Here is a 143,486-nt window from a genome sequence, read left to right on the forward strand (position 1 = left end):
TTTTTTTTTGTTTAACTATTTTTGATTTTGTTTTTTGTCTTTGAATGTTTTATGATTTCGTCTTGTATGTTTTATGAAAATTTGAATAAAAATTATTGAAAAAAAAAAAAAAAAAAAAAAAAGGGATCCAGAGGGGATCCTGGAAATTACAGGCCAGTTAGCTTAACTTCTCATGGGGTCTGAACTGGCGGTGACTGACCAGGAGAGAGACCTCGGGGTTGTAGCGGACAGCACGATGAAAATGTCGACCCAGTGTGCGGCAGCTGTGAAAAAGGCAAATTCCATGCTAGCGATAATTAGGAAAGGTATTGAAAATAAAACAGCCGATATCATAATGCCGTTGTATAAATCTATGGTGCGGCCGCATTTGGAATACTGTGTACAGTTCTGGTCGCCTCATCTCAAAAAGGATATTATAGAGTTGGAAAAGGTTCAGAAGAGGGCAACCAGAATGATCAAGGGGATGGAGCGACTCCCTTACGAGAAAAGGTTGCAGCATTTGGGGCTTTTTAGTTTAGAGAAAAGGTGGGTCAGAGGAGACGTGATAGAAGTGTATAAAATTATGCATGGCATTGAGAAAGTGGATAGAGAAAAGTTCTTCTCCCTCTCTCATAATACTAGAACTCGTGGACATTCAAAGAAGCTGAATGTTGGAAGATTCAGGACAGACAAAAGGAAGTACTTCTTTACTCAGCACATAGTTAAACTATGGAATTTGCTCCCACAAGATGCAGTAATGGCCACCAGCTTGGATGGCTTTAAAAAAAGATTAGACAAATTCATGGAGGACAGGTCTATCTATGGCTACTAGCCGTGATGGCTGTGCTCTGCCACCCTAGTCAGAGGCAGCATGCTTCTGAAAACCAGTTGCCGGAAGCCTCAGGAAAGGAGAGTGTTCTTGCACTCGGGTCCTGCTTGCGGGCTTCCCCCAGGCACCTGGTTGGCCACTGTGAGAACAGGATGCTGGACTAGATGGGCCACTGGCCTGATCCAGCAGGCTCTTCTTATGTTCTTATGTAAATAAATGTAAACCTGACAAAATGCCATTTAGCCCCCAAAGGAAACTAATCCATGCTGGTGCTGCAGCCGTGAGATTTAGCTGCCCAGAGAACTGTGGTGAGCATAACAGTTTGCAAACAAAATAAGTAGAATCAGAGAGTTGGAAGAATCCTCAAGGTCATCTACAACTCCCATCATCCTTGGCCACTGGCTGAGCTGGCTGGGGTTGATGGGAGCTGTAGTCCAACAACACCTGGGGCCCGAAGGTTGAAGAATAGTGGTCTAGTCCAACCCCATGCTAATGCAGGAAATCAGTGGCGACAGCATATTTGAGAGGTGGCCAGCCAGCTTCTGCTTAAATAACACAGGAGAGTCCGGCATCTCCTGAAAATAAATGTTGAAACAACTGAAATAGACATTCACAGGCAGGAAGGTTTGGAGACCAGACCTAAGAATGGACCTGTCCAACAACAGTCCAGGGGCTGTAAGGAGGACTTGGGCTGCAACCGCTGGGAGAGGGCAAGGCTAAAAATGGATTGTTCTGGAGAACTTCATCCACTTTCTGATAGGCAACATCAACTCCATTGCAATGTGTGTGTTTCTCCAGCTGCCTCCCCTCAGTTGGCAGCATGCATGAGTTCCCTCTGGGATGTGCAAAGCATTAAGTACCTCTTCCAAGCGTTCCGTGGCTTCAGGGTTCGGGAGTGAAGGACGTGGCTCCTGATCCTGAGCAGGTAAGACAAGGGCAGCAAAGGGGGGCCGTGAAGGTGTTCCTCTGGGCAGGGGTGCTGGGGAAGCTACTGGCTGCTGACTAGGGAGAGCAGGAACGCAGTCCTCATCCCTTAAGCTCCATCGCAAAATGGGAAGTGGCACGGACGCACAACTGAAGGATCCTAGAGAAGCATTGCCAAGGTGGTCAGATCAAGAGGTCCACAAGATGCCTCTGGGAAGCCCACAGCAAAAGCCCGGAAGTGATAGATCACCTTGCCTCAGCCCAGCACTTTAGTTAGAAGAGGGATGGTCAACCTGTGGCCGTCCAGATGTTGCTGAACTCCAACTACCCTCAGCTGCAGCCAGCATGGCCGACGGTCAAGGTTGATGGGAGTAGGAGTCCAGCAACATCTGGAGGGCCACAGGTCCCTCATTTCTGACTAAGGCTTTTCCAGATGTCATCCCTGGTGAAGGGCATTTCCCTCCCTCAATACTGACCTTCAGGAGGGATCTAAAAACATCCCTGTTTACCCAGGCATTTGGTGGCTGAGAGACCCTGATCCTGGAAGACTCCGCAAGATCACTGATTTTTAGAATGTTTTAAACTGTTTTTAGATTTTTTAAAAGAAAGTTTTATCATTGATATATTTGCCTCCCTTGGGTCCTTAGGGAGGAAGGGTGAGTTATAAATTGTATAAATAATAATAAAGAATGATAATATTTATTGAGCATTCATCCGGGTTTGCTTGCACAAAGCTCATGTGGAGCTTAGATTATTAATTAATTAATTACATTACATTACATTACATTTATATCCCACCTCTCCTCCAAGGAGCTCAGGGTGGCACATATGGTTCTCCTCCATTTTATCCTCACAACAGCCCTGTGAGGGAGGTTAGGCTGAGAGGCTGTGACTGGCCCAAGGCCACCCAGCAAGCTTAGTGGCAGAGTGGGGATTTAAACCCTGGTCTCCCAGGTCCTAGTCCAGCACTCTGACCACTACACCATGATCCCTTATACCATCTTTATTGAACATTTGTTTTGATTTGTTTTTGGGGAGGTTACACAACAATGCCCAGTTATTCTGCATTCATTCTGATTTGCTGGCAGGGTGTTTACACGTCTTCCCGTTAGTTATTCATTCACTCCTCACTTTTCAATACATTTCCCTGTCACTTTCCAAACCAAAAAACCTTCAATTCTGTTTTAAAGTGGATTTGTTGCACTAAGGCAACAGAGCCCTTTAATCCATGGATTGCACACACCTAAATATATGGGATGCGTTTGAATCCCTCCTACAATATAGTGACCATCTGGAGATGCCTTCAGAGGTATATTCTGCATCTGGATCTTTTTTTTCAAGCCAGGCTTTCCTTACTTCAGTCTTAAGAAGAATGATCACAGCCTAGTTGCAATATGGTGAATATTTATTGCTTGTAGCCTTTGCAAATAACATCCTAGTTTGAAATAAAGTATTATTTGTTTATTTATTATTTTCTAAAATTGTATCCTGTTGCTCCAATGCATTTTAATTATTATTATTATTTCCATTTATAGACTGCTCACTATCTAAAAGATCTCAAAGCAATAAAAAATACATTAAGGTACAATAAAAAATCAAATTAATTTACAAAGCAGAATTGCTCACAGCAGATATCACAGGGACCCAGGGACAGAAGTAGCTGCATTCCGCTGAGACAGGCCACTGGCCTATGTAGCTCAGCACTGTTTACAGTGGCTGACAGTGTCTCTCCAGGATTTCAGGCAGGGTTCTCTCCCAGCCCTCTCTGGTGGTTCAGGTTCAGTCCCCAGCATCCCCAGGTAGGGCTGGGAAAGACTCTGCCTGAACTGTGGAGATCTGCTGCTGGTCTGTGCAGGCAGTATTAATCCAGATGGACCAATGGTATAAGGTTGTCTTGAAATCATGAGCCACACTATTGGTGCATCTAATTTAATACTCTCTGTTTCCCAAACTTGTGGGCTGATGGCAACTGGACTCCAAAAACATCTGAAGGGCAGTGGGTTGCCCAAGGATGAAAGATAGGATGGGGAACCTGCGGTCCTCCAGATGTTGCTGGAGTATAGCTCCCATCATCTCTGGCCATTAGCTATGCTGCTTGTGGTTGATGGGAGCTTGAGTCCAGCAACATCTGGAGGACCGCAGGTTCCCCATCTCTGAGTTAGAAAGCCCTCGGCAACTGAGCAAAGCCACTCAAGCTGTAATATAAAACTCAAGGGTTTTTTTTTTAAAAAAGGATTATTTGCAGCTAGGATGGGGGTCAAATGTGATTCAGTTCGCCTTTAAAGCTTTAAAGTCAAACCCACACTTTCTGAAGCAATATGAGAACTGAAACACAGCCATCCTTTGAAATCCGCACTTATCTGAATTTTGCAGTGCAGTTCTCTAACCAAGCAATGTGGACAAAAATGCATCTGTTAGAAGATAAGTATGCATAAAAATGAATATATTAGTGAAAGTAACATACAAACATGTCTTATATTAGGAAACATTGCTTACAAAAATGTGTACATTAGTCATAACTGCATACAAAAATGTGTTTATTAGGAGAAATTTGTACTGAAATACTAGAAAATTTTCATGAGGATTTTTTTTAAAAAAAAATCACAAATTGCTGCAGAACTGTGCAGAAGCAGATTTAAGAGCGGGAAAATGAGAAACTGTGAGAACCGAAATCGACAGATCTTTCCATCCCTATCTTCAGCCCCAATCCTATACATATCTACTCGTAAGTAAACCCTTCAGGTTCAAAATAGCTTACTTCTATATAAGATTCTTTATAATTGAGCTGCCAAAAATCCTTTGATGAAGCCCCTCATCAAAGGCTCCTGAATAAACGGGACACTGATAGGAGGAGAGGACATGTCCTCCCATGGATCAGTAACCAATTATAAAACAGGAAGCAGAATGAATGGACACATAAGCAGTTCTCACAAATGGAGAGAGTAACAGTGGGACTCTCTGGACTGGGGCTGGGACTGTTTAACCAGTTTATATATCGAGATGTGCTGAACCGTTGTCTGGACGCGACAATGGACTGGATGAGAACTAACAAACTGAAACTCAATCCTGATAAGACTGAGATGCTGCTGGTGGATGGTTTCTCTGGTCAGATGGTGGTTACATACCCTGTCCTGGACGGGGTTACACTCCCCCTAAAGGATCAGGTTCGTAGTTTGGGAGTCATTTTAGACTCTTCCCTGTCACTTGAGGCTCATGTAGCCTCGGTGGCACGGAATGCGTTCTACCAACTTCGGTTGGTAGCCCAGCTATGTCCCTATCTGAGTAAGGAGGACCTTACATCAGTGGTTCATGCTCTGGTAACCTCACGTTTGGACTACTGCAACGCGCTCTACATAGGGCTACCTTTGAAGACGGTTCGGAAGCTACAGCTAGTGCAAAATGCGGCGGCCAGACTGCTAACAAGAACTAAGCGGTCTGAGCATATAACACCTGTTCTGGCTCGCTTGCACTGGCTTCCAATATGCTACCGGGCCAGATTCAAAGTGTTGGTTTTAACCTATAAAGCCTTATACGGCGCGGGACCACGATACCTGCAGGAACGCCTCTCCCATTACGAACTGGCTCGTACACTACGGTCTACTACGAAGGCCCTCCTCCAGGTCCTGACCCATAGGGAGGCCCGGAGGGTAGTAACAAGATCTAGGGCCTTCTCAGTGGTGGCCCCCGAATTGTGGAATAGTCTCCCCGAGGAGGTACGCCTGGCGCCGACACTATTATCCTTTCTCTTCTCTGAGGCATTTTAATTTAAGTTATTTATGTAAATGCTGTAATTTCTATTTTAGATGGTGTACTTTTATATTTGTTATACTGACTTTGTAATTTTATTATTGTATATGTTGCTATGTTTGCCGCCCAGAGAGCTGTTTGCTAGTCGGGCAGGATATAAGCTGAATAAATAAATATAAATAAATAAATAAGGTTCAAAATGTAAGAAACAGAGAGAAACCGGATTTGCCAGATTTGCTACAGAACTATTTTGAACATACAATAAAAATAATAAACATGAATGAAAAATGGAGCCAGAAAAATAATCAGCCACAGAGACATTTAAAAAACCAACAATTTAGCGGGAGTAAATTAACTGATACACAAACTGAAGGTCTATGAACTGGGAGGCTGCAATTCAGACAGTGCTGGGTTGGGTTGCCAGGTCAGAAGCATCCCAAGCCCTGAGATTTCAGGGGCAGGCCCTAGTGATGTCATGGGGGCAGGCCCTAGTGATGTCATAGGGGGCTGCCCTAGTGATGTCATTAAGCATGATACATTAAGCATCAACCACGTTGCTTGGAGCATACCACTCAAACCAAAAAAATTATCTGATAGGAAATTAAGATAGAAATCTTAGCTAAATTAGGGTGTTTCTAGGTCCAGTGACGGTATCACTCCTTCTCACCTGCTTAGAGAGCTTGGGTAAGGAACATTTAATCCAGCCTACTTGCTTCTGGCAAGAAGGTTTAAGTGCCCGCGGGCAGGCCAGTCACCAGAAAGCCATTGTAGGGGGAAGGGAGCCTAATGTTGTGGAGATGTTAGATGGGAGCATTCGGGAGTAAAGCTGGATGCCCCTGAAGGCTTCAATTCTACACACACTTACTAAACGACTAAACCCTACTAGAACTCAACAGGACTGACTTCTCAGTAGATATTGTTAGGACTGTTCATGCAAATGACAAGGTGCGTCATCAGTGGGTTTAAGGGGGTTGAGTTGACCACATGGAACCACTGAACTTCTTTGACTGCAGGTCACAACAGACAACCGGGGTCATTTGGGAGCAAGTGGGGGCCTTTTATCTTGATGGTGCCACTTCAGAAAGGGATCCATCTTCTTTATATTCTTCCCCTCCCCTGAACTCCCAGCTAAATCTCAGGAAGGTACCGATACTTTTGTTTTTCAAGACCATTTGAAGATGTGGGACTTTTCTGGCTTCAGGATTCTCTGCCTCTGCATCCAAAGGACTGGCTCCTAAGGCCACACGTTCATTGGGAAACTTTTGCACCCCTAGCGCTGGTGCTGTATTGTCAACATATCTCTGCCTCCTGATCCATACACAGTTTGGGGATGTGTGTTGTGCATGCATAACAGAGGTGAGGGATGTTTTGCCCCCCCCCCCAATCACCCAGGGCTGCAGAATGTGTTCAGCTCCACCGCCCCCCTGCACCTTTGGGTCACAAATGACACATGCTTGCTCCAAATCAAGCGCCGACGTCCTACTCCTAACGAACCGTGGATTAGTCTACCACAGCACATCTTTCTGGCCTTTCATAAGGAAGGTGTGCGGCATACAGCGCCTCCATTGGTTCTGGCCACTCTTCCCACTAGGTTCTGCTCTCTCCTTCCTCCCAAGTTGCCTCCCCCCCCAGCAAGCTGGTCACCCATTTTACAGTTGTTTAAAAATTGTGTGACATGCACTCTGAGACACTTAGTTGCAGAGATACTGAAGCAGCAGCAAAATTCGTATCAGATTTTCCTCATGTGTCAGGGTTGAGCCCCAACTGCTTCGATCTGCGGATCTGGCACTGTTGCAGTTGCCACATAATACATGTTCTGCACTTGTTAGAAATTGTTCTTTCAGGGTGGCAGCACCTACTCTTTGGAACTCCTTGCCTAATGACATCAGGCAGGTGCCTTCGCTGTATTCGTTTCAGTGCCTGCTTAAAACATTTCTGTTTAGGCATACCTATCCTGATACGGAGATGATGTGTTTTAATCTCTTTTTGGTTTACTGCTGTTGTAATGAGTTAAAATTAAAATATTGTATTGAAATGAAATCAAACAATGCTAAGTGAAACATATGCTTGCCTCCCTTATGAAAAGTATGGGAGTTTTCCGCTTATCGGCTTCTTTAACAATTAAAAATGTTGTCCCCAGCTTATCGAACCAAAGGTCAAAGATAGAGGAAGTTTGGAAGGAGAACAGAGAAGTGGACCAGAATAGACAGATGCTGAGAAATTAAACAATGATGTATTCTTGATTAGCTATGCATTTCTAAAGTTATGTATGTGACGTATCTATAGCCTATAAATATGATGACTGTCAGCAATTCGGGAGAGCCACTTGAGAGTGGCCCTCCCTTTGCAAAGGTTTAAATAAAGGCAAATATTTGCAGTACTCTGGTCTCGTCTCTATTCCTTATTGGTGTCTCAAGGAATATAGAGTTCCTATCAGTCTGGCCTCCATTCAGGCCTGGCTCCTTTTGTAACAAAACTGGCGAGCCAGCCAGGAGTTTCCTTCTCAGACGACCTCTGCTGTCTCGTACGGGGCCGCAGACAGTTGGATGAGAGCGCTCCAGGCCGAAGTTGTTTGGCCTGCATCCAGGCCTGCGCCAGGCCGGCCGAGGCGGCAGAGTATCGTCAGCAGACCTCCAGCAAATCGAGACCAGAATCTTCTGATTGCCAGCGCAAGCGGATCAGGCAGAACACCAGAAGACAGGTGAGGATAAATCGAACCTTGGAGGGGAGTGCTGAGTGTGTGGGTGTGACTGAGACGAGACGTATCCACAGTGGTAATTACCTCGAAGCAAAAGTGGAGTTCTAGTACCGCGGTTCCTTCCTCCTGCGAGGGAAAAGGCCGGGAAACGAACGAAGCGAAAGTCACGAGTGTTGTTGTGCCCTAAACAGACCTCTTTAGAGCCCCCGGGATGGGAGGAGCAGGTTCCAAGGCCAGGAACAAGAGGCTAGGGAAGAGTCGACAACAGGATACCCCACTACAGCTTGTCCTCAAAAGGTTCGATATTATACAGGCAGAGACTCAATATCCGCTAGAAAGAGACAAGTCTGGCCTCCATTCAGGCCTGGCTCCTTTTGTAACACTGCTATTTTAGTTGTCTTTTAAATGTTTTTAATAACTTGCTTTAAACTGTTTTTATTGTTAATTTTAATATTTCTTGTAAACCACTTAGAGGGGTTTTTTTACAATCAAGTGATACATAAAGTTTGTTAAATAAGTAAATAAATAAATATTTTCCTGAAGACCAAGGTTTATACAAAATGCAATTGCAGATGTGTGAATGGGCGCACTGCCCCTTTTGGGGAGAAGCAAAACTCCCCATGAAGCACATGAGGAATGTTGAGCTATAAATCTGAATAAAATTTATGTTAATTGCCAGGAAATAAGATCATGTAAAGTGAACCACCTGGTTGGCCACTGTGAGAACAGGATGCTGGACTAGATGGGCCACTGGCCTGATCCAGCAGGCTCTTCTTATGTTCTTATGTTCTTATGAACCAGAAGCATTCACACAATAAAATGCTTTGTTAGCCCTAAAACAAAGTTGATCAGAAAAATCAAGTGCCCCCAAATGGCTGAGTTTCATTTTGCAGAGGCTGGGTGGGGATTAGCAGAAGAAGGGCCCACCAACCTGCCTCCTATATGAACGTCATCATTTGCTGAGATCATCTTTGGAGGTCCTTCTCTGGGTGCCCCTCCCTGCAGAGGTCAGACAAGTGGCAAGCTGAAATTGGACCTTCTCAGTGGTGGCCCCCAGCTGTGGAACCCCGTCTCCAGAATCGCTCTACTGAGAAGTCTTTTAGGTATCTGGTTATAACAGTCTGAGCTGCTCAGGCTTTTAATCATGTTTGTGCTTTATTGCCCCTCTTGTTTTTACCTGTTCAGGTTGCTGCTGTTGTGTTTTTATTGCTCTTTTTATTCATTATTATTTTTGTCAGGCTGTTTTACAATGTCTATAGTAACATTCTACATTCCCTTTGTACATCTTTGTAAAATGCAAGGAGGGGTAGAATAGTTGAATACCCAGCGGTTGAGCTGTGCAACATGAGTGAATCCCACTGCGCTTGCTTTACTGGGCTCTAGTTCCAGAAATCCCCCCCCCAAGGGGAGGCTTGTTTTATTTTCCCCTGGGCTCCTCATCCCTCCTTATTACCTGTGAGCTGTAGCTGCAATGAAAGTACCCCTCGGGGCTCTCCTGGGCATAACTACGCCTTTCCTGCAACAGCAATGCTAGGCTGATGCAATGCAGGGGGACCACTGGGCTCATTTGTGGGCCCATGAGGCATGGGCCAGCCTCCAGAGGCCACGAGACCAGCCCTTTTCAAGCCACTTGGATGTCTCTTCCAGTGAAGCTGGAGAGGGCAGACCCAGGGAAAGGCTGGTGTGGAAGAAGCCGGGGAGGGGGGAGAGAGAGAGAGGCCCACCTGGGCTGAAGGAGATGGACAACCCAGACCTGAACATTGTGATGGCGCCAGGAGCTCACCCCCACTGGATTCCCTATGGTGGGGCCTCCAGGTTAGTGCACTGAGGTCTAGCGATGGTGGAGAAATTTCCTTCCTTTGGGATAGATTCACATAAAATGAATAAATTCATAACTGGATAAATTCATACTTCCTGAAACAATACACAAATCAAACCTCTGCTGGCCACTGAAATTTGCACTTCTCTGAATTTTGCAATGTAGCTCTCCCACCCAAAAGTGTGTACGAAAAATGTGTATATTAGGGGAAAGTGTGCATAAAAATACATAAAAATAAATGCAAAAATGCCGCATGTTAGAGGAAATTGCTTATACTGATGTATATTTCAGGCAAAAGTGCATGCAAAAATGTGTACGTTGGGGAAATGCACAATAGAGTGCTGACAAACTCTCATGGGGACTTCTCCTGAGCCAGACCAGCATTCCACCTGGGCCAGAACTGGCCCCTCTGGCTGGGTGCAGCTCTCCAGGGTCTCAGGCAGAGAGCTGGGGAGACACTTCCCTCTTGCCTGACCCTTTGAACTGGAGATGCTGCCAGGGATTGAATTTGGGACCTTCTGCAAGCAGAGCAGGTGCTCTGTCCCAGGGAAGGCCATCAGCGTCATGGGGCTGCCTCACCAACGCACCATCCCTACTGTCATTAGGCAGAGATTCTGACACCCACCCTCTTCTGCGAGCAGGAGTAGGGATCCTTTTCTTGATTTGATTTGATTTTTATTTACGGTCATAGACCAAACTGGGATCCTTTTCTCAGCCTGAGGGCCACATTCCCTGCTGGGTAACCTTCTGAGGGCCACATGCCAGTGGCGGGTAGGATCAGAGGCAAACGTGGGTGGAGCAACTCCTGTGAATGTTACCTTTGTAGAATAGGCTGGTTTCTACACACACACACACATCCTCCATCCAGACAGGCAAGAGGCATAGTCGAAGTTCAAGGTCATATTCCAGCCAAGCCCCCTCCCCCCAAAAAAACAGTAGGTTGCAAAGCAGATCCAGTGATAGATGTGACCTGGGGAGAGGGAATATGCATGGAGAGAGTTTGAGGGCCAGACAGAGAAGCTTGGAGGGCCACATTCAGCTCTCAGACTCCCGGTTTCTCACTCCTGTCTCCGACCAACATGGAGCTTCCTGAGGGCTGGAGGTTCCACATTTTCAGACCTGATCTTCCCAAGATGGGGTCGTGGGCAGGTGGGGCAAGGTCAGAAGAGCAGAGCAGGGCTGGGTGTGGCAGCTCAGGGAGCCAAATCCCCTGCTTGCTTTTTGTAAGGGATCTTATGGCCACATCATGCCCTCCAGACTCCCACCAGATTCAGCCGGTATGGGCAATGGACAGAGATGATGGGCGCTGCACTCCAACAACATCTGGGGAGCAGCACCCTGGGCTGGTGTATTGCTGTTTGCTGTCTAGTTCACTCCCCTGGCCCGTGTTGCTGAGTCCAGAGGCTGCATGCTCAACACGCCAGATACCCCTCTTTTCAGAGCTTGGGAAAGTTACTTTTTTAAACTACAACTCCCATCAGCCCCAGCCAGCATGGCCACTGGATTGGGCTGATGGGACTTCTAGTTCAAAAAAGTAACTTTTCCAAGCTCTGCTCTTGCTCTAGTTGAGGTTCTTGGCCTGCTGGGAGCTCAAGACCTGAGCTTTGAACTTCTATACTTCCCCCCAAGCTATCTGGGGCTCTTGTCATGAGAGGTGAGGCCTGAGGTATGCCACGTCTTTTGCAGAGCTCTCTGTCAATGGTGCTTACAGAACCTTGTGATGCTCTTGATTTTAGCTTCCCTGTGGTTTGTGCTCACCTAGATGGGGCTGTGGGACACGTCTGTGTCATATTTCCTGTCCTAACAAATGTTTGGACCTAAACCTTTGTTAGTTTCTTTTCTTTCTAAGATGGCACCGTTTTTCATTTTAGGGCTGTTTGTCTAAAACAATGCAGAATGTAACAGGGTTATTCTGATCGGCTATGTGTAGTTCTCTCAATCAGAGAAAAGTGCCCAGTTTAAGCCATCACAAAATGTTCTGGAAAAGTGGGATTCAGAATACAGAGACAAAATTAATAAAGGGCAGGAGCTCTCATGAAGTGGCACTGGTATCTGAAACATTTGCTTTGTTTACAAAAATAGAAGCAGAACATAAGCGGACGCAAACAAACTCTCCTTTGACAGGCCACACATCCCCAGAGAGCATCTTGATGCCCCTCCCACTTCCAGTTAATTCCAATTAGAAACACCCAGCTCGCTCGCTCTCACAGCCTCTCACTTTTTCTCCCATTCTGTCTTACACGCACAGCCTCCCACCCTGGGGAGAGAACTGGTCTGAGTTTCCATTGAGAAAACATCCATATCCACAAAAGGAACATTAAGGGAGCAACCAACCCCAAGCCCACTTTCTTGTGAGTGAGCCCCATTTGAAAACACTGGCACTTTGTTCTGAGTAAACTTGCATCAGGTTGGGCTCCATGCTTCTTCTGCCAAATCACTGTGGAGAAACCCATTCACAGTAATAAGCCAAGCAAACTCACAACATTGTTTTATGTTGGTGGTTGGCATGGCCATTAGGGCTTTCTAAAGCACAGCAGACTGGTGAGTGGCCAAGTCCTGTGGCTCACCCCCCCTTGCGTATAGTCCTCCGAAAGTGACTGAAGCTGAAATAATTATTACATTCACATCTTGCATTTCCTCCAAGGAACTCAGGGCAGTGTACATTAGTCCCAGCCAACATGTTACAGCAGGTTAGGCTGAGAGATAGTGACTGGCCCTAGGTCAGTTTCATGGCTGAGTGGAGAGTTGGTCACACAGAGGAGGGCCGGGATCTCTTCTCAATCATCACAGAGTGCAGGACACGGAATAATGGGCTCAAGTTGCAGGAAGCCAGATTTCAACTGGACATCAGGAGAAACTTCCTAACTGTTAGAGCCATACGACAATGGAACCAATTGCCTAGAGAGGTAGTGGGCTCTCCGACATTGGAGGCATCCAAGAGGCAGCTGGACAGGCACCTGTCGGGAATGCTTTGATTTGGACTCCTGCATTGAGCAGGGGGTTGGACTTGATGGCCTTATAGGCCTCTTTCAACTCTACTATTCTGTGATTCTATGAGTTGAATCAATGTTTCTTCAGTTCCAGTCCAACACTCTAACCACTACACCACACTGATTTTGTTTCCTTCCCCAGCATGCTGTAAAGTGTTGTGTGTGTCAGGCATACAAGCCCATGACAGAGAGACCCAGAGACAATGGGGGATTCAGAGCTAATACTCATATTAATAATTCCCCTCAATCAAATGGGACACAATTAAGCTTGACACCCCAGATGTGACCCCTGCGGCAGATTTGCTCTGTTCAGGGTAGAAGTCTAAGCATGCTGTCAAAGTAGCAGGCTGTGGGCCGGGAAGTTAAGCTGCACCTTAACTTTCCCTGAAACAGATGCTACATTAAAGGGGAGAGAGTTTTCATTAACACACAGGAAATGTATGTATGTATTTATATATATATATCCTGCCCTTCCTCCCAGTAGGAGCCCGGGACGGCAAACAAAAAGAGTAAAACACTCTAAAACATCATGAAAACAGACTTAAAGTATATTAAAACAACTTTAAAAACAACTTTTGTAAAAAAAAAAAAAAAGCTTTAAGGACATCTTAAAAAGCAATTTTGACACAGCCACAGACTGGGATAAGGTCTCTCCTTAAAAGGCTTGTTGAAAGAGGAAGGTCTTCAGTAGGTGCCAAAAAGATAACAGAGATGGTGCCTGTCTAATATTTAAGGGGAGGGAATTCCACAGGGTAGGTGCTGCCACACTAAAGGTCCGTTTCCTATGTTGTGTTCTGGCTTTAGATATATATAAAGCATTTGATACAGTGAATTGGCAATTTTTATTAAATTCACCTGAAGGTTATCAATTTGGACCTAAATTTATTGTGGCTTTAAAAGCAAGATATTCACAATCCACAGCAAAGATATTATTTAATGGAACAGAGACTAGGCAATTTAGCCTGAGTGTGAGAACCAAACAGGGTTGCCCAATTTCACCTCTTTTGTTTAAACCGGTGATTCAATTCTTGGCATATAAATTGAGGAAAAATGTGGAAATTAAGGGCGTAAAAGTTGCACAGGTGCAACATCTTCTCAGTCCATCTTCTCAGAGGCTTTTGATACCGTTGACCACGGTATCCTTCTGGACTGCCTGAAGAGCTTAGGCATGGGGGGCACTGTATTGCAGTGGTTCCGTTCCTTCCTCTCTGGTAGGCACCAGACAGTGGCATTGGGGGCTGAGGTTTCAGACTCTTGGCCTCTCACTTGTGGGGTGCCACAGGGCTCCATCCTCTCCCCGATGCTGTTCAACATCTATATAAAGCCACTGGGGGCTATCATCAGGAGATTTGGGCTGTAATGTCACCAATATGTGGATGACACGCAGCTCTATCTCTCATTTAAATCTTCACTGAGGTTAGCTGTAGAAACCCTGTCCAAGTGCCTGGAGTCAGTGAGTGGCTGGATGGGAAGGAATAAGCTGAAGCTGAACCCTGACAAAACCGAGGTACTGTTCGTGGGAGACAAGGGAAGGCTGGGGGATTTGGACCTGGTGCTCAATGGGGTACAATTGCCCCTGAAAGACCAGGTCCGCAGCCTGGGGGTCATTCTCAACTCCCAGTTGTCCATGGAAGCTCAGGTCTCGGCTGTGAGCCGGACGGCGCTGTATCAACTCTATCTGATATGGAAGCTGCACCCTTACCTTTCCAATCATCTGCTCCCATTGGTAGTACATGCCCTGGTCTCCTCTCGCCTAGACTACTGTAATGTGCTCTACGTGGGGCTACCCTTGAAAACAGTCCAGAAGCTGCAACTGGTACAGAATGCGGTGGCGCACCTGATTAAAGGCAACTGCTGGCGAGATCACATCACTCCAGTGCTGAAGGAGTTGCACTGGTTACCAGTTGCTTGCCAGGCCCAATTCAAGGTGTTGGTTTTAACCTTTAAATCCCTACACAGTTTCAGCCCAGTCTATCTGAAGGAGCACCTCCAGCATTATCAGCAATGCCGCCCAACAAGATCAGCCTCAAAAGACCTTCTCTCCATCCCACCAGTTAAAACAGCCAAACTGGTGAGGACTAGGGAGAGGGCTTTTTCAATTGTGGCCCCCACCCTATGGAACTCCCTTCCAAATGATCTCCGTCATGCCCCCTCTATAATGAGCTTCCGCTGGGCCTTGCAGACCTGGCTTTTCAGGCAGGCTTTTGTGGTGTGTTAGGTTTTATTACTTTGGTTCAAGATTTTAAATGTTTTAATGTATTGGATGTTTTATTTTGACTTTGCCCAGACTGGCTGGATAACCAGCCAGATGGGCAACTAATAACTTTAATAAATAAATAAATATACACCAATTATTTATTGCTAATGGTGTCATAAGAACATAAGAACATAAGAAGAGCCTGCTGCATCAGGCCAGTGGCCCATCTAGTCCAGCATCCTGTTCTCACAGTGGCCAACCAGGTGCCTGGGGGAAGCCCGCAAGCAGGACCCGAGTGCAAGAACACTCTCCCCTCCTGAGGCTTCCGGCAACTGGTTTTCAGAAGCATGCTGCCTCTGACTAGGGTGGCACAGCACAGCCATCACGGCTAGTAGCCATTGATAGCCCTGTCCTCCATGAATTGGTCTAATCTTCTTTTAAAGCCATCCGAGCTGGTGGCCATTACTGCATCTTGTGGGAGCAAATTCCATAGTTTAACTATGCGCTGAGTAAAGAAGTACTTCCTTTTGTCTGTCCTGAATCTTCCAACATTCAGCTTCTTTCAATGTCCACGAGTTCTATTATTGTGAGAGAGGGAGAAGAACTTTTCTATCCACTTTCTCAATGCCATGCATAATTTCATACACTTCTATCATGTCTCCTCTGACCCGCCTTTTCTCTAAACTAAAAAGCCCCAAATGCTGCAACCTTTCCTCATAAGGGAGTCGCTCCATCCCCTTGACAATTCTGGTTGCCCTCTTCTGAACCTTTTCCAACTCTATAATATCCTTTTTGAGATGAGGCAACCAGAACTGTACACAGTATTCCAAATGCGGCCGCACCATAGATTTATACAACGGCATTATGATATCAGCTGTTTTATTTTCAATACCTTTCCTAATTATCGCTAGCATGGAATTTGCCAATCTGGTGGAAGCATTTATCCATCTCAGGTTAGAGCTTCAGCAGTTTGGAGAGGTCTCAGATGTAATGGTCAATTTTTAAAATTCAGACCTGTTATGTTTAAATATGTTCCCCCAACTCAATTGTATGTTTCTCACAGTATGGGAGTACAATTGGCTGGGTCTAACTTTAGATATCTGGGAGTGTAGGTGGTTAGAAATCATTAAGAAATCTTTCTTGAGTCATTAAATACACCCCGATATGTAAAAAAAGTTCAGGTTGGTCTAAATTGAAGTTGTCTTTATCTAGCAGAATGGTGATAGTAAAAATGATGATTTTTCCCTAAATTTACTTATTTGTGTTACTGATTGTGGTTCCATGAAGATGTGTAAAACATTGGCAGAGTAAATTAGAGATATTCATATATAACTCAGAGCGCCCCAGGACTATTAATAGTACAGATACAGAAGGATGAAAGAAAGAGGCTGAGGGACATCCAACCTAAATCTGATTTTTATGAGGCTTTCAAATTCATCACCTTCTCTCCTTTATGGATTATAAAACAGTGAGAAAATGGGTGCAGACAGAAGCATGTCTATTGGAGCATGATGATTGTACAGGAATTCCATACATTAAAAAGGAGGTTAGGAAATGTAGTAAAAATATTAATCTCATAATGACTCAGATTTTTGAAGTTTGAAAGAGATGGAAGAAGATTTTTTTTACCCAGAAGGTCTTCATTAATTCTGATTTGTAATCATCTGAATTTCTATAGTACTGCAAGGCCGGTAGATGATTCAATATGTTTAGAATTAGATATGTATAGATTAAAAGAGTTTTATAATGGTCTTTGTCATTTATCAAGGAACATTTTGAGACAAGTTACGGGAAAAAGTGGTATCCTGGTTAGTTTGGTATGAACTCAGTACTTTTATACATTGTTGTTGTTATGTGCCTCCAAGTCGACTACGACTTATGTCGACCCTATGAATCGGTGACCTCCAAGAGCATTCCTGGGCAAGATCTTGGAACGAGTGGTTGCTAGCCAGCTCCAGGCGCTATTGGATGAAACCGATTATCTAGATTCATTTCAATCGGGTTTTAGGCCCGGTTTTGGCACTGAGACAGCCTTGGTCGCCCTGTATGATGACCTATGTCGGGAGAGAGACAGAGGGAGTGTAACTCTGCTGATTCTCCTTGATCTCTCTGCGGCTTTTGATACCATCGACCATGGTATCCTTCTGGAGAGGCTTGTGGAGTTGGGTGTTGGAGGTACTGCTCTGCAGTGGTTCCGCTCCTACTTGACGGGTCGTCTCCAGAAGGTAGTGCTTGGGGAACATTGCTCGATGCCGTGGGTCCTCCAGTATGGAGTCCCACAGGGGTCAGTTCTGTCCCCCATGCTTTTTAACATCTACATGAATCCGCTTGGTGCGGTCATCAAGAGTTTTGGAGTGTGTTGTCACCAGTATGCTGATGACACGCAGCTCTACTTCTCCTTTTCATCTTCTTCAGGTGAGGCTGTCAATGTGCTGAACCGTTGCCTGGCTGCGATAATGGACTGGATGAGAGCTAATAAACTGAGACTCAATCCATACAAGACTGAGATGCTGATGGTGGGTGGTCTCTCTGATCAGATGGTGGATACTCATCCTGTTCTCGATGGGGTTACACTCCCCCTGAAAGAGCAGGTTCGTAGTCTGGGAATACTCTTAGATCCTTCTCTGTCACTCGAGGCTCAAGTAGCCTCGGTGGCACGGAATGCATTCTACCAACTTCGGTTGGTGGCCCAGCTATGTCCCTATCTGGACAGAGAAGATCTCACCTCAGTTGTTCATGCTCTGGTAACCTCTCAATTGGACTACTGCAATACGCTCTACGTAGGTCTGCCTTTGAAGATGGTTCGTAAGCTACAGCTGGTGCAAAATGCGGCGGCCAGACTAATAACGAGGACCAGGCGGTCTGAACACATAACACCTGTTCTGGCCCGCTTGCACTGGCTACCTATATGCTTCCGGGCCAGATTCAAAGTGTTGGTTTTAACCTATAAAGCCTTATACGGCGCAGGACCACAATACCTTTCGGAACGCCTCTCCCGATATGAACCTGCCCGTACACTACGCTCAACATCGAAGGCCCTCCTCTGAGTTCCGACTCATAGAGAGGCTCGGAGGATGGTAACAAGAACTAGGGCCTTCTCAGTGGTGGTCCCCGAACTGTGGAATAGTCTTCTCGAAGAAGTGCGCTTGGTGCCGACATTGCTATCCTTTCGGCGCCAAGTCAAAACCTTCCTATTTTATCAGGCATTTTAGCTTTTCTTAAACATGTTTTAATTGGTTTTAGATTGTGGACTTGCATTTATATTTTTTGTATTGTTCTGTGTGATTCTATTGTATTTATTGTAATTGTTGTACACCGCCCAGAGAGCTATGCTAGTGGGGCGGTATAAAAATTCAATAAATCAAATAATATATAAAAATAAATCTGTCATGGACCACTCTGTTCAGATCTTGTAAGTTCAGGTCTGTGGCTTCCTTTATGGAGTCAATCCATCTCTTGTTTGGTCTTCCTCTTTTTCAACTCCCTTCTGTTTTTCCCAACATTATGGTCTTTTCTAGTGAATCATGTCTTCTCATGATGTGTCCAAAGTATGATGACCTCAGTTTCATCATTTTTGCTTCTAGTGATGTTGTTGTTGTGTGCCTCCAAGTCGACCATGACTTATGGCTTCCCTATGAATCAGTGACCTCCAAGAGTATCGGTCATGAACCACCCTGTTCAGATCTTGTAAGTTCAGCTCTGTGGCTTCCCTGATGGAATCAATCCATCTCTTGTTTGGCCTTCCTCTTTTTCTACTCCCTTCTGTTTTTCCCAGCATTATGGTCTTTTATAGTGAGTCCTGTCTTCTCATTATGTGTCCAAAGTATGATAACCTCAGTTTCATCATTTTAGCTTCTAGTGATAGTTCTGGTTTAATTTGTTCTAACACCCAATTATTTGTCTTTTTTGCAGTCCATGGTATGCGCAAAGCTCTCCTCCAACACCATGTTTCAAATGCGTTGATTCTTCTCTTATCCGCTTTTTTCACTGTCCAACTTTCACATCCATACATAGAGATCGGGAATACCAGGGTCTGAATGATGCTGACTTTAGTGTTCAGTGATACATCTTTGACATTTATACATAAACCTGACATAATGGAACAGGGGACCATACCATTAATTTTTGGAGAAAGGTTGATTCAAAATTTGGAGAGCAACGATAGTGGCCTGGTGTCCAGGATATATTGCGTTCTATTCATATACCCCAAATTTCTAAGGATATTGCAGACTGCTGTTAGGAAAGGTTTGCACTGTTAGCCTATACAATCAAGTTCCACCACATAACGTGAAACACATTCCAGTTCCCTGCAGAGATTGCAAGTTGTCCATGGCATTTACAGAGTAATGAAAGCAAAAGAATCCCCACACACTCCGAGCTCTCCAAGGACTTTGCCTTTTAACTTTTGACAGTGTGAGAAATAATAAAAGTAGGGTAGGAGGAAGGGAGTGTACATTCTTCTCTATGGCTTGAAGCCACTGCTTCTGCCTCTCTCCTCTGCAGGCAGAGTGGACACGCGTTTTGGGGAACGACTGTAACTCAGTAGTGGAGCATCTGCGTTGCATGCAGAAGGTCTCATGTTCAGTCCCAATGGCATCTCTGGGTAGGGCTGGGAGAGATTCCCTGCCTCCGAAACTGTGGAGAGCAACAGCCAATCATTGTAGACAATATTGAACTAGATGGATCAATGGGATGAGTCAGCTTCCGATGTCCCCCTTTTCTATCCAACAGCTCTTCCCTCAAATGTGATCCTTCTTTCTCTGCAGATAATCTCTGCCATCCCCATGGCTCTTGGCAATCAGACACAAGTGGCAGAGTTTGTTTTTCTGGGTTTCTCTGGGATCACAGATGGCCAGACCTATCTCTTTGTGGTGTTCTTAGTGATCTACTTGTTCACCATGTTGGGGAACATCATCATAGTCATCCTGATCCTGCTGGATTCCCGCCTTCACAGCCCCATGTATTTTTTCCTCAGCCATTTGTCCTGCTTGGATGTTTGCTACTCCTCTGTCACCGTCCCCAAGATCCTGGGAAATCTCCTTCGACATCAGCACACCATCTCCTACAACCAGTGCCTGGCCCAGATGTTCTTTCTGATGGCTTTCTCAGGTTCAGAGTGCTGGCTCTTGGCCGTCATGGCTTACGACCTCTATGCTGCCATTTGCCAGCCCTTGCGCTACTCCTGCCTCATGAGCTCACAGGTGTGTGTGCACCTAGCCGCCGTCATCTGGGTCTGGGGCTTCCTAGACGCAGCCGTTCACACAGCCTTGGCCTCCAAGTTATCCTTCTGTGGTGCTGTCCAGATGCACCACATCTTCTGTGACCTCCCACCACTGCTGAAAATTGCCTGCGGTGACAAACGTGTCAGTGAAATAGTGATGCACGTAGCCACCTTCTTTGCGGGTATGAGCCCGTTCCTGCTTGTTGTCATCTCATATGTCTACATCCTGTCCTCCATCTTGCAGATTCGCTCCAACACTGGCCGGCGCAAAGCCTTTTCCACCTGCACCTCTCACGTGATAGTGGTCATCATTTACTTTGGAAATGGACTATTGAACTACAACCGCCCAAGTGCTGGCTACTTCTTGGAGATCGACATCTTGGTCTCCACAGTGTATTGCATCCTCACCCCCATGCTGAACCCCCTCATCTACAGCCTCCGCAACAAGGAGGTGAAGGGAGCCTTGAAGAATGTTCTGGAAAGCCAGAGGAAGGTCTATGCTTCCTCTCAGAAGCAATGAAGGCAAAAGTGAGAGACTGAAGCACAGCATCAGCCCTCTTCCTTATGGTGTTCACCACAAAAATGGTGTATGAAAGGAGGTGCTGGATTCTCTTGGTCTCTGGTACTCACTAGGCAGCCTGCTTCCCACAGTCCCTCATTTCATCCTTTATGAAAACAGACAGACAGATAGGAGAGAAAGAGGGGTGGGTGTTGAGTTTTATTTCAGATTGGTCTAGAAAAAAGTCTGTGTGCTGTCAGTTTCCCAAGGAGTGAGAAGTTCCATGGGTCACACGGACTGGGTTTTGATCTCCTTTAAAGGAGAGATCAGTGGACCCTTCTGCCATTTTGTAATATTTGGTTTCTTCACAAACACACTAGTAGAGGATAGGGGGAGGCAAGCAGTGAAACACTCTTGGCATGCAGCTGACTCACTGCCCAGCACCAGATTTCCGGAGAGAGGCTCCCTGTACCTCACGATGGGATCCACCTTCACTTAAGCCTCCTCTGTCTCTGTTCCAAACATGAGCATCCTCAAGAGGAAAGAAGAGGGCACTCGCCCCACCCCAGATGAACCATAATCCTGAGATTCCCAGCTTTCTTTTTTAAAAAGTAGAAAATAATAAATCTCTAGCTTTTGTAGAACAGGAGATATGAGGCAAAATGTCCAAGTGCTATTCTTTTTCATTTGGGGGGGGGGGGAGAAACTTCCCTGCTTCCCCTTTTCCATGTTACACCTTTGCCTCCCACACCCTGGAAAATTCCTGGGGATGTGCCCATTGTTCTGAATCTTCTGCTTCTTCACATACTTGTCTTGTATCAGCAGGGTAGGGCAGGGGGCTGAAGGAGGTTTGTCCTCTTCTGTGTTCAGTTATTCTGCATGAATTTTTCTAATCCTGCTCAAAAGCCATCTAAGACCGTGGCCTTTTGCATCCCCACCCAAGGTGAGCAAATCCGCCACTTTCAGGTCCTTTCACTTTCTCAGTTTTCCAATCTTAAATTTAGTTCTCCACTAGACTTCCACATCAGTTTGCATTTTATTTCTTAAAAAAAGTCCTCATGAAAATTCATCCTTAGTTTAGTGCACCTTTCTCCTAATTAGGGCTGGAAGGACCTGGCCGTTTCCCTTCTCTCAGATTGTCATTTTTCTAATTGTAAAGTCAGTTCTCCACATTTCTGCAGCAATTTGCAATTTTTGGGGAAAAAATCCTTATGAAAGTTCTTCAGTATTTTAGTGCAAATTTCTCCTAATGTGTGCAGTTTTGACTAATGCACACATTTTTGCAGGCAACATATCCTAATATAATGCATTTTGTATATTTTCAATTAATGTATTAATTTTGTTTATACTTTCCCCTGATATATTAATTTTGTAAACATTGTTTGGCTGGAGAAACGTATTGCAAAATTCAAATAAGTGTGAATTTCGAAGGATGGCTGAGTTTTGGTTCTTGTATTGTTCAGAAAGTGTGAATTCAATAAATGCAGCTTTAAATGCAAAATAAATTGAATCTCTCCCCCATCCCTGCTCCTAATACATGCATGTTGGTATGCATGTTTGTGCAGAGAAATTTACCCTAATATAATGCATTGTTGTATGTTGTTTTCACTGATATGCGATATGCACACTTTATCATAGCTAGGGATGGAAGGATCTCCCAATTTTGATCCTCTCAGTTTCTCATTTTTCCAATCTTAAATTCAGTTTTCCACATTTCCACAGCAATTTACATTTTTTGTAAAAAAAATCCTCATGAAAATTCACCTGCATTTTAGAGCAGATTTCTCCTAATACTTATTGGTATCCAGTTTTTATTTTATTTATTTATTTATTATTAGATTTTTATACTGCCCGACTAGTATAGCTAGTACATATGTTTGGAAGCAATTTCTGCTAATATAATGCATTTTTATATATTATTTTCACTATGAGATGCATTTTTATGCGCCCTTTCCTCTAATATGTGCATTTTTGTAAACAGTGGTTGGTTGGAGAAGTGCAAAGTTTAGATAAGTGTGAATTTGGAAGGATGGCTGCATTCTGGTTCTCCTGTGTTTCAGAAAGTGCACATATGAGAGTCAACTTTAAATGTGAACTGAATCAAATTTCTCCCCTGTCCCAAATTGCAGCTGAGAATGTTATCTCCAGAGAGACTTCCTTGACTCTCATGCGGTAGTATTTTCAGTGCCAGGCGGGGGAAAGCCGTGTGCTGCTGCAACCAGTTGCTGGGAATCACAGGCGGGGAGAGTGTTGTTGCACTCTGGTCTTACCTGCAGGCTTCCCATGGGGGCATCTGTGAGAACAAGACGCTGCACCAGATGAGCACCCTTTCATCTAATCCAGCAGCAGGGCTGATCTTATATTCCTATAGACAAATTCATGGGGGACGATAAGGCTATCAATGACTCATAGCCACAATGGCTATATTCTCCCTTCCTGTCAGAAACAACATGCCCATTGCTGGGAATTTCAAGTTGGGAGAGCTGTTGTTACACCCCAGTCCTGCCTGTGGGTTTCTCACACAAATCTGGTTTGTCACTGTGAGGGGCCAGGATGCTGCACTGGATGGGCCTCCTTTGGTCTGATCCAGCAGCCAGGCTCTTCTTATGCTCTTATGGCCTTTTTATATTCCCAGGCCTTTTAAACTCTTAATTTTAAAAGTTTAAGATCTGTTTAATTATACAGCCACAAGAGTGGCTGTACACTATTGTCAGCATGGATCTTTTGCATTCCGCAATGTTAAATTGAAAATACTCCCCATGCCATTCTGATGCTTCCCATAAGCTCATTTCAGAACACAACCTTACAAAACTAAACGCCTCGATCTCAGAAACACTTGCTTAATAAACTTCTAAATTTTTATAACGATGCACAAAATAGTCAGAGAGAATCGAGCGTTCAAAGTGTAAAAAGAGAGTGAGAGAAAAGAGACCATGGTTGGACTTTTTTCTGTCAGAGTTCTCATAATTTGTTGAAATTAATTAAAAATCAGCCGTGTTCACAGTGTACCTGTAATCCTATTACTGACCTTGCCCCATACTCTGACCTTCACCTTCTGCAGTTTAAAGTTTAAAAAATGCCTGGCTGATTTTTAAATAATTTAAGAACTTTAGCATTGAGCTCAGTGGTAAGGCTGGGCATGCTTAGTAAGAACCGAATGTTAGTGTTCTAAAAGCCGGACTCACAGCTGCTGTGCTTGCCTAATTGGGGCCACACCCACACCAGACTTTGATTCCACTTGAGACAGTCATAGCTTCCCCCAAAGAATCATGGGAAGTGTAGTTTGTGAAGGAGGATGAGAGGAAACTTCTATTCCACTGACAGAGCTCCAGTGACCAGAGTGGTTGAACAGTCAGGTGCTCTGATTGAAACTCTGTGAGGGGAACAGGGCATCTCCTAGCAGCTCTCAGTACCCTTCACTAACTACACTTCCCAGGATTCTTTGGGGGAAGCCATGACTGTCTAAAGTGAAATAAAGGTCTGATGTGGATGTAGGCAGGGACAGCTTTGGTTTAAATTTGGGTGGGAGACTATATGTGCCTGCTGTGGAATAAAAAGGTGGGGGAAACCCTGAAAAAGAATGATACTTTTCACAATGTTTTCCTTTGGAAAGGAAAAGAGATTCCCCTCTGCCCAGTGCCCACTCACGCAATCCCCTCCCCTCCCTCTTCCCTCCTCCCTGCCCCTCCCCCAGGTCAGTTTCACCTATCCTAAGCATGATTGCACAGGAGTAAATCGCACTGAACTCAAAAAGCATGCAAATGGTCAAACCTGCCCTCCCATCCTCCTCCCTCCTCTCCCCTCCTTCTTGCCCCTTCCCTCCCCCTCCCTTCCCCCTTTTTCCCCTTCCAATCACCTCCTTCCTCTTCCTCCCCCTCCCCCTCCCCTCTGCCTCCACCCTCTGCCTCCCCAAGGCCAGTTTTACCTATCCTAGGACTACAACCTGCGAGACCAGGGTTTGAATCCCCAAAAAGCCATAACGCTCACTGGGTGGCCTTGGGCCAGTCACTGTCTCCCAGCCTCAGAGGAAGGCAATGGTAAATCTGAATACTGCTTACCATGAAAACCATATTCATAGGGTTGCCCTAAGTTGGAATTGACTTGAAGGCAGTCAATTTCATTTTCAAGCATGATTGTGTGAGGACCTTCCCTGGTTCTCCCTGTCAGGTTCCCACCTGCTTGTGGCTACTGCCTTTCACTAGGCACCACCAGGGACATCACCAGTCCGGACTGTCCTTTATATGGTTTCTCACTCCGCTCTAGCACAGATCTCACTAGACCGTGCACTTCCTTCCCTAGATGTAGGGTCTCAGCTTTCCCAGGCCCCACACGACTGCTAGGCACTCCTTCTGGACCGAAGAGTAGTTTCTTTCCCTTGACGACAGTTTGCGACTTAAGTAGGCAATGGGGTGCTTGATGCCCTCTCACTCTTGCATCAGCACAACTCTAAGAGCCAAATCAGATGCATCTGTTGCCACTATAAACGGTTGTTCAAAGTCCGGAGCTATCAATATCGGACCCTGACACAGCGCTTGCTTCAGTTGGTCGAAAGCCTTTTGGCACCGTTCATCCCATCTCACACACTCAGCACACTTTTTCTGCGTTAACTCATGCAGTGGGGTTGCTATCTCACCAAACCCCTTTATAAACTTTCTGTAAAAACCAGCCATACCTAAAAATGCTCTCCCTTGTTTCCTGATTTCCTCAAGCACTCTTTCATTCTGACTCACTCATTTGTGTAATGAGAAAGAAATAATCGGGCTTGGCTCCTTTAAACTACTGGGATGCTTGGGTAAGGTACATGTTATGTCTGCACCATGAAGCTTTTTAACCCCATGATCTAGAGTCATTAGGATTTTTACTTCTGTAGACAGACTAGTGAAGAAATCCTTCAAGAACCCCAGGGTATCCAGATCAATATCGAAACGAAGTGGCACTAATGACACTCGTAAACAACACTCTTGTGATCTGCCCGACTCAGGACACACCTGCAATGCTTTGACTGTCAACATATTAGAATGTGCCTTTCTAAACATTTCTTTACTACCGTAAAGGTATAGAAATTTATTTATCTGAGATGTATCCAAACGATCTCTGTTCTCAAGATCTTGAACCACAACCACTTGACAAGAAACTGGTTGCTTTAACAAGTTGACCTCACATTCTGATTCGCCAGATGGATACACTTCAGCCTTGAATCTCACCCTGCTTAATTGTATTTCCATCAAGAAATCTGGGTTCCTTCCTCTTTCCCCACAGGATGTATTACACCCATGCCTCTTGGATGTATGAGAAGAAAAACTCTGAAGACTAATATAGTTTTTAACCAAAGATGTAGGTTGTGCACTTCCAAAGTCCTTCCCCCCATAAAAGTACCAAATGGGTGAGGTTTCTTTCACAACATAGCACACCAATGGAATAGGAAATCTTAGTAGAGCTTTTGATTTCCCTCCACTTTTCCCCACATTTCCACAGTGGTTCTCCCATTCATTAGGCAACCTCAGCCTGTACAACACACCATTCTCCCACACAGTTTGATCCCTCAGAGTTTCTGTAAAGGGAATTCTGCTTTGGACGGCTTTTCCCTTCATTACATTCAAACTGCTATCACGTTTCAGCTCCTCCCTGAACTCTTGTGTCTCTGTGTCAGACCCCATTTGTAACACTGTTTCATTCATTCTAGGCATACTAACAGTTGTTATGGCAATGTCAGGCCCAATCACAGGTTCCACCCTGTTTTCTTTAGCCTCTGACAAAATGGCTTCTGCTGCTTTGCCAGGTTGTTGTCTAGTCACCACATAAATGTTTCCTCCTGCCCCCATAATATCTCTGCCCAGAATCACAGGTTCTTCTTGCTGAGCATTGATACCCACTCTGTACGTCTGCTCCTTTCCCCTCCATTTTAGTTTTATTAGGGCCATGGGAATGCTTTCTGGTTCGCCTCTTACCCCTTGGATGACCAGCTTTTCCTGAGGTAAAATGTCTTCAGATTTTATTCAATCTGGCCTCAGTAAGGTCTGAGCAGCCCCAGTATCTAGCAAAGCCCAATATTTTGCCCCTTGCACACATCTTCTCTCAAGCTTGAGTCCAAATCTTGGACCTTTGACCAGCTTATTTGACAAAACTGTATCTTTTTCGGTTCTCCCTCTCTCAGTTCACTCTTTACTGTCCTTCCTTGAACAGGATTACTGAGGGGGTTTACACTCTCACATTGAAAACGCAGATGGCCTGGCTTCCCACATTGGTAACAGATTTTCTCCTCTGTTTTAGGGAACACAGACCCAAACTGAGGTGTCCTGTGCCCTTCTGATTTTATTTGAGGGTTTACTCTCTGTGGTGCCACATCTTTTCTGCCACTGTTATTTGGTCTAGCTTTAAAATCTCTTAGTGGTTTTGCCATCCACCCAGATCTGTTTGAGGCAAAATGATCTGCTAGCTCCGCTGCTTCTGTTACAGATTTAGGGGCACGATCTTTCACCAGCAACCTAATTTCGGGCTGCAATTGATGGTACAACTGATCCAATATCATGAGTTTTTTCACCTCTTCCACAGACTGAGCCTTTGCACTTGTCAGCCATTTCCCAAATATGTCCATCAGTTTTGCCCCCAGCTCCACGAAAGACCTCATTGTCTGTATCTGGCAGTTTCTGAAAAGCTTTCTAAAATAATCAGGCCCCAGTCTGAATCTTTTAAACACTGCTTCTTTGAATTCAGCATATGTTACTGGCCTGTCTGAGGGGAAGTACTGATACACTTCAGCCAATTCCCCTTTAATCAGATTTGATAAATACTGCATGTATTTATCTTCAGGTAGCCCCCACATCTGAGCTGCCTTTTCAAACGTTGTGAGATAAATTTGAGGATCTTGACCAGGCTCATAGATAGCAAAGTCCTTTGGAGTAATTTTTATTTGTGCTCCATCTCTCTCTTTCCTTGTCTCCTCAGAGTGAAATTTCTCTCTATCCAATTTTAATCTTTCAGCCTCCATTCTCAACCTTTCAGTTTCCAACACACGTTGCTTTTCCTTCTCCTCCACCTCCATTTTCATTTTTACCATTGCAATCTCTCTGTCCTTATCTTTTACCTCACGTTCCCATCTTAACTTCTCTCTTAAATACTCTATATAGGCAGGATTACTTGAGCACCCTTCTGGGGTCTCCTCTCTTGCAGGTTCTTTGGTTTGGATTGTCGTATATCTTATTAATGCCACTCTCAATTCATCCACCCCTTTATCCTCATGAGGTAACTGGAACATTATACATTTTTCCACCAGCTCCTCTCTCTTCATCTTCATGAACTCAGCCATGTTTCTCGGAGCTCACTCACTCTTTGCCACACACTCTTTGCCACACACTCATAAGTAATCTTCATTTGTTATTCCTTTATGGTCACACCACTGTTTAGGGACTTTTGTTCGTATCCGGACTCTCCTTTTGTTCGTATCCTCTTTTGTTCGTATTCTCTGTTGTTCATATCCCACCGCTACAGCCACCACATGTGATGACCTTCCCTGGTTCTCCCTGTCAGGTTCCCACCTGCTTGTGGCTACTGCCTTTCACTAGGCACCACCAGGGACACCACCAGTCCGGACTGTCCTTTATATGGTTTCTCACTCCGCTCTAGCACAGATCTCACTAGATCCCACTGCTAGGCAGCACCACCAGTCACGTCCTGTAACCAATACTCCCAGAGACTTTGCCTGAGTCTCTCTCTGTTACTTTTGTGACTGCGTGCTTATGCTGTTCCCAACCCCCTGGTATCTTTATATATAAAGCATACAACTCTGGGTTGCTCTGGATACTTGACTTGTTACTATTTCTCCCTTCACCGCTGCCACCATTAGATACTGTTTCTGTTCAGCCTTGGTAATTACCTTGCCCTCCCTTCTGGTCTGTATATTCCCCAGCCAAGGATCAGGCCTTTGGTAAACCAAAGAAGTATTTATTTACTAATAACAGGAAATAGTAAGATTACTTTAGGAATGTTTCACAAGCCTATGGTTTCATATATGGTTACTCTTTATGTTTCTGTTCATATATATCCTCTTTAAATATCAGTCAAATCCAATCCACACTTCCCTCAGAACTCTGCCAACCAACTCAACAACCTCTCTCCAACCGACTCTCTAACCGACTCTCTCCCACCTTCCAACCGACCCCCTCTTCACTCACAAACCTCCATTTATACCTTCAGCCAGCCAGCCACTCAGCCAATCATCATCCAGCACACTTCAGCTTCTCACCCATGTACTCCTCCTTTCTCTCTCAGTCAATTACCATACATCACCCAATAGACCCGCACTTACCATATTTACAGATGCTAACTTACAGGAACATCACAGATTGCATAGGAGAAAATCCCATTGAACTCAATAAGCATGCAAATGATCAAACCTGCCCCCTCCCCTGGTCTTTCACAATCCAATCCACTTCCTGTGTAGCTTGCAAGAATTTGGTAACGTGTGCCTCTCAGCATATGGTGAGTGGTGCCAACACCTGCAATCAGCCCAAATAACCAAAACAAGACATGTCCTGTGCTGATCTTGTTTTAGCAGGGAGGAAGCAACATTATTAAAACAGATGATATCGTTCAGATCGTCACTCTAAATATGTTTGATTTACTTTGAAACTTTAGTGAAGTTTCCTATAGTAAATCATTTTCTTTTGCTTCTGTTTCTGTCATGATGTGAAGTACAGCAATACTAAAAAAAAGCTCCAAAAACAATTGTGGAATCATGGCACTGACTGTTCTGCAGAATAGTTTCCAATGGAAGTGAGGAGTGTCACTTTGCACAAGATAAAACAGTGGGAGGTGAAATATATTCTAGCAAAATTCTAAGTGTGCTCTATGTTTTTAATTGACCATGCCCACCTTTCCTTAAGTGGAGTGGTTTAAACATAGCAGGCTGAAAACATCCATCTTGGGCAGGCCAAGTTTGTTTTTTCCAACAGTTAGAGTCATTGCTTAAGTAGCAACATAATCAGTCTGATTTTACATCAAACTGCAGTTTCAGATTCAACGGTTAATGCATCCAAAATAGAAATAGAGCATAACCTCGTGTTTGAAACACAAAAGCTGTCTGCGCCATCATATGACATTGACCAATAAAAAGGCTTTGAAATTAATAGAAATAAATTTGACACAGATTTCTACGACGAATAATGAGAGAAATATAATTCTTTCCTGCTCCCCTGGTGCATTCACTATAGCTGCCCAATTTCCCTGCTTTTTAAAGTTTAACATCTCTTGGCTACAAGTATGGTCTTAAACCGCAAGGGTTTTTGCCTCTTAGTGAATTTATTTCCTGTTATTGCTGACCGTCAGTTTTGTTATATCAGCAAAAAAGTAATATTTTACTGTTATTGTAAGTTGCCCAGAAAATATCGTTTTTGGGTGGCATATAAATATTTTTAATAAGCTAACTAACTAAGGCTGCAATCCAACTCATATTTCTGCCAGGCTGGGAGGAGTTTGATGCAGTGGACTCCCAGCGCTGCCAGGTGCTGCCAGGCTCAGCCAGCAGAAGCCCCCCGCCACAGCCGAGCTGCACCACCACCAGGACCCTGCCGACACTGCCAGGGGTCTGTCAGGAATGGTCAGCCTGGTGGAAGACGAGCCAGTGGAAGCCAGTGGTAGCCTGAAAAATGGGTGCTCTGGAGCCGTGGTGGGGAGGAGCTCTGGGAGGCGACTTACGTGAGATACTCCTTGCATTCAGAGCCCTCCCCGGGTCCTGATCCGGCTGAAATCCCCAGTGGGCAAAAGGCCAGCAGCATAAACAAAAAAATGTAATGGGTGTCTGCAAGGAGCATTTACTCCCCAGGAGGCCAATCTGTGGGAGCTGGCTTTTTCTTTCCCGCTTGTGCATGCAGCTCCTCACAGAGCTGGTGCTTAGCCGGGCCAGTGGCTCTCGAGAAGGAAGTGCATGCCGCGGCGCTTTCCGCAGGTTCCTCCTCCGCCGGCTTCCCATCATTTGCATTGCTGTGTAACTAACGAAGGAAACTACCAGTGTAAGGGTGCTATGCCTGGGTGCTGAGTTTCTGCAGAGTGAAGATGGTGGGTGCCTGTCCTATCTCAACAGGAATGCTCTTCTGCCAAATAAGGCAGCCTCACTGAACGCCCTGCTGCTGGTGGAATGGGCTTCTGATATTTTAGGGACTCAAGGAGAGACTCTCCTGCAGAACACACTGAACTCCTGGGCATATAAGGGGTCAGGTGCTCTCCGACAAGGTGTTACATGCTGACAGTAGTTTGCCACCCAAAGCAGGCCAGCCACGGCGTTCTGCACTAGCTGCAGCCTCCAGGGTAGCCCCACATACTTGTCAGGATCTCCCCCATGGAAGATGATCTTCCTCCCTGCTCCCAGGCATAGTTAACAGTCTCTCAGACACTGCTGCACTTCGGGATCTGCTAAGTTGGCCACCAGTCCCTTGTTCTCACTGGCCTGTTATTAGGATGCCCGTCAGGATCTACCACCTGTGATGATATTCTCCTTTTTAGTCCAGCCATCTGCAGAAAACTCTAATGGCTGGCTGATGAGATATAAAATTTGATTGTGAAATGGCTCTTTCTCGCCTTCTCACATGGCTTAACAGCATTCACGCATGACCTCCAGTGGTAAAAGGAAGTCTCAAGGCAATTTAAATCTCGTTAGGACACTTTCCAGAACATGAGTGAATGGCTCTGAGATCACTGTTTCCCCCCCCCAACAATTAAGGGTGCTGCAATTAAGGAATATCATCCATTGTGCCTGGCTCCATCAGGCCTTCTAGAAAGCCCCCACATGGGAGGTGTTTATTCTCTGAGATCCCCACCCCATCCTGCCCCTAGCTTTACTCCTGGGGGGTTCCCAGTGCAAGAATATCCCCAAGGCCAACTCACAGAGTAACATTACTTTGCCTTCACACAGAAACAGCCACCCACAGGCAAGGCAGGCAGCAGAGAGATTTTGTTTTCCTCTGCGGGGGTGGGTCTTGCTGTTGCACCCAAACCTTCAAAGCCCTTGTTTGGTGTCACGTTTGGAGAGGAGGACCTTCAGCCATCCAGCAGGCTTTAGCCTGAGCTGCCTCAGTCGCATTCAGAACCCCAACTGGTAGAGAATGAAGGACTGGCATAACTTTTCTTTAAGGGATAAACCAGAGTTTGGTGTCTCCATTTCCTGATGTGAAGAGAAGGGATCCAAACTTGTCCAGCTATCGGTGACTAACATAGTGAGCAAATAAAGGTGCGTTGCTTTGTGGTTCATTACCTTCCAAAGGACGAGCATATTCTTTTATGTTCTTTGGTGGAGGACAGCATAAGGAGACGTCTAACAGTGTCAGCATGAAACAACAAGGGAGAGGTAAGTGGAAGAGCCCCTGAACTGCAGGCAGAGAGTCCCTGGCTCAGTCTTCAGCGTCTCCAGTTGATGGACAGTGTTGATCCTGGAAATCTGCTGCCCGTCAGAGTCTCTTGTGCAGCTAGGGCTGGACCTAAGGACCCACAGTCATGAGGGCCCCCAAATGGCCACCCAGACAGTGGCAGGGGATGGGGTCAGCACCAACAAGCCCCTGCTGGTGCTCACAGCACCCTTGCTTCTTATTTTAAAAGAAAGCAGTTATAGTCAGGAGGTGGGTGGCCAGGCATTCCCATGGTTACAGATGCTCATGTTATTCATATTACTTCGAATATATAATATCCGTTTCTCTAACAAAATAGTGCTTATTAGAAAGTGTATGCGTTTAACATCAGGGCTGCAGAAACAAAAGCCATTTTATTCCTATAGTCACAAATGTGCTCAGGGGATTTAAAATGCACTTGTATTGTTGTTCTGCTGTTATTCTCCCTCCCCTTCAATGTGAGGCAGGCGCCATCTCTGCTATCTTTTGGGTGCCTTTTGAAGACTTTCCTCTTCCAACAAGCCTTTTAAGTGGAGACCTATCCCAGTCTGCATCTGTGTCAGAATTGCTTTTAATATGTCTTTTAATATCTTTAACCCTTTTCTTTTTTAAAAAGATGTTTTTAAGGTTTTTTTAAAATGTTTTTAACGTTCTTTTGTTTTAATGTATTTTAAGGTCTTTTTATGATGTTTTAAAGTGTTTTCAGTGTTTCTGCCTGTCGCCCTGGGCTCCTGCTGGGAGGAGGGGTGGGATATAAATCAAATAATAAACAAACAAACAAACATATCGGGAATGCAGAACCTTGCAATGGAGCTGGCTTCACAACGGAAGAGCATAGGCACACAGGAAGCGCCTGATACTCAATCGGATCATTGATCCACCTAGTTCAGCACTGTCTGCACTGCCTAGAAGAGGCACTCCAGGGTTTCAGGCAAGGGTCTCTCCCAGCCTTCCTTGGGGATACCGGGGAGTGACCTTGGAACCTTCTGCATGCTGCTTCCCTGGGCTCCTGCTGGGAGGAAGGGCGGGATATACGTCAAATAATAGATGAATAAATAAATAATGGCTGTTTAAAGTGGGGGGGCTGATGCCATTGAATCCAGGCTCTTTAAACTACTGAGCCGTGCCACTGATCAGAGCAGACAAAATGGGCCAGATGCTGAACAATTTGTCTCATCTGGAATGCAGTCGCCTCCTATGACGCTATAAGGATCCCGTCCCCCTTCTGAGCAGATGCAGCTGTCCTAGTAGAAGGAGCCTGGCCGCTCATTCATCTGGTCCAGAGCTTGGAAAAGTTACTTTTTTGAACTACAACTCCCATCAGCCCAAGCCAGTGGCCATGCTGGCTGGGGCTGATGGGAGTTGTAGTTCAAAAAAGTAACTTTTCCAAGCTCTGATTTCTAGTCCAATACTGTCCCCTTGGACAGGTAGCAACCTTTCAGAGCATCCTTCTCAGAGCTTCGATCTGAGGCCACACCATACGTTTATTCCACTATTATCCCACTTTAAACAGTCACAGCTTCCCCCAAAGAATCATGAAGGGTACAATCGTGTAGTTTGTGAAGGGTGCTGAGAGCTGTTAGGAGACCCCTCTTCTCCTCACAGAGCTACAATTCCCAGAGTGGTTTTACAGTCAATGCCTCTTCTCAGGGAACTCTCGGAACTGAATATTTATGAGGGGAATAGGGGTCTTCTAACAACTCTCAGCACCCTTCACAAACTACAGTTCCCAGCATATTTGGGGGAAAGCCATGTCTGTTTAAAGTGGAATAATAGTCAAATAAATTTTTGAAAAAATCCTCACAAAAATTGATCAGTATTTAAGAATGCATTCTTTGCGTGTTATTTTCAGGAATGTATGTATTTTTGTGGAAACCTTACCCTGCAACATGCCATTTTTGTACACATTGTTTGGTTGCTGAACTGCATTGCAAAATTCAGGAAAGTACGAATGACAACGGATGGCTGTGGTTTGGTTCCTACATTTGTTAGGAAAGTGTGAATCCACTGCATCCATCTGCCTGAAATCCTGGACAGCCACTGCCGGTTAGCTTGGACAGTGCTGAGGTAGATTGCCCCAGTGGGTCTGACTCAGTGCAAGACACCTTCCTGCCTTCCTACATTACCACCATTAAAAGCAAAGGGAATCAAATTTCTCCTCTAACCCTGCTCTGAAGTGACACTTTGCATTGGGAGCAGATCTGTCGTTGGCAGCTTCCCTCCTGAGGCCAACGACAGCCCTGGGGAGGTCTGCTTTTGGGGGGACACAGCAGGGAAGGAAAAGGTTAATACCCTCCACTCCCCCCATGAGCCTGATCTGGACTTACAGCAAGGCTGGCAAACCTATAGCTGAAGGCCCCAGCACCCGACCGTGATCCACCCAAAGGGTCAAACCTCCACCAGGACCAGCTGAATCCCGGATTGCTCTTATTGCAAGGGATAGCGGCTAGCTGTTAGATTTTAGCATCTAAAATGGAGAGGGGCAGAGGAAGGCAAGCAGCCTGGGAGTGGCCCCTTCTGCCTGGCAAGCCCAGTCCCTAACCTGTGATGTGGGAAGGACTGTGGCTCAGTGGTTCCAGCATCTGCCAGGGAGAGTTGGGAAGCAGGGAGAGTCGATATAGATACAAGGCATGACAAGTCTGGAGAAGACACACCTTAATCAGGGCACAGGCGCTTGCGGAAAGAACTATCTTTCTGGCTGCTTTTCGAGATGTGAGTGGAAGAGAACCTGTAGACAGAGAAGACACAGTCTTTGAGATGACAAATGGTAATTAGATAACAGGGTATCGCTATGCTACTATAATATCTGTGGCACATGCAGAAGAAGCCCCAGGATGGATGGATGCCCACAACCATGAATTTGTGAGAAGAGATGTGCATGTTAGAGCCACAGGACTGGCAACTTGGTTGGGAACCACAACACAGCGTCCCCCTGGAGTAACCAAGTATGCACCAGTGGCTGTAAGAGCAACAGATCCCTGGGTTGATGAGGGTAGACATTACACCCCATTGACATCAGAAGAACTGCCAGGAGTAACCAACAGGAATGAGTCCACACGAGACGATAAGATCCTGAGAAGCCAATATTTGTTGCTAAGTCCATATGGCATATTTAGACAAATGTCGAAAGAAGAAGCTGTAAAGTTAGTGGTAGGGTGGTTAGCAACCATACCTGATGACTGCACGAGAACACATGTACCGCAGGAAGAGGCTGAAGAAGAAGAGGATGCACAAAGGATGCACAGCAAGTTTGAACCCTTGCTGAATCAAGTGGAAGCAGAAGCTCAGAGGAGCTCCAATGAGGAACAAGAAGAAGATGTGCGAGGGTGTCATCAGATGAAAGCCTTAGCGAATGTACCATCATATTAACCTGAATGTCATGAAGAAAGAGCCGCTTGGGAAGCAAGAGGACAAGCAGTAAGTGCCACTACTCCACAACAAGGAACAGGACACCACTCAGTCACCACACCATCAACCACAACTGCTCCAAGCTCACCATTAAAAACCACAGAAGCCAAAGATGTGTATAATGTACGTACAGCACGCCCAGATGAAGAGGGTGAAGAAGAAGCCATAGCAGACCTCAAAGATGAACAGTTTGCCTGAAGAAAGTCCAATGACTGACCTAATATGAGACCAAGTTGGGAACCACTGCCCTACCACAACCATTGAGTGTCTGAGGACAACCAATCAGCAGTAGAAATTTGCTATAACAATTAAGCCATGATTAAAAGTGATGTAATTTCCAGGATATATAAGAAAACATATCAGAAGCACCAGTACTCTGCACAGCCAGAGTTAAAAGCCTGAAAAGATACTTAAGAGCCAGAGAAAATCCTGCAGCACCATCAATGGCAAGTAAACCCCTATGCAAGGAAGATATTAACAAAATTGTTAATAGATTGTACTTGGTTGTAATAAATTAAATTAAATAAATAAAATAAATACTTTTGGGTGTATAAGATTGTAACCCTCCTGATGCTTAGTAGTCGTCACGAAGTTTTCTCAGCTATCTCATTGAGTTTGCAATTCCTCAGCCTCCCTGGGGGAGTCAAGGAGTTTGGCTTGCCATCGTATCCTTAAAGTACACAAGGATGAAGCGGGAAAACTATGGGACAAATTCTTGCTTTGCTGGCCACTGTTGGGTTCCTAGATCGACTTCTAAAGCCTAAAGAGAGTTTTTGGGAGCATGAAAGTATATTTCTATATATGTATGTTAATCTCTGTTTATAATCAAGTTGAACAGGTGAAAGCAATTCTTTATCCTGTTAGAGCAGAGCTGAGCCAGCTCTATAAAACAGACTGCAGAGGTCTAATCTAGAGAAACAGAGCTTCCTTTAGTTCCCTGAAGAGAATCACCAAAGTGCCATGTTTGAAAGATATCTACTGTTATGATGTATAACTAAAGCAGTAGGATCTTGATAGAGTAAGTAAGTAAGTCCCACTGATAGGCAAAGTGAGCCTCCAGTCCGGAAGAAGCCAGCAGAGAGAATCCATGGAAGGTGTATGCTATTTCAGGAGGGGTGTTCCTGAAGATGAATCAGCAACCCCCAGCACAGATGGAAGAAGTGAAGACATCAGAAGATGCCATGTTATTGTAATTGACTAAGAATCAATAACTATATGTATTTCAATTTTATATGTCAATGATTTCACCAAGTGGTGGTGTAACGGGAGAGCCCAGATAATGGCTTAAAATATGCATATAATGTGCTGACATCACCTGACACATGCTTAGATTTGCTTAGAAGATACTTAAGATGTAGTGAAATAATTTATAATGTTTGCTTTATGAATAAAAGCTAAACTGTAAAACAGGAGGAGTTGGAGACTGCCCCCCCTTTTTCTCCATCTCCTGACTACAGCTGTAATGTTCCTAAGAAACAACTGGAATAGACAAAGCATTATTTTCTCCTCAAGCTGAGTATGGTACAAGATAACAGGTCTGGGCAGACAGCCAATGTGTCATGTAGATTGTCAATATGAAATAAGAGGAAATCCTTATATGGTGAGGTTAAGCAGACTAGTTGAGAAAGGAAGACTCACCAGGAGCACCAGGATGAGAGCCTGATGAGAAACAGCAAAAAGCAGATAAGACCATAGCAACACGCCTTCCCTTGGAAAAGAAAGCATATAAAAGGCCAGGTTTTACAGCACATGGGGCCCTGCCACTCTGCTAGAGTGGGCGGTTGAAGGAAGCAGGAGAACCATCCATCTATTCCATCCGTGACATCTGATGGGTGAAGTATCATGACATGTATTTCCATGGATTTTGTTCTTTTGCTCTGAGATATGACTTAGAGTTTAACTCAGTCCTTCATCTGCTGTAACTTGTTTTAATTAAGTTGTGCCTCCAGAGTCTTACACTCTAGTGTTAAATGGATATCCAGCAATTTCTTTAATGCTGATATGTATTCCTATTCTTCTGTTTCTGCAGTGATGGCTCGGGCCACCTGGAATGCATTTTATTAGTTGTAGAGTGCAAGATATGAATAAAAAGCATATATGATAAAGCCAGAGCTTGGAAAAGTTACTTTTTTGAACTACAACTCCCATCAGCCCCAGCCAGCATGGCCCCTGGATTGGGCTGATGGGAGTTGTAGTTCAAAAAAGCAACTTTTCCAAGCTCTGATAAAGCCTGTTCTGCTGCCTGAAGTCTGTCACCCAAATAGAAAAGTTCTGGTACCTCCCAAGACTCAAGAATTCTTGAGTGGGGTCTCCTCTGTTCTATTCTCTGCATACGACTGCTGTTGATAACCTGTGAGCTTAGGTGACCTAACGTTTGGCATACAAGGACTCCGTGTAGATACGGGGGTAGGGAGAAAGCCAGAACCCTCCACCCTAGGCATTCACTGGCAATGGGGCTAGTCTTGCCAGTAACAGGGCCTTTATCGGGCTCCACCCAAAGGATCAAACCTTCTCCAGGACCAGCTGAATCCCGGATGGCTCTTATTGCAAGGGATAGCGGTTAGCATCTAAAATGGAGAAGGGGCAGAGGAAGCTAACCAGTCTGGGAGCAGCCCCTTCTGCCTGGGAAGCGCTGTCCCTAACCTGTGATGTGGGAAGAGCCATAGCTCAGTGGTTAGAACATCTGCTTGGCATACAGAAGGCCCCAGGTTCAATCCCTGGCATTTCCAGGTAGGACTGAGAGAGACCCCCTGCATGAAATGCTTGGAGAGCTGCTACCAGTCAGTGCAGACAATACTGAGCTAGATAGACCAATGGGTCTGACTAGGTATAAGGCAGTTTCCTAAGTCCTATCTCCTCCTGCATAAATATGTGACCCAGATTTAGCTATTGAGTGTGACTATCAATATTGATCTAACAGATCCCTGAAGCCTTTTGGCTTTCCTCAAATGCCACCTTTCTCTCCTTCCAGACACTCCTCTTTTCTTCTTCATGGACTCAGAGAATCAAACTCAGGTGGAAGAGTTTATCTTCTTGGGCTTCACCAACCTCCTGAGTGACCCGGCCACCCTCTTCCCGGCATTCCTAGCTGCCTATCTTGCCATCCTCACTGGCAACCTCATGATAATAACTGCGGTCCTCCTGGATTCCCATCTTCACAGCCCCATGTACTTTTTCCTCAGCAACCTGTCCTGCTTGGACATTTGCCTTTCCTCCGTTGTCGTGCCAAAGATCCTGGTGAACTTCCTACGTCAACGGTACACCATCTCCTACAACCAGTGCCTGGCGCAAACGTTCTTTCTGATGGGCTTTGCTGGATGTGAGCCGGCGCTGTTGGCCGTCATGGCCTATGACCGCTATGCTGCCATTTGCCAGCCTTTGCAGTACTCTCGCCTCATGAGCAACAGAGTGTGTGTCCAGCTCGCTGTGGCCCCTTGGGTCTGGGGCTTCCTGGACTCAACTATACACGCCATCCTGGCTTCCAAACTCAACTTCTGCGGAGTCAATGGGATCCCGCACATCTTTTGCGACGGGCCCCCACTCTTGAAGATTGCCTGCAGTGATACATACGTGAACGAGCTGGCCAATCACATCACCAGCATGATTGTGGGCCTGATCCCCTTCCTCTTCATCATCCTGTCCTATATCTACATCCTGGCCTCGATTCTACAGATTCGCTCACACACCAGCAGGCGCAAAGCCTTCTCCACTTGTGCCTCTCACATTGTTGTGGTCACCCTGTATCTTGGGAATGCAATATTGAACTACAACCAACCAAGCGCCGGCTACTCTCTGAAGACTGACACACTGATCTCCACAATGTTCTGCATCATCTCCCCCATGCTGAACCCCCTTGTCTACAGCCTCCGGAACAAGGAGATGAAGGAAGCCCTGAAGAAGGTTCTGAATGGCCAGAGGACAGTTTAAATTTCATCTTCTGGTGGGATGTACTGTGAGATTTCACTAGCACATGCCTGCTGGGAAGAGCGAAGCTGACAGGTGGGAGCTCACGAACGGGAAGTTACCAAAGGCACAATCACAGCAAAGCCAATGATCGAGAAAAGTGGGGGCACCTGGAGATGCCAGTCTGGCTGCACAAAAAGCTTAAGGAGGACCTGGTTTTTTTAAAAGAACAAGAACATGGATATAAAAAGTGGAACATAGGAGGATGGGAAGTAGAATTTATACCAAGTCAGGCCAATTGGTCCATCTAGCTCCGTTCTGTCTACACTGACTAGCAGCAGCTGTGCAGAGTTTCAGAAAGGGAGTCATTCCCAGCTCTACTGGGAGATGTTGGGGACTGAACCTGGACATTCTGCAGGCCAAGCAAGTGCTCTGCCTCTCAGGATAGGTGACCAGTACAAACAAGTAGCCCAGATCTGTAGGGGCAGCATCAGGAAAGGTGCTCAGGTGCTCTCTGATTGCATTCCGATGGTGTTATATGAAATGGATGTTGGTCATGTATTTTGTTCGGTAAATCAGTTGACATGGTTTTTAATGTACTTACTGTGCTTACTAGGGGCTTGACTCCGGCATGTTTTGCATGCCAACCCTACCACCTCACTCCGGACACACGACCCCAGGTACCCCCCACCCTCCTCACCACTGTGGGGTCCCCAGAGATTGCTGCACACGAGTGGCCGCTGCCTCACTTGCCCAGTGTTGGCACGCTCATGCTCCTCAGTCAGTCAGCAAGCCTCCTCCTCTCCTGCCCGTTAGACCTTCTCCCGTGGGTAGGAGAGAAGCAAGGGAGGTAGGCAGCTGGCCATGGCAGTCAGGAACAGTCGGTGCTGATTGGAGCAGCACTTCAGCAACTGTCCTGCTCTCCTGCCACTTCCCTCCTCCTCGCCTTCTGCCACTGGGGCTCAAACAGTACTGCCAGTCAGGTGGGGGTGGCGGCAGCAGAGCAGGGCAGTTGCAAAGGAGCTGCCCCAAATGTCCTGCCTGTTCCTCTATGGCTTGCCTTGGCTGCCTCGCTCGCCCTCCTTCAAATGATCCAACCTGCCCTCCCCTCAATAAGCATGCAAATGATCAAACCTGCCCCCTTCCCCGGTCTTTCACAGTCCAATCCACTTCCTGTGTAGCTTGCAAGAATTTGGTATCGTGTGCCTCTCAGCATATGGTGAGTGGTGGCAACACCTGCAATCAGCCCAAATAACCAAAACAAGACATGTCCTGTGCTGATCTTGTGGTAGCAGGGAGGAAGCAACATTATTAAAACAGTTGATATCGTTCAGATCGTCACTTTAAATATGTTTGATTTACTTTGAAACTTTAGTGAAGTTTCCTATAGTAAATCATTTTCTTTTGCTTCTGTTTCTGTCAATATGAAAATGGTGAGACCGAAATTAGCTCCATGGTTCTCAAAAGATCTATTAAAAATGAAACGCTCCTATCGGCGTCTAGAACGGCGCTGGAAAAAGTCAATGAGCTCATTCGATAAAATTCAAGCCAAAAAATGTGCAAAAACCTATGCCTCGGCGAGAGTGGCAGCTCGAAAATCTTTTTATTCGACCTCTATTGCTTCATCGGGTAATCATCCAAAAGAACTGTTCCGGATAGTGAATAATCTCCTACAGACACCACAAACAAATTCTCACTTAGTCTGTTCTCAAGCCCGCTGCCAAGAATTCGCCTCATTTTTTGAAGCTAAGGTGGATCAGATTCGTTCTACTTTAGATCATACTGCAATGGCAGATGCAAAGAACATCATATCAGAAAGTGACTGCCCCCCGCTTTTTGCCACCTTTCAATTAATCTCTCCAGACGACATTCCTCGATTTCTAAATGGAATGAATCCAACAACCTGCTTACTTGATCCATGTCCTTCCTGGTTGATAAAAACATCAAAATTGAAATTAGCAAGCTGGCTTAGTACAATCGTAAATTCTTCTCTTCAACAAGGCCACCTACCTGAATGCCTAAAAGAAGCAATGGTTACACCTTTACTAAAAAAAACCCTCTCTTGACCCTAAAATATTAAATAATTATCGACCGGTATCTAACCTACCTTTTCTGAGTAAAATCATTGAAAGAGTGGTAGCCTCACAGCTTCAAAAGTTTATAGACACCACTGACTGTTATAACCTCTTCCAATCTGGCTTCAGACCAAATCATGGGACTGAAACGGCTCTAGTCGCATTAGTCAACGATCTTCGACTAGAACATGATAAAGGCAATCTGTCCCTTCTAGTTTTATTGGATCTATCTGCCGCATTCGACACAATTGATCATAACATTCTGTTGGACCGTCTCTTTAAAATGGGTCTCAGAGGTACAGTTCTAAAATGGCTTCGCTCCTTTCTGGAAAAAAAGGCTTCAGAGAGTTGCCCTCGGGGATCACTACTCTGAACCCTGGCCATTAAAATATGGCGTCCCACAGGGCTCTGTTTTATCCCCGATGTTATTTAATATTTATGTAAGCCCTTTAGGAAAAATCATTCAAAAATTTGGGATTCATTATCATCAATATGCTGATGATACACAACTTTATTGTTCCTTTCCACCGAACACTGTAGAGACTGTCCACTGCCCTAATCAATGTCTCCTAGCAGTGCAAAATTGGATGAATAAAAACAAATTGAAACTTAACCCAGAAAAAACAGAGGTCATTCTCATTGGCAAAAATCTCCCCCAAGGAGCTGGACATCTGCCTTCACTTGACGGAGCTTTTCTCCCTTTAAAACCTCAAGTCCGTAGTTTGGGTATAATCTTGGACTCAGCCCTAACCTTTGAACATCAGGTTGCAGCCATTTCTAGAGCCACATTTGCAAAACTAAAACTGGTCCGTCAGCTTCGCCCATTTTTAGGAACATCAGAATTAATGAAAGTAACTCAGGCCTTAGTAACCTCTCGACTGGACTATTGTAATTCTTTATATGTTGGCCTTTCTGCTAGAGCACTCCGACCGCTCAAGCTGGTACAAAGAGCGGCCGTGAGGATGATCACTAAAACTGGCCCTCGGGTTCATACGTCACCTCTTCTTTACTATCTCCACTGGCTCCCTATTGGCTCCAGACATCAGTTTAAGATACTGGTCCTAACTTTTAAGGCACTTCATGGACTGGTGCCGGTATATTTGGCAAACCGTCTCGTTGAATTTAAAACCTATCGCCCTATGAGATTGATTTCTGAAGGCACTCTTATTATTCCTTCAACTTTTATGATCCACCAAATGAATACCAGGAGGAAGGCCTTCTCAGTCATAGCCCCTACTCTTTGGAATAATTTACCATCTGAGATACGACGTTCCTCTTCCCTCATTGAATTCCATCGGCGGATTAAAACATATTTGTTTCAACTAGCTTTTAAGGTTTGAATGAAATTGCTGTTGAATGTTTTTAGTATTAATTTACTTATTTGTTTTAGGTTATTATATTATGCTGTTTTTGTATTATTTCTGTTTTTAATGTTCACCGCTCTGAATTCTGAGTTTCGGACCTAGAGCGGTATATAAATTTTTAAAATAAATAAATAAAATAATATGTGAAGTACAGCAATACTAAAAAGAAGCTCCAAAAACAATTGTGGAATCATGGCACTGACTGTTCTGCAGAATAGTTTCCAATGGACATGAGGAGTGTCACTTTGCACAAGATAAAACAGTGGGAGGTGAAATATATTCTAGCAAAATTCTAAGTGTGCTCTATGTTTTTAATTGACCATGCCCACTTTTCCTTAAGTGGAGTGGTTTAAACATAGCAGGCTGAAAACATACATCTTGGGCAGGGCAGGTTTGGTTTTTTCCAACACCTGGAGTCATTGCTTAAGTAGTAACATATTGTCATCAGTCTGATTTTACATCAAATTGCAGTTTCAGATTCAACGGTTAATGCATCCAAAATAGAAATAGAGCATAACCTCGTGTTTGAAACACAAAAGCTGTCTGCACCATCATATGACATTGACCAATAAAAAGGCTTTGAAATTAATAGAAATAAATTTGACACAGATTTCTACGACGAATAATGAGAGAAATATAATTCTTTCCTGCTCCCCTGGTGCATTCACTATAGCTGCCCAATTTCCCTGCTTTTTAAAGTTTAACATCTCTTGGCTACAAGTATGGTCTTAAACCGCAAGGGTTTTTGCCTCTTAGTGAATTTATTTCCTGTTATTGCTGACCATCAGTTTTGTTATATCAACAAAAAAGTAATATTTTACTGTTATTGTAAGTTGCCCAGAAAATATCGTTTTTGGGTGGCATATAAATATTTTTAATAAGCTAACTAACTAAGGCTGCAATCCAACTCATATTTCTGCCAGGCTGGGAGGAGTTTGATGCAGTGGACTCCCAGTGCTGCCAGGTGCTGCCAGGCTCAGCCAGCAGAAGCCCCCCGCCACAGCCGAGCTGCACCACCACCAGGACCCTGCCGACACTGCCAGGGGTCCGTCAGGAATGGTCAGCCTGGTGGAAGACGAGCCAGTGGAAGCCAGTGGTAGCCTGAAAAATGGGTGCTCTGGAGCCGTGGTGGGGAGGAGCTCTGGGAGGCGACTTACGTGAGATACTCCTTGCATTCAGAGCCCTCCCCGGGTCCTGATCCGGCTGAAATCCCCAGTGGGCAAAAGGCCAGCAGCATAAACAAAAAAATGTAATGGGTGTCTGCAAGGAGCATTTACTCCCCAGGAGGCCAATCTGTGGGAGCTGGCTTTTTCTTTCCCGCTTGTGCATGCAGCTCCTCACAGAGCTGGTGCTTAGCCGGGCCAGTGGCTCTCGAGAAGGAAGTGCATGCCGCGGCGCTTTCCGCAGGTTCCTCCTCCGCCGGCTTCCCATCATTTGCATTGCTGTGTAACTAACGAAGGAAACTACCAGTGTAAGGGTGCTATGCCTGGGTGCTGAGTTTCTGCAGAGTGAAGACGGTGGGTGCCTGTCCTATCTCAACAGGAATGCTCTTCTGCCAAATAAGGCAGCCTCACTGAACGCCCTGCTGCTGGTGGAATGGGCTTCTGATATTTTAGGGACTCAAGGAGAGACTCTCCTGCAGAACACACTGAACTCCTGGGCATATAAGGGGTCAGGTGCTCTCCGACAAGGTGTTACATGCTGACAGTAGTTTGCCACCCAAAGCAGGCCAGCCACGGCGTTCTGCACTAGCTGCAGCCTCCAGGGTAGCCCCACATACTTGTCAGGATCTCCCCCATGGAAGATGATCTTCCTCCCTGCTCCCAGGCATAGTTAACAGTCTCTCAGACACTGCTGCACTTCGGGATCTGCTAAGTTGGCCACCAGTCCCTTGTTCTCACTGGCCTGTTATTAGGATGCCCGTCAGGATCTACCACCTGTGATGATATTCTCCTTTTTAGTCCAGCCATCTGCAGAAAACTCTAATGGCTGGCTGATGAGATATAAAATTTGATTGTGAAATGGCTCTTTCTCGCCTTCTCACATGGCTTAACAGCATTCACGCATGACCTCCAGTGGTAAAAGGAAGTCTCAAGGCAATTTAAATCTCGTTAGGACACTTTCCAGAACATGAGTGAATGGCTCTGAGATCACTGTTTCCCCCCCCCAACAATTAAGGGTGCTGCAATTAAGGAATATCATCCATTGTGCCTGGCTCCATCAGGCCTTCTAGAAAGCCCCCACATGGGAGGTGTTTATTCTCTGAGATCCCCACCCCATCCTGCCCCTAGCTTTACTCCTGGGGGGTTCCCAGTGCAAGAATATCCCCAAGGCCAACTCACAGAGTAACATTACTTTGCCTTCACACAGAAACAGCCACCCACAGGCAAGGCAGGCAGCAGAGAGATTTTGTTTTCCTCTGCGGGGGTGGGTCTTGCTGTTGCACCCAAACCTTCAAAGCCCTTGTTTGGTGTCACGTTTGGAGAGGAGGACCTTCAGCCATCCAGCAGGCTTTAGCCTGAGCTGCCTCAGTCGCATTCAGAACCCCAACTGGTAGAGAATGAAGGACTGGCATAACTTTTCTTTAAGGGATAAACCAGAGTTTGGTGTCTCCATTTCCTGATGTGAAGAGAAGGGATCCAAACTTGTCCAGCTATCGGTGACTAACATAGTGAGCAAATAAAGGTGCGTTGCTTTGTGGTTCATTACCTTCCAAAGGACGAGCATATTCTTTTATGTTCTTTGGTGGAGGACAGCATAAGGAGACGTCTAACAGTGTCAGCATGAAACAACAAGGGAGAGGTAAGTGGAAGAGCCCCTGAACTGCAGGCAGAGAGTCCCTGGCTCAGTCTTCAGCATCTCCAGTTGATGGACAGTGTTGATCCTGGAAATCTGCTGCCAGTCAGAGTCTCTTGTGCAGCTAGGGCTGGACCTAAGCACCCACAGTCATGAGGGCCCCCACATGGCCACCCAGACAGTGGCAGGGGATGGGGTCAGCACCAACAAGCCCCTGCTGGTGCTCACAGCACCCTTGCTTCTTATTTTAAAAGAAAGCAGTTATAGTCAGGAGGTGGGTGGCCAGGCATTTCCATGGTTACAGATGCTCATGTTATTCATATTACTTCGAATATATAATATCCGTTTCTCTAACAAAATAGTGCTTATTAGAAAGTGTATGCGTTTAACATCAGGGCTGCAGAAACAAAAGCCATTTTATTCCTATAGTCACAAATGTGCTCAGGGGATTTAAAATGCACTTGTATTGCTGTTGTGCTGTTACTCTCCCTCCCCTTCAATATTAGGCAGGCGCCATCTCTGCTATCTTTTGGGTGCCTTTTGAAGACTTTCCTCTTCCAACAAGCCTTTTAAGTTGAGACCTATCCCAGTCTGCATCTGTGTCAGAATTGCTTTTAATATGTCTTTTAATATCTTTAACCCTTTTCTTTTTAAAAAAGATGTTTTTAAGGTTTTTTTTAAATGTTTTTAACGTTCTTTTGTTTTAATGTATTTTAAGGTCTTTTTATGATGTTTTAAAGTGTTTTCAGTGTTTCTGCCTGTCGCCCTGGGCTCCTGCTGGGAGGAGGGGTGGGATATAAATCAAATAATAAACAAACAAACAAACATATCGGGAATGCAGAACCTTGCAATGGAGCTGGCTTCACAACGGAAGAGCATAGGCACACAGGAAGCGCCTGATACTCAATCGGATCATTGATCCACCTAGTTCAGCACTGTCTGCACTGCCTAGAAGAGGCACTCCAGGGTTTCAGGCAAGGGTCTCTCCCAGCCTTCCTTGGGGATACCGGGGAGTGACCTTGGAACCTTCTGCATGCTGCTTCCCTGGGCTCCTGCTGGGAGGAAGGGCGGGATATACGTCAAATAATAGATGAATAAATAAATAATGGCTGTTTAAAGTGGGGGGGCTGATGCCATTGAATCCAGGCTCTTTAAACTACTGAGCCGTGCCACTGATCAGAGCAGACAAAATGGGCCAGATGCTGAACAATTTGTCTCATCTGGAATGCAGTCGCCTCCTATGACGCTATAAGGATCCCGTCCCCCTTCTGAGCAGATGCAGCTGTCCTAGTAGAAGGAGCCTGGCCGCTCATTCATCTGGTCCAGAGCTTGGAAAAGTTACTTTTTTGAACTACAACTCCCATCAGCCCAAGCCAGTGGCCATGCTGGCTGGGGCTGATGGGAGTTGTAGTTCAAAAAAGTAACTTTTCCAAGCTCTGATTTCTAGTCCAATACTGTCCCCTTGGACAGGTAGCAACCTTTCAGAGCATCCTTCTCAGAGCTTCGATCTGAGGCCACACCATACGTTTATTCCACTATTATCCCACTTTAAACAGTCACAGCTTCCCCCAAAGAATCATGAAGGGTACAATCGTGTAGTTTGTGAAGGGTGCTGAGAGCTGTTAGGAGACCCCTCTTCTCCTCACAGAGCTACAATTCCCAGAGTGGTTTTACAGTCAATGCCTCTTCTCAGGGAACTCTCGGAACTGAATATTTATGAGGGGAATAGGGGTCTTCTAACAACTCTCAGCACCCTTCACAAACTACAGTTCCCAGCATATTTGGGGGAAAGCCATGTCTGTTTAAAGTGGAATAATAGTCAAATAAATTTTTGAAAAAATCCTCACAAAAATTGATCAGTATTTAAGAATGCATTCTTTGCGTGTTATTTTCAGGAATGTATGTATTTTTGTGGAAACCTTACCCTGCAACATGCCATTTTTGTACACATTGTTTGGTTGCTGAACTGCATTGCAAAATTCAGGAAAGTACGAATGACAACGGATGGCTGTGGTTTGGTTCCTACATTTGTTAGGAAAGTGTGAATCCACTGCATCCATCTGCCTGAAATCCTGGACAGCCACTGCCGGTTAGCTTGGACAGTGCTGAGGTAGATTGCCCCAGTGGGTCTGACTCAGTGCAAGACACCTTCCTGCCTTCCTACATTACCACCATTAAAAGCAAAGGGAATCAAATTTCTCCTCTAACCCTGCTCTGAAGTGACACTTTGCATTGGGAGCAGATCTGTCGTTGGCAGCTTCCCTCCTGAGGCCAACGACAGCCCTGGGGAGGTCTGCTTTTGGGGGGACACAGCAGGGAAGGAAAAGGTTAATACCCTCCACTCCCCCCATGAGCCTGATCTGGACTTACAGCAAGGCTGGCAAACCTATAGCTGAAGGCCCCAGCACCCGACCGTGATCCACCCAAAGGGTCAAACCTCCACCAGGACCAGCGGAATCCCGGATTGCTCTTATTGCAAGGGATAGCGGCTAGCTGTTAGATTTTAGCATCTAAAATGGAGAGGGGCAGAGGAAGGCAAGCAGCCTGGGAGTGGCCCCTTCTGCCTGGCAAGCCCAGTCCCTAACCTGTGATGTGGGAAGGACTGTGGCTCAGTGGTTCCAGCATCTGCCAGGGAGAGTTGGGAAGCAGGGAGAGTCGATATAGATACAAGGCATGACAAGTCTGGAGAAGACACACCTTAATCAGGGCACAGGCGCTTGCGGAAAGAACTATCTTTCTGGCTGCTTTTCGAGATGTGAGTGGAAGAGAACCTGTAGACAGAGAAGACACAGTCTTTGAGATGACAAATGGTAATTAGATAACAGGGTATCACTATGCTACTATAATATCTGTGGCACATACAGAAGAAGCCCCAGGATGGATGGATGCCCACAACCATGAATTTGTGAGAAGAGATGTGCATGTTAGAGCCACAGGACGGGCAACTTGGTTGGGAACCACAACACAGCGTCCCCCTGGAGTAACCAAGTATGCACCAGTGGCTGTAAGAGCAACAGATCCCTGGGTTGATGAGGGTAGACATTACACCCCATTGACATCAGAAGAACTGCCAGGAGTAACCAACAGGAATGAGTCCACACGAGACGATAAGATCCTGAGAAGCCAATATTTGTTGCTAAGTCCATATGGCATATTTAGACAAATGTCGAAAGAAGAAGCTGTAAAGTTAGTGGTAGGGTGGTTAGCAACCATACCTGATGACTGCACGAGAACACATGTACCGCAGGAAGAGGCTGAAGAAGAAGAGGATGCACAAAGGATGCACAGCAAGTTTGAACCCTTGCTGAATCAAGTGGAAGCAGAAGCTCAGAGGAGCTCCAATGAGGAACAAGAAGAAGATGTGCGAGGGTGTCATCAGATGAAAGCCTTAGCGAATGTACCATCATATTAACCTGAATGTCATGAAGAAAGAGCCGCTTGGGAAGCAAGAGGACAAGCAGTAAGTGCCACTACTCCACAACAAGGAACAGGACACCACTCAGTCACCACACCATCAACCACAACTGCTCCAAGCTCACCATTAAAAACCACAGAAGCCAAAGATGTGTATAATGTACGTACAGCACGCCCAGATGAAGAGGGTGAAGAAGAAGCCATAGCAGACCTCAAAGATGAACAGTTTGCCTGAAGAAAGTCCAATGACTGACCTAATATGAGACCAAGTTGGGAACCACTGCCCTACCACAACCATTGAGTGTCTGAGGACAACCAATCAGCAGTAGAAATTTGCTATAACAATTAAGCCATGATTAAAAGTGATGTAATTTCCAGGATATATAAGAAAACATATCAGAAGCACCAGTACTCTGCACAGCCAGAGTTAAAAGCCTGAAAAGATACTTAAGAGCCAGAGAAAATCCTGCAGCACCATCAATGGCAAGTAAACCCCTATGCAAGGAAGATATTAACAAAATTGTTAATAGATTGTACTTGGTTGTAATAAATTAAATTAAATAAATAAAATAAATACTTTTGGGTGTATAAGATTGTAACCCTCCTGATGCTTAGTAGTCGTCACGAAGTTTTCTCAGCTATCTCATTGAGTTTGCAATTCCTCAGCCTCCCTGGGGGAGTCAAGGAGTTTGGCTTGCCATCGTATCCTTAAAGTACACAAGGATGAAGCGGGAAAACTATGGGACGAATTCTTGCTTTGCTGGCCACTGTTGGGTTCCTAGATCGACTTCTAAAGCCTAAAGAGAGTTTTTGGGAGCATGAAAGTATATTTCTATATATGTATGTTAATCTCTGTTTATAATCAAGTTGAACAGGTGAAAGCAATTCTTTATCCTGTTAGAGCAGAGCTGAGCCAGCTCTATAAAACAGACTGCAGAGGTCTAATCTAGAGAAACAGAGCTTCCTTTAGTTCCCTGAAGAGAATCACCAAAGTGCCATGTTTGAAAGATATCTACTGTTATGATGTATAACTAAAGCAGTAGGATCTTGATAGAGTAAGTAAGTAAGTCCCACTGATAGGCAAAGTGAGCCTCCAGTCCGGAAGAAGCCAGCAGAGAGAATCCATGGAAGGTGTATGCTATTTCAGGAGGGGTGTTCCTGAAGATGAATCAGCAACCCCCAGCACAGATGGAAGAAGTGAAGACATCAGAAGATGCCATGTTATTGTAATTGACTAAGAATCAATAACTATATGTATTTCAATTTTATATGTCAATGATTTCACCAAGTGGTGGTGTAACGGGAGAGCCCAGATAATGGCTTAAAATATGCATATAATGTGCTGACATCACCTGACACATGCTTAGATTTGCTTAGAAGATACTTAAGATGTAGTGAAATAATTTATAATGTTTGCTTTATGAATAAAAGCTAAACTGTAAAACAGGAGGAGTTGGAGACTGCCCCCCCTTTTTCTCCATCTCCTGACTACAGCTGTAATGTTCCTAAGAAACAACTGGAATAGACAAAGCATTATTTTCTCCTCAAGCTGAGTATGGTACAAGATAACAGGTCTGGGCAGACAGCCAATGTGTCATGTAGATTGTCAATATGAAATAAGAGGAAATCCTTATATGGTGAGGTTAAGCAGACTAGTTGAGAAAGGAAGACTCACCAGGAGCACCAGGATGAGAGCCTGATGAGAAACAGCAAAAAGCAGATAAGACCATAGCAACACGCCTTCCCTTGGAAAAGAAAGCATATAAAAGGCCAGGTTTTACAGCACATGGGGCCCTGCCACTCTGCTAGAGTGGGCGGTTGAAGGAAGCAGGAGAACCATCCATCTATTCCATCCGTGACATCTGATGGGTGAAGTATCATGACATGTATTTCCATGGATTTTGTTCTTTTGCTCTGAGATATGACTTAGAGTTTAACTCAGTCCTTCATCTGCTGTAACTTGTTTTAATTAAGTTGTGCCTCCAGAGTCTTACACTCTAGTGTTAAATGGATATCCAGCAATTTCTTTAATGCTGATATGTATTCCTATTCTTCTGTTTCTGCAGTGATGGCTCGGGCCACCTGGAATGCATTTTATTAGTTGTAGAGTGCAAGATATGAATAAAAAGCATATATGATAAAGCCAGAGCTTGGAAAAGTTACTTTTTTGAACTACAACTCCCATCAGCCCCAGCCAGCATGGCCCCTGGATTGGGCTGATGGGAGTTGTAGTTCAAAAAAGCAACTTTTCCAAGCTCTGATAAAGCCTGTTCTGCTGCCTGAAGTCTGTCACCCAAATAGAAAAGTTCTGGTACCTCCCAAGACTCAAGAATTCTTGAGTGGGGTCTCCTCTGTTCTATTCTCTGCATACGACTGCTGTTGATAACCTGTGAGCTTAGGTGACCTAACGTTTGGCATACAAGGACTCCGTGTAGATACGGGGGTAGGGAGAAAGCCAGAACCCTCCACCCTAGGCATTCACTGGCAATGGGGCTAGTCTTGCCAGTAACAGGGCCTTTATCGGGCTCCACCCAAAGGATCAAACCTTCTCCAGGACCAGCTGAATCCCGGATGGCTCTTATTGCAAGGGATAGCGGTTAGCATCTAAAATGGAGAAGGGGCAGAGGAAGCTAACCAGTCTGGGAGCAGCCCCTTCTGCCTGGGAAGCGCTGTCCCTAACCTGTGATGTGGGAAGAGCCATAGCTCAGTGGTTAGAACATCTGCTTGGCATACAGAAGGCCCCAGGTTCAATCCCTGGCATTTCCAGGTAGGACTGAGAGAGACCCCCTGCATGAAATGCTTGGAGAGCTGCTACCAGTCAGTGCAGACAATACTGAGCTAGATAGACCAATGGGTCTGACTAGGTATAAGGCAGTTTCCTAAGTCCTATCTCCTCCTGCATAAATATGTGACCCAGATTTAGCTATTGAGTGTGACTATCAATATTGATCTAACAGATCCCTGAAGCCTTTTGGCTTTCCTCAAATGCCACCTTTCTCTCCTTCCAGACACTCCTCTTTTCTTCTTCATGGACTCAGAGAATCAAACTCAGGTGGAAGAGTTTATCTTCTTGGGCTTCACCAACCTCCTGAGTGACCCGGCCACCCTCTTCCCGGCATTCCTAGCTGCCTATCTTGCCATCCTCACTGGCAACCTCATGATAATAACTGCGGTCCTCCTGGATTCCCATCTTCACAGCCCCATGTACTTTTTCCTCAGCAACCTGTCCTGCTTGGACATTTGCCTTTCCTCCGTTGTCGTGCCAAAGATCCTGGTGAACTTCCTACGTCAACGGTACACCATCTCCTACAACCAGTGCCTGGCGCAAACGTTCTTTCTGATGGGCTTTGCTGGATGTGAGCCGGCGCTGTTGGCCGTCATGGCCTATGACCGCTATGCTGCCATTTGCCAGCCTTTGCAGTACTCTCGCCTCATGAGCAACAGAGTGTGTGTCCAGCTCGCTGTGGCCCCTTGGGTCTGGGGCTTCCTGGACTCAACTATACACGCCATCCTGGCTTCCAAACTCAACTTCTGCGGAGTCAATGGGATCCCGCACATCTTTTGCGACGGGCCCCCACTCTTGAAGATTGCCTGCAGTGATACATACGTGAACGAGCTGGCCAATCACATCACCAGCATGATTGTGGGCCTGATCCCCTTCCTCTTCATCATCCTGTCCTATATCTACATCCTGGCCTCGATTCTACAGATTCGCTCACACACCAGCAGGCGCAAAGCCTTCTCCACTTGTGCCTCTCACATTGTTGTGGTCACCCTGTATCTTGGGAATGCAATATTGAACTACAACCAACCAAGCGCCGGCTACTCTCTGAAGACTGACACACTGATCTCCACAATGTTCTGCATCATCTCCCCCATGCTGAACCCCCTTGTCTACAGCCTCCGGAACAAGGAGATGAAGGAAGCCCTGAAGAAGGTTCTGAATGGCCAGAGGACAGTTTAAATTTCATCTTCTGGTGGGATGTACTGTGAGATTTCACTAGCACATGCCTGCTGGGAAGAGCGAAGCTGACAGGTGGGAGCTCACGAACGGGAAGTTACCAAAGGCACAATCACAGCAAAGCCAATGATCGAGAAAAGTGGGGGCACCTGGAGATGCCAGTCTGGCTGCACAAAAAGCTTAAGGAGGACCTGGTTTTTTTAAAAGAACAAGAACATGGATATAAAAAGTGGAACATAGGAGGATGGGAAGTAGAATTTATACCAAGTCAGGCCAATTGGTCCATCTAGCTCCGTTCTGTCTACACTGACTAGCAGCAGCTGTGCAGAGTTTCAGAAAGGGAGTCATTCCCAGCTCTACTGGGAGATGTTGGGGACTGAACCTGGACATTCTGCAGGCCAAGCAAGTGCTCTGCCTCTCAGGATAGGTGACCAGTACAAACAAGTAGCCCAGATCTGTAGGGGCAGCATCAGGAAAGGTGCTCAGGTGCTCTCTGATTGCATTCCGATGGTGTTATATGAAATGGATGTTGGTCATGTATTTTGTTCGGTAAATCAGTTGACATGGTTTTTAATGTACTTACTGTGCTTACTAGGGGCTTGACTCCGGCATGTTTTGCATGCCAACCCTACCACCTCACTCCGGACACACGACCCCAGGTACCCCCCACCCTCCTCACCACTGTGGGGTCCCCAGAGATTGCTGCACACGAGTGGCCGCTGCCTCACTTGCCCAGTGTTGGCACGCTCATGCTCCTCAGTCAGTCAGCAAGCCTCCTCCTCTCCTGCCCGTTAGACCTTCTCCCGTGGGTAGGAGAGAAGCAAGGGAGGTAGGCAGCTGGCCATGGCAGTCAGGAACAGTCGGTGCTGATTGGAGCAGCACTTCAGCAACTGTCCTGCTCTCCTGCCACTTCCCTCCTCCTCGCCTTCTGCCACTGGGGCTCAAACAGTACTGCCAGTCAGGTGGGGGTGGCGGCAGCAGAGCAGGGCAGTTGCAAAGGAGCTGCCCCAAATGTCCTGCCTGTTCCTCTATGGCTTGCCTTGGCTGCCTCGCTCGCCCTCCTTCAAATGATCCAACCTGCCCTCCCCTCAATAAGCATGCAAATGATCAAACCTGCCCCCTTCCCCGGTCTTTCACAGTCCAATCCACTTCCTGTGTAGCTTGCAAGAATTTGGTATCGTGTGCCTCTCAGCATATGGTGAGTGGTGGCAACACCTGCAATCAGCCCAAATAACCAAAACAAGACATGTCCTGTGCTGATCTTGTGGTAGCAGGGAGGAAGCAACATTATTAAAACAGTTGATATCGTTCAGATCGTCACTTTAAATATGTTTGATTTACTTTGAAACTTTAGTGAAGTTTCCTATAGTAAATCATTTTCTTTTGCTTCTGTTTCTGTCAATATGAAAATGGTGAGACCGAAATTAGCTCCATGGTTCTCAAAAGATCTATTAAAAATGAAACGCTCCTATCGGCGTCTAGAACGGCGCTGGAAAAAGTCAATGAGCTCATTCGATAAAATTCAAGCCAAAAAATGTGCAAAAACCTATGCCTCGGCGAGAGTGGCAGCTCGAAAATCTTTTTATTCGACCTCTATTGCTTCATCGGGTAATCATCCAAAAGAACTGTTCCGGATAGTGAATAATCTCCTACAGACACCACAAACAAATTCTCACTTAGTCTGTTCTCAAGCCCGCTGCCAAGAATTCGCCTCATTTTTTGAAGCTAAGGTGGATCAGATTCGTTCTACTTTAGATCATACTGCAATGGCAGATGCAAAGAACATCATATCAGAAAGTGACTGCCCCCCGCTTTTTGCCACCTTTCAATTAATCTCTCCAGACGACATTCCTCGATTTCTAAATGGAATGAATCCAACAACCTGCTTACTTGATCCATGTCCTTCCTGGTTGATAAAAACATCAAAATTGAAATTAGCAAGCTGGCTTAGTACAATCGTAAATTCTTCTCTTCAACAAGGCCACCTACCTGAATGCCTAAAAGAAGCAATGGTTACACCTTTACTAAAAAAAACCCTCTCTTGACCCTAAAATATTAAATAATTATCGACCGGTATCTAACCTACCTTTTCTGAGTAAAATCATTGAAAGAGTGGTAGCCTCACAGCTTCAAAAGTTTATAGACACCACTGACTGTTATAACCTCTTCCAATCTGGCTTCAGACCAAATCATGGGACTGAAACGGCTCTAGTCGCATTAGTCAACGATCTTCGACTAGAACATGATAAAGGCAATCTGTCCCTTCTAGTTTTATTGGATCTATCTGCCGCATTCGACACAATTGATCATAACATTCTGTTGGACCGTCTCTTTAAAATGGGTCTCAGAGGTACAGTTCTAAAATGGCTTCGCTCCTTTCTGGAAAAAAAGGCTTCAGAGAGTTGCCCTCGGGGATCACTACTCTGAACCCTGGCCATTAAAATATGGCGTCCCACAGGGCTCTGTTTTATCCCCGATGTTATTTAATATTTATGTAAGCCCTTTAGGAAAAATCATTCAAAAATTTGGGATTCATTATCATCAATATGCTGATGATACACAACTTTATTGTTCCTTTCCACCGAACACTGTAGAGACTGTCCACTGCCCTAATCAATGTCTCCTAGCAGTGCAAAATTGGATGAATAAAAACAAATTGAAACTTAACCCAGAAAAAACAGAGGTCATTCTCATTGGCAAAAATCTCCCCCAAGGAGCTGGACATCTGCCTTCACTTGACGGAGCTTTTCTCCCTTTAAAACCTCAAGTCCGTAGTTTGGGTATAATCTTGGACTCAGCCCTAACCTTTGAACATCAGGTTGCAGCCATTTCTAGAGCCACATTTGCAAAACTAAAACTGGTCCGTCAGCTTCGCCCATTTTTAGGAACATCAGAATTAATGAAAGTAACTCAGGCCTTAGTAACCTCTCGACTGGACTATTGTAATTCTTTATATGTTGGCCTTTCTGCTAGAGCACTCCGACCGCTCAAGCTGGTACAAAGAGCGGCCGTGAGGATGATCACTAAAACTGGCCCTCGGGTTCATACGTCACCTCTTCTTTACTATCTCCACTGGCTCCCTATTGGCTCCAGACATCAGTTTAAGATACTGGTCCTAACTTTTAAGGCACTTCATGGACTGGTGCCGGTATATTTGGCAAACCGTCTCGTTGAATTTAAAACCTATCGCCCTATGAGATTGATTTCTGAAGGCACTCTTATTATTCCTTCAACTTTTATGATCCACCAAATGAATACCAGGAGGAAGGCCTTCTCAGTCATAGCCCCTACTCTTTGGAATAATTTACCATCTGAGATACGACGTTCCTCTTCCCTCATTGAATTCCATCGGCGGATTAAAACATATTTGTTTCAACTAGCTTTTAAGGTTTGAATGAAATTGCTGTTGAATGTTTTTAGTATTAATTTACTTATTTGTTTTAGGTTATTATATTATGCTGTTTTTGTATTATTTCTGTTTTTAATGTTCACCGCTCTGAATTCTGAGTTTCGGACCTAGAGCGGTATATAAATTTTTAAAATAAATAAATAAAATAATATGTGAAGTACAGCAATACTAAAAAGAAGCTCCAAAAACAATTGTGGAATCATGGCACTGACTGTTCTGCAGAATAGTTTCCAATGGACATGAGGAGTGTCACTTTGCACAAGATAAAACAGTGGGAGGTGAAATATATTCTAGCAAAATTCTAAGTGTGCTCTATGTTTTTAATTGACCATGCCCACTTTTCCTTAAGTGGAGTGGTTTAAACATAGCAGGCTGAAAACATACATCTTGGGCAGGGCAGGTTTGGTTTTTTCCAACACCTGGAGTCATTGCTTAAGTAGTAACATATTGTCATCAGTCTGATTTTACATCAAATTGCAGTTTCAGATTCAACGGTTAATGCATCCAAAATAGAAATAGAGCATAACCTCGTGTTTGAAACACAAAAGCTGTCTGCACCATCATATGACATTGACCAATAAAAAGGCTTTGAAATTAATAGAAATAAATTTGACACAGATTTCTACGACGAATAATGAGAGAAATATAATTCTTTCCTGCTCCCCTGGTGCATTCACTATAGCTGCCCAATTTCCCTGCTTTTTAAAGTTTAACATCTCTTGGCTACAAGTATGGTCTTAAACCGCAAGGGTTTTTGCCTCTTAGTGAATTTATTTCCTGTTATTGCTGACCATCAGTTTTGTTATATCAACAAAAAAGTAATATTTTACTGTTATTGTAAGTTGCCCAGAAAATATCGTTTTTGGGTGGCATATAAATATTTTTAATAAGCTAACTAACTAAGGCTGCAATCCAACTCATATTTCTGCCAGGCTGGGAGGAGTTTGATGCAGTGGACTCCCAGCGCTGCCAGGTGCTGCCAGGCTCAGCCAGCAGAAGCCCCCCGCCACAGCCGAGCTGCACCACCACCAGGACCCTGCCGACACTGCCAGGGGTCCGTCAGGAATGGTCAGCCTGGTGGAAGACGAGCCAGTGGAAGCCAGTGGTAGCCTGAAAAATGGGTGCTCTGGAGCCGTGGTGGGGAGGAGCTCTGGGAGGCGACTTACGTGAGATACTCCTTGCATTCAGAGCCCTCCCCGGGTCCTGATCCGGCTGAAATCCCCAGTGGGCAAAAGGCCAGCAGCATAAACAAAAAAATGTAATGGGTGTCTGCAAGGAGCATTTACTCCCCAGGAGGCCAATCTGTGGGAGCTGGCTTTTTCTTTCCCGCTTGTGCATGCAGCTCCTCACAGAGCTGGTGCTTAGCCGGGCCAGTGGCTCTCGAGAAGGAAGTGCATGCCGCGGCGCTTTCCGCAGGTTCCTCCTCCGCCGGCTTCCCATCATTTGCATTGCTGTGTAACTAACGAAGGAAACTACCAGTGTAAGGGTGCTATGCCTGGGTGCTGAGTTTCTGCAGAGTGAAGACGGTGGGTGCCTGTCCTATCTCAACAGGAATGCTCTTCTGCCAAATAAGGCAGCCTCACTGAACGCCCTGCTGCTGGTGGAATGGGCTTCTGATATTTTAGGGACTCAAGGAGAGACTCTCCTGCAGAACACACTGAACTCCTGGGCATATAAGGGGTCAGGTGCTCTCCGACAAGGTGTTACATGCTGACAGTAGTTTGCCACCCAAAGCAGGCCAGCCACGGCGTTCTGCACTAGCTGCAGCCTCCAGGGTAGCCCCACATACTTGTCAGGATCTCCCCCATGGAAGATGATCTTCCTCCCTGCTCCCAGGCATAGTTAACAGTCTCTCAGACACTGCTGCACTTCGGGATCTGCTAAGTTGGCCACCAGTCCCTTGTTCTCACTGGCCTGTTATTAGGATGCCCGTCAGGATCTACCACCTGTGATGATATTCTCCTTTTTAGTCCAGCCATCTGCAGAAAACTCTAATGGCTGGCTGATGAGATATAAAATTTGATTGTGAAATGGCTCTTTCTCGCCTTCTCACATGGCTTAACAGCATTCACGCATGACCTCCAGTGGTAAAAGGAAGTCTCAAGGCAATTTAAATCTCGTTAGGACACTTTCCAGAACATGAGTGAATGGCTCTGAGATCACTGTTTCCCCCCCCCAACAATTAAGGGTGCTGCAATTAAGGAATATCATCCATTGTGCCTGGCTCCATCAGGCCTTCTAGAAAGCCCCCACATGGGAGGTGTTTATTCTCTGAGATCCCCACCCCATCCTGCCCCTAGCTTTACTCCTGGGGGGTTCCCAGTGCAAGAATATCCCCAAGGCCAACTCACAGAGTAACATTACTTTGCCTTCACACAGAAACAGCCACCCACAGGCAAGGCAGGCAGCAGAGAGATTTTGTTTTCCTCTGCGGGGGTGGGTCTTGCTGTTGCACCCAAACCTTCAAAGCCCTTGTTTGGTGTCACGTTTGGAGAGGAGGACCTTCAGCCATCCAGCAGGCTTTAGCCTGAGCTGCCTCAGTCGCATTCAGAACCCCAACTGGTAGAGAATGAAGGACTGGCATAACTTTTCTTTAAGGGATAAACCAGAGTTTGGTGTCTCCATTTCCTGATGTGAAGAGAAGGGATCCAAACTTGTCCAGCTATCGGTGACTAACATAGTGAGCAAATAAAGGTGCGTTGCTTTGTGGTTCATTACCTTCCAAAGGACGAGCATATTCTTTTATGTTCTTTGGTGGAGGACAGCATAAGGAGACGTCTAACAGTGTCAGCATGAAACAACAAGGGAGAGGTAAGTGGAAGAGCCCCTGAACTGCAGGCAGAGAGTCCCTGGCTCAGTCTTCAGCGTCTCCAGTTGATGGACAGTGTTGATCCTGGAAATCTGCTGCCCGTCAGAGTCTCTTGTGCAGCTAGGGCTGGACCTAAGGACCCACAGTCATGAGGGCCCCCAAATGGCCACCCAGACAGTGGCAGGGGATGGGGTCAGCACCAACAAGCCCCTGCTGGTGCTCACAGCACCCTTGCTTCTTATTTTAAAAGAAAGCAGTTATAGTCAGGAGGTGGGTGGCCAGGCATTCCCATGGTTACAGATGCTCATGTTATTCATATTACTTCGAATATATAATATCCGTTTCTCTAACAAAATAGTGCTTATTAGAAAGTGTATGCGTTTAACATCAGGGCTGCAGAAACAAAAGCCATTTTATTCCTATAGTCACAAATGTGCTCAGGGGATTTAAAATGCACTTGTATTGTTGTTCTGCTGTTATTCTCCCTCCCCTTCAATGTGAGGCAGGCGCCATCTCTGCTATCTTTTGGGTGCCTTTTGAAGACTTTCCTCTTCCAACAAGCCTTTTAAGTGGAGACCTATCCCAGTCTGCATCTGTGTCAGAATTGCTTTTAATATGTCTTTTAATATCTTTAACCCTTTTCTTTTTTAAAAAGATGTTTTTAAGGTTTTTTTAAAATGTTTTTAACGTTCTTTTGTTTTAATGTATTTTAAGGTCTTTTTATGATGTTTTAAAGTGTTTTCAGTGTTTCTGCCTGTCGCCCTGGGCTCCTGCTGGGAGGAGGGGTGGGATATAAATCAAATAATAAACAAACAAACAAACATATCGGGAATGCAGAACCTTGCAATGGAGCTGGCTTCACAACGGAAGAGCATAGGCACACAGGAAGCGCCTGATACTCAATCGGATCATTGATCCACCTAGTTCAGCACTGTCTGCACTGCCTAGAAGAGGCACTCCAGGGTTTCAGGCAAGGGTCTCTCCCAGCCTTCCTTGGGGATACCGGGGAGTGACCTTGGAACCTTCTGCATGCTGCTTCCCTGGGCTCCTGCTGGGAGGAAGGGCGGGATATACGTCAAATAATAGATGAATAAATAAATAATGGCTGTTTAAAGTGGGGGGGCTGATGCCATTGAATCCAGGCTCTTTAAACTACTGAGCCGTGCCACTGATCAGAGCAGACAAAATGGGCCAGATGCTGAACAATTTGTCTCATCTGGAATGCAGTCGCCTCCTATGACGCTATAAGGATCCCGTCCCCCTTCTGAGCAGATGCAGCTGTCCTAGTAGAAGGAGCCTGGCCGCTCATTCATCTGGTCCAGAGCTTGGAAAAGTTACTTTTTTGAACTACAACTCCCATCAGCCCAATCCAGTGGCCATGCTGGCTGGGGCTGATGGGAGTTGTAGTTCAAAAAAGTAACTTTTCCAAGCTCTGATTTCTAGTCCAATACTGTCCCCTTGGACAGGTAGCAACCTTTCAGAGCATCCTTCTCAGAGCTTCGATCTGAGGCCACACCATACGTTTATTCCACTATTATCCCACTTTAAACAGTCACAGCTTCCCCCAAAGAATCATGAAGGGTACAATCGTGTAGTTTGTGAAGGGTGCTGAGAGCTGTTAGGAGACCCCTCTTCTCCTCACAGAGCTACAATTCCCAGAGTGGTTTTACAGTCAATGCCTCTTCTCAGGGAACTCTCGGAACTGAATATTTATGAGGGGAATAGGGGTCTTCTAACAACTCTCAGCACCCTTCACAAACTACAGTTCCCAGCATATTTGGGGGAAAGCCATGTCTGTTTAAAGTGGAATAATAGTCAAATAAATTTTTGAAAAAATCCTCACAAAAATTGATCAGTATTTAAGAATGCATTCTTTGCGTGTTATTTTCAGGAATGTATGTATTTTTGTGGAAACCTTACCCTGCAACATGCCATTTTTGTACACATTGTTTGGTTGCTGAACTGCATTGCAAAATTCAGGAAAGTACGAATGACAACGGATGGCTGTGGTTTGGTTCCTACATTTGTTAGGAAAGTGTGAATCCACTGCATCCATCTGCCTGAAATCCTGGACAGCCACTGCCGGTTAGCTTGGACAGTGCTGAGGTAGATTGCCCCAGTGGGTCTGACTCAGTGCAAGACACCTTCCTGCCTTCCTACATTACCACCATTAAAAGCAAAGGGAATCAAATTTCTCCTCTAACCCTGCTCTGAAGTGACACTTTGCATTGGGAGCAGATCTGTCGTTGGCAGCTTCCCTCCTGAGGCCAACGACAGCCCTGGGGAGGTCTGCTTTTGGGGGGACACAGCAGGGAAGGAAAAGGTTAATACCCTCCACTCCCCCCATGAGCCTGATCTGGACTTACAGCAAGGCTGGCAAACCTATAGCTGAAGGCCCCAGCACCCGACCGTGATCCACCCAAAGGGTCAAACCTCCACCAGGACCAGCTGAATCCCGGATTGCTCTTATTGCAAGGGATAGCGGCTAGCTGTTAGATTTTAGCATCTAAAATGGAGAGGGGCAGAGGAAGGCAAGCAGCCTGGGAGTGGCCCCTTCTGCCTGGCAAGCCCAGTCCCTAACCTGTGATGTGGGAAGGACTGTGGCTCAGTGGTTCCAGCATCTGCCAGGGAGAGTTGGGAAGCAGGGAGAGTCGATATAGATACAAGGCATGACAAGTCTGGAGAAGACACACCTTAATCAGGGCACAGGCGCTTGCTGAAAGAACTATCTTTCTGGCTGCTTTTCGAGATGTGAGTGGAAGAGAACCTGTAGACAGAGAAGACACAGTCTTTGAGATGACAAATGGTAATTAGATAACAGGGTATCGCTATGCTACTATAATATCTGTGGCACATGCAGAAGAAGCCCCAGGATGGATGGATGCCCACAACCATGAATTTGTGAGAAGAGATGTGCATGTTAGAGCCACAGGACTGGCAACTTGGTTGGGAACCACAACACAGCGTCCCCCTGGAGTAACCAAGTATGCACCAGTGGCTGTAAGAGCAACAGATCCCTGGGTTGATGAGGGTAGACATTACACCCCATTGACATCAGAAGAACTGCCAGGAGTAACCAACAGGAATGAGTCCACACGAGACGATAAGATCCTGAGAAGCCAATATTTGTTGCTAAGTCCATATGGCATATGTAGACAAATGTCGAAAGAAGAAGCTGTAAAGTTAGTGGTAGGGTGGTTAGCAACCATACCTGATGACTGCACGAGAACACATGTACCGCAGGAAGAGGCTGAAGAAGAAGAGGATGCACAAAGGATGCACAGCAAGTTTGAACCCTTGCTGAATCAAGTGGAAGCAGAAGCTCAGAGGAGCTCCAATGAGGAACAAGAAGAAGATGTGCGAGGGTGTCATCAGATGAAAGCCTTAGCGAATGTACCATCATATTAACCTGAATGTCATGAAGAAAGAGCCGCTTGGGAAGCAAGAGGACAAGCAGTAAGTGCCACTACTCCACAACAAGGAACAGGACACCACTCAGTCACCACACCATCAACCACAACTGCTCCAAGCTCACCATTAAAAACCACAGAAGCCAAAGATGTGTATAATGTACGTACAGCACGCCCAGATGAAGAGGGTGAAGAAGAAGCCATAGCAGACCTCAAAGATGAACAGTTTGCCTGAAGAAAGTCCAATGACTGACCTAATATGAGACCAAGTTGGGAACCACTGCCCTACCACAACCATTGAGTGTCTGAGGACAACCAATCAGCAGTAGAAATTTGCTATAACAATTAAGCCATGATTAAAAGTGATGTAATTTCCAGGATATATAAGAAAACATATCAGAAGCACCAGTACTCTGCACAGCCAGAGTTAAAAGCCTGAAAAGATACTTAAGAGCCAGAGAAAATCCTGCAGCACCATCAATGGCAAGTAAACCCCTATGCAAGGAAGATATTAACAAAATTGTTAATAGATTGTACTTGGTTGTAATAAATTAAATTAAATAAATAAAATAAATACTTTTGGGTGTATAAGATTGTAACCCTCCTGATGCTTAGTAGTCGTCACGAAGTTTTCTCAGCTATCTCATTGAGTTTGCAATTCCTCAGCCTCCCTGGGGGAGTCAAGGAGTTTGGCTTGCCATCGTATCCTTAAAGTACACAAGGATGAAGCGGGAAAACTATGGGACGAATTCTTGCTTTGCTGGCCACTGTTGGGTTCCTAGATCGACTTCTAAAGCCTAAAGAGAGTTTTTGGGAGCATGAAAGTATATTTCTATATATGTATGTTAATCTCTGTTTATAATCAAGTTGAACAGGTGAAAGCAATTCTTTATCCTGTTAGAGCAGAGCTGAGCCAGCTCTATAAAACAGACTGCAGAGGTCTAATCTAGAGAAACAGAGCTTCCTTTAGTTCCCTGAAGAGAATCACCAAAGTGCCATGTTTGAAAGATATCTACTGTTATGATGTATAACTAAAGCAGTAGGATCTTGATAGAGTAAGTAAGTAAGTCCCACTGATAGGCAAAGTGAGCCTCCAGTCCGGAAGAAGCCAGCAGAGAGAATCCATGGAAGGTGTATGCTATTTCAGGAGGGGTGTTCCTGAAGATGAATCAGCAACCCCCAGCACAGATGGAAGAAGTGAAGACATCAGAAGATGCCATGTTATTGTAATTGACTAAGAATCAATAACTATATGTATTTCAATTTTATATGTCAATGATTTCACCAAGTGGTGGTGTAACGGGAGAGCCCAGATAATGGCTTAAAATATGCATATAATGTGCTGACATCACCTGACACATGCTTAGATTTGCTTAGAAGATACTTAAGATGTAGTGAAATAATTTATAATGTTTGCTTTATGAATAAAAGCTAAACTGTAAAACAGGAGGAGTTGGAGACTGCCCCCCCTTTTTCTCCATCTCCTGACTACAGCTGTAATGTTCCTAAGAAACAACTGGAATAGACAAAGCATTATTTTCTCCTCAAGCTGAGTATGGTACAAGATAACAGGTCTGGGCAGACAGCCAATGTGTCATGTAGATTGTCAATATGAAATAAGAGGAAATCCTTATATGGTGAGGTTAAGCAGACTAGTTGAGAAAGGAAGACTCACCAGGAGCACCAGGATGAGAGCCTGATGAGAAACAGCAAAAAGCAGATAAGACCATAGCAACACGCCTTCCCTTGGAAAAGAAAGCATATAAAAGGCCAGGTTTTACAGCACATGGGGCCCTGCCACTCTGCTAGAGTGGGCGGTTGAAGGAAGCAGGAGAACCATCCATCTATTCCATCCGTGACATCTGATGGGTGAAGTATCATGACATGTATTTCCATGGATTTTGTTCTTTTGCTCTGAGATATGACTTAGAGTTTAACTCAGTCCTTCATCTGCTGTAACTTGTTTTAATTAAGTTGTGCCTCCAGAGTCTTACACTCTAGTGTTAAATGGATATCCAGCAATTTCTTTAATGCTGATATGTATTCCTATTCTTCTGTTTCTGCAGTGATGGCTCGGGCCACCTGGAATGCATTTTATTAGTTGTAGAGTGCAAGATATGAATAAAAAGCATATATGATAAAGCCAGAGCTTGGAAAAGTTACTTTTTTGAACTACAACTCCCATCAGCCCCAGCCAGCATGGCCCCTGGATTGGGCTGATGGGAGTTGTAGTTCAAAAAAGCAACTTTTCCAAGCTCTGATAAAGCCTGTTCTGCTGCCTGAAGTCTGTCACCCAAATAGAAAAGTTCTGGTACCTCCCAAGACTCAAGAATTCTTGAGTGGGGTCTCCTCTGTTCTATTCTCTGCATACGACTGCTGTTGATAACCTGTGAGCTTAGGTGACCTAACGTTTGGCATACAAGGACTCCGTGTAGATACGGGGGTAGGGAGAAAGCCAGAACCCTCCACCCTAGGCATTCACTGGCAATGGGGCTAGTCTTGCCAGTAACAGGGCCTTTATCGGGCTCCACCCAAAGGATCAAACCTTCTCCAGGACCAGCTGAATCCCGGATGGCTCTTATTGCAAGGGATAGCGGTTAGCATCTAAAATGGAGAAGGGGCAGAGGAAGCTAACCAGTCTGGGAGCAGCCCCTTCTGCCTGGGAAGCGCTGTCCCTAACCTGTGATGTGGGAAGAGCCATAGCTCAGTGGTTAGAACATCTGCTTGGCATACAGAAGGCCCCAGGTTCAATCCCTGGCATTTCCAGGTAGGACTGAGAGAGACCCCCTGCATGAAATGCTTGGAGAGCTGCTACCAGTCAGTGCAGACAATACTGAGCTAGATAGACCAATGGGTCTGACTAGGTATAAGGCAGTTTCCTAAGTCCTATCTCCTCCTGCATAAATATGTGACCCAGATTTAGCTATTGAGTGTGACTATCAATATTGATCTAACAGATCCCTGAAGCCTTTTGGCTTTCCTCAAATGCCACCTTTCTCTCCTTCCAGACACTCCTCTTTTCTTCTTCATGGACTCAGAGAATCAAACTCAGGTGGAAGAGTTTATCTTCTTGGGCTTCACCAACCTCCTGAGTGACCCGGCCACCCTCTTCCCGGCATTCCTAGCTGCCTATCTTGCCATCCTCACTGGCAACCTCATGATAATAACTGCGGTCCTCCTGGATTCCCATCTTCACAGCCCCATGTACTTTTTCCTCAGCAACCTGTCCTGCTTGGACATTTGCCTTTCCTCCGTTGTCGTGCCAAAGATCCTGGTGAACTTCCTACGTCAACGGTACACCATCTCCTACAACCAGTGCCTGGCGCAAACGTTCTTTCTGATGGGCTTTGCTGGATGTGAGCCGGCGCTGTTGGCCGTCATGGCCTATGACCGCTATGCTGCCATTTGCCAGCCTTTGCAGTACTCTCGCCTCATGAGCAACAGAGTGTGTGTCCAGCTCGCTGTGGCCCCTTGGGTCTGGGGCTTCCTGGACTCAACTATACACGCCATCCTGGCTTCCAAACTCAACTTCTGCGGAGTCAATGGGATCCCGCACATCTTTTGTGACGGGCCCCCACTCTTGAAGATTGCCTGCAGTGATACATACGTGAACGAGCTGGCCAATCACATCACCAGCATGATTGTGGGCCTGATCCCCTTCCTCTTCATCATCCTGTCCTATATCTACATCCTGGCCTCGATTCTACAGATTCGCTCACACACCAGCAGGCGCAAAGCCTTCTCCACTTGTGCCTCTCACATTGTTGTGGTCACCCTGTATCTTGGGAATGCAATATTGAACTACAACCAACCAAGCGCCGGCTACTCTCTGAAGACTGACACACTGATCTCCACAATGTTCTGCATCATCTCCCCCATGCTGAACCCCCTTGTCTACAGCCTCCGGAACAAGGAGATGAAGGAAGCCCTGAAGAAGGTTCTGAATGGCCAGAGGACAGTTTAAATTTCATCTTCTGGTGGGATGTACTGTGAGATTTCACTAGCACATGCCTGCTGGGAAGAGCGAAGCTGACAGGTGGGAGCTCACGAACGGGAAGTTACCAAAGGCACAATCACAGCAAAGCCAATGATCGAGAAAAGTGGGGGCACCTGGAGATGCCAGTCTGGCTGCACAAAAAGCTTAAGGAGGACCTGGTTTTTTTAAAAGAACAAGAACATGGATATAAAAAGTGGAACATAGGAGGATGGGAAGTAGAATTTATACCAAGTCAGGCCAATTGGTCCATCTAGCTCCGTTCTGTCTACACTGACTAGCAGCAGCTGTGCAGAGTTTCAGAAAGGGAGTCATTCCCAGCTCTACTGGGAGATGTTGGGGACTGAACCTGGACATTCTGCAGGCCAAGCAAGTGCTCTGCCTCTCAGGATAGGTGACCAGTACAAACAAGTAGCCCAGATCTGTAGGGGCAGCATCAGGAAAGGTGCTCAGGTGCTCTCTGATTGCATTCCGATGGTGTTATATGAAATGGATGTTGGTCATGTATTTTGTTCGGTAAATCAGTTGACATGGTTTTTAATGTACTTACTGTGCTTACTAGGGGCTTGACTCCGGCATGTTTTGCATGCCAACCCTACCACCTCACTCCGGACACACGACCCCAGGTACCCCCCACCCTCCTCACCACTGTGGGGTCCCCAGAGATTGCTGCACACGAGTGGCCGCTGCCTCACTTGCCCAGTGTTGGCACGCTCATGCTCCTCAGTCAGTCAGCAAGCCTCCTCCTCTCCTGCCCGTTAGACCTTCTCCCGTGGGTAGGAGAGAAGCAAGGGAGGTAGGCAGCTGGCCATGGCAGTCAGGAACAGTCGGTGCTGATTGGAGCAGCACTTCAGCAACTGTCCTGCTCTCCTGCCACTTCCCTCCTCCTCGCCTTCTGCCACTGGGGCTCAAACAGTACTGCCAGTCAGGTGGGGGTGGCAGCAGCAGAGCAGGGCAGTTGCAAAGGAGCTGCCCCAAATGTCCTGCCTGTTCCTCTATGGCTTGCCTTGGCTGCCTCGCTCGCCCTCCTTCAAATGATCCAACCTGCCCTCCCCTCAATAAGCATGCAAATGATCAAACCTGCCCCCTTCCCCGGTCTTTCACAGTCCAATCCACTTCCTGTGTAGCTTGCAAGAATTTGGTATCGTGTGCCTCTCAGCATATGGTGAGTGGTGGCAACACCTGCAATCAGCCCAAATAACCAAAACAAGACATGTCCTGTGCTGATCTTGTGGTAGCAGGGAGGAAGCAACATTATTAAAACAGTTGATATCGTTCAGATCGTCACTTTAAATATGTTTGATTTACTTTGAAACTTTAGTGAAGTTTCCTATAGTAAATCATTTTCTTTTGCTTCTGTTTCTGTCAATATGAAAATGGTGAGACCGAAATTAGCTCCATGGTTCTCAAAAGATCTATTAAAAATGAAACGCTCCTATCGGCGTCTAGAACGGCGCTGGAAAAAGTCAATGAGCTCATTCGATAAAATTCAAGCCAAAAAATGTGCAAAAACCTATGCCTCGGCGAGAGTGGCAGCTCGAAAATCTTTTTATTCGACCTCTATTGCTTCATCGGGTAATCATCCAAAAGAACTGTTCCGGATAGTGAATAATCTCCTACAGACACCACAAACAAATTCTCACTTAGTCTGTTCTCAAGCCCGCTGCCAAGAATTCGCCTCATTTTTTGAAGCTAAGGTGGATCAGATTCGTTCTACTTTAGATCATACTGCAATGGCAGATGCAAAGAACATCATATCAGAAAGTGACTGCCCCCCGCTTTTTGCCACCTTTCAATTAATCTCTCCAGACGACATTCCTCGATTTCTAAATGGAATGAATCCAACAACCTGCTTACTTGATCCATGTCCTTCCTGGTTGATAAAAACATCAAAATTGAAATTAGCAAGCTGGCTTAGTACAATCGTAAATTCTTCTCTTCAACAAGGCCACCTACCTGAATGCCTAAAAGAAGCAATGGTTACACCTTTACTAAAAAAAACCCTCTCTTGACCCTAAAATATTAAATAATTATCGACCGGTATCTAACCTACCTTTTCTGAGTAAAATCATTGAAAGAGTGGTAGCCTCACAGCTTCAAAAGTTTATAGACACCACTGACTGTTATAACCTCTTCCAATCTGGCTTCAGACCAAATCATGGGACTGAAACGGCTCTAGTCGCATTAGTCAACGATCTTCGACTAGAACATGATAAAGGCAATCTGTCCCTTCTAGTTTTATTGGATCTATCTGCCGCATTCGACACAATTGATCATAACATTCTGTTGGACCGTCTCTTTAAAATGGGTCTCAGAGGTACAGTTCTAAAATGGCTTCGCTCCTTTCTGGAAAAAAAGGCTTCAGAGAGTTGCCCTCGGGGATCACTACTCTGAACCCTGGCCATTAAAATATGGCGTCCCACAGGGCTCTGTTTTATCCCCGATGTTATTTAATATTTATGTAAGCCCTTTAGGAAAAATCATTCAAAAATTTGGGATTCATTATCATCAATATGCTGATGATACACAACTTTATTGTTCCTTTCCACCGAACACTGTAGAGACTGTCCACTGCCCTAATCAATGTCTCCTAGCAGTGCAAAATTGGATGAATAAAAACAAATTGAAACTTAACCCAGAAAAAACAGAGGTCATTCTCATTGGCAAAAATCTCCCCCAAGGAGCTGGACATCTGCCTTCACTTGACGGAGCTTTTCTCCCTTTAAAACCTCAAGTCCGTAGTTTGGGTATAATCTTGGACTCAGCCCTAACCTTTGAACATCAGGTTGCAGCCATTTCTAGAGCCACATTTGCAAAACTAAAACTGGTCCGTCAGCTTCGCCCATTTTTAGGAACATCAGAATTAATGAAAGTAACTCAGGCCTTAGTAACCTCTCGACTGGACTATTGTAATTCTTTATATGTTGGCCTTTCTGCTAGAGCACTCCGACCGCTCAAGCTGGTACAAAGAGCGGCCGTGAGGATGATCACTAAAACTGGCCCTCGGGTTCATACGTCACCTCTTCTTTACTATCTCCACTGGCTCCCTATTGGCTCCAGACATCAGTTTAAGATACTGGTCCTAACTTTTAAGGCACTTCATGGACTGGTGCCGGTATATTTGGCAAACCGTCTCGTTGAATTTAAAACCTATCGCCCTATGAGATTGATTTCTGAAGGCACTCTTATTATTCCTTCAACTTTTATGATCCACCAAATGAATACCAGGAGGAAGGCCTTCTCAGTCATAGCCCCTACTCTTTGGAATAATTTACCATCTGAGATACGACGTTCCTCTTCCCTCATTGAATTCCATCGGCGGATTAAAACATATTTGTTTCAACTAGCTTTTAAGGTTTGAATGAAATTGCTGTTGAATGTTTTTAGTATTAATTTACTTATTTGTTTTAGGTTATTATATTATGCTGTTTTTGTATTATTTCTGTTTTTAATGTTCACCGCTCTGAATTCTGAGTTTCGGACCTAGAGCGGTATATAAATTTTTAAAATAAATAAATAAAATAATATGTGAAGTACAGCAATACTAAAAAGAAGCTCCAAAAACAATTGTGGAATCATGGCACTGACTGTTCTGCAGAATAGTTTCCAATGGACATGAGGAGTGTCACTTTGCACAAGATAAAACAGTGGGAGGTGAAATATATTCTAGCAAAATTCTAAGTGTGCTCTATGTTTTTAATTGACCATGCCCACTTTTCCTTAAGTGGAGTGGTTTAAACATAGCAGGCTGAAAACATACATCTTGGGCAGGGCAGGTTTGGTTTTTTCCAACACCTGGAGTCATTGCTTAAGTAGTAACATATTGTCATCAGTCTGATTTTACATCAAATTGCAGTTTCAGATTCAACGGTTAATGCATCCAAAATAGAAATAGAGCATAACCTCGTGTTTGAAACACAAAAGCTGTCTGCACCATCATATGACATTGACCAATAAAAAGGCTTTGAAATTAATAGAAATAAATTTGACACAGATTTCTACGACGAATAATGAGAGAAATATAATTCTTTCCTGCTCCCCTGGTGCATTCACTATAGCTGCCCAATTTCCCTGCTTTTTAAAGTTTAACATCTCTTGGCTACAAGTATGGTCTTAAACCGCAAGGGTTTTTGCCTCTTAGTGAATTTATTTCCTGTTATTGCTGACCATCAGTTTTGTTATATCAACAAAAAAGTAATATTTTACTGTTATTGTAAGTTGCCCAGAAAATATCGTTTTTGGGTGGCATATAAATATTTTTAATAAGCTAACTAACTAAGGCTGCAATCCAACTCATATTTCTGCCAGGCTGGGAGGAGTTTGATGCAGTGGACTCCCAGCGCTGCCAGGTGCTGCCAGGCTCAGCCAGCAGAAGCCCCCCGCCACAGCCGAGCTGCACCACCACCAGGACCCTGCCGACACTGCCAGGGGTCCGTCAGGAATGGTCAGCCTGGTGGAAGACGAGCCAGTGGAAGCCAGTGGTAGCCTGAAAAATGGGTGCTCTGGAGCCGTGGTGGGGAGGAGCTCTGGGAGGCGACTTACGTGAGATACTCCTTGCATTCAGAGCCCTCCCCGGGTCCTGATCCGGCTGAAATCCCCAGTGGGCAAAAGGCCAGCAGCATAAACAAAAAAATGTAATGGGTGTCTGCAAGGAGCATTTACTCCCCAGGAGGCCAATCTGTGGGAGCTGGCTTTTTCTTTCCCGCTTGTGCATGCAGCTCCTCACAGAGCTGGTGCTTAGCCGGGCCAGTGGCTCTCGAGAAGGAAGTGCATGCCGCGGCGCTTTCCGCAGGTTCCTCCTCCGCCGGCTTCCCATCATTTGCATTGCTGTGTAACTAACGAAGGAAACTACCAGTGTAAGGGTGCTATGCCTGGGTGCTGAGTTTCTGCAGAGTGAAGACGGTGGGTGCCTGTCCTATCTCAACAGGAATGCTCTTCTGCCAAATAAGGCAGCCTCACTGAACGCCCTGCTGCTGGTGGAATGGGCTTCTGATATTTTAGGGACTCAAGGAGAGACTCTCCTGCAGAACACACTGAACTCCTGGGCATATAAGGGGTCAGGTGCTCTCCGACAAGGTGTTACATGCTGACAGTAGTTTGCCACCCAAAGCAGGCCAGCCACGGCGTTCTGCACTAGCTGCAGCCTCCAGGGTAGCCCCACATACTTGTCAGGATCTCCCCCATGGAAGATGATCTTCCTCCCTGCTCCCAGGCATAGTTAACAGTCTCTCAGACACTGCTGCACTTCGGGATCTGCTAAGTTGGCCACCAGTCCCTTGTTCTCACTGGCCTGTTATTAGGATGCCCGTCAGGATCTACCACCTGTGATGATATTCTCCTTTTTAGTCCAGCCATCTGCAGAAAACTCTAATGGCTGGCTGATGAGATATAAAATTTGATTGTGAAATGGCTCTTTCTCGCCTTCTCACATGGCTTAACAGCATTCACGCATGACCTCCAGTGGTAAAAGGAAGTCTCAAGGCAATTTAAATCTCGTTAGGACACTTTCCAGAACATGAGTGAATGGCTCTGAGATCACTGTTTCCCCCCCCCAACAATTAAGGGTGCTGCAATTAAGGAATATCATCCATTGTGCCTGGCTCCATCAGGCCTTCTAGAAAGCCCCCACATGGGAGGTGTTTATTCTCTGAGATCCCCACCCCATCCTGCCCCTAGCTTTACTCCTGGGGGGTTCCCAGTGCAAGAATATCCCCAAGGCCAACTCACAGAGTAACATTACTTTGCCTTCACACAGAAACAGCCACCCACAGGCAAGGCAGGCAGCAGAGAGATTTTTTTTTCTCTGCGGGTGTGGGTCTTGCTGTTGCACCCAAACCTTCAAAGCCCTTGTTTGGTGTCACGTTTGGAGAGGAGGACCTTCAGCCATCCAGCAGGCTTTAGCCTGAGCTGCCTCAGTCGCATTCAGAACCCCAACTGGTAGAGAATGAAGGACTGGCATAACTTTTCTTTAAGGGATAAACCAGAGTTTGGTGTCTCCATTTCCTGATGTGAAGAGAAGGGATCCAAACTTGTCCAGCTATCGGTGACTAACATAGTGAGCAAATAAAGGTGCGTTGCTTTGTGGTTCATTACCTTCCAAAGGACGAGCATATTCTTTTATGTTCTTTGGTGGAGGACAGCATAAGGAGACGTCTAACAGTGTCAGCATGAAACAACAAGGGAGAGGTAAGTGGAAGAGCCCCTGAACTGCAGGCAGAGAGTCCCTGGCTCAGTCTTCAGCATCTCCAGTTGATGGACAGTGTTGATCCTGGAAATCTGCTGCCAGTCAGAGTCTCTTGTGCAGCTAGGGCTGGACCTAAGCACCCACAGTCATGAGGGCCCCCACATGGCCACCCAGACAGTGGCAGGGGATGGGGTCAGCACCAACAAGCCCCTGCTGGTGCTCACAGCACCCTTGCTTCTTATTTTAAAAGAAAGCAGTTATAGTCAGGAGGTGGGTGGCCAGGCATTTCCATGGTTACAGATGCTCATGTTATTCATATTACTTCGAATATATAATATCCGTTTCTCTAACAAAATAGTGCTTATTAGAAAGTGTATGCGTTTAACATCAGGGCTGCAGAAACAAAAGCCATTTTATTCCTATAGTCACAAATGTGCTCAGGGGATTTAAAATGCACTTGTATTGCTGTTGTGCTGTTACTCTCCCTCCCCTTCAATATTAGGCAGGCGCCATCTCTGCTATCTTTTGGGTGCCTTTTGAAGACTTTCCTCTTCCAACAAGCCTTTTAAGTTGAGACCTATCCCAGTCTGCATCTGTGTCAGAATTGCTTTTAATATGTCTTTTAATATCTTTAACCCTTTTCTTTTTAAAAAAGATGTTTTTAAGGTTTTTTTTAAATGTTTTTAACGTTCTTTTGTTTTAATGTATTTTAAGGTCTTTTTATGATGTTTTAAAGTGTTTTCAGTGTTTCTGCCTGTCGCCCTGGGCTCCTGCTGGGAGGAGGGGTGGGATATAAATCAAATAATAAACAAACAAACAAACATATCAGGAATGCAGAACCTTGCAATGGAGCTGGCTTCACAACGGAAGAGCATAGGCACACAGGAAGCGCCTGATACTCAATCGGATCATTGATCCACCTAGTTCAGCACTGTCTGCACTGCCTAGAAGAGGCACTCCAGGGTTTCAGGCAAGGGTCTCTCCCAGCCTTCCTTGGGGATACCGGGGAGTGACCTTGGAACCTTCTGCATGCTGCTTCCCTGGGCTCCTGCTGGGAGGAAGGGCGGGATATACGTCAAATAATAGATGAATAAATAAATAATGGCTGTTTAAAGTGGGGGGGCTGATGCCATTGAATCCAGGCTCTTTAAACTACTGAGCCGTGCCACTGATCAGAGCAGACAAAATGGGCCAGATGCTGAACAATTTGTCTCATCTGGAATGCAGTCGCCTCCTATGACGCTATAAGGATCCCGTCCCCCTTCTGAGCAGATGCAGCTGTCCTAGTAGAAGGAGCCTGGCTGCTCATTCATCTGGTCCAGAGCTTGGAAAAGTTACTTTTTTGAACTACAACTCCCATCAGCCCAATCCAGTGGCCATGCTGGCTGGGGCTGATGGGAGTTGTAGTTCAAAAAAGTAACTTTTCCAAGCTCTGATTTCTAGTCCAATACTGTCCCCTTGGACAGGTAGCAACCTTTCAGAGCATCCTTCTCAGAGCTTCGATCTGAGGCCACACCATACGTTTATTCCACTATTATCCCACTTTAAACAGTCACAGCTTCCCCCAAAGAATCATGAAGGGTACAATCGTGTAGTTTGTGAAGGGTGCTGAGAGCTGTTAGGAGACCCCTCTTCTCCTCACAGAGCTACAATTCCCAGAGTGGTTTTACAGTCAATGCCTCTTCTCAGGGAACTCTCGGAACTGAATATTTATGAGGGGAATAGGGGTCTCCTAACAACTCTCAGCACCCTTCACAAACTACAGTTCCCAGCATATTTGGGGGAAAGCCATGACTGTTTAAAGTGGAATAATAGTCAAATGAATTTTTGAAAAAGTCCTCACAAAAATTGATCAGTATTTAAGAATGCATTCTTTGCGTGTTATTTTCAGGAATGTATGTATTTTTGTGGAAACCTTACCCCGCAACATGCCATTTTTGTACACATTGTTTGGTTGCTGAACTGCATTGCAAAATTCAGGAAAGTACGAATGACAACGGATGGCTGTGGTTTGGTTCCTACATTTGTTAGGAAAGTGTGAATCCACTGCATCCATCTGCCTGAAATCCTGGACAGCCACTGCCGGTTAGCTTAGACAGTGCTGAGGTAGATTGCCCCAGTGGGTCTGACTCAGTGCAAGACACCTTCCTGCCTTCCTACATTACCACCATTAAAAGCAAAGGGAATCAAATTTCTCCTCTAACCCTGCTCTGAAGTGACACTTTGCATTGGGAGCAGATCCGTCGTTGGCAGCTTCCCTCCTGAGGCCAACGACAGCCCTGGGGAGGTCTGCTTTTGGGGGGGCACAGCAGGGAAGGAAAAGGTTAATACCCTCCACTCCCCCCATGAGCCTGATCTGGACTTACAGCAAGGCTGGCAAACCTATAGCTGAAGGCCCCAGCACCCGACCGTGAGCCACCCAAAGGGTCAAACCTCCACCAGGACCAGCGGAATCCCAGATTGCTCTTATTGCAAGGGATAGCGGCTAGCTGTTAGATTTTAGCATCTAAAATGGAGAGGGGCAGAGGAAGGCAAGCAGCCTGGGAGTGGCCCCTTCTGCCTGGCAAGCCCAGTCCCTAACCTGTGATGTGGGAAGGACTGTGGCTCAGTGGTTCCAGCATCTGCCAGGGAGAGTTGGGAAGCAGGGAGAGTCGATATAGATACAAGGCATGACAAGTCTGGAGAAGACACACCTTAATCAGGGCACAGGCGCTTGCGGAAAGAACTATCTTTCTGGCTGCTTTTCGAGATGTGAGTGGAAGAGAACCTGTAGACAGAGAAGACACAGTCTTTGAGATGAGAAATGGTAATTAGATAACAGGGTATCACTATGCTACTATAATATCTGTGGCACATACAGAAGAAGCCCCAGGATGGATGGATGCCCACAACCATGAATTTGTGAGAAGAGATGTGCATGTTAGAGCCACAGGACGGGCAACTTGGTTGGGAACCACAACACAGCGTCCCCCTGGAGTAACCAAGTATGCACCAGTGGCTGTAAGAGCAACAGATCCCTGGGTTGATGAGGGTAGACATTACACCCCATTGACATCAGAAGAACTGCCAGGAGTAACCAACAGGAATGAGTCCACACGAGACGATAAGATCCTGAGAAGCCAATATTTGTTGCTAAGTCCATATGGCATATTTAGACAAATGTCGAAAGAAGAAGCTGTAAAGTTAGTGGTAGGGTGGTTAGCAACCATACCTGATGACTGCACAAGAACACATGTACCGCAGGAAGAGGCTGAAGAAGAAGAGGATGCACAAAGGATGCACAGCAAGTTTGAACCCTTGCTGAATCAAGTGGAAGCAGAAGCTCAGAGGAGCTCCAATGAGGAACAAGAAGAAGATGTGCGAGGGTGTCATCAGATGAAAGCCTTAGCGAATGTACCATCATATTAACCTGAATGTCATGAAGAAAGAGCCGCTTGGGAAGCAAGAGGACAAGCAGTAAGTGCCACTACTCCACAACAAGGAACAGGACACCACTCAGTCACCACACCATCAACCACAACTGTTCCAAGCTCACCATTAAAAACCACAGAAGCCAAAGATGTGTATAATGTACGTACAGCACGCCCAGATGAAGAGGGTGAAGAAGAAGCCATAGCAGACCTCAAAGATGAACAGTTTGCCTGAAGAAAGTCCAATGACTGACCTAATATGAGACCAAGTTGGGAACCACTGCCCTACCACAACCATTGAGTGTCTGAGGACAACCAATCAGCAGTAGAAATTTGCTATAACAATTAAGCCATGATTAAAAGTGATGTAATTTCCAGGATATATAAGAAAACATATCAGAAGCACCAGTACTCTGCACAGCCAGAGTTAAAAGCCTGAAAAGATACTTAAGAGCCAGAGAAAATCCTGCAGCACCATCAATGGCAAGTAAACCCCTATGCAAGGAAGATATTAACAAAATTGTTAATAGATTGTACTTGGTTGTAATAAATTAAATTAAATAAATAAAATAAATACTTTTGGGTGTATAAGATTGTAACCCTCCTGATGCTTAGTAGTCGTCACGAAGTTTTCTCAGCTATCTCATTGAGTTTGCAATTCCTCAGCCTCCCTGGGGGAGTCAAGGAGTTTGGCTTGCCATCGTATCCTTAAAGTACACAAGGATGAAGCGGGAAAACTATGGGACGAATTCTTGCTTTGCTGGCCACTGTTGGGTTCCTAGATCGACTTCTAAAGCCTAAAGAGAGTTTTTGGGAGCATGAAAGTATATTTCTATATATGTATGTTAATCTCTGTTTATAATCAAGTTGAACAGGTGAAAGCAATTCTTTATCCTGTTAGAGCAGAGCTGAGCCAGCTCTATAAAACAGACTGCAGAGGTCTAATCTAGAGAAACAGAGCTTCCTTTAGTTCCCTGTTCTTTTGCTCTGAGATATGACTTAGAGTTTAACTCAGTCCTTCATCTGTTGTAACTTGTTTTAATTAAGTTGTGCCTCCAGAGTCTTACACTCTAGTGTTAAATGGATATCCAGCAATTTCTTTAATGCTGATATGTATTCCTATTCTTCTGTTTCTGCAGTGATGGCTCGGGCCACCTGGAATGCATTTTATTAGTTGTAGAGTGCAAGATATGAATAAAAAGCATATATGATAAAGCCAGAGCTTGGAAAAGTTACTTTTTTGAACTACAACTCCCATCAGCCCCAGCCAGCATGGCCACTGGATTGGGCTGATGGGAGTTGTAGTTCAAAAAAGCAACTTTTCCAAGCTCTGATAAAGCCTGTTCTGCTGCCTGAAGTCTGTCACCCAAATAGAAAAGTTCTGGTACCTCCCAAGACTCGAGAATTCTTGAGTGGGGTCTCCTCTGTTCTATTCTCTGCATACGACTGCTGTTGATAACCTGTGAGCTTAGGTGACCTAACGTTTGGCATACAAGGACTCCGTGTAGATACGGGGGTAGGGAGAAAGCCAGAACCCTCCACCCTAGGCATTCACTGGCAATGGGGCTAGTCTTGCCAGTAACAGGGCCTTTATCGGGCTCCACCCAAAGGATCAAACCTTCTCCAGGACCAGCTGAATCCCGGATTGCTCTTATTGCAAGGGATAGCGGTTAGCATCTAAAATGGAGAAGGGGCAGAGGAAGCTAACCAGCCTGGGAGCAGCCCCTTCTGCCTGGGAAGCGCTGTCCCTAACCTGTGATGTGGGAAGAGCTGTAGCTCAGTGGTTAGAACATCTGCTTGGCATACAGAAGGCCCCAGGTTCAATCCCTGGCATTTCCAGATAGGACTGAGAGAGACCCCCTGCATGAAATGCTTGGAGAGCTGCTACCAGTCAGTGCAGACAATACTGAGCTAGATAGACCAATGGGTCTGACTAGGTATAAGGCAGTTTCCTAAGTCCTATCCCCTCCTGCATAAATATGTGACCCAGATTTAGCTATTGAGTGTGACTATCAATATTGATCTAACAGATCCCTGAAGCCTTTTGGCTTTCCTCAAATGCCACCTTTCTCTCCTTCCAGACACTCCTCTTTTCTTCTTCATGGACTCAGAGAATCATACTCAGGTGGGAGAGTTTATCTTCTTGGGCTTCACCAACCTCCTGAGTGACCCGGCCACCCTCTTCCCGGCATTCCTAGCTGCCTATCTGGCTATCCTCACGGGCAACCTCATGATATTAACCGTGGTCCTCCTGGATTCCCATCTTCACAGCCCCATGTACTTTTTCCTCAGCAACCTGTCCTGCTTGGACATTTGCCTTTCCTCCGTTGTCGTGCCAAAGATCCTGGTGAACTTCCTACGTCAACGGTACACCATCTCCTACAACCAGTGCCTGGCACAAACGTTCTTTCTGATGGGCTTTGCTGGATGTGAGCCAGCGCTGTTGGCCGTCATGGCCTATGACCGCTATGCTGCCATTTGCCAGCCTTTGCAGTACTCTCGCCTCATGAGCAACAGAGTGTGTGTCCAGCTCGCTGTGGCCCCTTGGGTCTGGGGCTTCCTGGACTCAACTATACACGCCGTCCTGGCTTCCAAACTCAACTTCTGCGGAGTCAATGGGATCCCGCACATCTTTTGTGACGGGCCCCCACTCTTGAAGATTGCCTGCAGTGATACACACGTGAACGAGCTGGCCAATAACATCACCAGCATCTTCGTGGGCCTGATCCCCTTCCTCTTCATCATCCTGTCCTATACCTACATCCTGGCCTCGATTCTGCGGATTCACTCACACACCAGCAGGCGCAAAGCCTTCTCTACTTGTGCCTCTCACATTGTTGTGGTCACCCTGTATCTTGGGAATGCATTATTGAACTACAACCACCCAAGCGCCGGCTACTCTCTGGAGACTGATGCTTTGATCTCCACAATGTTCTGCATCATCACCCCCATGCTGAACCCCCTTGTCTACAGCCTCCGGAACAAGGAAATGAAGGAAGCCCTGAAGAAGGTTCTGAATGGCCAGAGAACAGTTTAAATTTCATTTTCTGGTGGGATGTACTGTGAGATTTCAGTAGCACATTGCCCCACAATTAACTCATGGCCTGAGAGTGCTAGGAGTAGGCCCCAAGATGGACCGACAAAGATGTTAAATTACTGAAGGTTCAGTGGGCATCAAGGCAGATTATTAAAGGCCACTGAGCACAAGATTTAAAAGGAAAGTTTGGAACAGATGGCTGCCTTTTTCCGAGCCAGATCAGAGGTCTTCTCCAGTAGAGTGCCACTCTACAGAGTCTCTTGAACATGGGAATCGTCCACCTTTCAGTGGAGAACCTCTAGATTGAAATTGGAACCTCCATATGTGAAGCCTTCTAAACATCTGCATAAAACCCCTGTGCTTCACTGGTCTAGACTTCATTAGACCTTAGCTACGGAGAGTAACAGGACATAGGTGCAAGGCCAGAAATAAATAAAAATGCAAGAAATGATATGTTGTCTGTTGATGGGGACAGCTGGACAGGTGCAAATTTGCAAAATAACATAGGAAGGAATGAGGACGGATTGCGAGGCATTTGGGGAACCATAAGGGATGCTGTGAGAAGGGTGGAACCTCTTCAGTGAGGGATGAAATGTCGTGCTAAATTCACTACATGTGATGGGACATGGGATGGAAGTAAGTTACCAGCAGAGGCTGTCTGCAGCACTTGCAGTTACAGATGATGCAAAAATGTGAAAATCCACCATCCTAACTTGGGAAGGGCTGTAGGTCAGTGGCAGAGTGTCTGCTTTGCGTGCGGAAGGTCCCAGGTTTGATCACTGGCATCTCCAGCTAAAGATGTGAGAGACTCCCTGTCTGACATCCTGGAGCACCGCTGCCAGTCCGTGCAGACAATACTGAGCTAGATGGACCAATCTTCTGACTCAGTATAAGGCAGCTTCCTAAGTCCTGTCTCCTCCTGCATAAATATGTGACCCAAATTTAACTATTACACCCCCACTCTCACCCCCCCACCCTCTCGTATGGCTGGTTATGCTTTCCCAAGGTGTTGTGCGAAGGACAACGAGGGCAGCTGTTGAGACGCAAGATTAACTACAAGCTATTGAATACATGTTATCTTCTTCTTTGGCAGGCTTCCCTTAGGCACCGCAGTGAATCCCATTGTTCTAAGTATTGGAAGTAGCCTGAGTTTTCTCAGGGTCAGCTAGAAATATACATAAACACACAAAATCATCAGATTCCCAGACCCCTCCTTGGCAGGAGGGGGAGAGAGAGAAATCTAGGAGAAGAGAAAGGGGGCCGAAGGGTGATCAGAGCTCCAACAAGTGTACTACTCTCTCAAGGAACGCAGCGAGGGACTGCAGGGACAGAACCGGGGAGAGACTCTGGGTCTCGGTGCAAAACCTTGAGACCAAGAGATTCCTTCCTGGTTTTGGATCAGAGCACATAGCTTCAGCTGTATTCAACCGCCCACTCTGGGCATAGGATAGGTAATCATTCCTACCTGTCACTCTTTATAGTAATAGGGTCCTTGGATCCCTTTAGTTTAAAGTTATGAATGGGTTAGGATATCAATGATTAATGCTGCCACGCACCCAAGTAATTCTGTAGTGCTTATCTACTCTTTCTCTCAATAAAAGAAAGCTCTGCTTTATCTTGGTTTGGACCTGCATTTCTTGGGTTAAATATATATACACCATTTAGGCACATTTCAGGGCAAAGCGCTTGTTCTTATTCCTAGCAAGAGATCCCCTCCTCTCAAGGAGATGTGTTTCATGGGACATGTGGGTGGCAAGTTCACGCACTCATGTTCCCAAGAGCACTTGTCGTAACAACCGTCAGCCCACCATCCTCACTTGCCTCACACTCACCCCACCCTGCCCCACAGAATGCCATTGTCACACTGCGTGATGGCTTACAAAAATGTTATATGGTTAGATACATATGTACTGTATTGTAAACCGCTTCAAGACCTTTCAGATAGTAATCAGTCTATAAATGAAATAAAATGAAGCAAAGAAAAATCTGGGCAGACAGGCTTGGCATTGAGATTTTCTGAAGATCCCATCCCCAACTTCTGCAGACCTTGAGGTCCCCCAAAGCCTGCTACCACCTCCTTTGTGTGTGTATGTGGGGGTGTCATTCAGCACTCTCCTTGGAACACAGAGGGAATGAAGTTGCAACTTGCCCTGGACAGCTCTCTGCCTCTGCCTTCATCCTCCAGGGCTCCAGTGTGCCTTCTAGAAAGCCTCATGTCGCCAACTGTTTTCTATGAGTTCCCCCTCCCAGCTCACTCCTGGCAGCCGTCCTCTGCAATAGCATCCTTAAGGCCCCTCCCCCGCACAATATATCCTGCTCTGTAGACACTGCTGTCCTCATAAAACAGCAGAGACCTGCTCTTGGGCGTTATTCAAGGTGTGGTGTCCACATGCCAGCACCAATACCTACTGAAGGTGCCACATTTGGGATATTTCAGCATCTAACATTCTGCAGGCTTTCACATAAGCTGCATATCCTGCCCAAATGTATCCCTTGCTTACACAAGCAGCGAAGATCAGCCTTTTCCCAGGATGAACCAGACATGAATGCATCCATTCCTGGCAGGAGAAGAAGGAATCCAGCCATGGTGAGCCATCTGTGGCCAGGCCAGCCATGCAGAGGTGAGTATCTATGTGGCCACAGGACAGGAGTCTTTCTTGATGGTCCTTGGTGGGGAAATGCTTAAAGATCCTGCATGTGAAAGTCCTCAGCCCATGCTGCGAGCCATTGCAACATGCAAAGGGCAGCATTTACTGCCTTCTTCCAAAAATTGGGATTATGGTTGTGATTGCAGATGCACAACCAGCTCACCATGGGCTGGGTGCACACAGAGGCTGGCGTTTCTAATGCCCCACAATTAACTCATGGCCAGAGAATGCTAGGAGTAGGCCCCAAGATGGACTAACAAAGATGTTAAATTACTGAAGGTTCAGTGGGCATCAAGGCAGATTATTAAAAGGCACTGAGCACAAGTTTTGTATGGAAAGTTTGGAACAGATGGCTGCCTTTTTCTGAGCCAGATCAGAGGTCTTCTCCAGTAGAGTGCCACTCTACAGAGTCTCTTGAACATGGGAATCATCCACCTTCCAGTGGAGAAGCTCTAGATTGAAATTGGAACCTCCATATGTGAAGCCTTCTAAACATCTGCACAAAACCCCTGTGCTTCACTGCTCTAGACTTCATAAGACAGCTGCCAGTCAGTGTAGACAATACTGAGCTAGATGGACCAATCTTCTGACTCATGTCTTGAATGCCAGAATTTGTTTTTCTCTCTGATCTATTTTATTGTGTTCTGGCATTTCATAAAGTTATTCAAATATTTTATAAATACAATGAAACCAGAAGGTTCACACATCTTCTCAGGGTTTATTAAGCCAAATCTCTACGCATTCTCTGTGTATCTTTCACCTAACGACAGAACGGAACTCATCAACAAGGGCTCCTGACTTTGGAGGTGGAAAGATGCTCACAAGGAAGATGGTGGCTGTCAACTATGCTGCCAGCTGGTCTCTCTGCACTGATGCTCCCTCTGGTGGACCTGCATAAGGATGAGCAGACGTATCTGTTTCGCTTTCTCTCAAGTTCACTCACTTTCTCACTTTTCCAATCTTCAGTTCTCCACATTTGCACGAGTTTATGATTTTTTTAAAGAAGAAAAGTCCTCATGAAAATTTATCAGCTTTCTAGTGTGAATTTCTCCCCATAGACACATTTTTGTGTGCAACGTTGGCTAATTTGCAAAGCAATTTCCCCTAATATAATGCTTATGTATGTTATTTTCTCTAACATAGGCATTTGTACACACTCTTTGCCCTAGTATATGCTTGTACATATGACTTGGCTGGAGACGGCACTGCAAAATTCAGAGAAGTGCGGATTTCGAAGGGTGGCTGTATTTTGGTTTGGCTGTTGTTTTGGAAAATGTGAACTTGATAACTTTGCCTTTAAATGTGAATTGAATCGTATTTCTCACCATCACTAGCCACCTGCGGCAACAAAGGGTAACTGGAGTTTCTAATTGCTGTTGATGCATTCTTCCACTGAGATACCACCTCCTTCCTTCCTTCCTTCCTTCCTTCCTTCCTTCCTTCCTTCCTTCCTTCCTTCCTTCCTTCCTTCCTTCCTTCCACTATGCACTTTGGTTGGTCTAGCTGTGTTTTCCATATGACAACAGCTATAAGGATCCAGGGCACACCCTCAAGCCATACCTAAAGCACTTGCTGAATCCAGCTGTAGGCAAAATGTGTTTTTTATACACATTTCTCTCCTTGTAAATGAATTTTGTGGTCTCAATAGAAGCCAAGAATCAGACCCAGTGGATGGAGTTTGTCTTTCTAGGGTTCTCTGGCATTCTAGATGGTCAGGCATACCTCTTCTTGGTATATTTAGCCATTTACTTGGTGACCATAACAGGGAACATTGTGATTTTCACCCTGATCCAGCTAGATGCCCACCTTCACAACCTCATGTACTTTTCCCCAGAGATTGGAAAAGTTACTTTTCTTGAACTACAACTCCCATCAGCCCAATCCAGTGGCCATGCTGGCTGGGGTTGATGGGAGTTGTAGTTCAAAAAAAGTAACTTTTCCAAGCTCTGCTTTTTCCTCAGCCATTTGTCCTGCTTGGATGTCTGTCTCTCTTCAGTCACCATCCCCAAGATCCTGGTGAATCTCCTGTACCAGCAACACACCATCTCCTACAACCAATGCCTGGCACAGATCTTCTTCCTGCTGTCCTTCATGGGGACGGAGGCTGCATTGTTGGCTGTCATGGCCTATGATCACTACGCCGCCATCTGCAAACCTTTGCACTACTCCCACCTCATGAACACCAAGGTGTGTGTCCTGCTAGCCTCTGCCACTTGGGTCTGGGGCTTCCACGATTCTGCTCTTCACACCTCTCTGAGCTCCAGCCTGTGTTTCTGCGGAGTCAACCAGATTCGGCACATTTTCTGCGATGTCCCCCCGCTGATGAGGATTGCCTGCAGAGATACACACATCAGTAACTTGGCGACTTGGGTGGCCAGTGTTTCTATGGGCCTGGGGCCCTTCCTAGCCATAATCCTCTCCTACTTCTACATCCTGTCCTCCATCTTGAGGATTCAGTCAAACACTGGCAGGCACAAGGCTCTTTCCACTTGCACTTCTTACATGATTGTGATCACCATTTACTTCGGGAATGGTTTGGTTAACTACAACCAGCCAAGACTGGGCTACTCACTGGAGATAGTCACGCTGGTCTCCATGTATTGCATAGTCCCCCCTATGCTAAACCCCCTGATCTACAGCCTCCGCAACACAGAGGTGAAGGGAGCCCTGAAGAGGTTTCTGGAGAGCCAGAGAAAGTTGTATACGTCCTCAAGCAGAAGGTGATGGCAAATGGGAGACCCTTTGCTGTACTCTGAGTTACCTTGCAGGTGTGCTGGGATGGAATGGAGGTTGGGCAGACCCAGACCCAGCACCTGGTTTCAGGGTAGCCCTGCCAAGCTGTACTACATCTGCCAGTTGCTGGAGACCACTGGAGGGGAGAGTGCTCTTTGCACTCAGATCCTGCTTGTGGGCTCTCCATTTGGGCATCTGGCTGGACACCGTGAGAACAGGATGCTGGTCTAGATGGGCCCCTGTTGGCCTGGTCCAGCCCTGCAGGGCTCTTCTGATGTCCTTTTGCGTGCCCCAGCAGGTGCCTGTTCTGTTTCTCTCATGCATGTCTTTGGGGTGGAAAAGTGAGACTGAAACTGTTATAAGTGAATGAATGAATGAATAACTGTCCAAAGTGGGGCAGTTAAATATTTATATATATATTGTTACCATTAAATAGCACTTCTGAGCCATGTTTTTATGGTATTGGGAATTGTGAAGATGTCTTCCTGGGGTCTCTTTCAACCCTAATATCATTCCATAATTGCATGAAACCTTGCTGCTCCTGGCCTCCAGAACTACGCAGAGGTGATCTGGAGAGTTTCCATGCAATTAGATTAAAGTTGCCAAGGAGTGTGGCCCCCAAATGCAAGCAATTTGGGGTAACCTCCTTGTGAAGCCTATGAATTTATCTGACAATTTCTCAAGTGCAGAATTGCTTTACAGGGCACGGCATTGCCATGTGGATTATGGTGGCAACTTGCTAACGCAGCTCCATTGCCCTACGAAGACAAAAATGCTCTTGCCATTAAGGACATTGCCAGCAGGGTTTCTCCCTGCTATGCTCACCCGAGTCTCTGAGCACTGCACGAGGTTGCAGGGGTGGCAGTATATATTTTGAGCCTGGTTTCCTTGCAATGAAGGTGAATGGAGACTGATGGTGTTTCTGTGATACAAGGGTTTGTTTGCATACATAGAGAGAGAGGCTGAGCATGAGATGGATGGTTCCAAGCCTCAGCCCTTCAACAGATCCTGTTCGCCGTCAAGCTTCTAGGGGGATGGCTACCCAATGCTTCATAGGACTGGACTGTCATGCAGAGCAAGCCAAACCTCTATGTCACTTCCAGATGGCCTGTTTATTGAGCTTTCATCCTGATTTTATTTGCACAAAGTTTGCGGGGAGGTTAGACAACATTGGCTATTTATTGGGCATTCACTCTGATTTGTTTGCAGGGAGGTTAGATGTCGTTGTGTCAAAGCAAGTGTGTTATTCCACGCTTTCCAGAGCATTTCCCCTTTTACTTTCCTTATCGCTAAAAGTCTGGGTTTTTTGGGAAAGAGGCTTTGTTGTGCAACCTGATTTTGCTGGTGTGTGACTGAAAGCGCTCTCAGTTCCAAGACAGTCCATCTATTCTCTTTCACACACACACACAGCAGAGGGAGAGAAAGGCATGTCCCCTTCAGTTCCCTTCCAAGCTTACATAAGAAAGGAGATGCTTAACAGACCTTACCAGGGCTCTTTACTTAGCAAAAGAAAGTGGTGCAACCACTCTGGCAGTCTCTTTTCAGAATCACATGGACTGGAAAGGCCTTCCAAAAACCCATTTAATCTAAACCCAATCTCTTTACAGCTCCATCATGGGCTGAGGGACATCCAGCTCCTCAACCCCACTCTTTTGCCTCAGAGGTTGTCAGTGGGCTCTGTTGCCTAGTGGGCAGATGCCAAAGGACACCACCAGTGAAGTCCAAGGATGAGGGCAAGGAATGCTCCCTGAATAATCCAGGCACTGGAGGATTGCTATTTCCATTCCTGGTACCACACTTGAATTGGATTTTTATTATGAGAAACTTTTGTACAATGCTTTGGGAACTTGGGATAGAAGCGTTCTAAATAAAGAAAGCCTAGCAAGCAAGGCATCTTTTACTGGCTGTTCTCATGAGATCACTGATTGGCTGCTGCATCAATGATCACCAATACTGCTATTGGATGATATTTGCAGGAGGCCCTCACCTGTAGAGCCAGTGATCGACTGGGTATATAACGGGCAAGACAGTCTTTCAGGTATCCTGGTCCCAAGCTATATAGGGCTTTATAAACCAAAACTAGAACCTTGAACTTGGCCCAGTAGCTAATGGACAACCAGTGCAATACTTTCAGCAGTGGGGTAGCATGTTGACAATACCCCGCCCCTGTAAGTAGTCACGCAGCTGCATTTTGCACCAGCTGCAGCTTCCGGACCAACCTCAAGGGCACCCCACATAGATTGCATTACAGTAATCCAGCCTGGAGGTTACCAATGCATGGACAACAGTGGTCAGACTATCCCAGTCCAGAAATGGCCGCAGCTATCTTACCAGCCAAAGCTGGTAAAAGGCACTCCTAGCCACTGAAGTCATCTGGGCCTCTAACAAACAAACAAAGATGGATCTAGGAGCACCCCCAGACTATGGAGTTGCTTTTTCAGAGGGGGTATGTGTTGGAATTGCGAAGTGCCTGTTAAGGCAATGCGTGTGCCAGTGTGACACAGTATAAACCAGCACGAATAGATTAGAGACAACACACTTGGAGTCTTGTAAGATGAATCCTTTTACTGATTCAAAAGCTTAACGCAGTTACACAAGTTCCTATCTCCTTCACTTTCGACAATGCACCCCCCCCACACAGAGATGTTTTCCAAGCAACTATATAGCCTTGGCAGCAGTCCTGCCAGCTGCAGTCTCCGCTTTGCTCCGCGGCCTTGGACTCTAGAGTGTGCTTTTAACTCTTTCCATGTCTTTTGGAACAAGTGCACATCACAGCACCCAACAATCCCCCACCTTCCAAACAGACATGGCCATTTATACATTTGTTCTGTTTCCCATGTACATTTACATTTCACAGTTTTACAGTTTTACAGTTTACATTTCTCTTTTCATTTGTCTTCTTTCTCTTTATTGTTACATTTCCATTATTTCACATTACACATTCCCATTCTTGCATGTATTTCTGTATTCCATCAGTCAACACATCAGTCAGCATTTATTTTTGGTTTGAAACATGTCAGATATAACGTTTCCTCCTCTGTCCTGCTTTCTGGTACCTCTGAATACCCTGTATACCCATGCATGTCATTATGTGTTTGTATGCAACTGACTTGAAACCTGTCCGGCGGTTTCCCTAGATTAGATCTCTCAGACCTTCTCAACACAACTTCTGGTTTGGGGCTGCTGTGTGTTTCTGGACTAACAAGAGCATGTTCTTCTTCTTCTTGTTTCACTGTTTGCTCTTCTTGTTCAGTGCTATTGTGTGTGTGTGCTTCAGCTCAATCAACACAGATTCATCCCAGTCCTCCTCCTGAGCTTTTACACTTCGGCTAAATATCACCCTTTTCTCCTGTGGAAGCCAAATGCGATAATAGGCATTCTGAAAGCCCATTATGATTCTCTTCTGGGCCCTGGGTGCTAATTTCCCCCTATGCTTTCCCTTGGGGACGTGAACCCAGCATTTTGCACCAAACTTTAGAATATGCTGGAGCTTAGGTTTCTTCCCATACATCTTCTCATAGGGCGTCATGTTTATAGCACTGTGGAACAATCTGTTTTGGATGTGTGTTGCATATAATATGCATTCTCTCCAGAACGCATTCGTCAGATTAGCATCTCTTATCATTGCCCTTGTGGCGTCCTGCAAGGACCTGTTTTTCCTCTCCGCCAGACCATTCTGATACGGGGAAAATTGTGCAGTTAAAGCATGTTTAATTCCATTTCTTTCTAAATATTGCGCCAAAGACTGACCTGACTCACCCCCTTGGTCTGATCTGATTTGTTGTATGCGCATACCATGTTGCACCTTCACTTTCTGTATGAACTTTTTCAGCTTCCCTTCTGCTTCGTTCTTTGAATGCAACAGGTAAACTGTACTATATCTCGTGTACTCATCAACAATGACCAAGAAATACCTGGCTCCACCCTGTGACCCCTGAAATGGTCCTGCCAGGTCTATATGAATTGTTTGGTATGGCTTATTTGTGTGACTCTCAGCTTCCTTCTGTTTGGGAGCCACTGTTGCCTTTGTCTGTTTGCATATCTCGCAATCAACATATCTTTCACATGTCTTTAACGTAACATCATTGCTTAGGTTAGGCAACTTCTTAATTGCTTCATAATTGGCATGCCCTAGCCTCCTATGCCAGGAGTGTATGCAACTATCATGTGGCTTCTTGTTGGAAAACATCATTACATTTTCCTTGTCAGTAGGGCTTAGTTTTACATAAAACAGGGAATCCCTGAGAAACCCTCTCAAGCATACATTTTCCCCTGCTCGCAGCTCACACGTTCTGTTTCTAAATATAACAGTAAACCCCATGGCATTTAGTTTAGACACAGACAGAATATTACATTTGATATCTGGCATGTACAAAACATCTGTCATTATGGTATTTAAAGCACATATTTTCACTGTCCCCTTGGCTAGTACCTGTTTTCTTGTTCTGTCAGCCAACATAACTTCCGACGTTGCTGGAACCATGGTTCTGAACACTTTTCTCTTATTAGGCTGTGTGAAGCCCCCGAATCATTTATCCAATTACTTTCATGTTCACAGTCTCTGTCTTTATTGTCGCCTCCGTCAGCTTTCTTTTTGAGCATTGATATAGTGAGCATAACCGAGACCTGGTGGAATGGAGAAAACCAGTGGGATATGGTTATCCCTGGATATAAACTATATCGGAAGGACAGGGAAGGACGTATTGGTGGCGGAGTCGCTCTATACGTGAAAGAAGGCATTGAATCCAGCAAGCTCGAAACCCCAAAAGAGGCAGACTCCTCCACAGAATCGTTGTGGGTGGTGATACCGTGCCCCAGGAGGGACTTAATACTGGGAACGATCTATCGTCCCTCTGATCAAAATGCTCAGGGAGACCTTGAGATGAGATATGAAATTGAGGAAGCATCCAAACTAGGAAATGTGGTAGTAATGGGTGACTTCAACTACCCGGACATAGACTGGCTGCATATGTGTTCCAGTCATGACAAAGAAGCAAAGTTTCTAGATATTCTAAATGACTATTCCCTAGATCAGTTGGTCATGGAACCGACCAGAGGGACGGCAACCCTGGACTTAATCCTCAGTGGGGACCGGGACCTGGTGCGAGATGTAAGTGTTGTTGAACCGATTGGGAGCAGTGACCACAGTGCTATTAAATTAAACATACATGTAACTGGCCAATTGCCAAGAAAATCCAACACGGTCACATGTGACTTCAAAAGAGGAAACTTCACAAAAATGAGGGGATTGGTAAAAAAGAAAGCTGAAAAACAAAGTCCAGAGGGTCACATCACTCGAAAATGCTTGGAAGTTGTTTAAAAACACTATATTAGAAGCTCAACTGGAGTGCATACCGCAGATCAGAAAAGGTACCGCCAGGGCCAAGAAGATGCCAGCATGGTTAACGAGCAAAGTCAAGGAAGCTCTTAGAGGCAAAAAGTCTTCCTTCAGAAAATGGAAGTCTTGTCCGAATGAAGAAAATAAAAAAGAACACAAACTCTGGCAAAAGAAATGCAAGAAGACAATAAGGGATGCTAAAAAAGAATTTGAGGAGCACATTGCTAAGAACATAAAAACCAACAACAAAAAATTCTATAAATACATTCAAAGCAGGAGACCATCTAGGGAGACAATTGGACCCTTGGATGATAAGGGAGTCAAAGGTGTACAGTGGAAGATATAGGGCAGATCCCTGAACCTGAACTAACATTTGCAGGAAGGGATTCTGAGGAACTGAGACAAATAGTGGTAACGAGAGAGGAAGTTCTAAGCTTAATGGACAATATAAAAACTGACAAATCATCGGGCCCGGATGGCATCCACCTGAGAGTTCTCAAAGAACTCAAAGGTGAAATTGCTGATCTGCAGGCCAGTTAGCTTAACTTCTGTCCCTGGAAAACTGGTAGAAAGTATTATTAAAGCTAGATTAACTAAGCACATAGAAGAACAAGCCTTGCTGAAGCAGAGCCAGCATGGCTTCTGCAAGGGAAAGTCCTGTCTCAGTAACCTATTAGAATTCTTTGAGAGTGTCAACAAGCATATAGATAGAGGTGATCCAGTGGACATAGTGTACTTAGACTTTCAAAAAGCGTTTGACAAGGTACCTCACCAAAGGCTTCTGAGGAAGCTTAGCAGTCATGGAATAAGAGGAGAGGTCCTCTTGTGGATAAGGAATTGGTTAAGAAGCAGAAAGCAGAGAGTAGGAATAAACGGACAGTTCTCCCAATGGAGGGCTGTAGAAAGTGGAGTCCCTCAAGGATCGGTATTGGGACCTGTACTTTTCAACTTGTTCATTAATGACCTAGAATTAGGAGTGAGCAGTGAAGTGGCCAAGTTTGCTGACGACACTAAATTGTTCAGGGTTGTTAAAACAAAAAGGGATTGCGAAGAGCTCCAAAAAGACCTCTCCAAACTGAGTGAATGGGCGGAAAAATGGCAAATGCAATTCAATATAAACAAGTGTAAAATTATGCATATTGGAGCAAAAAATCTTAATTTCACATATACGCTCATGGGGTCTGAACTGGCGGTGACCGACCAGGAGAGAGACCTCGGGGTTGTGGTGGACAGCACGATGAAAATGTCGACCCAGTGTGCGGCAGCTGTGAAAAAGGCAAATTCCATGCTAGCGATAATTAGGAAAGGTATTGAAAATAAAACAGCCGATATCAAAATGCCGTTGTATAAATCTATGGTGCGGCCGCATTTGGAATACTGTGTACAGTTCTGGTCGCCTCATCTCAAAAAGGATATTATAGAGTTGGAAAAGGTTCAGAAGAGGGCAACCAGAATGATCAAGGGGATGGAGCGACTCCCTTACGAGGAAAGGTTGCAGCATTTGGGGCTTTTTAGTTGAGAGAAAAGGCGGGTCAGAGGAGACATGATAGAAGTGTATAAAATTATGCATGGCATTGAGAAAGTAGATAGAGAAAAGTTCTTCTCCCTCTCTCATAATACTAGAACTCGTGGACATTCAAAGAAGCTGAATGTTGGAAGATTCAGGACAGACAAAAGGAAGTACTTCTTTACTCAGCGCATAGTTAAACTATGGAATTTGCTCCCACAAGATGCAGTAATGGCCACCAGCTTGGATGGCTTTAAAAGAAGATTAGACAAATTCATGGAGGACAGGGCTATCAATGGCTACTAGCCGTGATGGCTGTGCTGTGCCACCCTAGTCAGAGGCAGCATGCTTCTGAAAACCAGTTGCCGGAAGCCTCAGGAGGGGAGAGTGTTCTTGCACTCGGGTCCTGCTTGCGGACTTCCCCCAGGCACCTGGTTGGCCACTGTGAGAACAGGATGCTGGACTAGATGGGCCACTGGCCTGATCCAGCAGGCTCTTCTCATGTTCTTATGTTCTTTCACTAGCTGCACTTGCAATGGCTTTTCTCTTTGCCTTTTCTGCTGCAACTCACAGTCCCTTTGAAGATGAGTTAATGACCCACAGCGATAGCATGCCTTTGTTCCAAACGACCTGCCATTTAACTCAGTCCTGTCACTTCTTCTTTCTGGCTTCTCTTTTCTCTCCTGTTCTTTAGACTCCTGACGCCTCTCCCATTGCTGCATCAATTTGCCTGTCACATATGGGAGCGATAGATCCGTGTCAGGCTGCGCTTCCAGAGAGCTTATCAAATTGTCCCATGAAGAATTTAACGTTGCTAAGATTATATATATTTTCTGTATTTCCGAATACATCACATCTCTTTCCTGCAACTCAGCAAATAGCCTTGAAATGCATAACAAATGTTCAGACATTGTGACATCATCTGTAAGCCTGAGTTGGTATAACTTTCTGGCTAGGTTTATTTTGCTACTCGCTGTTTTACGAACATGAGCTTCATTCAAGGCTTTCCAAGCCAATTTAGCAGTTTGTTTGTCCTGCACGTGTAGTAACTGCGAATCACTTACAGCCAGGATGATATACGATCGAGCACATTCATCCAGCCTCACCCACTGTGCTGGTGGGGGATTCGATGGGGGGGTCCTCCATTACGACTCTCCACAAATCTTCCTTTGTGAGAAACGCCTGCATTCTCAGTCTCCAGTTTAGGTAATTTGTTTCGTTCAGGCGCTTCAGTGGCATTCCTTGCGAAAGTGAAACTGCCATTTTCACAGACACTGCTTCACTGTGTCTCACCGAAAACTCCATCGGTCAGCTTTGCCACAGCCGATTTCTCTGAACTCCAGTCCACTTCCACTGGACGTCCTGCACTGGTTTAACTGGGCAATCTGGGCCCATAACCCTTTGTTGGAATTGCGAAGTGCCTGTTAAGGCAATGCGTGTGCCAGTGTGACACAGTATAAACCAGCACGAATAGATTAGAGACAACACACTTGGAGTCTTGTAAGATGAATCCTTTTACTGATTCAAAAGCTTAACGCAGTTACACAAGTTCCTATCTCCTTCACTTTCGACAATGCACCCCCCACACACAGAGATGTTTTCCAAGCAACTATATAGCCTTGGCAGCAGTCCTGCCAGCTGCAGTCTCCGCTTTGCTCCGTGGCCTTGGACTCTAGAGTGTGCTTTTAACTCTTTCCATGTCTTCTGGAACAAGTGCACATCACAGCACCCAACAGTATGACCCCACCCAAAGAAGGCAACTGACCAATTATCTGAAGTCAGGAACCACCAACTCATAGTGCCTCTGTCTTGATAGGATTCAGATTCAGTTTATTGGCCCTCATCCAGCCCACCACCAGGTCCCATAACCAGGCCTGAATCCAGATTGGAATGGGTCACAATAATCTATTTCATCCTAAAGTACTTGCAAATGCTGCACCACAACCCTCTCAATCACCTGCCCTAAAAAGGAGATATTTGTAATCAGGTGGTAATTGTCACAAACCAATGGGCCCACGGTGGGCTTTTCCAGGAGTGGTCAGATCGCTGCCGCTTTCAGGGTCGCTGGGACCACTCCCTCCCACAAAGACACATTGACCACACCCTGAATCCACTCAGTCATACCGCCTTGCCAAGCTTTAATAAGCCAAGAAGAGCAAGGGTCGACAGGATACCTTGCTGGCCGCATCATTGCAAGCACCTTGTCCACATCATCAGGCCGCATCAACTGAAACTGTTCCTAAGAGGTTGCAGCAGATGTTGCACTGGACACATCACTGTGGACTACAGTAGATGTGGATGGGGCATCAAGATTGCAACCCATAGGAAGAGAGCTTTAGAAGAGCACCTTTACCCTCAAAGTGCCTTCCAAAAAATTCACAGTGGGACTCCGAAGGGTCTAAAACTCCATTTCCTGGAGTTGATGACAATAGACCGCTGACAATATGGAAAATCTCCACTGGAGAATTACTTGAAGATGCGACGGTGGCAGAGACGTGGGCCTTCTTCGCCACCCTCGCTGCCACATAGTAGGCATATTTATGATGTTTCACTCATGCCTGATCGTCATCACAGCACGTCTTTTACCACTTGCGCTCTAGCTGTCATCCAGCCTGTTTCATTGCCCTTTGTTCACTGGTGTACCAAGGTACATTTTTGTACATGTAGCTAGGCTAGAGAACTGCATTGCAAAATTCAGTTTGGAAGGAAGGCCGTGTTTCAGTTCACATATTGTTTTGGAAAGTGCAAATAAAGTGGGTTCATCATTAAATGTAAGTAGAATTGAACTTCTTCCCCAGTGTTAACTAAGAGCCAGCCCCTTCTGGCTTGAACATTGCTATTCGCTGACTACCGAGGCCCCACCCTTTGTTCTTGGCCCCACCCTTTTCTGCCAGGAAAAACAAACTGCCTGTGCCAAGGGGGAGATGTCTTTTCCTGAGCTTCTTGATTTTCCTTCCTTGTGATGCAGAGGAATCTTCTCCAGGGGCTGCTCAAGCTCTCAATAAAAGTCCTCTTCCCTGCCAGAGTTGGCCCTACAGGACACAGGCAGAAGACAGCCTCTTCTGGGGCACATGGTGGTGTCTGAAGGTCCAGAAGTAGCCAGAAACCAGGACCTTTCTTGGGGAGACCTTCAGGGCCAGTCTTGGTCTGTCTCTGGTCCTGACAAGGGGAAGGTGGGAACCCTCAACCTTTCTGCCTTCTCTATTCCCCTCACTGACTCTTGCCCTGAGATCCTCCTAGCCGGCCCCCTGACCAGGTCAGCTGGAAGAAGCAGCATCCAAAATTGACCATCTCCACATCCTTCCAAGAGCAACAGCAAGAACCCGAGTTCATTCAGCAGGAAGATGCCAGGTGAGGAGCAGATAAACAAAGTCCTCCCCAGACTAGGAAAGGTCCCATTTGCAATGGGGGTGGGGGAGGAATAGTTCAATTGCACACACCCATTTGGGTAAAGGCAATAAATGCTTAAATCAATCAGTCACTCAAACGCATAAACTTGGGAAATGGGGAAATGATCCAGGATATCTGATTTATAGCTGGCCACAAAGCTATGCAATGCTCCATGCAGGAGTGATGCTTAGAAATAGTTGCCATGTTTACCAATCTGCTTGCTCAGCGTCCCTGTCTCCAGTGTGTGTGTGTGTGTGTGTGTGTGTGTGTGTGTGAGAGAGAGAGAGAGAGAGAGAGAGAGAATCTCTCCATTTTGGTTTCTCTCTCATTTCTCCAGTCTTAAGTTTGGTTCTCTACATTTCCATCACAATTTGTGATTAAATAACGAAAAAGCTCTCCCAATGTACATGTTTGTATGCAAATGTTTCCTAATATAAACATTTTTGCAAGGCAGTTTTCCTGATATCATGCATGTGTCTATGTTATTTGTAGTAATATATGCATTTGAATGCACATGTGGCCCCAGCAATTTCTGCAGATTTCTTGGCTGGAAAACTGCATTGCAAATTTCAGAGAAGTGAGGATTTCGCAGGGTGGCTGGTTTCAGAAGGTGAAGATCAGAATCACCTTTGGATGAGAAGTGGATCACAGTTATCTGCCATCCAGAGTTATTTTATGCATCGGCTTCATTCTTTGGCTGTAGATTCAGGACAGATACCTCCACTCTCCAAAAGCACTGCTTCTCACAGTGCAGAGGAACACAGCAAGCTGCCTTGTCCCGCTGGTCCAGATAGCTCAGTATTGCCTGCCCTGACTGGCAGCCGCGCTCCAGGGTTTCAGGCAGGGGTCTCTCCCAGCCCTACCTGGAGATGACCTACCTGGAGACTGCCTGATCCCTTATATTATTTTTATTTATTATTTATTAAATTTCTATCTCACCCTTGCTCCCATTAGGAGCACAAGGTGGCAACATGGAAAACATCTTAAAAACAAAACATATTTGAAACATCTTTAAAAACACCTTTTTAAAACACATCTTAAAAAGCAATTCCAACACAGACGCAGACTGGGACAAGATCTCTACTTAAAAGGCTTGTTGAAAGAGGAAAGTCTTCAATAGGTGATGAAAAGATAACAGAGATGGCGCCTGTCTAATATTTGAGGAGAGGGAATTCTGCAAGTTAGGTGCCACCACACTAAAGGTCCACTTCCGATGTTGTGCAGAACGGACCTCCTGATAAGATGGTGTCTGCAGGAGGCCCTCACCTGAGATTTTGTGGGGAGTCCCTCTTAGTGGATCCCCACGACTCAGATGGACAGCTCTAGAAGCCGTGCATTCAGTATCATGAACCTAGTTCCATGGAATTCCCTCCCAGCTGAGATCAGGCAGGTACTCAACAAAGTCCTTTCTATTTCAGCAGGCAGAGGTTTTCTGTTTTTATGATTAATTGATTTTATCCACAGTATACTTTTTGTCACCTTGATGTACACCACTTAGAAGTGCTGGTGATGAAGTGGCAAATTGCTCCGGTAATAAATAACAGTCCAAGTCCAGGACTCTAACCACTGAACCACACTGGATTAATACATAATCCCTTTTTGCTATTCTATCAATTCTTGGGGACAGGAAGATAAAGAAGATAAAGAAACAGTTTCTGATTTCTCCAATTTGTACTGATGGTGTGGAGTCAAATGTACATTTGGGGAGTGGTAGCCTGTGGGCATCTGCCAGGCAGAAAATGTGACTCTCTCAAACCTTTTTAGCTGACACCAAAAAGGACTCTGTGGAGCCCCTTTGAAGCTATATTTGCATGTTGTCTGTGCCAAACAATCTTAGAACTGTAGCCAAACTAAGTTAGATTTAGTATAGGCCTGTTAAAAACTAGCAGGCCTTAGATATGCCCATTTATTTCAGTGGGTCTGCTTTGAATAGGACTCACCTTGGATACAACTTTAAGCCTGATACGTGAAGTGCCCTGCAGGGGCAGGTAAAGGAAGCAGCCCCTCCTTGCGCCATTGTTCAGTAAAGACAGGAGACCACCATCACCTCCAGAGGAAATAGTCGCCACTGGTGACAGTGACACCTTCAGCCGTTCTATCCGCCTGGGAAAAGCCAGAGGGGCTTCCTGAGGAAAGACCCCCGGGGCTGAGTTCAGTTCACCTGTTAAGTCCTAGGCAGAGCTGGGTCCTTCTCATACCCAAAGCAGTGTGTTGGGAGCATCAGATGGTTGGCAGGAAGGTTGGCTGCCAGATGGGAACTCACTGTGAGAAGAGCCCCACAGCTGGAGCAGACTCTAGTCCCACCCAGTCCACCATCCTGTTCCTCTCACAGTGGCCGTTATGGGAAGCCCATGAGCAAGACCTGAGCACACAGCAGCAGCGCTCTCCTCTCTTGCCGTTTCCCAGAAACTGGCATTTGGAGGCTTTTTGGATTTGCTCCTTTGTTCGTAGCATTGTGAGTATTTTAGGTTGTATTTCTGCTTGGGTTTTTTATATCTATTTTTTTATTTGATTTTGTAAGTCACATTGAGTTAATTTTTTTAAAACAGTGACATGATGATGATGATGATGTCTCCGACAGTGAAGGCAGAACATAACCATCCTGGCTAGCAGCCACTGATAGCTTTATACTTCATGAATTTCTCTAATTCCCTTTTAAAGCCAGCTAAGTTGGTGGCCATCACCAATTCATTGGTCTTGCATAGTCCCCTTTCAGCACCATCTAATTTAGCACATAATTACCCTTTTCTGCTGCTTTTGGACCTCCATAATCTCCAATTTTTAAACGTCTGGCAACCAGAACTGTCCATAGTATTCCAAGTGTGTTCACACCATGCATTTCTACAAAGGCATTGTAATGTCAAATGCCTAACTCTGGCCAAGCACAAGACAATTGAGTTTGGAATCTCAAAAGGACAATGAACACGCTGGTGGTGAAAAAGATTAAAGGTTTATTAGAGCAAACTGTTTAAATTTGGGCTGTCATTATTTGCAAGCAGTAAAACACATTTATAGCTTAAAATCCCCCCCCCCTGGCAGGGCACACCTTACACCTATTAGATCAGTATCTTCCCATCATCCAGATTGCTGGTTTAACCATCAGGTGATGTCTCCTGACCCTGCACGTGGTACAGCTTCAGCTTGAGAACTCAGCTACACCTCCAACTTAATGGCTTGTTTTGACTATCAAGTGCTTTTGTTTACATTAGCAAAGTGAGAACATTCGTAAGCTAATTACCTCACTGTCCCTTCAAAGCTTGAGAAAGCTACAAACAAGCCTACCTGATAAACAGGAGGGGGAGACAATCTGGATTGTTTTGATTAACTGAATAACTTTTTCCAAAGTGCTGTTTTTTGAACACAGAGTGAAACATTATGAAACTTAATGTCAGAGAGCCTGCTTTTTGAACTCTCCAGCTTCCAATTCATTGCAGTTACAGTATGCAAAGCAGTCCACACCCCAAGCTTTCCCACTGAGCTATGGATTTTCAGCTTGTGCAGATGAGGCTACACAAAAATCCAGAAGCAGAACTGCTCCCCTCTCTCCCACCCTCTCCACACAAACATATTCATCAATCATGGCAATCAGTTCATTCAGACACTCCCTTTGGAGCCCATTTTGAGTCTCTGATTCTGCTCTGCACACACATGCATCCAATCAACAGTCTGTCCCTATATGTTGGCCCACCGCAAACAATTGCTTCCCTCACAGAGAAAGCCTTTAGCAGTTTCCATTCAAAATAGCCTGGTAGGGAGGCCAAACTCAACAGTCCTCCATTCAGCCACCTTTCCTTGTGACTGGCAGCACTTGGCCAATCAGGAATCCTTGGGACACAGTCATTTGCATGAAAGGGGGCGCTCCTGCCTTAAGTCCACAGCCAAACATGGGCTTGCTCTGAAGTTTCAACTTCCCTGTGCCTGTGTGGTGCACTGTAACAGGCTCCTGACTGAGCTGCCTCCTTTCCTCTAAGTGCAGTGGTGTGCTGTTGAGCGAGGCAACTGCTGAAGAGCAAAGGAGGACAGCCCGGCAGACTCCCGAAACTGGAGGGAAGCAGGTGTACCTCTTTCTTGGGTCCTATGGGGCTCTTTGAAATGAATACTGCAAACACAATTACAAAATTGTTTTATATATATATATATTAAGTAATAATTGAAAAGAACATAACACAATATATGCCAACAGAATATATCATATGTCTTCATAACATAATAATCCCCAAAGTCCTATGCATCCAGCAAGGTATCAATGAAGAAGTTGATTGTAGAAGGTCCAGGAGAGAAAGTTCAGAAGTTTCCCATACACAATCTTAAAGCCCTAAATAAAATATAAAATGAATTCAAATACATAAAGCCACAAAAAAAAGAAAGAATTTACTCTTCCATTCCCTTTTACACACATAATTTAAAACCCCATTACCTAATTCAAGGTGGCAAGGACCTAATCCTTACTCCCTGGCAATAACAGCTCCTTTTCTCTTCAGCCCTCACGTTTGCTAGTCTCAAACTCCCAAGTACGATCCTTCCTTAAGGTTTCTCCACCCACTGGACCAAACCAATAATCCATAGGGGTTACACAGGCAGAAACAGAAGCGGGTATCCCAGCAGAGGGAACTTCCCTTGCTTTTATAGTCGCCAGGGAGAAATTATGGGAGGGGAGAACGGGGGCTGCTCTGCAGTAGGGATGGGAGGAGCTGCCAATTTCGGTTCTCTGTTATTTTTCCAATCTTAAATTTCATCCTCCACATTTCTGCAGCAGTTTGCAAAACTTCTCCAGCATTTCAGTGAGAATTTCTCCTACTAAATATGTAGTTTTGTATGCAGTTTTGACTAATGCACACATTTCTGCTAGCAATTTCTCCTAATGTGATGCATTTTTGTCTGTTATTTTCACTGAGAAATTCATCTTTTGCATGCTTTCCCCTAATATAGGCATTTTTGCAAACATTGCTTAGTTGGGGAACTGCATCACAAAACTCAGATAAGTGAGATTTTCAAAGGTTGGTCATGTTTCGCTTCTTATTCTGTTTTGGAAAGTGAAGATTTCACACATTCGACTTCAAATGTGAACTGAATCCAACTTCTTGCCCCTCCCTGCTCTGCAGCTGTGAGCTTATCTCTGGAGCAGCCTCATTTGCAAAAGAACTGCTGGGCAGAGCCTGGGAGCTTAGCTGCAATCTGCTGGGTCTGTGCAGGCACTCAGAATTGGCCCCAACTTTGAAGTAAATGGGAAACTGCTGGTCATGCAGACACTGAAGCTACAGGATTAGGGGGGGTGCAGGCCCCTGGTTTTTTCCAAAGGGGTCTCCGTAACACAAGACGTAGAAACGTAGTCTTGCTGAAGCAATGACAAAAATAATGACAGCAGAGAGATCCTTGGGGATCCAACTCTGTGTGGGATTCCACATACACCTGTTTGCGAGGAATAGGCAATCCATCCATATTAATCTCTCTGGCCTTCCTGGTTCTCTTCTCAGAGCTGACCTCGATGGAACCCAGGGGAGGTGGCAATCAGACAGCGGTGACTGAATTCTTCTTCCTGGGTTTCTCTGGGGTCCGCAAGGGTCAGGCCTTCCTCTTCCTGCTGTTTCTGGTCATCTACCTCATCACCCTGGTGGGAAACTCTGTGATCTTCACCCTGATCCAGCTGGACTCCCGCCTTCACAGCCCCATGTACTATTTCCTCAGCCACTTGTCCTGCTTGGACATTTGCTACTCCTCCGTCACCGTCCCGAAGATCCTGGTGAACTTCTTACGCCAGAGACACACTATATCTTACAACCAGTGCATGGCCCAGATGTTCTTCCTGATGTCAATTGCAGGGTCTGAGAGTGCCCTGTTGGCCGTCATGGCCTATGACCGCTATGCTGCCATTTGCCAACCCTTGCGCTACGCTCACCTGATGAGCAGGAGGGTGCGTGTCCCCCTGGCCACTACTTCTTGGATCTGGGGCCACCTGGACTCTGTCATTCACACTGCACTGGCCACCAACTTGGCCTTCTGTGGGGCCGACCAGATTGACCACATCTTCTGTGACGTCCCACCACTTCTGAAAATCGCCTGCAGTGACACCTATGTCAACGAGATGGCTCTTCACATGGCAAGTGTTTTTGTGGGGCTCAGTCCTTTCCTACTCGTCGTCATCTCGTACATCTACATCCTGTCCTCCATCTTGCAGATCCGCTCAAACACTGGCAGGCGCAAGGCCTTCTCCACCTGCGCAGCCCACTTGACTGTGGTCATCATCTATTTTGGGATGATAAACCTGAACTACAACCGCCCAAGTGCCGGCTACTCCTTGGAGATTGACACCTTGATCTCCATACTGTATTGTATCATCTCCCCCATGCTGAACCCCATCATCTACAGCTTCCGCAACAAGGAGGTGAAGGAAGCCCTGAGGAAGGTTCTGGGTGGCCAGAAGGCGGGGAATAATTTCCCTCAACAACCAGAAGCAAAATGTTAGGTCAAGATTCTGTTCCCTTCTAAGTTTTAATCTGAACTTTCCTTGAACGTTGAGCTGATTCACAGCCCCACTGACATTGAAGCTATCATTGTCCACTGTGTGTGGTGGATGCAGACACTGGGTGATGGGTGACATAAAATGAGAGAGTAGTCTTGGATGATCCTAGTAATACTTCTGGGGGAAAGGATTACTAGGCCAAGGGGGGCAGGTGGAAGAATGGAGTTAAGAAGCAGAACCATTTTAAAAGCTCGGGAGAATGAGGGCAAGGAGTGGGTAGAGTGATGGACTGAGGTGGGACAAGGGAAGGGTGGGAAGTAGAGGAACAAAGGGGGTGGGAGGCGGAAGTGGACTGGATTTCTCAGACAACTAAAAGTTGTATTTGTGTTTATTTCTGTATAGCTTTCTTAGGTCACATCTGACCTGTACATTTAAAGCACATTCATACCACTGTAATGGCTTCCCCCAAAGAATCCTGGGAACTGTAGTTTATCCCTCACAGAGCTGTTATTTCCAGCATCTTTAAGAAACTACAGCTCCCAGAATTCTCTGGCAGAAGCCATGTATGGTGTGGATGTGACCTTAATTTTGTTTGTGTGTTTTTCACTTGGCTTTTGTATGCAACTTCCAGTAATATATGCCTTTTTATGCACACTTGGCCCAAGTATATGCATTTTTGTACACGTTTTCTGGCTGGAGAATGGCATTGCAAAATTCAGAGCAGTGTGAATTTGAAGGATGGCTGTGCTTCAATTCCCACTTTGTTTTGGAAAGTGCAAATTAGGAGGTTCACCTATAATGTGAACTGAATCAAATTTCTCCCCCATCGCTAGAGAGGAGCTTCACTGTATATGACATTTAAGGGGCTTGCAATGAAAGGAGGTCTTATGCTCACCAGAAAGAGGAACTTGCATCTGCCAGAGCCAGGGGGCATCATGGGACAATCAGAAACAAACGTGATTAATGCTTGACTAAGGCAAAGTTTTATTTTCATTGGCTGAGGGAATGATGTGTGAGGATTCCTAGGACCCCCGAGGACCTCTTTGGAAGCACACCATTCTCAGTGGCAAAGTGCAGAGTCTCCACCCGCAGAAACCGAGAGCACCAATGCATATTGCAGCAGCCTTCCCCAACCCGTTGCCCTTCAGATGTTTTGAACTACAGCTCTCATCAGCCCCAGCTTCCTATGGCTGGCTGACATACTATATCAATCACATGCAAAAGAGTTCTGCGTTAATACAGAAGTCTTTATGTGTTTATTAATCCTTCTATGTACATTGTGTGTGGAGCAACATCTATTTTTCACCTGGGAGCACCTACCACAGGAGAAACAGACATACAAAAAGAGAAGCAACTCTTCCCCGTGTTTCACAGCGAGAGAGCGAGAGAGCGAGCACACAAGAGCCAGCTGTGGAGCTGCTAACCTCCTTGCACGTGAGGACGCCCAAGGTGGGGGGTTTGGCCTCTGGAGTACTTCCTTCTGGCCACTCCAGCATGCTGGCTCCTCCCCAGAGATCTCCTGCTTCCATTTGCGTTCTTCATTTTCGTGCTGCTGGCTTGGTCTGAGGAGAGCATCCTTTTGGCTTAATTGGGAAACGAGGGGGAGAGGAAGCGAGGCTCTTCTCCAATTCCCCCACCTTGGGGGGGCTGGATTGGGGCCTCTTGTGACACAGGAGCATGTGACGATGCCCAAAGTGTGTGTGGGGGGGTTGGGCTTGCCTCTTGAGTACTTCTTCCTAGCCACTGCAGCATGCTGAGAGAAGAGTCCTATTCCACTGACAGAGCTTCAGTGGCCAGACTGGTTTAATAGTCAGTCAGTCTGATTGAAGGTCTGTGAGGGGAACAGGGCGTCCCCTAGCAAATCTCAGCACCCTTCACTAACTACACTTCCCAGGATTCTTTGGGAGAAGCCATGACAGTCCAAAGTGAAATAAAGGCCTGGTGTGGATGTGGCCAGGGACAGCTCTGGTTTAAATTTGAATGGGAGGCTACAGGTGCCTGCTGTAGAATAAAAAGGTGGGGGAAACGCTGAAAAGCAATGATATTGCTCACAATGTTTTCGTTTGGAAAGGAAAGGGTCTTCCACTCTGCCCAGTGCCCCCCACCCAATCTCCTGCCCTCCCACTCCCCCTTTCTCCCTCCCCGTCCCCTTCCTGCCCTCCTCCGGCCCTCCCTCACATCAGTTTCACCTATCCTAAGCGTGATTGCACAGGAATTAATCCCATTGAACTCAGAAAGCATGCAAATGATCAAACCTGCCCTTCCCTCCTCCTCCCTCCTATCCCCTCCCTCTTGCCCCACCTTCCTTCTCCCTCTCCCCTCCCACTCCTCTTCCCACATGGTCAGTTTTACCTATTTTAAGCATGATGCTAGAACACATTTAAGGGGTGCAGGCGGGGAGTGGGGGATAACGTTCGGTTGCACAAGCAGAAATCCTTGTATTGAGGAAACATTCACATTGTGCTACTTTGGATACAGCCCTACAATGATAAACCTGCTCCTCAATTAAAGGAACCACCAGGCAAAATTTGGTTAAAATCAGTGCAGTTTTGAAAGGTTCAGTTCGCCATGTGGATTCAAAAGGTTGTATCCAAGCAAAGACAGAAACCTGCCACTTGATCTCAGGAACCATCATGCAAAACTTGGATACAATATCTCAAGAGGCGTCCAAATGTATAGTTGACAAACAAACAATATTCCAATATATATAGTAGATAATAGATTTGGTGGACTTTTGAGGTCATCTAGTCCAGCCCCTACTCAGTGCCGCTCTAAGGTGCTGATGCAGATATCTATCTTTCCCTAGAGGTGTACCATTCATCATGGACCCTTGTGGGGCATTGCCATGGATGAAGGAGACCTTGCTCTATCCCATGATGCATCTTCTCACAAAATTGCACAGGTTGGTCTGGAGAAAGACTTACCGGCCTCCAGGGGTTTCGTCTTCTCATATGAGGATGTTGGTGCTTCCATCTCACTGAAACCAGCAGCACTCTGCAAAGAGAAGTCTACAGAAGGCCCAGCTAGCCAAAACGGAGATGCCTCAGGTTCCACAGCTGGGACCTTACCACAAGAGGGCACTGAAGAGCCAGGTTGAAGGTCCTGGCATTAATTTACAAAGCCCTCAACAACTTAGGTCCAGGGTATGTTAGGGACCATCTGAACCCTTCTATCCCAGCTCAGTCACTGAGATCATATGTGGGAGCGGCTCTGGTCATCCCCCGAGTGTGCGAGGCTCATTTAACACTGACATGAAATTGAGCCTTCGGTGTCTTTGGCCCAGTTCTCTGGATTGCTCTGCCAACAGAGATTCAGCAGGCACCTTCTGTTTTAACTGTTGAGAGCCTGCTGGAAACCTTTCTGTTCTGCCAGGCTTATGCAGGGAACTAAGAGTATATCTTTTTGCAACAGGTGACCTTTGTTTTTACTGTATTTTAATGGCTTTAGTGTAGTTTATTTTGCTTCCTATAAACTGTTCTGATGTTTTTTAATGAAACAGCAGTAAGTAAGTAAATAAATAAATAGAGGCACGTCATTTCCTCCCATAACTAGATTTTGAGAAGGTCAGTCATGTCAGGGTGTTCACAAGGTCAATTAACATGGATTTTCTACCCCTTAGAATACTCACTGAGATCATCTGCAGGAATGGAATAGCTATCTTGATCACATGCTTTCAGGATGCTTAAAATGTGCAAAAAAGGTGTATCTTCTGCATGCCTTCAAAGAGCATCTATGTCCAAACAGTAGCTTTCTCCACAGTAGACTTTGGGGTTTGCAATACAATTGGTCTTTTGAATCATTTTTCCTACAGCTTCAGGTTTCTTTAAATCCCCACTTCACTAGCAGTAATTAAGTGAGACTAGCAGTAACTAAGAGAGCCCGGGCAGAGAAGGCATATGATTACGGATGGATGAGAATTCACTAAAATTGAACTTGGCACTGGACTTCCCAATAGTTTGCGCGTTTGCTACCTTTGCAGCCTGATCCTGAATGCTGCGAGCTTCCATAGCTTTCCTGACACCAGATTTTTCCAAACATGAAACCGACCAGCCTGAGTCTATGCTTGGCTAACATGAAACTGACCTTACCATAACAGTAAAAGCGGAAAACAAACGAACACTGAATGGAACCGCCTGCCAGTTCAGTGGAAGCCAGAGGGAGTACGACTCCTTCCAAAGCAGGCAGCTGACCAATTATCTGAAATCAGGAACCACCAACCCACAGCACCTCTGTCTTGCTAGGATTCATACACAATTTATTGGCCCTCATCCAGCCCACCACCGAGTCCAGGCATTGGTCCAGGGCTTGCACGGCCTCTCCCAATTCAGATGTTACAGAAAAATAGAGCTGGGTATCATCAGTGTACTGCTAACACCTCACCCCAAATCTCCTGATGATCAGTCCCAAGGGCTTCATATAGATGTTCAGCAGCTTTGGAGATGAGATGGTGCCTTGCCACACCCCACAGCACAACTGCCAGGGGGCTGAATGACAATCACCCAATGCTAAATTGTGACTCCAGTACCCATCTCACCAAGTCAGCTCAGAAGGATACCATGGTCAATGGTATGAAAAGCCACCGAGTGATCAAGTAAGAGTAACAGGGTCGCACTCCCCCTGTCCTTCTCCTGATAAAGGTCATCCATCATGGTGATCAAGGCCGATTCAGTCACATAACCAGGCCTGAACCCAGACTGGAACAGGTCAAGATAATCTGTTTCATCCAAGAGTACTTTCAAATGCTGCGGCACAACCCTCTCAATCACCTGACCTAAAAAGGGGGTATTTGCAACTGCGTGGTAATTGTCACAAACCAATGGGCCCATGGTGGGCTTTTCCAGGAGGATTGGATCACTGACATTTTCAGGGTGGGTGGGACCACTCCCTCCCACAAAGACATGTTGGCCACACCCTGAATCCACTCAGTCATATCCCTTTGGCAGAGCTGTTGTACTCTCAGAAGTAAATGTATTTCCACAAGAACAGTAAAACAGGCAATTATGGGGTTAAGCCAGCAATGAGTTCGTGCCAAGGCCAAACTGCAGATGTTGCTGAGCAAGGGCACGGAATGAGATATAAGCGCTGGGCAAACCAAAAGCAAGTGGGGGGGTTGTGTTTGGAGCTTGTAATTCTTGTACCGTAATGTCTATTGGAATAAAGACTCTTAAACCTTTTAACGCGTCTAAATCTCTAATGGACATGAAATCCTTTAACCAGGATACTCTTAGCAATCTCTTGTGTAAGAGGGGTGAGCTGCATTTCACAGAACAACAAGGGTTATGTGCCCAGCCCATCACGTGTAATGCAGAGGTTGCAGGTTCGAGAAGACGTGTGAAGTTTGTGGCTGAGTGTTGGAGAGGTGAGCAGAAGCATACTGCTGAGTATGGCTGTGACGATGTCAGCCGGGTTACCTCTGGAGCGGCTTACAGAGAGGAATTACAGTAGCTGGAAACTGAGGATGAAGGCATTCCTGATTAAGGAGGACCTCTGGGAGGTGATTGAAGCAGCCCCACCGGCAGCTCTGCAGAACGAATGGATACGTCAAGATGAAAAGGCAAGAGCGTTTATAATACTGTCATTGTCAGATTCTCAATTGCTATATGTGCAGAATGAGCCAACTGCTAAACGGATGTGGACTGTGTTAAATGGAATTCATGTCAGACAGACAGCGGGGTCTCAGATATTTCTGGCTCGGAAGTTATGTCAGATGAGACTGGAAGAAGGCTGTTCCATGTCTGAGCATCTAATGGAATTCAGACGGCTGTTCGCGGAATTGGAGGAGAGAAACGTGGCACATTCTAGGCTTCAAAGAGTGTTTATAATCTTGTCATCTCTTGATAAATCGTGGGATTCTCTTGTGACGTTGATCGAAGCGATGCCTGAAGCTGGTCTTAATGAGGAATATATTACGTCTAAACTTCTTCAGGAATGGCAGAGAAGGGAAGAATGAGAAAAGACGGAGCAAGAAAGAAGCAAGAAGCAAAACTTCAAAGACACAGTGAATGGACAGAAAGCACGTTATTCTTGTGGAGCTAAAACGCACCTACAGCGAGACTGTGCAGCCAAGCGTGGCAGACGAGGCTGGCAGCAATCGAGCGTGAAGATGGTGAGTGGAAAAGCTCATAAATCAGAACCTTGTGAATGGTTATGTGATTCGGGAGCATCTCATTGTTTAATAAATGATCCAGAACTGTATCATACATCAAGATCTGTATCAGAGACAGTGGTATTAGCGGATGGAACAAGAAGAGAAGTCCTGGCTAGAGGAACATTGAAATTAAGTAAGCTGAAAACTATTATAACAGATGTATTGTTTGTTCCACAATTGGATTGTAATATATTATCAGTCAAGAAATTAAATGAAATGGGTTATTCTGTGTTATTTGACAAAGGGAAATGTAAAGTGATTAAGAACAATGAGGTCTGTATGGAGGCATGCCTTAAAGACGCTCAATATGTGATTCAAAACAAACAAGCAGGGTGTGCAACATTAAAAGCAAACAGGCAAACACATGAGAGTTGCGTGCACACATGGCACAAGAATCTAGGGCATGCTAATTATGAAACCATTATGAAAACTCCAGAACATTGTGAAGATTTGCATATAAAGGAGTGTGGGCAATTTATGGATTGTGAAGCATGTCACAAACCAAAAGACACTGTAGCACCAAAGAACAAAGAGGCTGAGAGTAGCACTGACGCACCATACCAATTAATACATGTCGATTTGGCAGGACCGTTTCAAAGTTCAAAAGGAGTGAAGCGAGTATTGCGCTATTTACAAGGCACAAAGACAAAGGGTCTAGTTTTCTCTGTTGAGCACGAAGGGGGTTTAGAGTGTTACGTGGACGCTGATCACGCAGGTGAGCTGGAAAGCCGAAAGTCAACCACAGGTATAATTGTAATGCTACATGGATCAGTGGTTGACTGGAGCAATAGGAAGCAGGCTGTAGTTGCCACTTCCAGTTCGGAAGCTGAATATGTTGCTTTGTCCAACGCTTGTAATGAACTTCAATGGTTTGAAACGTTCATGCAGGAAGTGGGCATGGAGATAAGGATGCCCATAACAGTCCATGAAGACAATCAAACGTGCATTAAAATGGCCACCTCAGAGGCACACACTAAACGGACAAAGCACATAAGTGTGAGGTATCATCACGTCAGAGACAACATAAAAAATGGGTTTATCAACATAACATATTGCAGCACTGACAACATGTTGGCTGACATAATGACCAAACCATTGTGTGAGGACAAGTTCACCAAATTAGTGAAAAAGCTTGGTGTGCTAAATTTATGTGAATAAAGGAAGTGAATGTGTGTAAACTGATGAAATTGAAATGAACTGAAATGGGAAATGTAATGTAATGTAGAAATTGTCCACTGTCTTGTGGAGGTGGGGGCTGTTGTACTCTCAGAAGTAAATGTATTTCCACAAGAACAGTAAAACAGGCAATTATGGGGTTAAGCCAGCAATGAGTTCGTGCCAAGGCCAAACTGCAGATGTTGCTGAGCAAGGGCACGGAATGAGATATAAGCGCTGGGCAAACCAAAAGCAAGTGGGGGGGTTGTGTTTGGAGCTTGTAATTCTTGTACCGTAATGTCTATTGGAATAAAGACTCTTAAACCTTTTAACGCGTCTAAATCTCTAATGGACATGAAATCCTTTAACCGGGATACTCTTAGCAATCTCTTGTGTAAGCGGGGTGAGCTGCATTTCACAGAACAACAAGAGCTTGGAAAAGTTACTTTTTTGAACTACAACTCCCATTAGCCCCAGCCAGCATGACCACTGGATTAGGCTGATGGGAGTTGTAGTTCAAAAAAGTAACTTTTCTAAGCTCTGCCCTTTGGCAAGCTTTAATAAGCCAAGAAGGGCAAGGGTCTAGAGCAGCCTTTCCCAACCAGTGTGCCTCCAAATGTTGGACCACAATTCCCATCTTTCCTGACCATTGGCAATGCTGGCTGAGGCTGATGGGAGTTGTGGTGCAACAACATCTGGAGGCACACTGGTTGGGAAAGACTGGACTAGAGAATACCTTGCTGGCTACATTGTTGCAAGCACCCTATCCACATCATCAGGCTACATCACCTGAAACCAATCCCAAGAAATTGCAGCAGATGTTGCACTGGACAGCTCACTGGGACTACAGTAGATGTGGATGGGGCATCAAGATAGCAATAGAGGTGAGCACCTTTACCCTCAAAGTGCCTTGCAAACAATTCCCAGTGGGCCTCTGAAGGGTCTAAAACTCCATTCCCTGGACCTGACAATATGGAAAAGCTCCACTGGATGGCTACTTGAGGATGTGATTGTGGCAGAGAAGTGGGCCATCTTCGCCACCCTCACCACCACACAGTAGGCACTGTTATGTTTCACTCATGCCTGATTGTCATCACAGCACGTCTTTTGCCATTTGTGCACTAGCTGTCATCCAGCTTGTTTCTTTGCCCTTTGTTCACTGGTGTACCAAGGTGCATTTCTGTACACATAGCTTGGCTAGAGAACTGCATTGCAAAATTCAGTTTCGAAGGATAATTGTTTCAGTTTACATATTGTTTTGGAAAGTGCAAATTAAGGGGCTTCACCTTCAAATGTAAGTAGAATTGAACTTCTTCCCCAGTGTTAACTAAGAGCCAGCCCCTTCTGGCTTGAACATTGCTATTCGCTGACTACCGAGGCCCCACCCTTTGTTCTTGGCCCCACCCTTTTCTGCCAGGAGAAAAAACTGCCTGTGCCAAGGGGGAGATGTCTTTTCCTGAGCTTCTTGATTTTCCTTCCTTGTGATGCAGAGGAATCTTCTCCAGGGGCTGCTCAAGCTCTCGATAAAAGCCCTCTTCCCTGCCAGAGTTGGCCCTACAGGACACAGGCAGAAGACAGCCTCTTCTGGGGCACATGGTGGCATCTGAAGGTCCAGAAGTAGCCAGAAACCAGGACCTTTCTTGGGGAGACCTTCAGGGCCAGTCTTGGTCTGTCTCCGGTCCTGACAAGGGGAAGGTGGGAACCCTCAACCTCCCTGCCCTCTCTGTTCCCCTCACTGACTCTTGCCCTGAGATCCTCCTAGCCGGCCCCCTGACCAGGTCAGCTGGAAGAAGCAGCATCCAAAATTGACCATCTCCACATCCTTCCAAGAGCAACAGCAAGAACCCGAGTTCATTCAGCAGGAAGATGCCAGGTGAGGAGCAGATAAACAAAGTCCTCCCCAGACTAGGAAAGGTCCCATTTGCAATGGGGTGGGGGAGGAATAGTTCATCTGCACACACCCATTTGGGTAAAGGCATGAAAAATTTAAATTGACCTTCATCTTACACTGTGCGGGATGCTTAAATCAATCAGACACTGAAACACATAAACCTGGGAAATGGGGAAATGATCTAGGGCGGCTGTCTCATTTATAGCTGGCCACACAGCCATGCAGTGCTCCATGCAGGAGTGATGCTTAGAAATAGTCGCCGTGTTTAGCAATCTGCTTGCTCAGCGTCCCTGTCTCCAGTGTGTGTGTGTGAGTGTGTGTGTGTGAGAGAGAGAGAGAGAGAGAGAGAGAGAGAGAATCTGTCCATTTTGGTTTCTCTCTCATTCCCACCTCAATTTGTGATTAAATAACAAAAAAGCTCTCCCAATGTACACATTTGTATGCAAACATTTCTTAATATACACATTTCTTGCAAGGCAGTTTTCCTGATATCATGCATGTTTCTATGTTATTTGTAGTAATATATGCATTTGAATGCACATGTGGCCCCAGCAATTTCTGCAGATTTCTTGGCTGGAAAACTGCATTGCAAATTTCAGAGAAGTGAGGATTTCGCAGGGTGGCTGGTTTCAGAAGGTGAAGATCAGATTCACCTTTGGATCACAGTTATCTGCCATCCAGAGTTATTTTATGCATCAGCTTCATTCTCTGGCTGCAGATTCAGGACAGGCACCCCCACCCTCCATAAGGGTTGTCCAGTTGCTTAGTTTTGTGCCTAGTAATTACCACCAAAAAGTGAGAGAGGATGTGAGGAATCTTTTTGTAAACCTTACATCTTCAGTCTTCAATGCGTAGACTCTAGTTTCCAACACTATGGAAGATCTACTTATTTATTAAGAGGATTTCTATCCTACAACCATAACAAAATCAAGAAAAATACACAACCAATATAAAAACACAAGATAGGAACCAACATAAAACAAGCCAGTGCAGCGGTCTACAAATCCAGCTTAAAGCAAAAAGCCAGCAAAACGTCAATTAAAATTGCTACACCTCGCAACACAGATAGAAATCAAGATTTCAATATTATCAGTGCAGTCAGTCATCTTATCTACAGAGAGCAGCGTCTGAGCATGTGAAAAATGTCTTTAGTACACTGATTCTCACATATCAGATCAGGGAAAGGCGAAACAGCTTTCTATCATAAAGGCTGGAATGTGATTGAGATGTGAGAGCTGGCACCTCTTTTGTAAATAAATAAATAAACACAGTGAATTCTAGAGACCTGTCAAGCTGTGCTAGCATTAGTCAGGTCAGCTGTTCCATTCCTATTGGTCTTACGGGGAGGAATGTTGCACCCCCTGCATTAAATAGACAGACAGACAGACAGACAGACAGACAGATAGATAGATAGATAGATAGATAGATAGATAGATAGATAGATAGATAGATAGATAGATAGATAGATAGATAGATAGATAGATAGATAGATAGATAGATAGATAGATAGATAGATAGATAGATTCTGTCTCTGTGTATATACGTACCTGCGGAGGAAATGAAGTAGGGTGATCTTTGGTTGGAAGATGCCTGCCAGTCATTTTGAAGAATACCTTTTGGCCTTTTCTGATTTGCTGAACAGACCCTCTGCTGGGCAACAGGGTGACTGAGGCTGCATTTCAAGGCAACTTTACTTGGGAGTAAGCACCATTGAACAGGAAGGGGGCAGAGCCAAAAAATGCAAATACAAATACCTCAGCCTTTTCTACAGGGAAGTTTGCTTTTATATTTTGTAGTTGTGCAGGGGAGGGAGCATTTGGTGGATTCAGACCCCTTTCTTCCATCTTCCCATTGCAGACGCTCCCATTGCATTCACCTCTTAAGACACATAACTTGAGACACAGGGGGAAAGGAGATGAAGGCTGATTCTCCTTGCGGACTCAACTAGAAAGTATCTTGATAAGGGGCAGAGCTGCATGTGGTGATCAAATGAACATGTGCTGTTTTCTAAACTGAAGAGATTCTACAGCAGGCGGGGAGGATTATTTTAATAATATATACATTTAATAATAAATAAATAATAAAATAAAAGTTGTTTTTAAAAACATATTAAACACATATTTAAATAAAATTAATATTTAAATATGTATTTAAGTGTACATGTTCTCTCAGAATATATATTTAAGTGCATAAGTTACCTTTAAATGGTTGAAAACCTGAGCTGCAGCCTTTGAAGATGTTAGAAAACCATTCAATAGATGATAAACTCCAGCCATCCCATTAACTGGAGAGGGGCAGGGCAGGGCAGGTCAAGTCATTTGTTAGGCAACTTAGCAAAGTCTGACATCTCCCAAGACCCAGCCACAAACTGTGTTGTGTATTTATAATAATTACATCATTATGACTTCATTATTGCAACGTGCTCTATGTGGAGCTACCTTTGGGCCTGGTCTGGGGGCTCCAGGCGGTGCAGAATGCTGCAGGCGAACTCTTGCTGGGGACAGAGTACCCCCAGCACCTAGCTCCGGTGCATAAAAGCTTACACTGGCTGCCCGTATGTTACTGGGTTAAGCACAGGGCCCTGGTGTTAATCTCCAAGGCCCTTAACACCTTCGGTCCATGTTGCCTTAAAGACTGCCTCATCCCTTATATTATTTTTATTTATTAAATTTCTATCGCCCTTCCTCCCAGAAGGAGCCCAAGGTAGCAAACATGTGATAAAACACTGAAAACATCTTAAAAACAAAACATCTTTAAAAACACCTTTTTTAAAAACACATCTTAAAAAGCAGTTCCAGCACAGACACGGACTGGGATAAGGTCTCTACTTAAAAGGCTTGTTGAAAGAGGAAAGTCTTCAGTAGGTGCCAAAAAGATAGCAGAGATGGCGCCTGTCTAATATTTCTGGGGAGGGAATTCCAAACAGTAGGTGCTGCCACAATAAAGGTCCGTTTCCTATGTTGTGCGGAACGGACCTCCTGATAAGATGGTGTCTGCAGGAGGCCCTCACCTGAGATTTTGTGGGGAGTCCCTCTTAGTGGATCCCCACGACTCAGATGGATGGCTCTAGAAGCCGTGCATTCAGTATCATGAACCTAGTTCCATGGAATTCCCTCCCAGCTGAGATCAGGCAGGTACTCAACAAAGTCCTTTCTATTTCAGCAGGCAGAGGTTTTCTGTTTTTATGATTAATTGATTTTATCCACAGTATACTTTTTGTCACCTTGATGTACACCACTTAGAAGTGCTGGTGATGAAGTGGCAAATAAATAGCTCCAGTAATAAATAGGTACCTTGTGAGGTAGACTCGGAGGAGAGATAAGTGATGGGGGCTCAAGCTCACCTGGTGAAGTTTATAAGTGAGTGGGGGTTTGAACCTGGGTCTCTGTCCTCAGTCCAAGTCCAGGACTCTAACCACTGAACCACACTGGATTAATACATAATCCCTTTTTGCTATTCTATAAATTCTTGGGGACAGGAAGATAAAGAAACAGTTTCTGATTTCTCCAATTTGTACTGATGGTGTGGAGTCAAATATACATTTGGGGAGAGGAGTGGTGGCCTGTGGGCATCTGCCAGGCAGGAAATGTGACTCTCTCAGATCTTTTCAGCCCCCCCCGACTCCCGACTGTGCAGAAGGGGAGCAGCAGAGGGCAGCAGAGGCAGAAAAGCGAAGAGGTGCCAGGAAAGGTGCCACCCTTGAGATGTGGGGCGGGTGGAAAGGCTGGGCCCCCCCTAGATATCCTTTCTAATGTGCCTTCATGATTATTTGTGCTCAAGATGGCACTGGGGAGGTTATACGTGATCCCATGTGTTTACACCTGTACAAATCTTGGGGCGGACAGACTGCTTCGTTTCCAATTAGTGCATGTCCTGTAACTTCCTGCTGAAATTCTGTCACTTTGTATGCCACAAACGTTCCAGGTGTGTGGGGGGTTGGGTGTGTGTGTGTGTCCAACTTTTGTTACACCATAGCGCAAGAGTGCCCCTCCAGAGGGCACGAGATTGCATTGAGAAAGCATTGCGGAACAACTGACGGAGCAGAATGATGTGCAGGCGGTCCAGTATCAGTCCATCACAAAGGCACTATGGCTTTGCTGATGACCTGTTGCAGAATACACCTGCTAAAAAATGGCAGTCTGGCAGGACCCTTAAAGGAGGAGGGAGAAACTGCCTGTTGAGCAGAGATGGGCATTGGGGCGGCAGGAGGCAATTACAAGCAAAACTGGCAGGAGACATGGAGCCAGGAGTTGGGGTGGGAGTAGGACTGGAGAATGACTACGACTTTCTCACACGTGACACCAAAAAGGACTCTGTGGAGCCACATTTGCATGTTGCCTGTGCCATGCAGAATTGTATCCAAATTAGGTTAGATTTAGGATTCGCCTATTAAAAACTAGCAGGCCTTAGATATGCCCATTTATTGCAGTGGGTCTGCTTTGAATAGGACTCACCCTGGATACAACTTTAAGCCTGATATGTGAAGTGCCCTGCAGGGGCAGATAGAGTGGATGCAGCCCCTCCTTGCCCCATTGGAGATGCCAGGGATTGAACCTGGGATCTTCTTCGTGCTAATCAGATGCTCTCCCACTGGGCTATGGTTTTTCAGCGTGTACAGATGAGGCTACACAAAAATCCAGAACTGCTCCCCTCTCTCCCACCCCTCTCCATACACACATAGTCATCAATCATAGGAATCAGTTCATTCACACAGTCCCTTTGGAGTCCATTTTCAGTCTCTGTACCTATATGTTGACCCACCCATCTCCAGGGAAAGAACACCCATTTCCCCCAAACAATTCCAATTCCTCACAGAGAAAGCCTTTAACAAGTATCCCAGCAGAGGGAAATGCCCTTGCTTTTATATTCCCCTTTGCCAGGGAGAAATTGTGGGAGGGGAGAACAGGGATGGGAGGAGCTGTCAATTTCGGTCTTCTGTCATTAAATCTTAAATTTGGTTCTCCACGTATCTTCAGCAATTTGCAAAAGTTCCCCAGCATTTCAGTGAGAATTTCTCCTACTAAACACATTTTTGTATGCGGTTTTGACTAATGCAAACATTTTTGCAAGCAATTCTCCTAATCTGATGCATTTTTGCATACATTCCTAATATAGGAATTTTTGCAAATGTTGCTTAGTTGGGGAACTACATCACAAAACTCGGATAAGTGTCGGAAGGCAGAGCTGGGGTCCCAATCCCGGGGAGCTGGATCCCGGAGAGTTGGGAGAAGAGTATTCGGATGGATGGCAGAGGGAAGGGGGAGGAACTTCCCCCCTTTGGAGCGAAGACGAAACAGAGGAACTGCCAGTGATAAGGTCGCTTAGCAACGGGGAGCCTGAGCCCTCCCTGGACATTCTCACGCCTCCCCCTCTTTCAGGCTCAGAGCAAGAGGGGGAAGAGGGAGGGCTGCTCACAGCCAAAAAGCGGGGAGGCAGTTTACCATCAGCCCCTCCCCTATCCCCCATCCTGGAATCGGAAACTTCAGAAGAGGAGGGGGTGATGCTTCCCCCCTCACCGCGCACACGCAGACAGCTGAAAAGACAGGAGAGAAGGGGGGGAAGGCGGGCAGTACCTGAGGGGCAGTTAAGGAGGAGCGAAAGATTGCGCACCCGTTTGGCCCCTTCTTAAAGAACAGGCGGGAAGAAGTCCCTTGCTCTGTCAACTTTCTCCCAATGCCGCAGGACCTGTATCCCTGTATTGCTTCATGAGAAAACGCAGTCTTTGTTTGGACATTACCCTAATAAAACACGAATTAACTACAATCGTTGGTCTGGTTCCTGAGTCACATCCTGGGCCTGACAGCTTGACAGAGCCACCTAAATCACCCTCAACGCTCTCTTCACTTGACTGGGACAAGATGTCAAAGGGAGCAGCGGGGGGGACGAACCCCACTTCTGAGACGGAAGAAGTGGAACTCCTGAGGACTAAGGTAGCTGATTTGCAGACGGATGTTCAAGCCCTGCTAGCAGCAGTCAAGGCGCTGAAGACGGATAATCAAACCTTGAAGGCCACGATAGACCAGATGCAAACAGCCCCTCCAGCTGCCGTAGTAAAGGTTCCCATTGGATTGCCCCCAAAATACGCGGGACAAAGTGATCAGTTGGCAACCTTCGTGGCTCAATGTGAGTTATATCTGGATGTCAGGCACATGGAATTTCCAGACGATGGGGCTAAAGTAGCTTTCGTGATTAGCCTCCTGGAGGGAGAAGCTGCAAAATGGGTGACTCCGTATCTCGTGAGAAAGGATACTGTCTTAGGAAGGTACAGAGGATTTATACAGGAGATGACCGAGATGTTTCAAGACCCGCAAAGGGCTGAAACAGTAGCGCGGCAACTAGGCGCTCTGAAGCAAGCTAAAGGGACTGTTTCCGAGTACACTAACGCTTTTAAAATTCTGTCCCAGGAAACTGGTTACAATGACGCCGCCCTGATGTTTATGTACCGAAGTGGATTAAATGCTGAAATCCTGGATGAGTTGGCCAGGACCTCCCCCCCCCGCTGACCTACCAGGGCTCATCCGGCTATGCCTACAGATAGATCACCGGATGGAAGGAAGGCGCCTGGAAAGGAAGCAGGAGGTCCCGAGATACTCAGCCTCGGCATCCCGCAACAAGACCCTTCCCACTGCAGGGATGGCAGGTAATGCAACTGAGGGACAGGGAGGGGCTAGGCCAAGACTGTCGGAAGAAGAGAAGGAAAGATGATGCCGGGAATGTTTATGCTTTTATTGTTCAAAGCCGGGCCATGTGGCCAGAGACTGTGGACTGAAAGGGGGGAAAGCCGAGCCATCGGGAAACTAGAACACCCAGTCCACGTGCAGGCCGGTGGACTGGGGGCAGCGTTGTATAAAGGCCCCCCAACGATCCAACCTCCCTCAAAGGGGGTGTTGGTCTTGCCTATTCGGATTACAGCTTCCAGAGGAGTGGTGTTTAATTCCACTGCCTTAATTGACAGTGGAGCCTCCACAAATTTTATTGATGCAAAGTTAGTCAAGCGTCATGGAATTTCCCGGTGGAAACTGGACGCTCCCCTAGCTGTGGAGACCATCGATGGGAGACCCCTGAAGTCAGGAGGGGTGACACAAGCCACGGAGGAAGTGAAACTTCAAATCCCTGGGCACGAAGAGTTCATTTCGCTATACGTGTCAGATCTCTCAAACTTTGAGGTGATTCTGGGAATGCCCTGGCTAGCAAAGCATGAACCCAAAATAAGTTGGAAGGAGGCGGTGGTGTGGTTCACCTCACAGTATTGCCAGGAGAACTGTCAACCTGAAGGAATCAAGAACACCTTAGCGGGGGCAGTGCAAGAGATCGAGCAAGTGACCCTGCCGCCAAAGTATGAAGAATTCAAAGATGCGTTTGATGAAAAAGAGGCAGAGACTTTACCCCCCCACCGCCCTTACGACTGTGCGATTGATCTAGTGCCAGGAGCCAGCATCCCATCAGGGAGAATCTACTCTCTCACAGAGAATGAGAGGGAGGCCCTGAAGGAATTCCTGGATAAAAACCTGAGGCGAGGATTCATACGCCCCTCACAATCCCCTGCTGGAGCGCCACTATTGTTTGTGAAAAAGAAGGGGGGGAACTCAGACCCTGTAACGACTATCGCGCATTGAACCAGATCACCATCCCCAACAGCTACCCGCTGCCCCTGATCTCAGAGTTGCTGGACCGACTGCGCTCTGCAAAAATCTTCACGAAGTTGGATTTGAGAGGAGCGTACAATCTGATCAGAATGAAGGAGGGAGATGAATGGAAAACAGGATTCTTGACCGCTTACGGACAGTATGAATACCTGGTCATGCTGTTCGGGCTTTGTGGAAGTCCAGGAATTTTTCAAAAATTCAGTTTAAATTTAAGTTTAGAGACTTGTTGGACACGTATGTAATCTGTTACTTAGATGATATCCTGGTGTTCTCAAAGAACCAGGAAGACCACGACCAGCATGTGAAGACGGTGTTGAAGAGACTGAGAGAAAATCACCTGTATGCTAAATTAGAGAAATGTGGATTTGACCTCAAGTCTCTAGACTTCCTTGGATATCGAATCTCAGCGGAAGGCGTGGAGATGGACCCAGAGAAAATAAGTTGCATATTGGACTGGGGCCAACCTGTCACCAAAAAGGATGTACAACGGTTTTGGGGGTTTGCCAATTATTACAGAAAGTTCATTCCAGGGTTTTCCAAATTAACAGCTCCTCTGACTGACTGTTTAAGGGGGAAGAAGAAGTTTCAATGGACAGAGAACGCCACCGAGGCCTTTGAGGAGCTGAAGAGAAGGTTTGCTACTGAGCCCATTCTGCGCTTTGCTGATCCGAACCGCCCTTTCGTAGTGGAAGCAGATGCTTCAGATTTTGCCATCGGGGGGGTCCTGCTACAATTAGACCAAGAAGGGAAGGAGCTGCACCCCTGTGCGTACTTCTCTCGGAAGTTAAAGCCTGCAGAGAAGAACTACACAGTTTGGGAGAAGGAGCTGCTGGCCATCAAGGACTCTTTTGAAAACTGGAGACAATACCTAGAGGGGACCTCTCATCGAATTGAAGTGCGCTCCGACCACAAGAATCTTGAAAGCCTCCAAACAGCCAGAAAGCTGAACCAGAGACAGATAAGATGGTCCCAGTTCTTCACTAGGTTTAACTTCCAGATTACTTACCATGCCCAAGCCAAAAACCAGAGAGCGGATGCCTTATCCAGACAGCCACAATACAAAGAAAGTGAATCCAAGGACCAGCCTCAGTACGTAATCCCGCCAGAGAAATTAACGTTGGGAGTATGCCAGCCTTCATGGGAAGAGGAACTCAAAAAGGCACAACAAGAAGATGCAGACATGCTAAAATATCAGCAGGAGACGGGACAAGGTCAAGACTCAGAAGTAACCTTTCACTGGAGAAATGGACTGTTATGGTTCAAAACCGCCAGATATGTGCCAGAAGGGGAATTAAGGCTCAGAATCCTACGCCAGTGTCATGATTCCATCACAGCGGGACACTTTGGGATTTACAAGACCATTCAGAACGTGGCCAAGGACTTCTGGTGGCCTAAAATGCGTCGGGATATTGAGAGTTATGTAAAGTCCTGCTCTGTCTGTCTGTGGACAAAAACACAAACAGGGACACCAGCAGGACTGTTACAACCGTTGCCTGTCCCACACGAACCCTGGAAGGACCTCTCCATGGATTTTATAACTGATCTACCCAAGTCCCAAGGAATGACAGCCATCTTAGTAGTGGTGGATCTACTTACCAAAATGGCACACTTTCTTCCTTGTGCAGGGGCCTTAGAGGCTAAAGAAATGGCCAAGTTATTCATAAAAGAAGTCTACCGGCTGCATGGATTGCCAAACAGCGTAGTCTCAGACCGAGGAACTCAGTTCACAGCCAAATTTTGGAGAGCAATGTGGAAACAGCTGCAGACGGAATTAAAACTCTCCTCTGCCCATCACCCCCAGACAGATGGGCAGACGGAACTCTTGAACGCCATTTTGGAAAGATATTTACGAAGTTATGTGTCCTATCAACAGACTGACTGGGTATCATATTTGCATTTTGCAGAGTTCGCCTACAACAATTCTCTGCACTCCAGCACTCAACAAACCCCGTTCTTCGCTAATTATGGATTCCATCCTAAAGTCTTTCCAAGCAGCTCAGAAGGAATGCTGGTACCGGCAGCTGAGAACTTCCTTAAGGAATTGCAAGCGGCGCAACAGACACTGAAACAGCAGTTAAACGAAGCCAAAACGGAGTACAAGCGAGTTGCTGACCTGCACAGGAAGGAGGGCCCCCCCCTTCAACCGGGAGACCAGGTATGGCTGTCCACCCGCTTCCTCCAGATGCCGGGCAAATGTAGAAAATTACAAGACAAGAGGGTGGGTCCTTTCGAAATAGAAACTCAAATCAATCCCGTGGCGTACCGACTGAAGCTGCCTGACACGTTTAAAATACATCCTGTGTTCCATCGATCCCTCTTAACGAAAGCCGCCCCTCCCAGTGAGTTACGGCCGGAGGAACCTCCCGGAGCTCCACTCCTGGTAAATGAGCAGCTTGAGTTTGAAGTTGAGGAGATCTTAGATTCCAGGATCAGACGCCACAAGCTGCAGTACTTGATTCACTGGAAAGGCTATGGGGTGGCTGAGAGATCATGGGAAGATACAGCTGATGTGCATGCTCCAGAATTGGTAAAACTTTTCCATCAACGTTTTCCCCACCGTCCCAAGCCAGACAAGGGGAGGGGGGCACAGCCTGGGAGGGGGGATGGTGTCGGAAGGCAGAGCTGGGGTCCCAATCCCGGGGAGCTGGATCCCGGAGAGTTGGGAGAAGAGTATTCGGATGGATGACAGAGGGAAGGGGGAGGAACTTCCCCCCTTTGGAGCGAAGACGAAACAGAGGAACTGCCAGTGATAAGGTCGCTTAGCAACGGGGAGCCTGAGCCCTCCCTGGACATTCTCACGCCTCTCCCTCTTTCAGGCTCAGAGCAAGAGGGGGAAGAGGGAGGGCTGCTCACAGCCGAAAAGCGGGGAGGCAGTTTACCATCAGCCCCTCCCCTATCCCCCATCCTGGAATCGGAAACTTCAGAAGAGGAGGGGGTGATGCTTCCCCCCTCACCGCGCACACGCAGACAGCTGAAAAGACAGGAGAGAAGGGGGGGAAGGCGGGCAGTACCTGAGAGGCAGTTAAGGAGGAGCGAAAGATTGCGCGCCCGTTTGGCCCCTTCTTAAAGAACAGGCGGGAAGAAGTCCCTTGCTCTGTCAACTTTCTTCCAATGCCGCAGGACCTGTATCCCTGTATTGATTCATGAGAAAACGCAGTCTTTGTTTGGACATTACCCTAATAAAACACGAATTAACTACAATCGTTGGTCTGGTTCCTGAGTCACATCCTGGGCCTGACAATAAGTGGGAATTTCAAAGGTTGTCTGTGTTTCGATTCTCATGCAGTTTCGGAAAGTGCGGATTAGACAAATTCGGCTTTAAATGCAAGCTGAATCAGATTTCTCACCCATTCCTACTCTGCAGTGGTAGCTGTGGGATGAAAAAGGAGCTTTAGCAGCTGTGTGTGCGTTTTAGGGGGAGGTCATCTCCTCTCTCCTCCAGTCTCTCTGCATTCCCCCTTCTTTCTCGCTCCTTTGATTGGTATCTTCTCTCTCTCTCCCTCCTAAAGGCAAGGTGGGGATGGTTGCCTTCATTCCCTCTTGCATTTAGAGCTGTTGTTTGCATTTGAAGATAGGGGAAATTGCCTAGCTGGGATTAATCTTGCCCTGTGTTTCTTTCAGTGTGGGGCTCCTATGGAAACATATCTAGATCTAGTGATTAAAAAGCAGGATTTTAGGATCAGAGGGCGCACAGAGGAGTGGTAGGGAGTAGGCTGATATATAATTCATACTTTCGAAGGGGAAGGCATTAATAGCAGAATGCAGGAGTGATCTCTTTGCTCTACAGATCTCTCTCCTGCAGATCTAGCTCCCTCTTTCATCCACTAAGACATCCCTATATATTCGCCCTGTAAGGGTAGAGACACAGTTACTGGTGTGCTGCTTCCAGTGTGTCTCCATCTCTGTTTTTTTTAAAACAGGGGCACATGGCGCTAGTCAAATTCTGCTCCTTTTTACTCTAAAACCTGATCGGATCAGCTCAAGTACATTTTTTAAAATTCAGCTTCAGATAGATTTCACAACTGATTTGTAGATCAACCCATTGCCCATCCAGGTGTGGCCAATGGAAACGTTTTGCTTTAGGCTCAGGCACAGACAGTGATTGGCCCAACAATTTGCTGTTGGTAGTCCTGAAAGATCTGAAATCCCCCAGTGGGTAAGGGAGGTGTGTCCAGCTGAGGGCAGAGCAGCTTCAAAAAGCAACCAGAAAAAACATTCTCCGGCTTTTGAAAAAGTGACTAGTGTGTCCATAGTGTAAGTGAGCGGGTGCCCTCTAACCCCAAGGCTGGCTGTTCCAGTCTCCATTGATGGAGCACCTGTAAGGGTGTGTGTGTGTGTGCACCTGGAATGCATGCAGGTGTTGTTTTGCAAAGGCGGTTTTGCCAGAGGCAAGAAAGTTCGGGATCTCAAAGACCATGAAACACACTTGTGAAGAAAGAAAATTTAGTACTTTATTGAAGCAAAGCTGTTGGATTTTTTTTTTGGCAGGCAAGCACTAAAACACTTAAAGAAGCTAATGTTTTTAATATTTTTAAACCTTTTTTAAAAAAACTATGTTTTTAACCTTTTTTATATATGTCTTGAAGGCTTTTAAAAATGTTTTTAAGGATGTCTTATTGTAATGTATTTTAAAGTTTCTTTTTATGATGTTTTAAAATGTTTTTAGTGTTATTATTTATTTATTATTTTATTTATTTTGTTATTTTATTTATATAATTTTGTTATTTGATTGTTTGCCAGCCTGGGCTCCTGCTGGGAGGAAGGGCGGGATATAAATCAAATAATAAATAAATATATTATGAGCACAGGTCTTATCTTACGTTCTCCTTTTTCCTACAACAGTGGAGAGATCCCCTTTATGGCCCTGTTTGGATTTACACCACGCCACACCTCTTCAGGCCGGTGTTGAGGCTCATCTTCCCAGATCTAGGGCCCTTTATTTATACCTAAAAGACCCTCTGGGAGGGGGCACTGGTGGCTCCTATACTTTATTTTTATCTTTCCCAGTGGCCAGTTTACTTGAATCTCACATCTCTGCCCTTTATTAGCACTCAGTGGCCTTGGATTTGTGCTAGCCAGGGCTGGGAATACAGCTGTGAAGCTTTTGGCTAATTAAAGAGCCTTTTCCCAGCTTTTGTTTACATATACAGAGTTAGAATGCCTGCAAATTGAGCTTACTGTCCCAAACAGAGCTTCTCAGACTACTATACCATGCAAGCCGCCTGAGTAAGCAATAAACAACCCTAAAAAACAGGAAAAACAGGGGTGTGAGACAAGAATATGTGATGGGGAAATAGGGCATGCCAGTCGGTACATCTAGATGTCTTGCGGGTTTGTTTGCCCCTACAGGTGTGCAGTGTGACACTGTGCAGAACCTGTCCTGCTGACAACAGTGTGAGCTTATTTCTGGAGCAGCCTCATTCAGCAAAAGAACTGCTGGGCAGAGCCTGGGAGCTTAGCTACAATCTGCTGGGTCTGTGCAGGCACTCAGAATTGGCCCCAGCATTAAAGTAAGTGGGAAATTGCTGTTCATGCAGACACTGAAGCTACAGGATTAGGGGGGTTGCAGGCCCCTGGTTTTTCCAAAGGGGTCTCCGTAACACAAGACGTAGAAACGTAGTCTTGCTGAAGCAGTGACAAAAATAATGACAGCAGAGAGATCCTTGGGGATCCAACTCTGTGTGGGATTCCACATACACCTGTTTGCGAGGAATAGGCAATCCATCCATATTAATCTCTCTGGCCTTCCTGGTTCTCTTCTCAGAGCTGACCTCGATGGAACCCAGGAGAGGTGGCAATCAGACAGCGGTGACTGAATTCTTCTTCCTGGGTTTCTCTGGGGTCCAGAAGGGTCAGGCCTTCCTCTTCCTGCTGTTTCTGGTCATCTACCTCATCACCCTGGTGGGAAACTCTGTGATCTTCACCCTGATCCAGCTGGATTCCCGCCTTCACAGCCCCATGTACTATTTCCTCAGCCACTTGTCTTGCTTGGACATTTGCCACTCCTCCGTCACCGTCCCGAAGATCCTGGTGAACTTCTTGCGTGAGAGACACACAATTTCATACAACCAGTGCATGGCCCAGATGTTCTTCCTGATGACATTTGCAGGGTCTGAGTGTGCCCTGCTGGCGGTCATGGCCTATGACCGCTACGCTGCCATTTGCCAACCCTTGCGCTACTCTCACCTGATGAGCAGGAAGGTGTGTGTCCCCCTGGCCACCACTTCTTGGATCTGGGGTCTCCTGGACTCTGTCATTCACACTGCACTGGCCACCAACTTGGCCTTCTGTGGGGCCGACCAGATTGACCACATCTTCTGTGATGTCCCACCACTTCTGAAAATCGCCTGCAGTGACACCTACATCAACGAGATGGCCCTTCACACGGCAAGTGTTTTTGTGGGGCTCGGCCCTTTCCTACTTGTCGTCATCTCGTACATCTACATCCTGTCCTCCATCTTGCGGATCCACTCAGACACTGGCAGACGCAAGGCCTTCTCCACCTGCGCGGCCCACTTGACTGTGGTCATCATCTATTTTGGGATGATAAATCTGAACTACAACCGCCCAAGTGCCGGCTACTCCTTGGAGATCGACACCTTGATCTCCATACTGTATTGTGTAATCACCCCAATGCTGAACCCCATCATCTACAGCTTCCGCAACAAGGAGGTGAAGGAAGCCCTGAGGAAGGTTCTGGGTGGCCAGAAGGCGGGGAATAATTTCCATTGACAACCCAGAGTGAAATGTTAGGTCAAGATTCTGCTCCTTTCTAAATTTTAGTCTGAACTTTCCTTGAAAGTTCAGATTAACGTTGAGCGGATTCACAGCCCCATGGACATTGGAGCTAACAGTGTCCACTGTGTGTGGTGGATGCAGACACAGGGTGATGGTGACACAGAATGAGTAAGTTCAGTCTTGGATGATCCCAGTAATACTTCTGGGGGAAAGGATTACTAGGCCAAGGAGGGCAGGTGGAAGAATGGAGTTAAGAAGCAGAACCATTTTAAGGGCGCGGGAGAATGAGGGCGAGGATCGGGTAGAGTGATGGACTGAGGTGGGACAAGGGAAGGGTGGGAAGTAGAGGAACAAAGGGGGTGGGAGGCGGAAGTGGACTGGATTTCTCAGACAACTAAAAGTTGTATTTGTGTTTATTTCTGTATGGCTTTCTTAGGTCACATCTGACCTGTACATTTAAAGCACATTCATACCACTGTAATGGTCATGGCTTCCCCCAAAGAATCCTGGAAACTGTAGTTTATCCCTCACAGAGCTGTTATTTCCAGCGTCTTTGACAAACTACAGTTCCCAGAATTCTCTGGCAGAAGCCATGTATGGTGTGGATGCGACCTTAATTTTGTTTGTGTGTTTTTCACTTGGCTTTTGTATGCAACTTCCGGTAATATATGCCTTTTTATGCATACTTGGCCCAATTATATGCATTTTTGTAGACGTTTTCTGGCTGGAGAATGGCATTGCAAAATTCAGAGCAGTGTGAATTTGAAGGATGGCTGTGCTTCAATTCGCACTTTGTTTTGGAAAGTGCAAATTAGGAGGTTCACCTATAATGTGAACTGAATCAAATTTCAACCAGTGGCACCTGGTTGGCCACTGTGAGAACAGGATGCTGGAGTAGATGGGCCACTGGCCTGATCCAGCAGGCTCTTCTTATGTTCTTATGTTCTTATGTTCTCCCCCATCGCTAGAGAGGAGCTTCGCTGTATATGACATTTAAGGGGCTTGCAATGAAAGGAGGTCTTATGCTCACCAGAAAGAGGAACTTGCGTCTGCCAGAGCCAGGGGGCATCATGGGACATTCAGAAACAAACTTGATTAATGCTTGACTAATGCAAAGCTTTATTTTCAATGGCTGAGGGAATGATGTGTGAGGATTCCTAGGACCCCTGAGGACCTATTTGGAAGCACACCATTCTCAGTGGCAAAGTGCAGAGCCTCCACCTGCAGAAACCGAGAGCACCAATGCATATTGCAGCAGCCTTCCCCAACCCGTTGCCCTCCAGATGTTTGGAACTACAGCTCTCATCAGCCCCAGCTTCCTATGGCTGGCTGACATACTATATCAATCACATGCAAAAGAGTTCTGCATTAATACAGAAGTCTTTATGTGTTTATTAATCCTTGTATGTACATTGTGTGTGGAGCAACATCTATTTTTCACCTGGGAGCACCTACCACAGGAGAAACAGACATACAAAAAGAGAAGCAACTCTTCCCCGTGTTTCACAGCGAGAGAGCGAGAGAGCGAGCACACAAGAGCCAGCTGTGGAGCTGCTAACCTCCTTGCACGTGAGGACGCCCAAGGTGGGGGGTTTGGCCTCTGGAGTACTTCCTTCTGGCCACTCCAGCATGCTGGCTCCTCCCCAGAGATCTCCTGCTTCCATTTGCGTTCTTCATTTTCGTGCTGCTGGCTTGGTCTGAGGAGAGCATCCTTTTGGCTTAATTGGGAAACGAGGGGGAGAGGAAGCGAGGCTCTTCTCCAATTCCCCCACCTTGGGGGGGTAGATTGGGGCCTCTTGTGACACAGGAGCATGTGACGATGCCCAAAGTATGTGTGGGGGGTTGGGCTTGCCTCTTGAGTACTTCTTCCTAGCCACTGCAGCATGCTGAGAGAAGAGTCCTATTCCACTGACAGAGCTTCAGTGGCCAGACTGGTTTAATAGTCAGTCAGTCTGATTGAAGGTCTGTGAGGGGAACAGGGCGTCCCCTAGCAAATCTCAGCACCCTTCACTAACTACACTTCCCAGGATTCTTTGGGAGAAGCCATGACAGTCCAAAGTGAAATAAAGGCCTGGTGTGGATGTGGCCAGGGACAGCTCTGGTTTAAATTTGAATGGGAGGCTACAGGTGCCTGCTGTAGAATAATAATAATAATAATAATAATAATAATAATACACTTTATTTCTACCCCGCCCTTTTTCCAATAGGACTCAGAGCGGCTTACAACTAAAAACAACACCATTAAAACATTCAGAAGTATACAATTAAAAAAGAATTAAACTATGAGAAAAATTAAAACCATAAAACATACGTTAAAAACAGCGGATAATTTAAAATAATAAAATATTAAAATATTTAAAATAATAAGACCATATAATGTAATCACCAATCCTATGACACTTAATCCTGGTCGTTCTCTATCCCAAATGCCCGTTGAAATAAAATAGTCTTTACTTGTCGCCGGAAGGATGGCAAGGAGGGAGCTAATCGCACCTCACTCGGAAGGGAGTTCCACAGCCTAGGGGCGGCCACCGGAAAGGCCCTATCTCGTGTCCGCGTCATATGTACTTGCGAAGGTGTGGGGAGCACAAGAAGGGCCTCACCTGAAGATCTCAAATCCCGGACAGATTTATGTAGGGAGATACGATCTCTCAAACAGCCTGGACCTGAGCCGCATAGGGCTTTGTAGGTCAAAACCAGCACTTTGAATTGTGACCGGAAACAAATTGGCAGCCAGTGGAGCTGGTGTAATAGGGGAGTTGTATGATCCCTGTAACCAGCCCCGGTTAGCACTCTGGCTGCAGCTCTTTATACCAATTTAAGTTTCCGAACAGTCTTCAAAGGCAGCCCCATGTACAGCGCGTTACAGTAGTCTAAGCGGGATGTAACCAAGGCATGCATCACCCTAGTCAGATCAGGCAGCTCCAGGAACGGGCTCAGCTGGCGCACCAGTTTTCATTGGGCAAATGCGCTCCTGGACACAGCAGTAATCTGGGCCTCCAAATTCAAAGCTGAGTCCAATAGTACACCTAAACTGCGAACCTGTGACTTCAGGAGGAGTGCAACCCCATCCAGCACAGGTTGAATCCCTATTCCCTGATCTGCCCTCCAACTGACCAGGAGTACCTCTGTTTTATCAGGATTTAATCTCAACTTCTTTGCCCTCATCCAGTCCATCACTGATGCTAGACACTGGTTTAGGACCTGTACGGCTTCCTTGGCTTCAGGTGGAAAAGAGAAATAGAGTTGAGTGTCATCAGCATACTGATGGCACCGAACCCCAAAACCCTGGACAACCTCTCCCAGCGGTTTCATGTAGATGTTGAATAACATGGGGGACAAAACGGAACCCTGAGGGACCCCATAGGTCAATGTCCAGGGGGTCGAGCAGGAGTCCCCCAGTACCACCTTCTGGGTTCGGTCCTCCAGGAAGGACTGGAGCCACTGTAACACCGTGCCCCCAAGTCCCATCTCGGCAAGGCGGCCCAGAAGGATACCATGATCGATGGTATCGAAAGCCGCTGAGAGGTCCAGTAGAACCAACAGGGACACACTCCCCCGTCCAGTTCTCTGCATAGGTCATCCACCAAGGCGACCAAAGCCGTCTCTGTCCCATACCCAGGCCTGAAACCAGATTGAAATGGATCCAGATAATTTGTATCATCCAAGATTCTCTGGAGTTGGGCGACCACCACACGCTCCATTATCTTGCTTAGAAATGGAATATTGGAGACTGGCCGTTAGTTACCCAGTAAAGAGGGATCCAGGGTGGGGGAAATGCTGAAAAGCAATGATATTGCTCACAATGTTTTCGTTTGGAAATGAAAGGGTCTTCCACTCTGCCCAGTGCTCACCCACCCAATCTCCTCCCCTCCCACTCCCCCTTTCTCCCTCCCCGTTCCCTTCCTGCCCTCCTCCTCCCCTCCCTCAGGTCAGTTTCACCTATCCTAAGCATGATTGCACGGGAATTAATCCCATTGAACTCAGAAAGCATGCAAACGATCAAACCCGCCTTTCCCTCCTCCTCCCTCCTATCCCCTCCCTTTGCTCCACCTTCCTTCTCCCTCTCCCCTCCCATTCCTCTTCCCGCATGGTCAGTTTTACCTATCTTAAGCATGACCCTAGAACATATTTAAGGGGTGCATGGGGGGAGGGGCATAACATTCGGTTGCACAAGCAGAAATCCTGGTACTGATGAAACATTCACATTGTGCTACTTTGGATACAGCCCTACGATGATAAACCTGCTCCTCAATTAAAAGAACCACCAGGCAAAATTTGGTTAAAATCAGTGCAGCTTTGAAAGGTTCAGTCCACCATGTGGATTCAAAATGGGGTCCAGTTGTATCCAAAGACGGAAACCCGCCACTTGATCTCAGGAACCATCATGCAAAACTTGGATACAATATCTCAAGAGGCGTCCAAATGTATAGTTGACAAACAAACAATATTCCAATATATATAGTAGATAATAGATTTGGTGGACTTTTGAGGTCATCTAGTCCAGCCCCTACTCAGTGCCGCTCTAAGGTGCTGATGCAGATATCTACCTTTCCCTAGAGGTGTACCATTCATCATGGACCCTTGTGGGGCATTGCCATGGATGAAGGAGACCTTGCTCTATCCCATGATGCATCTTCTCACAAAATTGCACAGGTTGGTCTGGAGAAAGACTTACTGGCCTCCAGGGGTTTCGTCTTCTCATATGAGGATGTTGGTGCTTCCATCTCACTGAAACCAGCAGCACTCTGCAAAGAGAAGCCTACAGAAGGCCCAGCTAGCCAAAACGGAGATGCCTCAGGTTCCACAGCTGGGATCTTACCACAAGAGGGCACTGAAGAGCCAGGTTGAAGGTCCTGGCATTAATTTACAAAGCCCTCAACAACTTAGGTCCAGGGTATGTTAGGGACCATCTGAACCCTTCTATCCCAGCTCAGTCACTGAGATCATCTGCAGGAGCGGCTTTGGTCATCCCCTGAGTTGGCGAGGCTCATTTAACATTGACACAAAATTGAGCCTTCAGTGTCATTGGTCCAGTTCTCTGGATTGCTCTGCCAACAGAGATTGAGCAGGCACCTTCTGTTTTAACTAACATAAGAACATAAGAACATAAGAAGAGCCTGCTGGATCAGGCCAGTGGCCCATCTAGTCCAGCATCCTGTTCTCACAGTGGCCAACCAGGTGCCTGGGGGAAGCCCGCAAGCAGGACCCGAGTGCAAGAACACTCTCCCCTCCTGAGGCTTGAAAGCCTGCTGGAAACCTTTCTGTTCTGCCAGGCTTATGCAGGGAACTAAGAGTATATCTTTTTGCAACAGGTGACCTTTGTTTTTACTGTATTTTAATGGCTTTAGTGTAGTTTATTTTTGCTTCCTATAAACTGTTTTGATGTTTTTTAATGAAATAGCAGTAAATAAATAAATAAATAGAGGTATGTCATTTCCTCCCATAACTAGATTTTGAGAAGGGAGATATTCGAACAGATTATTAAGCACCTCAATCCAGTTGTTACAATATCTAAGATGCATTTAGCCAAGGCTCAGTATAGCGACAAACCGTGGTTTGATAAGTTTTGCATGGCTAAAAAGAAGGAAGTGTGTTATCAAACACGCTTCACCAGGCAACATTATTCGGAAACGGCCATAGCCAAACTTTTATCTCTTAAAAAGGAATATAACAACATATTGAAATCCAAAAAATCAACTTATACCACCACATTTTGGCAACGCCTTGGTCATGCGGCCCTCCAAGGCAACCAGGGGGACTTTTGGAGATTGGTTCATGGCTCCCTATCTGATAACCCCTTTTCATCAAGTCCTCAAATTCTCCCAGAAATATGGACTTCGCACTTCCAATCTATTTTTTCTGATTTATCCCCTCCATGCCAGTCTTCACCTATTCTACCTCCAAATTGTCCAATATGGCCCCCAGTGACTAATGCCGATATTGCCAACTTTTCCATTATTACGCTCGGGGAAAGCCCCTGGTCAGGACTTGATTCCAGCAGACCTGCATCAATCCTTTCCCTCCTGGTGGTGTCCCATTCTTGCAGCCCTATTCACAAAAATCAATGAATCAATGAATGAGAAAGTGGATAGAGAAAAGTTCTTCTCCCTCTCTCATAATACTAGAACTCGTGGACATTCAAAGAAGCTGAATGTTGGAAGATTCAGGACAGACAAAAGGAAGTACTTCTTTACTCAGCGCATAGTCAAACTATGGAATTTGCTCCCACAAGATGCAGTAATGGCCACCAGCTTGGACGGCTTTAAAAGAAGATTAGACAAATTCATGGAGGACAGGGCTATCAATCGCTACTAGCCATAATGGCTGTGCTCTGCCACCCTAGTCAGAGGCAGCATGCTTCTAAAAACCAGTTGCCGGAAGCCTCAGGAGGGGAGAGTGTTCTTGCACTCGGGTCCTGCTTGCGGGTTTCCCCCAGGCACCTGGTTGGCCACTGTGAGAACAGGGTGCTGGACTAGATGAGCCACTGGCCTGATCCAGCAGGCTCTTCTTATGTTCTTATCTTCTTATGAGGCGACCAGAACAGTACACAGTATTCCAAATGCGGCCGCACCATAGATTTATACAATGGCATTATGATATCGGCTGTTTTATTTTCAATACCTTTCCTAATTATCGCTAGCATGGAATTTGCCTTTTTCACAACTGCCGCACACTGGGTCGACATTTTCATCGTGCTGTCCACTACAACCCCGAGGTCTCTCTCCTGGTCGGTCACCGCCAGTTCGGACCCCATGAGCGTATATGTGAAATTAAGCTTTTTTTGCTCCAATATGCATAATTTTACACTTGTTTATATTGAATTGCATTTGCCATTTTTCTGCCCATTCACTCAGTTTGGAGAGGTCTTTTTGGAGCTCTTCGCAATCCCTTTTTGTTTTAACAACCCTGAACAATTTAGTGTCGTCAGCAAACTTGGCCACTTCACTGCTCACTCCTAATTCTAGGTCGTTAATGAACAAGTTGAAAAGTACAGGTCCCAATACCGATCCTTGAGGGACTCCACTTTCTACAGCCCTCCATTGGGAGAACTGTCCGTTTATTCCTACTCTCTGCTTTCTGCTTCTTAACCAATTCCTTATCCACAAGAGGACCTCTCCTCTTATTCCATGACTGCTAAGCTTCCTCAGAAGCCTTTGGTGAGGTACCTTGTCAAATGCTTTTTGAAAGTCTAAGTACACTATGTCCACTGGATCACCTCTATCTATATGCCTGTTGACACTCTCAAAGAATTCTAATAGGTTACTGAGACAGGACTTTCCCTTGCAGAAGCCATGCTGGCTCTACTTCAGCAAGGCTTGTTCTTCTATGTGCTTAGTTAATCTAGCTTTAATCATACTTTCTACCAGTCTTCCAGGGACAGAAGTTAAGCTAACTGGCCTGTAATTTCCGGGATCCCCTCTGGATCCTTTTTCGAAGATTGGCGTTACATTTGCCACTTTCCAGTCCTCAGGCACGGAGGAGGACCCGAGGGACAAGTTACATATTTTAGTTAGCAGATCAGCTATTTCACCTTTGAGTTCTTTGAGAACTCTCGGGTGGATGCCATCCGGGCCTGGTGATTTGTCAGTTTTTATATTGTCCATTCAGCTTAGAACTTCCTCTCTCGTTACCACTATTTGTCTCAGTTCCTCAGAATCCCTTCCTGCAAATGTTAGTTCAGGTTCAGGGATCTGCCCTATATCTTCCACTGTGAAGACAGATGCAAAGAATTCATTTAGCTTCTCTGCAATCTCCTTATCGTTCTTTAGGACACCTTTGACTCCCTTATCATCCAAGGGTCCAATTGTCTCCCTAGATGGTCTCCTGCTTTGAATGTATTTATAGAATTTTTTGTTGGTGGTTTTTATGTTCTTAGCAATGTGCTCCTCAAATTCTTTCTTAGCATCCCTTATTGTCTTCTTGCATTTCTTTTGCCAGAGTTTGTGGGTTTTTTTATTTTCTTCATTCGGACAAGACTTCCATTTTCTGAAGGAAGACTTTTTGCCTCTAAGAGCTTCCTTGACTTTGCTCGTTAACCATGCTGGCATCTTCTTGGCCCTGGCGGTACCTTTTCTGATCTGCGGTATGCACTCCAGTTGAGCTTCTAATATAGTGTTTTTAAACAACTTCCAAGCATTTTCGAGTGATGTGACCCTCTGGACTTTGTTTTTCAGCTTTCTTTTTACCAATCCCCTCATTTTTGTGAAGTTTCCTCTTTTGAAGTCAAATGTGACCGTGTTGGATTTTCTTGGCAATTTGCCAGTTACATGTATGTTTAATTTAATAGCACTGTGGTCACTGCTCCCAATCGGTTCAACAACACTTACATCTCGCACCAGGTCCCGGTCCCCACTGAGGATTAAGTCCAGGGTTGCCGTCCCTCTGGTCGGTTCCATGACCAACTGGTCTAGGGAATAGTCATTTAGAATATCTAGAAACTTTGCTTCTTTGTCTTGACTGGAACACATATGCAGCCAGTCTATGTCCGGGTAGTTGAAGTCACCCATTACTACCACATTTCCTAGTTTGGATGCTTCCTCAATTTCATATCTCATCTCAAGGCCTCCCTGAGCATTTTGATCAGGGGGACGATAGATCATTCCCAGTATTAAGTCCCTCCTGGGGCATGGTATCACCACCCACAACGATTCTGTGGAGGAGTCTGCCTCTTTTGGGGTTTCGAGCTTGCTGGATTCAATGCCTTCTTTCACGTATAGAGCGACTCCGCCACCAATACGTCCTTCCCTGTCCTTCCGATATAGTTTATATCCAGGGATAACCGTATCCCACTGGTTTTCTCCATTCCACCAGGTCTCCGTTATGCTCACTATATCAATGCTCTCCTCTAAGACCAAGCACTCCAGTTCTCCCATCTTGGTTCGCAGGCTCCTAGCATTAGCGTACAGGCACTTGTAAGCAGTGTCTCTCTTCAAGTGTCTTTGGCACTTGTGGTTAGGCCTGTGGTAATTTTGCTCTTCTGAATTTATATCCTGTGCCCCTGCTCTCACAATGCCTACTTCTAGGCCTACCCCTTTTAAAATTTCATCATTTCTTTGGTTTTTATCCCAGGGGGGAGGTTTATTCCGAACCGGACCTTTCTCAGCTCCTGTCGGGTTTCCCCCCTCAGTCAGTTTAAAAGCTGCTCTGCTACCTTTTTAATTTTAAGTGCCAGCAGTCTGGTTCCATTCTGGTTCAAGTGGAGCCCGTCCCTTTTCTACAGGCCCGGCTTGTCCCAAAATGTTCCCCAGTGCCTAACAAATCTAAACCCTTCCACCGGACACCATCGTCTCATCCACGCATTGAGACTGCAAAGCTGGGCCTGTCTGGCTGGTCCTGCGTGTGGAACCGGTAGCATTTCAGAGAAAGCCACCTTGGAGGTCCTGGCTTTCAGCATCCTACCTAGCAACCTAAATTTTGCTTCCAGGACCTCACGGCTGCATTTCCCCATGTCGTTGGTGCCAACGTGCACCACGACCACTGACTCCTCCCCAGCACTGTCTACCAAACTATCTAAACGACGGGCGATATCCGCAACCTTCGCACCAGGCAGGCAAAACACCTTGCGGTCTACACGCCCATCACACACCCCACTGTCTATGTTCCTAATGATCGAATCACCCACTACAAGGATCCCTCCACCCCCTGGAGACATACCCTCGGCACGAGAGGATAGCTGCTCATCCCCCAAGGAATGGGTCCCTTCTAAGGGATTGTTTCCCTCTTCCTCAGCTGGATGCTCTCCTTCCCCGAGACCATCGTTGTCCATGATAGCAGGAGAGCTATCATCGCTGGAGTGGGACACAGCTATAACGTCCCTGAGGGCCTCCTCCACACACCTCTCTGCCTCTCTCAGCTTTTCCAGGTCTGCCACCTTGGCCTCAAGGAAATGAAGTCGTTCCCTGAGAGCCAGGAGCTCATTGCACCGAGAGCACACCCACGACTTCTGTCCAACAGGCAGATAGTCGTACATGCTGCAGGCGGTGCAAAACACTGGAAAGCCCCCACACCCCTGCTGGCTTCTTACCTGCATAGTTTTGTTTGAGGTTTATTACGTCAATAGGTTGGAGACTGTGGTTTAGTTGAGGTCAGGGAACAGAAGGGCAGAGTGGGGGGCCCTGGCCTCCTCGCCCTGCTGCCGAACTCACTCTGCTGCTTAACTCGCCTTGACGCTTTGTCAGCTGGGGCTCCCTCTAGCTCGTGATCAAGTAAGAGTAACAGGGTCGCACTCCCCCTGTCCTTCTTCTGATAAAGGTCATCCACCATGGTGATCAAGGCCGATTCAGTCACATAACTAGGCCTGAACCCAGACTGGAACAGATCAAGGTAATCTGTTTCATCCAAGAGTACTTCCAAATGCTGCAGCACAACCCTCTCAATCACCTGCCCTAAAAAGGGGATATTTGCAACTGCACGGTAATTGTCACAAACCAATGGGCCCACGGTGGGCTTTTCCAGGAGGATGGGATCACTGACATTTTCAGGGTGGGTGGGACCACTGCCTCCCACAAAGACATGTTGGCCACACCCTGAATCCACTCAGTCATATCCCTTTGGCAGAGCTTGGAAAAGTTACTTTTTTGAACTACAACTCCCATTAGCCCCAGCCAGCATGGCCACTGGATTCGGCTGATGGGACTTGTAGTTCAAAAAAGTAACTTTTCCAAGCTCTGCCCTTTGGCAAGCTTTAATAAGCCAAGAAGGGCAAGAGTCTAGAGCAGCCTTTCCCAACCAGTGTGCCTCCAGGTGTTGGACCACAATTCCCATCTTTCCTGACCATTGGCAATGCTGGCTGAGGCTGATGGGAGTTGTGGTGCAACAACATCTGGAGGCACACTGGTTGGGAAAGACTGGTCTAGAGAATACCTTGCTGGCTACATTGTTGCAAGCACCTTATCCACATCATCAGGCTACATCACCTGAAACCAATCCCAAGAAATTGCAGCAGATGTTGCACTGGACAGCTCACTGGGACTACAGTAGATGTGGATGGTGCATCAAGATAGCAATAGAGGTGAGCACCTTTACCCTCAAAGTGCCTTGCAAACAATTCCCAGTGGGCCTCTGAAGGGTCTAACACACCTTTTCCTGGAGTTGATGACAATAGACCACTGTCAATATGGAAAATCTCCATGGGAGGATACTTGAGGATGCAACAGTGGCAGAGAAGTGGGCCATCTTCGCCACCCTCACCACCACGCAGTAGGCACTGTTATGTTTCACTCATGCCTGATCGTCATCACAGCACGTCTTTTGCCACTTGTGCACTAGCTGTCATCCAGCTTGTTTCTTTGCCCTTTGTTCACTGATGTACCAAGGTGCATTTCTGTACACATAGCTTGGCTAGAGAACTGCATTGCAAAATTCAGTTTTGAAGGATAATTGTTTCAGTTCACATATTGTTTTGGAAAGTGCAAATAAAGTGGGTTCATCATTAAATGTAAGTAGAATTGAACTTCTTCCCCAGTGTTAACTAAGAGCCAGCCCCTTCTGGCTTGAACATTGCTATTCGCTGACTACCGAGGCCCCACCCTTTGTTCTTGGCCCCACCCTTTTCTGCCAGGAGAAAAAACTGCCTGTGCCAAGGGGGAGATGTCTTTTCCTGAGCTTCTTGATTTTCCTTCCTTGTGATGCAGAGGAATCTTCTCCAGGGGCTGCTCAAGCTCTCGATAAAAGCCCTCTTCCCTGCCAGAGTTGGCCCTACAGGACACAGGCAGAAGACAGCCTCTTCTGGGGCACATGGTGGCATCTGAAGGTCCAGAAGTAGCCAGAAACCAGGACCTTTCTTGGGGAGACCTTCAGGGCCAGTCTTGGTCTGTCTCCGGTCCTGACAAGGGGAAGGTGGGAACCCTCAACCTCCCTGCCCTCTCTGTTCCCCTCACTGACTCTTGCCCTGAGATCCTCCTAGCCGGCCCCCTGACCAGGTCAGCTGGAAGAAGCAGCATCCAAAATTGACCATCTCCACATCCTTCCAAGAGCAACAGCAAGAACCCGAGTTCATTCAGCAGGAAGATGCCAGGTGAGGAGCAGATAAACAAAGTCCTCCCCAGACTAGGAAAGGTCCCATTTGCAATGGGGTGGGGGAGGAATAGTTCATCTGCACACACCCATTTGGGTAAAGGCATGAAAAATTTAAATTGACCTTCATCTTACACTGTGCGGGATGCTTAAATCAATCAGACACTGAAACACATAAACCTGGGAAATGGGGAAATGATCTAGGGCGGCTGTCTCATTTATAGCTGGCCACACAGCCATGCAGTGCTCCATGCAGCGGAGTGATGCTTAGAAATAGTCGCCGTGTTTAGCAATCTGCTTGGCACAGCTTCCCTGTCTCCAGTGAGGGTGTGTGTGTGAGAGAGAGAGTGAGTGAGAGAGAGAGAATCTGTCCATTTTGGTTTCTCTCTCATTCCCACCTCAATTTGTGATTAAATAACAAAAAAGCTCTCCCAATGTACACATTTGTATGCAAACATTTCTTAATATACACATTTTTTGCAAGGCAGTTTTCCTGATATCATGCATGTTTCTATGTTATTTGTAGTAATATATGCATTTGAATGCACATGTGGCCCCAGCAATTTCTGCAGATTTCTTGGCTGGAAAACTGCATTGCAAATTTCAGAGAAGTGAGGATTTCGCAGGTTGGCTGGTTTCAGAAGGTGAAGATCAGATTCACCTTTGGATCACAGTTATCTGCCATCCAGAGTTATTTTATGCATCAGCTTCATTCTTTGGCTGCAGATTCAGGACAGGCACCCCCACCCTCCATAAGGGTTGTCCAGTTGCTTAGTTTTGTGCCTAGTAATTACCACCAAAAAGTGAGAGAGGATGTGAGGAATCTTTTTGTAAACCTTACATCTTCAGTCTTCAATGCGTAGACTCTAGTTTCCAACACTATGGAAGATCTATTTATTTATTAAGAGGATTTCTATCCTACAAACATAACAAAATCAAGAAAAATACACAACCAATATAAAAACACAAGATAGGAACCAACATAAAACAAGCCAGTGCAGCGGTCTACAAATCCAGCTTAAAGCAAAAAGCCAGCAAAACGTCAATTAAAAGTGCTACACCTCGCAACACAGATAGAAATCAAGATTTCAATATTATCAGTGCAGTCAGTCATCTTATCTAAAGAGAGCAGCGTCTGAGCATGTGAAAAATGTCTTTAGTACACTGATTCTCACATATCAGATCAGGGAAAGGCGAAACAGCTTTCTATCATAAAGGCTGGAATGTGATTGAGATGTGAGAGCTGGCACCTCTTTTGTAAATAAATAAATAAACACAGTGAATTCTAGAGACCTGTCAAGCTGTGCTAGCATTAGTCAGGTCAGCTGTTCCATTCCTATTGGTCTTACGGGGAGGAATGTTGCACCCCCTGCATTAAATAGACAGACAGACAGACAGACAGATAGATAGATAGATAGATAGATAGATAGATAGATAGATAGATAGATAGATAGATAGATAGATAGATAGATAGATAGATAGATAGATAGATAGATAGATAGATAGATAGATAGATAGATAGATAGATAGATTCTGTCTCTGTGTATATATGTACCTGCGGAGGAAATGAAGTAGGGTGATCTTTGGTTGGAAGATGCCTGCCAGTCATTTTAAAGAATACCTTTTGGCCTTTTCTGATTTGCTGAACAGACCCTCTGCTGGGCAACAGGGTGACTGAGGCTGCATTTCAAGGCAACTTTACTTGGGAGTAAGCACCATTGAACAGGAAGGGGGCAGAGCCAAAAAATGCAAATACAAATACCTCAGCCTTTTCCACAGGGAAGTTTGCTTTTATATTTTGTAGTTGTGCAGGGGAGGGAGCGTTTGGTGGATTCATACCCCTTTCTTCCATCCTCCCGTTGCAGACGCTCCCATTGCATTCACCTTTTAAGACACATAACTTGAGACACAGGGGGAAAGGAGATGAAGGCTGATTCTCCTTGCGGACTCAACTAGAAAGTATCTTGATAAGGGGCAGAGCTGCATGTGGTGATCAAGTGAACATGTGCAGTCTTCTAAACCGAATAGATTCTACAGCAGGCGGGGAGGATAATTTTAATAATATATAAATTTAATAATAAATAAATAATAAAATAAAAGTTATTTTTAAAAACACATCAAATACATATTTAAATAAAATTAATATTTAAATATGTATTTAAGTGTGCATATTCTCTCAGAATACATATTTAAGTGCATGTTACCTCTAAATGGTTGAAAACCTGAGTTGCAGCCTTTGGAGATGTTAGAAATCCATTCGATAGATGATAAACTCCAGCCATACCATTAACTGGAGAAGGGCAGGTCAGGTCAAGTCATTTGTTAGGCGACTCAGCAAAGTCTGACTTCTTCAAACATCTCCAAAGACCCAGCCACAAACTGTGTTGTGTATTTATTAAAATTGCTGGGGACAGACTACCCCCAGCACCTAACTCCGGTGCATAAGAGCTTACACTGGCTGCCCATATGTTACTGGGTTAAGCATAGGGCCCTGGTGTTAATCTACAATGCCCTTAACACCTTCGGTCCATGATCCCTTAGACTGCCTCATCCCTTATATTATTTTTATTTATTAAATTTCTATCGCCCTTCCTCCCAGAAGGAGCCCAAGGTAGCAATCATGGGATAAAACACTGAAAACATCTTAAAAACAAAACATCTTTAAAAACACCTTTTTAAAAAACACATCTTAAAAAGCAATCCAACACAGACACGGACTGGGATAAGGTCTCTACTTAAAAGGCTTGTTGAAAGAGGAAAGTTTTCTGTAGGTGCGGAAAAGATAACAGAGATGGCACCTGTCTAATATTTAAGGGGAGGGAATTCCAAAGAAATTGGGGACTGAATCTGGGACCTTCTGCACGCACAGCAGATGCTCTGCTACTGAGCTATGGCCCTTCCCCAAGACATTGATAGGTTTGGCTGCCACAAGATGCTGTAAAAGGGTCTTAGACAAATTTGTTTGTTTGTTTATTTATCAGATTTATATCCCACCCTTCCTCCCAGCAGGAGCCCAGGCTGGCAAAGCACTAAAAACACTCTGAAACATCATAAAAACAGACTTTACAGCAAAACATCCTTTAAAACACATTAAAACAAAACATCTTTTCTATAAAAAAAAGCTTTAAAAACATATATTTGGTTTTTTTTAAAAAAGAAGGGTTAAAAACATCTTAAAAAGCAATTCCAACACAGACACAGACTGGGATAAGGTCTCTACTTAAAAGGCTTGTTGAAAGAGGAAAGTCTTCAATAGGTGATGAAAAGATAACAGAGATGGCGCCTGTCTAATATTTAAGGAGCGGGAATTCTGCAAGTTAGGTGCCACCACACTAAAGGTCCACTTCTGATGTTGTGCGGACCTCCTGATAAGATGGTGTCTGCAGGAGGCCCTCACCTGAGATTTTGTGGGGAGTCCCTCTTAGTGGATCCCCACGACTCAGATGACCGACTCCAGAAGCCGTGCATTCAGTATCATGAACCTAGTTCCATGGAATTCCCTCCTAGCTGAGATCAGGCAGGTGCTCAACAAAGTCCTTTCTATTTCAGCAGGCAGAGGTTTTCTGTTTTTATGATTAATTGATTTTATCCACACTATACTTTTTGTCATCTTTATGTACACCACTTAGAAGTGCTGGTGATGAAGTGGCAAATTGCTCCGGTAATAAATAACAACCTTGTAAGGTAGACTTAGAGGAGAGATAAGCGATGGGGGCTCAAGCTCACCCAGTGAGGTTTATAGCTGAGTGGGGGTTTGAACCTGGGTCTCTGTCCTCAGTCCAAGTCCAGGGCTCTAACCACTGCACCACACTGGATTAATACATAATCCCCTTTTGCTATTCTATAAATTCTTGGGAACAGGAAGATAAAGAAACAGTTTCTCATTTCTCCAATCTGTATTTATGGTTTACATTTATGTACATTTGGGGAGAGGAGTGGTGGCCTGTGGGCATCTGCCGGGCAGGAAATGTGACTCTCTCAGATCTTTTCAGCCCCCCCCCCGACTCCCGACTGTGCGGAAGGGGAGCATCAGAGGGCAGCAGAGGCAGAAAAGCAAAGAGGGTGCCAGGAAAGGTGCCACCCTTGAGATGTGGGGCGGGTGGAAAGGCTGGGTGCCCCCTAGATATCCTTTCTAAAGTGCCTTCATGATTATTTGTGCTCAAGATGGCACTGGGGAGGTTATACGTGATCCCACGTGTTTACACCTGTACAAATCTTGGGGTGGACAGACTGCTTCGTTTCCAATTAGTGCATGTCCTGTAACTTCCTGCTGAAATTCTGTAACTTTGTATACCGCAAATGTTCCGGGGGGGGGTTGGGTGTGTGTGTGTGTCCAACTTTTGTTACACCATAGCGCAAGAGTGCCCCTCCAGAGGGCACGAGATTGCATTGAGGAAGCATTGCGGAACAACTGACGGAGCAGAATGATGTGCAGGCGGTCCAGTATCAATCCATCACAAAGGCACTATGGCTTTGCTGATGACCTGTTGCAGAATACGCCCGCTAAAAAATGGCAGTCTGGCGGGACCTTGAAAGGAGGAGGGAGAAACTGCCTGTTGAGCAGAGATGGGCATTGGGGCGGCAGGAGGCAATTACAAGCAAAACTGGCAGGAGACATGGAGCCAGGGGTTCGGGGGGGTAGGGCTGGAGAATGACTACGACTTTCTCACACGTGACACTAAAAGGACTCTGTGGAGCCACATTTGCATGTTTTCTGTGCCAAGCAGAATTGTATCCAAACTAAGTTAGATTTAGAATTCGCCTATTAAAAACTAGCAGGCCTTAGATATGCCCATTTATTGCAGTGGGTCTGCTTTGAATAGGACTCACCCTGGATACAACTTTAAGCCTGATACGTGAAGTGCCCTGCAGGGGCAGATAGAGTGGATGCAGCCCCTCCTTGCCCCATTGGAGATGCCAGGGATTGAACCTGGGATCTTCTTCGTGCTAATCAGATGCTCTCCCACTGGGCTATGGTTTTCAGCATGTACAGATGAGGCTACACAAAGATCCAGAACTGCTCCCCTCTCTCCCACCCCTCTCCATACACACATAGTCATCAATCATAGGAATCAGTTCATTCACACATAAGAACATAAGAACATAAGAAAAGCCTGCTGGATCAGGCCAGTGGCCCATCTAGTCCAGCATCCTGTTCTCACAGTGGCTAACCAGGTGCCTGGGGGAAGCCCGCAAGCAGGACCCGAGTGCAAGAACACTCTCCCCTCCTGAGGCTTCCGGCAACTGGTTTTCAGAAGCATGCTGCCTCTGACTAGGGTGGCACAGCACAGCCATCACGGCTAGTAGCCATTGATAGCCCTGTCCTCCATGAATTTGTCTAATCTTCTTTTAAAGCCGTCCAAGCTGGTGGCCATTACTGCATCTTGTGGGAGCAAATTCCATAGTTTCACTATGCGCTGAGTAAAGAAGTACTTTCTTTTGTCTGTCCTGAATCTTCCAACATTCAGCTTCTTTGAATGTCCACGAGTTCTAGTATTATGAGAGAGGGAGAAGAACTTTTCTCTATCCACTTTCTCAATGCCATGCATAATTTTATACACTTCTATCATGTCTCCTCTGACCCGCCTTTTCTCTCAACTAAAAAGCCCCAAATGCTGCAACCTTTCCTCGTAAGGGAGTCGCTGCATCCCCTTGATCATTCTGGTTGCCCTCTTCTGAACCTTTTCCAACTCTATAATATCCTTTTTGAGATGAGGCGACCAGAACTGTACACAGTATTCCAAATGCGGCCACACCATAGATTTATACAACGGCATTATGATATTGGCTGTTTTATTTTCAATACCTTTCCTAATTATTGCTAGCATGGAATTTGCCTTTTTCACAGCTGCCGCACACTGGGTCGACATTTTCATCGTGCTGTCCACTACAACCCCGAGGTCTCTCTCCTGGTCGGTCACCGCCAGTTCAGACCCCATGAGTGTATATGTGAAATTCAGATTTTTTGCTCCAATATGCATAATTTTACACTTGTTTATATTGAATTGCATTTGCCATTTTTCCGCCCATTCACTCAGTTTGGAGTAGTCTTTTTGGAGCTCTTCGCAATCCCTTTTTGTTTTAACAACCCTGAACAATTTAGTGTCGTCAGCAAACTTGGCCACTTCACTGCTCACTCCTAATTCTAGGTCGTTAATGAACAAGTTGAAAAGTACAGGTCCCAATACCGATCCTTGAGGGACTCCACTTTCTACAGCCCTCCATTGGGAGAACTGTCCGTTTATTCCTACTCTCTGCTTTCTGCTTCTTAACCAATTCCTTATCCACAAGAGGACCTCTCCTCTTATTCCATGACTGCTAAGCTTCCTCAGAAGCCTTTGGTGAGGTACCTTGCAAAAGCT

General features: G+C 45.8%; 8 protein-coding genes and 1 non-coding gene across 9 annotated transcripts; all 9 read left to right on the top strand.

Annotated features, from left to right (window-relative positions):
* Positions 1–19,967: 19,967 nt before the first annotated feature.
* LOC133390841 (olfactory receptor 5V1-like) lies at positions 19,968–20,924 on the top strand. The gene has a single exon (XM_061640260.1). The coding sequence runs from the start codon at positions 19,968–19,970 to the stop codon at positions 20,922–20,924; it is 957 nt and encodes a 318-aa protein (XP_061496244.1).
* A 17,753-nt stretch (positions 20,925–38,677) lies between these two features.
* LOC133390843 (olfactory receptor 5V1-like) lies at positions 38,678–39,613 on the top strand. Its single transcript, XM_061640262.1, has one exon. It carries the CDS (start codon positions 38,678–38,680, stop codon positions 39,611–39,613), a length of 936 nt encoding a protein of 311 aa, XP_061496246.1.
* A 12,653-nt stretch (positions 39,614–52,266) lies between these two features.
* LOC133390845 (olfactory receptor 5V1-like) lies at positions 52,267–53,202 on the top strand. Its single transcript, XM_061640265.1, has one exon. The coding sequence runs from the start codon at positions 52,267–52,269 to the stop codon at positions 53,200–53,202; it is 936 nt and encodes a 311-aa protein (XP_061496249.1).
* Positions 53,203–65,855: 12,653 nt separating this feature from the next.
* LOC133390846 (olfactory receptor 5V1-like) lies at positions 65,856–66,791 on the top strand. The gene has a single exon (XM_061640266.1). The coding sequence runs from the start codon at positions 65,856–65,858 to the stop codon at positions 66,789–66,791; it is 936 nt and encodes a 311-aa protein (XP_061496250.1).
* Positions 66,792–78,178: 11,387 nt separating this feature from the next.
* Positions 78,179–78,254, top strand: TRNAA-GGC (transfer RNA alanine (anticodon GGC)). Its single transcript has one exon. It is a non-coding gene; the product is annotated as a tRNA-Ala (tRNA).
* A 262-nt stretch (positions 78,255–78,516) lies between these two features.
* Positions 78,517–79,452, top strand: LOC133390847 (olfactory receptor 5V1-like). Its single transcript, XM_061640267.1, has one exon. It carries the CDS (start codon positions 78,517–78,519, stop codon positions 79,450–79,452), a length of 936 nt encoding a protein of 311 aa, XP_061496251.1.
* Positions 79,453–83,726: 4,274 nt separating this feature from the next.
* Positions 83,727–95,033, top strand: LOC133390848 (olfactory receptor 5AP2-like). The gene is made up of 3 exons (XM_061640268.1): positions 83,727–83,945; positions 84,045–84,820; positions 94,919–95,033. Exons 1-3 carry the CDS (start codon positions 83,727–83,729, stop codon positions 95,031–95,033), a joined length of 1,110 nt encoding a protein of 369 aa, XP_061496252.1.
* A 5,462-nt stretch (positions 95,034–100,495) lies between these two features.
* Positions 100,496–101,531, top strand: LOC133390849 (olfactory receptor 5V1-like). Its single transcript, XM_061640269.1, has one exon. The coding sequence runs from the start codon at positions 100,554–100,556 to the stop codon at positions 101,529–101,531; it is 978 nt and encodes a 325-aa protein (XP_061496253.1). The 5' UTR covers positions 100,496–100,553.
* Positions 101,532–124,143: 22,612 nt separating this feature from the next.
* Positions 124,144–125,100, top strand: LOC133390850 (olfactory receptor 5V1-like). Its single transcript, XM_061640270.1, has one exon. It carries the CDS (start codon positions 124,144–124,146, stop codon positions 125,098–125,100), a length of 957 nt encoding a protein of 318 aa, XP_061496254.1.
* The last annotated feature ends 18,386 nt before the right edge of the window (positions 125,101–143,486 follow it).

Source organism: Rhineura floridana, chromosome 8 (genome assembly GCF_030035675.1).
Source record: "Rhineura floridana isolate rRhiFlo1 chromosome 8, rRhiFlo1.hap2, whole genome shotgun sequence".
NCBI classification, from domain to species: Eukaryota; Metazoa; Chordata; class Lepidosauria; order Squamata; family Rhineuridae; genus Rhineura; species Rhineura floridana.

Bases quoted from the DNA above. Each gene is read 5' to 3' on its own strand.
- LOC133390841 (XM_061640260.1), top strand. From the start codon at position 19,968: ATGGCTCTTGGCAATCAGACACAAGTGGCAGAGTTTGTTTTTCTGGGT.
- LOC133390843 (XM_061640262.1), top strand. From the start codon at position 38,678: ATGGACTCAGAGAATCAAACTCAGGTGGAAGAGTTTATCTTCTTGGGC.
- LOC133390845 (XM_061640265.1), top strand. From the start codon at position 52,267: ATGGACTCAGAGAATCAAACTCAGGTGGAAGAGTTTATCTTCTTGGGC.
- LOC133390846 (XM_061640266.1), top strand. From the start codon at position 65,856: ATGGACTCAGAGAATCAAACTCAGGTGGAAGAGTTTATCTTCTTGGGC.
- LOC133390847 (XM_061640267.1), top strand. From the start codon at position 78,517: ATGGACTCAGAGAATCATACTCAGGTGGGAGAGTTTATCTTCTTGGGC.
- LOC133390848 (XM_061640268.1), top strand. From the start codon at position 83,727: ATGAATTTTGTGGTCTCAATAGAAGCCAAGAATCAGACCCAGTGGATG. The intron at 83,946-84,044 runs GTTACTTTTCTT...AACTTTTCCAAG, and splicing joins TTTCCCCAGAGATTGGAAAA to CTCTGCTTTTTCCTCAGCCA. The intron at 84,821-94,918 runs GTGATGGCAAAT...AGATCCTCCTAG, and splicing joins TATACGTCCTCAAGCAGAAG to CCGGCCCCCTGACCAGGTCA.
- LOC133390849 (XM_061640269.1), top strand. From the start codon at position 100,554: ATGGAACCCAGGGGAGGTGGCAATCAGACAGCGGTGACTGAATTCTTC.
- LOC133390850 (XM_061640270.1), top strand. From the start codon at position 124,144: ATGGAACCCAGGAGAGGTGGCAATCAGACAGCGGTGACTGAATTCTTC.